Below are 143538 nucleotides of genomic sequence, written 5' to 3' on the forward strand. Positions count from 1 at the left end.
TGGCAAACATTGGTGGCAGTATAACAGTTCAGGGGGACTGCACCTGTATTCCCATTCTGTGGGCTGCCAAGGGTACCCACTCTCAGGCTTCCAGCTCCCCAAACATCACCTTTCTTGGGCAGAGACATGGATCTCTCTCCCCCTCCTGACTGGGGTATTTCCAGGCTGAACAGTCTACACTGGGATATCCATAACAAGACATACTGCCTAAAATGCTAGCATCTGTGCATTGCATTCCCGCCAGAGGCTATGAACAGCTTAACAAGCTGCACTCGAATGTTACCATGCAGCAATTTTTAAGGAAGTACATTTGTTCTCAAGACAAAAGCATTACAGAGAAAACGTTAGAAACCATACAAGAACCTAGATGCATGCTGATAAGCTTACCAGAGATCATCCAACAAAGGCTCAGTAGGTGTCAGTCCTTCAAACCCACACAGGGGATTTTTCTATCTTTACAAGTTCATAACATCCTATGCTCAGAACAGCACATCCATGAATAGTTCCATCTTTCCTTTATACAGCTTGCGCCTTTGATCTTCAGATGCCAGGAACAGGTAATCAGCACACAGTGGTTCGCTCCTCAGGGCATAACTTCAAAAAGCTGAGTTTTTGCATAACTGGAGATGGAAATTTGCATTCGCCTCCCTCTAGAGATTTCCAAGAAAACCACTTGACAGTGTTTGTCCCAAAAATCCACTCTTCTGACTCATTGGTCAATGTAGTCCTTTGAACATCATAACACTTCCTAGGGTTCACATCCCATCTGTCCCTTAGAGTGGTTGCATACAATCCTGGCTCCCAATAATAAATAACCTTTGCATTTAATACAAAAAGACACTAGAGACACAAACTTAATTCAATAAGTTTTTTTTCAAGCATATTGCAGGAAATTGCCATCTGTCACAGGTAGCATCAGATACTTTTCCATGTGGACTGGCCTCCGTCTCTTCACCTCTCCTCTTTTTCTTCCTCTGAATCTTCCGGTCATGGTCACTTCAGGAAGTGTGACATTGGGCCAGAACTTGCCCAGTGCTGGGGATATTTGGATTTGGGGTTCTCTTGGGCCCATCTCAGATGAGAATAAAATACTAGTGAGTATAAAATATCGTGGGAAACTCTTGATTCTTACATAGTGTTTCAGCCGTATTACAATAATTAGAGGAGTTGTGTTTGCTTGTTTTTCTGTGGCTCAGTTCCTATCTCTATTTCCTTCTATTTCCATGCTGTAGTCATCACCACAGTGTCTGATCCTTTGCTTGTTAAAACAAACATAAAAACAAGGAAGAGGAAAAGAACCAAAAAAACCCAAAAACCACTGGGCAGGACAAATAATTAAAATGAGTGAGAGTTACCGAGATGACTGAGAAGAAATGTTGGGCAAGTCAAAAGGCAAAGGAAGGGCAAGAAGAGGCAAGTCTGACAATTAAAACCATCCAAGAGACAAAGGGAAAGGAGGGGGCAAATTGCTGTGTTGCCCCCGTGCCTGCTTCGTCGGCTTGGCCCCAGTGCTGCAGTCAGATCCACCCATGAGCAGCACTGAAGTCAGTGGGGCCCCTCCGGACTCCAGGGTCCCCAGTGGCAGGATCAGGGCCCAGTGCTTCATCTAGTTACACTGTAAGACCTGAAACACTTTTGGCATTCATAATAATAAATAATGACAACCCTGATAACCCGATATGGGCCCCAACCCTGCGTGCTGACTGGCATGGTGAGACTCTGGGTCCACCTGCACAGAGGAGGGCCATGATTTGGAATGTTAGGGCCCAGTCCTGGTTCTCCCACTGAATAGCATGTAATCAAGATTGAGCCCTTAGTTTCAACAGGTTGCTAAGTATGTAATAGAAGAATAATGATGCCTGCTTTTCTCTCTCAGGCACACTCCCTAGCCCAAATAAATCCCATAATCTTTCAAGGTGAAGTATTCTCCTTTTGCCCTCCCCTTAAGGCTGCCTGCCAGCAGTACTTGCTGCAGAACTGGAGCTGTGATTGGAAGTCAAGTCATGGCAGACACTCAGCAGATCTAACTTTTTTCTTCCTCCACCACCCTGAGCCGGCTTTGTATGTGGGACGTCTCCTTCCAAGCAGCAACTTCAGTTAACAAAAACAGCAAAGAGACGACAGGAGGGACATATACACCTGAAAACAAACCCTACAGATGGGGAGGAGCTGTCTTCTCAGAATACTGGTCGTGTCATAAGCAAGGTGTGCACTTAGGAGTTCCTTAGCATGGAAGGTAATTAATCACTTCAGTTCAAGGAAGTGACACTAACCCTGAAGATCTGTCCTGAAGGTGTTTTAGAGGACTCCTGGGGGAAAAGTCTGAAGTTTTTCATGTGGGAAAAGTTTTTCATGGGGGAAAAGTTTGCCAGGAGTCACCATGCATTGCTCAGCAAGGGAGAGGAGAATGAAATGGTAAGTCACTGTCTTTCCTCTTATCCCTCTCTCAGCCTGGAACAATAGTCTTAGTGTGTTCTACAGCAAAATTCTACAGCCCAGAGTTTAGCTTTGGACAGTAACCAAGGGCTTCATTAATATTAAAATAAATTGAAATGAAATTGTGTGGAATCAGTTTTAATCAGTTGGCAAGGAGGGGATGCCTGCAGTACCCTCAGAGGTTTGATTCCAGCTCAGATAGGCAGACCCCACCTAGCTTTAACCGAGCCAGCGCAGATAACGAGCAGGGAAGGTGCTGCAGCATGGACTCCAGCATAGGCTCTTAATCCAAATAAGCACCCAGGGTTCCAGTGGGCTTGTTTAGCCTGTGTTGAAGCCTGTACCGCCACATCTTCACTGCTGTGTTTAGCTGTGTTGCTAGGCTAAAGCTAGGGCGGGGATGCCTACCTGAGCTGCAGACATACGGCCAACTGCAGTGTAGACAGACCCTGAGAGCAGCGCTCCGAGGCAAGAGAAGAGCTCTCCACACAGCCTTCAAAGACAATGACTGATGATTACATAGCACTATACAGGTGCATGCCACTTAACAGACAAAGAGAAAACGCGGTCCTTCTCTGCTCTGAAGAGTATACAATCTACAAAGGGATGGATTCATTGAAAGATTAGGGCCTAAAACAGGACAAAACATCTCATTTTTAACCATTGGCTGCTGTGCAGAGTGGCTCCACAAATGCCTCCACTGGTCTTGCAAAAAATTCTAATTGTATTAATGTGACAAAGTGGGAATTTTCTGAGATATTTTGAGGAGCTGCTGTGTGCCTCTGTTTCCCCTATATGTTGCATGGTTACCTAGTGGGTGAAAAGGATCTGTTTGCTCTCAGGGCAGGCTAGGACACAGGTGTGAGCGGCACCGCACTGTCTGGGACTAAGTGGGCCTTAATCCCCGTATCATTGGAGAATCCGTGAAGACAATGGCAAATTCAGCCACCGGGACACTCAAACCTGGCAACCGAGACTATGGATTGCGCCACCTCTGTGGAGGGAGCCAAGCAGCATTTTTCCAGCTCTGGAACAAATGCCTGAGTGTGTGAGGTGGGAGTTAAGTGTTGGCTGCTGGAGGAGGCGGGGCGGCGGGGCGGGGGAACTGAGAATCTGACAGAGCAGGTCAGACTAAGTGACGGAGCAGAGGGACAGAGCTTTGGGCTCTCGGGGCTAACCAGAATGGACTCTGCTGTAACCTTCATTTCTGTAGGCTAACCAAGGACTGCTTATACTGTGTTGTAGTCAGCTAATAAACCCTACTGTCTGACAGTGCTGGCTGAGTGTCACTGCAGATACTGGTCCAAGTGCATTGCTCCCTCAGATTGTACCAGTCTCCCTCAGGGGTCTGTCTCAGGGGGACTCAGAGCTCAGGATGTGAAGCAGGAATGCAGAAGGTCCCAGAGGGCCAGTCTAAGGAGGCAGTGAAGCTACGTGGCTTACTCAGGAGGAAGAGGGGGTCTGGCCCACTGACAGGCTCCTCCCAGAGACCGTTTTAAAGCTGGGCCCAGAGCACTGATCCTGGGGATCCCTGACAATTACATTTTTAGTTTGTTTTTAGCATTAATTGAATCTTCCGGAATCAAATTATTGGCACACATTTCTTGACTCTTTGGTAAAGAGTGTAATAATGTTCCTGTTTACATTGTGCAGACGTCAGTTGTTTCAGACTGAAATACCATTGACAGTTTAAAAGTATGTTGACGGCTCATTTGAAAACTGGAGAAGATAATCTCATTTCTCAGAGAAACTTTCTATCCACCTTTGTTGGAGGCTGTGTGGGGAGCAGTAATGAGAAGGGATGTGAAACATTTCTAAGGTGACGTGTCCAGCGTTGTCCACTCTTTGCTGCCCTAGCTACGGCACAAGTGACAATGCCCATATGTTTAAGAGCTGTCCACCCTTCCTCGTGTCCATCATGGGACTGTTTGTGTGACTAAAGCCTACTTCCTTGAATAAGACTGGCAGGAGTGGATCTTTCAGAAGCTGAGGTTCATTTCCCTGGGGTCCCACAGAGCCTGAGCTTGTTGGCTTTCAGGGCATCTGGCAGACCCAATCGCCTTTCACAATGATAGTGGAAGGAAAAGAGTCTTTACAGAACAATATTTGCCTGGCAGAGGGTTGGTGGGTGGGTGGGTTAGGAAAGGGGATGGTTTGTTTTAGGGATTATCCTTTTTTCAAGAGATGCTGATCAAAGGTGGTTTTAATAGATTGTTCAGAGCTTTGCTTGGTGTACAGCAGGTGGTGAGGGGGAAAAGAAGGCTGCACGCTACTTTTGCATCCCTCTGATCTCCAGGGTGGCTATGGATTTATTCAACTCCTGGCATAATTTAGAGCAGGCAAACAGATTATAAACAGCCTCCTAGAGCCATTACATCAGCCAGGGATGGTCAGAGCACAACAAAATCCAGCTATTTCCCCCACCATACATACAACTAAGATATACTCAAAGACCTTACTCCATGCAGCATAACAAAGAGAAGGTGAGAGGTGACTTGATCACAGTCCAAGTATCTGCATGGGGAACAAATATTTACTCAAGAGATTTCAATCTAGCAGGGAAGGGTATAACATGATGCAATGGCTCGAGGCATAAGCTAGACAAATTCACACAGGATATAAGGTGTACATTTTTAACAATGAGGGTAACTAACCATTGGAACAATTTACCCAGGGTCATGGTGGATTCTCCATCACTGCTAATTTTGAAATCAAGATTGGATGTTTTTGTAACTGATCTGCCCTAGGAATTATTTTGAGGATGGCCTGTACTATGCAGGAGGACAGACTACATTAGTAGCTCTCAAACTTTCCAGACTACTGTACCCCTTTCAGAAGTCTGATAAAGAATTAGATAAATTCCTGGAGGATAGGTCCATCAGTGGCTATTAGCCGGGATGGGCACGGACGGTGTCCCTAGCCCCTGTTTGCCAGAAGCAGGGAATGGGTGACAGGGGATGGATCACTTGGTGATTCCCTGTTCTGTTCTTTCCCTCTGATGCACCTGGGATCGGCCACTGTCGGAAGACAGGATACTGGGCTAGATTGACCTTTGGTCTGACTCAGCCTGGCCATTCTTATGATTTGTCTTACATACCCCCAAGTTTCACCTCACTTAAAACCTACTTGCTTACAAAATCAGACTTAAAAATACAAAAGTGTCACAGCCCACTATTACTGAAAAAAATCACTTACTTTCTTATGTTTACGATATAATTATAAAAGAAATCAATTGGAATATAAATATTGTACTTACATTTCAGTGGATAGTATAGAGAGCAGTAGAAACAAGTCATTGTCTGTATGAAATTTTAGTTTGTCCTGACTTCGCTAGTGCTTTTTATGGAGCCTGTTGTAAAACTAGGCAAATCTCTAGATGAGTTGATGTACCCCCTGGAAGACCTCTGTGTACCCTCAAGGGTACATGTACCCTTGAGTGATCACAATGTTCCCTTCTGGTCTTGGAATCTATGAATCGCTGTGGTAAAGTTTTGAAGGGGATGATGTAGAGTCAGGTACATCAGCAATCTACCCACCAAAGCAATCCTTCATATTGGAGGGATCCTTAGCTGCTTTACTAGGGGAGCTTTGACCCCTTTGCATTCCCGGAATGGTGGAAAGGGGCTAGAGCTGGGACCAGTATTTGGCCCTGTAGCTTTCTATCCTTTGACATAGAAATATTTAAATCCTCGCACAAGATGGACACTGAAAGGCCCAATCCTATTTCCACTGGAGTGACTGGTAGTTTTACTATTGACTGGGAACTGGAGCAGACCCTTATGAAAGAGTTCCTAGTTCTTATAGACTCCACTATTAGATTCCTTGTGAGTCCTTCAACCTGTCTTTCAAATCTAATCCTATTACCTGTTGTTATAGGAACAGCACTTTTAAACTGTTGCTCTCAGGTTACCATCCTGCTGTCAAAGCAGAAAAAACCTGGTGATGGGATTGACAGAACTGCAATACTCGATTGCAGATGTTTGGGCTCCTCACGGTTTGGTAAGGCCAGTTTCTGCCCTGAAGAGAAGACTGATACAAGAATTTGCTTGGCATTTACATTTACCTTCCGCTTTACAGGTCACTTGGAAAAAAAAATGTTATTTTAGCCACAAATAACAGTGGTTTACATGACAATTGTGTAAATAATCCTTGACAGGAGGGAGCGGTGATGGGAAATGATTAACAACAAATTCTGCTTCTCGCTTCCAACAAATCTGTTCTCTGTATAAGCAAAGTTTCTGGCAACAGCAGCAAGCCTGACAGCTTTAGATTAATTGGTAAAGCCTCATAACACTATTGCGAGACTTAGTTTACTGATAGGTAGACTGAGGCACAGAGGGAGCAAATGACTCATGCTTGGTCCAACAATAAGTCAGTAGCAGGGCCACGGAGAGAATCCAGGGGCCCTGGGCCATAGTCACCTGCTTTAACCTTTAGCGAATGCTCACCCATTGATGTTAAGTATTAGAATCATAGAATCATAGAATCATAGAATATCAGGGTTGGAAGGGACCCCAGAAGGTCATCTAGTCCAACCCCCTGCTCAAAGCAGGACCAATTCCCAGTTAAATCATCCCAGCCAGGGCTTTGTCAAGCCTGACCTTAAAAACCTCTAAGGAAGGAGATTCTACCACCTCCCTAGGTAACGCATTCCAGTGTTTCACCACCCTCTTAGTGAAAAAGTTTTTCCTAATATCCAATCTAAACCTCCCCCACTGCAACTTGAGACCATTACTCCTCGTTCTGTCATCTGCTACCATTGAGAACAGTCTAGAGCCATCCTCTTTGGAACCCCCTTTCAGGTAGTTGAAAGCAGCTATCAAATCCCCCCTCATTCTTCTCTTCTGCAGGCTAAACAATCCCAGCTCCCTCAGCCTCTCCTCATAACTCATGTGTTCCAGTCCCCTAATCATTTTTGTTGCCCTTCGCTGGACTCTCTCCAATTTATCCACATCCTTCTTGAAGTGTGGGGCCCAAAACTGGACACAGTACTCCAGATGAGGCCTCACCAATGTCGAATAGAGGGGAACGATCACGTCCCTCGATCTGCTCGCTATGCCCCTACTTATACATCCCAAAATGCCATTGGCCTTCTTGGCAACAAGGGCACACTGCTGACTCATATCCAGCTTCTCGTCCACTGTCACCCCTAGGTCCTTTTCTGCAGAACTGCTGCCTAGCCATTCGGTCCCTAGTCTGTAGCTGTGCATTGGGTTCTTCCGTCCTAAGTGCAGGACCCTGCACTTATCCTTATTGAACCTCATCAGATTCCTTTTGGCCCAATCCTCCAATTTGTCTAGGTCCTTCTGTATCCTATCCCTCCCCTCCAGCGTATCTACCACTCCTCCCAGTTTAGTATCATCCGCAAATTTTCTGAGAGTGCAATCCACACCATCCTCCAGATCATTTATGAAGATATTGAATAAAACCGGCCCCAGGACCGACCCCTGGGGCACTCCACTTGATACCGGCTGCCAACTAGACATGGAGCCATTGATCACTACCCGTTGAGCCCGACAATTTAGCCAGCTTTCTACCCACCTTATAGTGCATTCATCCAGCCCATACTTCCTTAACTTGCTGACAAGAATACTATGGGAGACCGTGTCAAAAGCTTTGCTAAAGTCAAGAAACAATACATCCACTGCTTTCCCTTCATCCACAGAACCAGTAATCTCATCATAAAAGGCGATTAGATTAGTCAGGCATGACCTTCCCTTGGTGAATCCATGCTGGCTGTTCCTGATCACTTTCCTCTCATGCAAGTGCTTCAGGATTGATTCTTTGAGGACCTGCTCCATGATTTTTCCAGGGACTGAGGTGAGGCTGACTGGCCTGTAGTTCCCAGGATCTTCCTTCTTCCCTTTTTTAAAGATTGGCACTACATTAGCCTTTTTCCAGTCATCCGGGACTTCCCCGGTTCGCCACGAGTTTTCAAAGATAATGGCCAGTGGCTCTGCAATCACAGCCGCCAATTCCTTCAGCACTCTCGGATGCAACTCGTCCGGCCCCATGGACTTGTGCACGTCCAGCTTTTCTAAATAGTCCCTAACCGCCTCTATCTCCACAGAGGGCTGGCCATCTCTTCCGCATTTTGTGATGCCCAGCGCAGCAGTCTGGGAGCTGACCTTGTTAGTGAAAACAGAGGCAAAAAAAGCATTGAGTACATTAGCTTTTTCCACATCCTCTGTCACTAGGTTGCCTCCCTCATTCAGTAAGGGGCCCACACATTCCTTGGCTTTCTTCTTGTTGCCAACATACCTGAAGAAACCCTTCTTGTTACTCTTGACATCTCTGGCTAGCTGCAGCTCCAGGTGCGATTTGGCCCTCCTGATAACATTCCTACATGCCCGAGCAATATTTTTATACTCTTCCCTGGTCATATGTCCAACCTTCCACTTCTTGTAAGCTTCTTTTTTATGTTTAAGATCCGCTAGGATTTCACCATTAAGCCAAGTTGGTCGCCTGCCATATTTACTATTCTTTCGACTCATCGGGATGGTTTGTCCCTGTAACCTCAACAGGGATTCCTTGAAATACAGCCAGCTCTCCTGGACTCCTTTCCCCTTCAAGTTAGTCCCCCAGGGGATCCTGGCCATCCGTTCCCTGAGGGAGTCGAAGTCTGCTTTCCTGAAGTCCAGGGTCCGTATCCTGCTGCTTACCTTTGTTCCCTGCGTCAGGATCCTGAACTCAACCAACTCATGGTCACTGCCTCCCAGATTCCCATCCACTTTTGCTTCCCCCACTAATTCTACCCGGTTTGTGAGCAGCAGGTCAAGAAAAGCACCCCCCCTAGTTGGCTCCTCTAGCACTTGCGCCAGGAAATTGTCCCCTACGCTTTCCAAAAACTTCCTGGATTGTCTATGCACCGCTGTATTGCTCTCCCAGCAGATATCAGGAAAATTAAAGTCACCCATGAGAATCAGGGCATGCGATCTAGTAGCTTCCGTGAGCTGCCGGAAGAAAGCCTCATCCACCTCATCCCCCTGGTCCGGTGGTCTATAGCAGACTCCCACCACTACATCACTCTTGTTGCACACACTTCTAAACTTAATCCAGAGACACTCAGGATTCACTTTCTTTGCAGTAGCAAAGTAATCATTATTTAGCCTAAGTGGTTAACACATATTTCAGGAAATCTGCATAACACTTTCAAAAGATGTGACTGGGAGTTTACACTCATAACTTTGCGGGATATGAAAAAATCATAGACTGAATGTAGACACTGGCTTTATGGCTTATTACAATAATCTATAACCCACTAACACCCCCAGCTGCCTCTCTCCCTTCCTCCCTATGGCTGGAGGGGTGTTATCATGACAATAATCATAGACTTTATGGACTCTGTGGATGCAGTTTCTGTTCTTTGTTCTGTAATTGGCCTGAACACAGCTGAAACCCTAAGAATTTGAGGCATAAATAAATCTGATACTTACATGACACTTTCTCGTTCCTTCCTTTTCTCAAACTCAGAACAAAAAATGACCGAACAAAATGGTTTTCAGTTAAAATTGCCCAGCAGCCATTGCTCTATGACCCAGCCTGGGGCAGAACCTGCCACCAATGGGAGTTAAATGATCTCCTCTCATCTGTCTCTCTTTCTCCAGCCTTCCTGACCTCTGTGCTGCTTTTCATGCTGTCAACCATGACATCCATCCTGGGACTATTTGCAGGAGTCTCAGAGAATTGGCCGCCTTGGTTTTGCTCCCATCTGTCATTTTTTTCAGCATGCAGCAGAGAGAGAGGCTGGTCTGCTGGATAGGGAGTGAGCCCTGAAAGACCTGGGTTCTACTTCCACCATGGACTTCCTGTCTGAAATTCTGTTCTTAAAGTACGGGCCTGGCATCAAAGGTTTTTAGGCACCCAAGATGCAGCTAAAACAGCGAGGAGTCCGGTGGCACCTTAAAGCCTAACCAATTTATTTGGGCATAAGCTTTCGTGGGTAAAAAACCCACTTCTTCAGATGCATGGAATGAACATTACAGATACAAGCATAACTATACACTGGCACAAGAAGAGAAGGGAGTTACCTTACAAGTGGAGAACCAGTGATGACAAGGCCAATTCAGTCAGGGTGTATGTGGTCCACTCCCAATAACTATCAAACAAAGTGGTCCCCCCACTTTTAAAAACTCTCCAGCTAAAAGGAAAGGGAACAAGGGTTGTTGTTAAAATGAAAACCTTATTCAATACGTTACATTTCAAATGGTTTAATTTTTTTCCTTCTTTTCTGTATCTTTAATAAAAAAAGTTTAAAAGATTTTTAATGGCATTTGCCATGCAGCCAGGCAGGCTGAAGTCTCTGTATACCAAACCCTGAACCTTGTTTAAAATGGTTTAATGTTGGACAGTGAAAGGGTTATGTTATCTCCTTTGACTCTTTGGGCCCACCTATTCCATCTAAATTAATACAACTGGCCTTAGACCCTGTCTACAGTACAGCTTCTCTTGTGGTTGTACCCAGATTGTGACTTATCAGATTTTGACAATTCCACTAGAATCTCAGATGTTAAACAGCAGCTACAAAAGTTAGACATTTTAAAATCAGCAGGTCCAGATAACTTTCATCCAAGAGTTTAAAAGAGATGAGTAGCTGAAGAACTCACTAGACAACTAATGTTGATTTTCAATCAGTCTTGGAGCACTGGGGAAGTTCCAGAAGACTGGAAGAAAGCTAATGCTGTGCTAGTTTTTTTAAAAAGGTAAACAGGGGGACCCAGCTAATGATTGGCCTGTCAGCCTGACATCGATCTGGACAAGATAATGGGATTCAATTAATAAAGAATTAAAGGAAGGTAATGTAAGCAATGCAAATCAGCATGGATTTGTGGAAAACAGAACCTGTCAAACTAACATTTTTTTTTATGAGATTACAATTTTGGTTGCTAAAGGTAATAGTGTTAACATAATATACTTGACTTCTGTAAGGTGTTTGACATGGTACTGTGGTTTGAGCTTTGGCCTGCTAAACCTAGGGTTGTGAGCTCAATCTTTGAGGGGCCCATTTAGGGATCTGGGGCAAAAATTGGGGATTGGTCCTGCTTTAAGCAGGGGGTTGGACTAGATGACCTCCTGAGGTCCCTTCCAACCCTGATATTCTATGATTCTGATTAAATACTAGACCCATATAAAATTAACATAGCCAGTTTTTAATCCACTTAATGTGTACTAACTGAGAAGTCTCAAAATGGAATTGTAAATTCAGCCAAGTCTATCTTGTGGGGAGGGGAGCCCAGAGCCAGGGCTCTGGTCCTCCCCCTATGCCCCAAACCAGCTGAGACTGATTCACTTCCAGCTGCCTAGCCCCTGCCCTGCCCGTTGCTTCTCCTCCGGCCTTTATCTCGCTTCCTGGGCCATGAGTCACGTGGTTGCATCCCACTCCTGGGTCTCAGGTTACGAAGGGGCAGCTATAGCATCGGTGCAGGCAGCTGGAGCAGCCTCCGCAAAAGTCACACCCCCTTATGCCCACCACCCAGACATTGGTGCAATACACAGGGAAACTGAAGCACACACACACATTCATGCAAAAGAGTAAGACTCACAAAGGTTCACATACAACATAAGAAGGGAAAATCCCCACTTCGTCGCATGGCCCCCCTCAGTTTTTCTCATCTCCAGACTAAACAAACCCAATCTTTTTAATCTTTCCTCGTAGGTCATGTTTTCTAGACCTTTAATAATTTTTGTTAATCTCCTCCGGACTTTCTCCAAATTGTCCACATCTTTTCCTAAGTGTGGCCCCCAGAACTGGACACAATACTCCAGCTGAGGTCTTACGAGTGTTTTCAGTAGAGTAGAAGAATTACTTCTCGTGTCTTGCTTACAGCACTCTTGCTAATACATCCCAGAATGGTGTTCACTTTTTTTGCAACAGCGTTACATTGTTGACTCATATTTAGTGTGTGACCCACTGTAACCCCAGATCCTTTTCTGCAAAGCTCCTGGGCTATATCGCTTCCGGGCTAAAGCATGGCAGGTGCTCAGCCCAGAGGTGACATTTTCTTCTCCACAAATCAGAAAAAAAACATGCATTTTGCTGTTTTTGAATTATAGCAATGCAAGAAAAAAAGTGTCAAGAATTTCCCTTAGTCAATTAACTTTCAAAACTAAGAAACAAATACTGCTGGAGGTGGTTTGTGAGTATGGCATCACTTGCCCATTTCAGGTTAGAGCTATTTACTTATAAACTATCTTTTATTAAACCTGTATAATGGCTCTGGTCCAGCAAACTAGGGCTTTGATGAATCATCAGCCAACATCATCACTAACCTCTTCTGCAAAAGAAATGGAATATTTTATTCTAAATCAAAATAAAGATGGGTTCAACCCAACCACCCCTACCCTTGAACCCTGGGAAAGTTCAGACTAGGATCTGGATCCAAACTTAACCAGCTAGGTTTATCTTTGGACTTGAACCAGAATCTCTTCTCCAGACCTTTTCAAACTTTAGGAAAGCATCACTTTGGATCTGAATCTGGATCCCAGCTGCATAGTTTGGGCCCTGCTCTCAGAAATGAAAGAGAAGACGTTGGTGTCCTATGTTTATCTTCCCCCTTCTCACTTTCCTTTGTAACTCCTTAACATTCAAATTCAGGAATGTCAGATGCCTCAAAGTGCAAACAACTGGATCTGAACCCATGTCAGTGCTCATTTCCACAAGGTAAAATATGCACCCTGCCAGGACAAACTATCAATGTTACAGCAGCTTGAGAGCATCACAGAACTTCTCTTGTGGGAAGAAGATAAGACATGGAGCTGAATTCTTTTCCTGGCTCTACTGGTGCTTAGTGTTTCTCTGTCTCAGCTGTATAATAGGGATAATGATGTTTACCCATAAAGTGTTTTAAGAGCTACAATGTCAGGAGCTTTATCTGTGGGCCGGTGTTCTGGGACAACAATGGCCTGGAAATGTGCTTTGTACTTAGGTGTGGCCAGATCTCTGCCACTTGAGGATTATCTGTCATGGTATTTGGTTCAATGGCTTCCTGAGCAGATGAACTGCAGAGTTTCCCCCGCCCTATGGTTCTCTGACTACCTCCCCTCTAATGTCCATCTCTGTGGGTCATCGATGATGAGCAGCACCTGCTGTTTTGCCATTTGATGCCTCAATCTGCTGCATACTTTACAGCACCCCTGTCCCAAAGCTACCAAAAACAGCCTGACTGACTCACAGTGCCACAGGACGCACCCCAAATGGCAGATCCACCTTGACATTCTGCAAGAAGAAATCACTGCCTCCCAAAATGCATTACACTGGGTGGAGTCACTTCTGCTTGCCTCTATTGTGTTATCATTTTAGGCTTGAGAAAACACGTGCATAGTGCCTCATATGACCTGGCACTGGAGCTCGGCATGTTCAAAGCAGGGAGGAACCGCTGCCAAATGACAATGGATGACTATAATTGGCTGTCCATACAGGAACATCCCGGGGCATCTATCCTTTCCTTTAGTACTTATTTTAACCATAGACTTCCTGGCTGCTCAGATGGGTGTAAGAACACAAGGGAGTGTCTTAGACACCAGGACAACATGCATGTGGTGTCAGCCTCATGATTTCTCACCCTGGTATTTAAATCCTGTGTCTCCCGGAAAGGACCATTCTAGTTTTAGCATGTTCAGATGTTAATTGGAAGAGGTTGAAGAGGAGGCCGAGTTAGTGATTCTGCTTCTCCCTGGGAGTTCTCTTGGCAGCTTGACAAAATGGGGGGAACCCGGATCACTGCTAGATGGAGCAACAGGTCTGATAAGGCAGCACTGAATTTCAAGTGCTGAAGATGATTATTAATTATTATGGGTTAAGATAATGGCCTGTTAACAAGACTCAGAGCCCCAACATTCGAACCATAATGGAAGGTGGTAACGGCCCATCATTCCCCTACGCTTGGAAAGGGCAGAGGCCATGAGGCTGGGCTGCTGACTCCAGCCTAAAGCTCAATATTGTTCCATCCAGGCCTCCATGTTTTCTACAAATATGGCCTAAGGCTGTCATGCAACCAGGTGAGTTTTTTGTGGCTGGGAGTTTCACAGCACAATGCCAGTCACCGCCTTTTAACTCCGGGGGCATTCACAGAGTTCTGGATGAAAGGATAATGTTGTGTTCTCAACATTTTCTTTAAATAAAATGCTTCTCATTACCTTTTCTTTTTCTTTGCTCAACAGGAGATATTTGGCTACAAAACCCAGGGCTGCCGGAAAGCCATGTGCATTGCTGGATACATTTTGTCCTGTGGGGTTCTCCGGCTTGTGTTTTACTGGAAACCAGCATGGGATGTGTGGGCAAACTGCATCCCCTGCAACTTGCAAGAAGCAGACGTCACATTGCTCAGAACAACAGTGGGTGCCCATTTTCCTTTGTAAATTACTTGCTAACACATAGATAATAGGAAGTAGAGGGAATCCATGTAGGCTGGATCTCTCACACTGCCGATGCTGAATAAAATAATAAAAATAACAACAATGTACAGTGTGCAACTTTCATCTAAAGGACCCCAAAGTGCTTTACAAGATACATACAATGCATGTGGAGTAGAGAGCATCAGCCACATGGACAGGATGCTTCACAATAATGTAGGGAGAGGCCCCATGTATCTTGTGATTCCATGACTGTGGCATTTGCTAGGGAATCTACCCTTTGCTCACCCAATGCCACAGAACTATGCTCCAGAATCTTAGCTGTCTTTTATCTGAGTCTTCTCTTTGGATGGTGTCCAAGATGTCTACTCCTCCCCATTTCAGCCTCCATGTGGGTCTGTCCCTCCCCACTGATGTTCGTGATGGAGTTTGGGTGGAGTTGTGGCCATTCAAAACCTTTCTCAGATCTCAAGAATGCTGAGCTGACAGAACTGGAGACTGAAACCCCCTGGTTACCCACAGCACAGGTGCAGCTGTGGCTCCATATTGCTGCCTGCCAATGTGCTTCAACTCTGACACAAAGGGACCATCTCTAGGGACGGAAGGGGAGCTCATGCTCCATGTCCAGTCAGTCCTTGCTCCCTCTGATGAGAGGGCCATCCAGGCTGTTAGAATGGAGGTTTTATTAGCTGGATTCTTGTCCACTGGGAACTGCACTGTCCCCATTAACCCCAACTTTGTGTCATGTATGCCACCAATAACCAACAAGAAACAACCCAAAACTTCACTCCGAATTAAATCTGAGCCTGAATATTCTTTTGAGGTTTGAGGTCTAATCTTGCCTTTTTAATCCCAAGCTCATCTTGCATTTGTAATTATGGGTTCTCATGTGTCATTTTAAATGGATTTGCCATGCCAAGTACTTTCCAAACAAACGAGATTTTAAATTAGCCTTTATGTAATTAAACAAGGATTGAATAATATCTAACATTCTTGTTATCAGGGGCCTTTGTCAAAGTGTGCCTTGGGCAGCAGACAATTTAAAAGCTCCTTCCTGGGTTCTTTGCATCAAAACGGCACTTTTGTGTTTTAGCGTTTATCTGATTAGGTTGCTGTCATTGGATGGGAAGGGGGATTTCTCTTCTTCAGCTTATCCAATCAGCATTCATAATTTATCATCAGCTTCACTGTGACGGGTTTACAGCTCATCACCACAGAGGCTGGTTAGCTGACACATTGACTATCAAAGAATGTTTCAATCCTGGACAAACTGTGAGCCCTTCTCTTCTTTTCTGCCTCCTAGCTCAACTGCAGGGCTGGCGTATTAGCTTCATCGACAGTGATGAAAGGGCCATAACCTTTTATTCTTTTTGTTGGTTTTCCTAATTTTAATGAAGCAACTGGCTTTCTATTAATGTTATTTACCTGGTTCTGCATCTTAACTAAGTGTTGCAGGGAGGACAGATTTCCATGCAAATACCAGAGTTTGTATTCACATGTGAGTTGAATGCTTTGGACACTGATATTTGCTCACCTTCCATTACTTTAGGTTACTCATATTTTCTAGATAATTTATTATCTACATTTTGAGGTTGCTGGAGGATGTCACCATTACTCCTCTATCTTTGCTTACAAGAGTGGTACTCAGCCTTCTCCATCCCCTCCCCATTCTTCTTTGAGCCTCCCTCCCACCTAGCTGAGAACCACCTTCCACTATGGGAAGGGCAGGGTGATCACAATCCTCAGGTCAAGAATCCTTGGCCTACAGCATGATATGTTTTATGTTGCCCAACGCCCTCCATACCACTTCAGCCCTGCAACAGGGCTGCATGGTGAGTGGGCAGAGTGGCCATGAAGGAGGGTCTCTGCAACCCCTGTACACAAAAGAGGGGCCTCCACAACTAATCCAAATAACCCACTATGGTCCCTAAGGGTGAATCCAGGGCAAGGATGTGAGATCCACACTTTCATGGGTCCAGGAGCACAGCCCCATAGGGGAAGGGGCTGCTCTTGTACAACATGGGATTTCTGGAATACATTCCTTCCCTTCCACCTCCCTTCGATCCATTCCTTCCCCACCCCCTGCTCAGGATACTCAGACAGGGAACAGGAACACTGCATGTCTTTACTGCATGTCCGGAGGGTGGGACTGTTTTGCTTAGAAAGCCCCTGAAAAGCCCAGGCACAGTAAGAAGAAAAGGAGAACGTCTGTGACACTGCATGATCGACACGGTATTGTCTATCAACTCTGAAATGTCAATCAAATATAAATGTCAGACAGCATTCTGCTCACCAGAATCAAATGCTCAAAGAGAAGCGTGTGAAAAACAAATGCAAGTCCTGTACAGTCTAAAACCTTCTTTAACCTTTGTTCTTGTTAATAAAGCCTTAGACAATGAAAAGTGAAACCCCACTTTTCATGCTGAATGTTCCAGTTCCAGGCCAGATCTTTGGCTGGTGTAAATTAGCATAGTTTAACAGAGGACAATGGAGCTATGCGGATTTAAAGCAGCTGAGAAGCAGGCCCATTACAGTTCAGCGTTATCATTCTCTAAGCCAGGGACTGTAATAAACATGCTTTCAGGACCTCAACTATGTGCAGGATTTCTTTGTGCAAATTTATGATGGCTTCTGGTTTCTGTTTCTCTAGGATGAATTTCAGATTTATTCCCGGAAGAAGGTGACATGGATCTCTGTGTCTGCACTGAACAAGTTTAGATCAGATTATCCAATCATTGCTGATGAAAACTCCATCATAAACAAAGCCATAATGAAACCAGATTTAAAAGTAAGTGACTTTAAAACATGATTCATATAACAGGAGTTAACATGTTCTTATCATGACTCCACATGCAAAGACTTGCATGCGGGCCACCTGAGACATGCCCCAGAGTCCTTTGCAGTAATCAGAGGCTGCTTTGGGGACATGCAAAACAAACAAACAAATAAATAAATAAAAATATGTGTGTGTGTGTGCGGGGTGTGTGTGTGTGTGTGACAGGTTGAAACCTGTTTGTGAGACATGCCTGAATTTAACATGGAATTAAGAAGCCTGCAGCTGCATGAGTGCCGTGGTCAACAGGTAGAGCTAGCTGAGTGAAGATCAGGGTACTCTACTGGCTTTCTCTGGGAAAAGACCTGTCAGCCAGGCCCTCTCCCTCACTCTCTGGGGGGAAGGCCATTCCTGCCTCCCCCACTAAAAAGGAGGAGGGGAAAGAAGACCTGTCATTCCTTCTGAGGGAGGTGCTGCATCAGTATTACAAAGGAGAGGAGGAGGAAGGAGGGAAGAGATGGGGTGGAGAACCCTCCAAGAAGCATCTTGCTGTAAGCGCCCCAGAAGCCCCAGCCCTGGCGCAGGAATTAACAGACTGGTTTATAGGCTGCTCCTGGCATTAGAGGAGAAACTGGCTGTAAGTGACTGAATAGCTGAGCTTCCACACCACAGTGAACACAGGGAGTGGGAGCAAGATCCTGACCCCAGACTTCACCCCAGACTTCAGCTGGTGGCCCAGTGTACGGCACTAGCTGAGAAGATTGAAGAGTGAATGAAATTGGAGATTTCCTGGTCTCCTCCCTCGCTCGGTGCTGCTATTTCATCCCCTCGCCCCAGGATGGCTGCGCTCTGTCCCTGGCTCTGGAAAACATTTCAGTTTTTTGCCTTTGGCTGCACCAAACTGCATTTTACAACCGTTATTCCGAGGTAGGATACTACATACCCAACTGCCCCTACTAAGGCCTTATCCTTCCTTCCCTCTGCAAACGGTTCAAACACAATTTGGAGAACCAAGCCAAGGAAGACTTCAATAGCTCAGACATAGGTGAGAGGTTTATCGCAGGAGTGGGTGGGTGAGATTCTGTGGCCTGCGTTGTGCAGAAGGTCAGACTAAATGATCATAATGGTCCCTTCTCACCTTAATATCTATGAGTCTATGAGTCTGGGGAGATGGTAGGTGAGTTATTGATTTGAGGAGATCTAAAAGCCCTCTATAGATGTGTGTAAGCGCCATTATCCCCATTTTACAGATAGGGCAAGTATCACCTTGAGAAGTTAAATGACATGCCCAAGGTCATACAGTAAATCAGTGTAATCCCTGAAACTAGAAGTCCAGTCTCTTGATTGCCAGCCTTTTCTCCTAGCCCCTAGGCCACAGGGCTGGGAGTCCCATGCAGAAGTTATATGCATCTTCAGTAACTACATTCCTGACTTGTTAGCATTTATTTTGATGTCTCCAATAAGGTTTCTAGCCAAAGCTACTGATACAGTTTTACACCCTTAACTGGGCCTGAACAAAGCTTTATTTCTCCTGGGAATATATAAACATCCATATGTAAATTTAGTGCCAGTTACTTCAACCCACAGGCATAGTGCGAAAGTGGAGAGTGACTCATAACATTCTTCAGGGGATGGAATTAATCATGTTTTAAACCCCCCATAGTCCTCAAATAACAGAGCCTTTCAGCAAATCTTGCATATCCGTCAAAACATTTAAGTAGACAAACAAGTTTTCAAAGCGGCCAAGAGCAAATAGCATAATCCTCTAATCCCAGGTCACAGGCCCCTTCCTAAAAGCCAGTATAAAATCGCCGTGCCTTCTAAACTATTTATTGCAATGGAGAGTTACTGTAATGTTACAGTTTGATTCTGCAAGGAGCTGAGCCCTTTCCTCTCCCATTCAAGTGTGCAACGTCTCATGGGACCGGGCCCTAAGAGGGTAAATCAGAGAACACATGAGCAGAGTTTTCCCTCCACACTTCTCATGAAAGCAAATGGCCTTGAATGTGACATGGTATTCTATGGCAAACCAGTGCAATGAGGGCATAGGCCTGATGCTCGCGGAGCTGAGGAGAGAGGATACTGGATTCTATACCAGTTAGAATTTCCAGGGGGCTGATGGCTCCACAGGTAGGTACACTGCATCGCCGTAGTCCAGCCAGGAAGTGAGAAAAGTTTGTGTCTCTGAAGCTGGGTTATTGTCCACCAGGAGGGACAGAATCATCTAGCCAGCCACAAGTGACAGTGTGGTGGTACACGTGAGAGCACTTAGTGTCAGTGAGAACTTCAGGAGCGCTCCTAAACTCCGGGCTAAATTAGACAATTGTCAGTGTGTATCTTCGACCAAAGGAGACTGCAATGTGGCTGCAAACGCCTCCAAGTGCTTTCTGTGCCCTCCCCAGCACTATAATCAGTCTTGCTTGAATTCAGCCCTAGTTAGCGTCCCTATATTTATAGAACTATGAGTAGAAGTGAGCACGTTTTTGTTCCATACCTTGCAAATGCTGCTGTTGTTCTTTGGTTTGGCAGGTAAGATGCATCCAAGTGCAGAAAATCCGGTATATTTGGAACAACCCTGAACAACAGTTCCAGAAAGTTGGGTGAGTTTACCTGCTGGGTACAAAGTTCTCTAAGGAAATGGAGCCTCTTTTGGAATGACATCATCAGGAAAACTTTTCCTCTGTCTTCTAGGTCCCTAGAAGACAGTCACACTTGTTCAGATATACACGCCAAATTTGGTTCTGGTTTGCAATGTGAGGAACAGGAGATCAGGTAACACTGCAACATGTCCTAAGTAGTTAGTACGATGGATTTAAGTCGATGTTTAGGACCAGATTTTCACGTGCTTGGTGCTGGCCTCTTTTATAAACACTGGTCCTTAAAGGGGCAATTGCCTGAATGTGACTGATAATTTTGCACAGTCCAATTGTATTTACACTATTACCGGTGAGTGTAATTTTGCTCGTACTACTTGTGCGCACAGATGTAAGTGCATGCAGGACTGTACATGAAAATGATTTTACACGAAAAATTATTCACAGACAACTAGAGGATGGGCTCAGTTCCCTACTGAAACTTTTGGAAATGTGTCTCTAAATGTTTATCACTATTACGTGTTTCCATTCAAAAAGTAACCAGAGCCTTCTAGTCTGATTTATTTTTGAGTAAGAGAAATAGCAAACTAAGAACAAAAGTCAAGTCTCCATAAAACAGCACAGATTAGCTTCTAGTGGAGCTCCCTCAGCAGAGCTCAGTGTAAATAAATTATTGTTAGAAATTAATGAGTTCTAACTATTGAGTTTATTCCAGTAAATTAATGCATTTCTGGAAAATAGGGTCCTGACCCGACTGGAGTCTTTAGGTGTTTGTACAGTACAAATGCAAAATAAATGAATAAACTTTTGCATTCATTTGTTTGTATATTGCAAATAATCCAACTCCTAAACTGAGTTCACATTCAGTTTTACATTCAGAATGCTCTAAATGATATGCAGAGAGATTTGTATGCAGGGTAGTTGTAGCTGGGTCGGTCCCAGGATACTAGAGAGACAAGGTGGGTGAGGTGTGATATATTTTATTGGACCAACTCCTGTTGGTGAGAGAGACCTCACCGATCGTGTTGCTCTAATACCGTGAGATTTGTATTTAAAACATTTAGTTTTAGGTATGGAATTTTTTGACACCGGTTACGAGGGATTTTTGCGTGAGAGAAACATTTGTTTCTTTAAACCCATACTATGCCGATGAGCTGTGCATGCAGTTCTTATGGACGGAGAGAGCTTTTCTGACACTGACATCTATGGTATAGATGTTTATAATTGTATGCGTGCAACTGGATGTGCAAAAACGTGGGCATATCATTTGTGCGCTTACTTATGATTGCATGCTCAGCTGCGATGACTGCACTTGCAACTGGCCATGTTTATATCTTACTGCCGATTAGCACGTGCAGTTTCTTCAGCTATTTGTGCAGTCTATTGATTGGGTGTGCAAAGTGTGCACTCACACTTCTGTGTACACACTAGTGCATAGACAATTATGATATCCTGGGTCTGTGCTTCTACCGGCCACAGAACTGATGCATCTATGTAACTAGCACATGGAAAACATCACATCTTGTCTCTTTCTCTTTGGAGCCAAGGTTTTTGCAGCCTTGTGTGTTTATGTTTTAAAATGGGATAAGTACTAACTCTCACTGGAGGTGGGAGCTGCAGCTGCTTGAGTCGCATTGTCAGGGTGCACAGTTAAATGAGTGAGAAAATCAGATTTTCCTTTAATAGCTCTCCATCCTTACCCCATGCAGGAGGCTAATATGTGGGCCAAATGCCATTGATATTCAGGTTGTCCCTATTTGGAAACTACTCATCAAAGAGGTAAACTGCATTTCCATTGTTTTTATTTTGCTGGCTATTTGGGCACGAAGAGCAGACATATAGTTCATGGGTGGTTGGGCATTTGGTCACCCTCCACTAAGCACGCTCCCCCTCCTCCAAATTCCATCTTAAAACCCTTCCAGGTAACTGTCACACACGGATCTCCTCACCATTCCTCCCTCCACCCACTTCCAGGCCTGACCTGCTGCTTTGTGTTTTCTGTCTGCGCCATGGGCAGGCTTTACAGCCCCTTTGTCTTGTGAAGGGCTGTGCACATCTAGGATGCTCCACAAGGAATGTATCATTAACCACAAAAGTAATCTTCTAACTGACAAAAAGTTTAGTTACCTGGTAAAATAAATCCAGCAGCATCAGCTGGCTAGGCTGGTTCCTCCTGCCAGCACAACATGGCCTGTGTGACTCCACCCTCGTTCCACGGTCTGAACTTTCTCTGCTCCACTTCTCTTAGAGAAACGGGCTTGAGCTGAGACCTTCACACCCAAACTTCCTTCCCCACCGATCAAGGGTGTTTGGATCCAGCGTTCCAGATCGGATCCAGCTAACAGAGACGGGCCCAGGCTGTGCAGGTTGCAGCCAGCGCTGTCAAAGTTAGCACGGGGGAGCTTTGATTTAGGCTCATGGTTCTCAGACTTTTGCACTGGTGACCCCTTTCACACAGCAAGCCTCAGAGTGCGACCCCCCTTCTAAATTAAAAACACTTTTTTACATATTTAACACCATTATAAATGCTGGATGCAAAGCGGGGTTTGGCGTGGAGGCTGACAGCTCGCGACCCCCCCATGTAATAACCTCGTGACCCCCTGAGGGGTCCCGACCCTCAGTTTGAGAACCCCTGATTTAGGCCCATCTCTAACTGGATTGAATGAGCTGAATATATCTGAGCAGTATAAATATGCCTTCTTTACGCCTCAGTACTGTAGGATTGCCAACTTTCTAATCGCACAAAACCAAACACCCTAGCCCTGTCCCTTTTCCGAGGCCCCGCCTCCTGCCCCGCCCCTTCCCTGGGGCCCCACCCCACGCTCACAACATTCCCCCTCCCTCAGTGGCTCGCTTCCCACACCCTCACTCACTGTCACTGGGCTGGGGCAGGGAGTTGGGATGTGGGAGGGGGGCGAGGGCTCCAGCTGGGCGTGCGGGCTCTGGCGTGGGGCCAGGGATGAGGGGTTTGGGGGTACAGGAGGGGGCTCCAGCTGGGGGGTGGGGCCAAGGGATTTGGTGTGCGGGAGGGGGCTGTGGGTTGAGGCAGGGAATTGATGTGTATGAGGGGGTACAGGCTCTGGACTGGGGGTATGGGCTCTGGAGTGGGGCTGGGGATGAGGGCATGGGGTGCAGGAGGGGGCTCCAGGTTTTGGGGGGGGCTCAGGGCTGGGGCAGGGGGTTGGGGCACAGGCTTACATCGGGTAACTTGCAGTCAGCAGGGCTAAGGCAGGCTCCCTGCCTGTTCCTGGCATCGCGCTGCGCTCCAGAAACAGCCAGCAGGTCCAGCTCCTAAGCAGGGGGCCAGGAGGCTCCGCGCACTGCTCTCGCCCACAGGCCCTGTCCCCCAGCTCCCATTGGCCATGGTCCCCAGCCAATGGGAGTGTGGAGCTGGTGCTCGGGACAGGGGCAGCACGTGGAGCCCCGTGGCCTCCCCGCCCAGGAGCCGGACCTGCTGGCCACAGCACCGCCAACCGGACTTTTAATGGCCCTTTTCGACCGGGCGTTCCAGTCGGAAACTGGACACCTGGCAACCCTACGCTACTGTTCTGTCTCCAAACAGGTCTTAAATCCATTTTACGTGTTCCAACTCTTCAGCGTGTGTCTGTGGTTCGCTGAAGATTATAAGGAGTATGCCATCGCTATCATAATCACGTCCCTCCTTTCTATCGCCTTAACTATATATGACCTCAGAAAGGTGAGAACCCCGCCCCGCGGAGAGGGGAAAGGATTACTGTTGCTGCCAGCCAGCCAGCTCAGAGGACACTGCATGTTACATACAGCCTGGTACAGAACAAACAGCTAGTTCTTCACATTGGCGGCAGGCCAGCGCTGTCACAGTTTCAGTCACTATTCAGTAATAAAACTAGGCTGAATCAGTGCCGTTGTTGTGGCCTCAGTGACTGAAAGAGCCTGGAACCACAGCCCTAAGAGTCAATAGTGAGGTACATAACTGGGAGCTTACTGACCATGTCTGCACTGCAGGCGTATCCACCCACCCCCTGCAAGGGTCCTGAAATCTTGCCTCAGCATGCAAAACCTGGAATGGGTTCTCTGGGGTTGGGCTCTTTGATTGTCCCCAAATCCTGCTCAGGAAGTGGACTCTGCAGGACAGGAAGGTACATTAGAGAGAAGATCGCCTTTTCACAGTGTACAATAGATCACTGGCACTTGGTCAGCAAATGTGATTTTCCTTTTGCTTAAACAAGTGCTAAATTATGGAGTAAATTCTCCTCCTTATCCCTGGATGTGGTGTGGATGAAGTCCCCTGGCACCAAGATAAGGACAATGACAATGTAATGGTTAGACATTGCCAAGGGTCTGTAGATTCCTTTAGTTTGGGAAGATTCTGGCCCTATCCTCTCAGCCATGAACAAAGCGGCACGAGGAAAAGCTGAAGAATCTGAGACGTTTAGGTTGTCAAAGTGATTATACCGGGAAGGCTGTCTCTCAGTGGGAGCTGCTTGATATAGATATAGATGAGTAGGCTGGGATAAGGCTCCTTTGGAGATCCCAGCCTTTATAAATGATAGATAAACATTTCTGTATCTTGGAACTATTAGTTAGTCCCCCTGGCAAGACTAATCATCTATGTAACAATCTACCCTCATCCTCCCTTCCACATTCCAGGGTGTGGTTTGCTACACCCAGCTGTTACACCTTGTCTACAATGAGATGTTACTGTCCGCACTTTGCAGACTCTATCTTCCTATACATTTGTACATCTCCTAGCGCAGTCCATCCCGACTGAGGCTCTGGTAGATGCAGCAATACCAACAACAAACAACAGTAAGAGTTAGTTACTGAATTACATAATATCTTTCTTTGTACGGCCGTTCACACTGAACGCTTCATTCTGTCTCTCCCTCCCCGATTTGCAGCAATCTATGAAACTGCACAGGCTGGTGGAGTCTCATAACAGTGTCAGGGTCACTGTGTGCAGGAAAGACAAAGGTGCGTCCTGTTCCATTTTTCTGTTTCTTTTGTTTTCAGTTCCAGTGTTACAGCAGCTCATGTCAGCACTGAGAGTAAATAGGGCAACAACTGACCTCTTAAAATTTCTTCTGGGACTGTTTTCCCTTTCTTCTCGCTCCAGTCAATTGGCTCACATCACTAAGAACGCTGAAGTGTGTTCTCATGCATCAATCTCATAAGTACAGTATCATTAATGTGGTTTAAATGGCCATGCCTTGCCTTGGTAAAACTAACCCATTGCACGGGGGAGTAGAGTCGTCTTTGCCAGAGCTACCATGTACCTCAATGGTGCCTGTCTAACCTCTGCAGCTGAACATTCCCACTAGTGTGGGCCCCCCGCAGCAACAAGAAACAGGGCCAAGCGAGGAGGATGGATTCAGATTGCTCGGTGGCAGGGTGTTTGGATCCAAAGTTCTTGTTTGGACCCATTCAGGAGATAAGTCTCAGTCTCCGTGTTTGGATCCAGATCCAAACTTTCCCCAGATGGGGGGGGGCGAGAGGGGGGGTTGCTTCCAGGGTCCTTGTTCAGACCCCTCTGCTGTGACAGATCTGGCGTTGTTTTGTAATAATGATGAACATTGCATGGTGATCTGCTAATCGGGATGTTTATGAATACGTTAGTTTAGGTCAGGGGTTCTCAACCTTTTCGAAATCATGCCCCCACTTAGGGTTTTTTTTTACCTGAAGCCCCCCCTTCTGCTAGCGGGAAGGATATTCATCCTGCCCTTGCGAAAACCCCTTCTAGAGGCTCAACTCTTCTGGGAGGTCCAAACACGAACCCCCATGAGCAAGCGGTGCTGCCACTCCAGGTTGCAACACCACTCACTCAAATTTAGCCCAGCTCGCCGTGCACCCCCCACCCCCGAAAGTCTGATGCACCCCCCACAGTTGAGAACCCAGGGTTTAGGTTAATGGGGTCTGTAGGGAAAAACAAGCAGGAAAGGAAAGAATGGCTCAAGATAAGCCACTTCTCTGCAGACATTTGACGTTAAGAGTCAATGCCAGGACAGGCAAAGGCCCAGGAACACCCAGGCTGGGTTCAAAAGGCATTCCCTCAAGAGAGGGGTATTTGTTTGGGGGAACCAGACTAAGACACAAGCATCTGCTGGGGTGTCCGAAGAAGTTAGGCCTGCCTCAGTTACCATCGGGGAGGGTAAATCTTAGGTAGGATAGACATTCATGTATCCTGATTGTTATTTTACAATCCCTTTTCTCTAAAAGCTTTGTTCCGACTGTTACATCCACAATACATTGGTTTCAGCAGGCTGGCCACTGTGCACCACTGCTCACAGATTCCCAAACGACTGGCACCAAGCCCAGTCAGACCGTGGGGTAAGCACAGCTGAGACCCGTGGTGCTGTAGCCCCGGGTTCAGTCTAAGAGTGGGAGAATGGTGGAATTCCACCCTGGGATGGGTAAAGGCTCCAGGCCGGACACCCGAGAGGGTGCCCTTAGAGAGAGACCAGGACGGGGCTCAGAGGCGCAGACAGACTGGCAACTATGCCCATCTCTACTTACAAAACATTACAAAGCAAGGAGCAATTGGCCTTGTCAGGGGTGTGCTTGGAACTATTTTTTGCTTACGTGAGAGATCAGCGCTAAAGGTTTGCATCTCATATTGTCGGCAGGCTTCCAAGAGCTAGAGTCACGCCATCTGGTGCCAGGAGACGTGCTGGCTTTGACAGGGGGCAAAGCCCTTATGCCATGTGATGCCATCCTGATCAGCGGTGGGTGCATTGTAAATGAAGGCATGCTGACAGGTAAGGACGGTGCCTGGCCCGTCTTAAAGTCACAGACGCCACAAAGCTGTGGCTTTCCAACCGTTGCATAAGACACATTTTTTTGGAGAGAGCAAGTCTTTGAAGAGAAAACTGTCAGGGCACAATCTTGTACTTTGCAGTGATGGCAGAGGAGATAAGCAGTAGGGCAGGGCGAGGAACTCAGAGGATTTACCTGAGGACAGGGGATCAGAGAGTTTGAGCTGCCTGACTACTCCTGCAATGACGGAGCCGGCTGACGTTCCCCACTGCAAATCCGTGTCAGGTTAGGTTGCAAAGCAGCTGGTATACTCAGCAGCCCACTGGGTGCGTTCTGCTTGGACAGAGCTAAAATATTTGTTAGCAGAAGGCATGTGACTAAAAGCTTCCCCTTGTCTTGGGTAATGAAATATTTAAACTGCCCTAGGGAATAACTGAGTCACTTGAGTGTCAGATTCCAAACAGCCAGACACCTGGGAGCCAACAGGCTGGATGCTGGTAGCAGCAACTCAGGTCTTCGTTTACGGTGAGCAGCTATTGAAAGCCTGTTCTTGAAATCCTTACTCAGGTGAGGAGTATCATTGATCTCAGTGAGCAAGGACAAATCAGGTCTTAGATTTACCTGGGTGAGTCAGGGCGCAGGCTTGACCTGAGCGTGGACTATTCACATGCAGAATCTGGACACTTATTCATTTGCCTGTGCAGCCCCATGCACACCTGAGAGGGACACACCCGTGCAGGCATTGATGCTCCAGTGGTCAGGGCACTTGTAAGGGATTTGGGAGAGCCAGGTTCCCTTCTCTGCTCTGCCATGAACTCACTTGTGTGGGCTGGGGCAAGTCACCTATTCTCTCTGTGCCTCCATGCCCATCTGTACAATGGGCCAACAGCCCCACCTTGCCGCACAGGGGGGGTGAGAGGATAAACACATGGAAGATTGTGAGACACTCAGCCGCTACAGTCATGAATGCCAGAGATAGAAATAATAATAATTTTCCAAACTTGTTTGTCACCACTTGGGCTAGCTGCTGCTTACCACAATACACACTACAAATGGCTGCTGTGCAGGCTTCAAAGGGATGCACCCAGGATTTGGAAGGCACTGCAGTTTCCTTAATGCAATCCGATCTCCTCTAGGGGAAAGCATTCCAGTAACAAAGACCCACTTGCCCCAGGCCGATGACTCCAGGCCCTGGAGAATGTGCTGCGCAGAGGATTACAAAAGACATGTCCTCTTCTGTGGAACAGAGCTCATCCAGACCAAGGCGGACGGCAAGGAGCCAGCGAGAGCTGTTGTGCTGAGGACCGGTCAGTCAATTCACTCTTCATGGTGCTTTTTCTCTGATGCAGTAGCTTGCCCAGGCTAAGGGCACGTCAACACTGCAAAAAGAGACCCTCAGCAGCAAGTCTCAGAGCCTGGCTCAACTGACTCGAGCTCGCAGGGCTCAAGCTGGGAGGCTAAAAATAGCTGGATAGACCTCCAGGCTCAGGCTGGAGCCCAGGTGCTGACACCTGGCACAGAGCACAAGGTCCAGCCCGAACCCTAACATCTACACGGCTATTGTTAGCCCCCTAGCATGAGCACTGCAAGCCCAAGTCAGGTGACCAGGGCTCAGACTTGTTGCCACGGGGGGTGGGGGGATGTGAGTTTGCAGGGTAGCTGTGCCCTACGAGCCCAATCCCCTGTCATACCAGTCACACAGATATTAATGGATTTACTCCAAATTTACCCCAGCCTGGCTGAGAGCAGCGTTTGGCCAAGATCTCTGTCTGCACCAAACTGCTATTTCTTGTTTGTATTGCTCGGCATAACCCTTTAAAAAAAAATATGACAGCATGCTACAGCGTTAGCCCTAAAGCCTGCATCGCCCAGGTATTCTGTGTGGGACTATTACTGTACAATAACACAGTCCTAAATGCTAGAACAGAGTCCCATACTCAGCTCCTCTCCAGGACCTGGCTAGCTGTGGGATTGACACCCTCCTGGTCTGACACCATGGCCGCTGTGCTCCAGCTAACAGTCCCCCCCAGTTCAGATGCCTGGTTAGAGGGTGCTTTTGGCAAGGGGTTTCCGACTCAGTTCAACAGAGCCCAGGTTTGCTGAGCACCACCCTGGAAGGCCACGCTCTTGTCCTGTGCCCAAGTGGTGGGCTAGGATGGCTCAGTGAGGATGGCTTTTCTGTTGTTGGTGATTTATTTTGTGATCAGGGAAGAGCTCCCTTGGGTGGGGCATCACATTCTGGATGTGTGTCCATGTGTTTGCACAAGCATCTAGCTTTGTAAACAACAGTGGATATGCCAGGCCGCAAGAGTTAGTCTGATCCTGAGAGTTTGAGTTCAGCGCAAAGGAGACACACCAGAGTGTAAAGGAATGAACAACACCCGAGTGTGCTCAGCCTGCTCTGCCAGTGCCTCACTGGGGGAGAGCAGGCAAGAGACTACACTGCTCTGACCCTGCTGTAGCCTTGGATGAGTTTAGGGTGAAAATTGCACAAGTCACTAACAGGTTCTCTACTCAGGTGGCTACATGAGAAATTTCACTGAGTTGAGATGAGTAAAGCACACAAATCAAAACATGAAGATGGTACTTAAAATCCAAATAAAACCAAGCATAACTATACAAAACCAGATATGTATAACAAAACACCCCCTGGATCATGCATGCTTACAGCCTTAGGCTGGCTTCACATAAAGCAATCCCCCAATGTTGACATACCAGTCTCCTTAAAGTTGTAAGTAACAGCTAAGATAAAAGAAAAAGTGGAGATCATTACAGGGGGCTTGTTTGTAGTCAGGCTTCGGCCATTTGGTCATCCTTGGTGTCCCAACTAGGGGCTGGTTTGACAACCTTTCATACACCTTGTTCCATTCCACCCACATGCATCTTCCACCCACATGCATCTGGACCATGTATGATCAAGTCACAGCCCTCTATTCATATCTGGTGTTCTGGAAGCCCAATTTTAGGGTTCCAGTTGTCCATATGTGGTATGCCAGTTGCCCATAATGACATTTCCGATAGTTAAACCAATCATTTGCATCTGTCCATTTCCCAATAGTTTTGATACATCACCGAGGTTAGCTCTGACTGCAGAAAGCCCGTAAGATGTTACCATCTGTTCATTGATGGGTTTACCCTGTTTATCACAAGATGCATATTGCTAACTTCTAGGCCTCACTCTAAGCCTGTAACACTTAATACTTAAAACCTCTCGCCAAGCCTATTCTTAATACATGTATTTTAGTTTTTCAGCTTGCTGTTACAGCTTCAGAAACTTCCATTATTATTTTACCCAAAACTATAGACCCTCCAAGATCAGGTCAGGGGTCAACAGTCAACACTGCTAATGCTATATCAGGTGGGTGAGGTCAGATCTTTTATTGGATCAACTTCTGGTGATGAGAGAGAATGGCAGATGCAGAGGATTGGAGAAAGAGGAGCAGGTCCACCTCTCCATGTCTTTCCCTTTCCCCTAAAAGTAGTAAGAGAGGACAGCAGACCAGCCATGCTACCCCTCCACCCTGCCACACACTGAAGAAGTTGAAGCAGAAGAGGAGCTAGAGAGGCACTTGCCTCACCACAGAAGATAGCTGAGGGCAGCAGCAGAGTAGGTCTTTTGGAGGATGGAGGGATCTCAGAAAATGCCTTTTGATTTGATGCAACTCGCCTGGGTGCTTGTTTTAGCCAAATTTCAGACTGAGATTCTGAGTTCAGGTGAATTTGAAACTCAAGGTAAAAATCTGCTTTCCCAAGATCCAGTAGTAAGGTTCCCTGAAACTCATCCTCCCACAAACCAACGGGTTTCACAGAGCCCTCATGAGGACTGGGTTAGCAGTGGATGGCACAGCTCAGCCACAGACAGGAGACTCCAAACATCCTCACAATGCTCTTAATTTCTTCTGTATTGTAAAACCAGCACTAAAGACCAGCACCTGCCACAGAGAATCCTCTAGCTCAAGCAATCACTTTAAAGAATCCCCGAGGTTTACAGTACAATGTTGTCTGATCTTTAGTTGAAGGCAAACCTATTAGACAATCAACGTTTCTTGATCACTGAGTGCCCAATCACACAATTACTTACTATTGTGTTTAGTCCTCCCGAAGTCACCCTATGGGTCTGCTGATCGTAGTAAGTACCATGTAGTGAGTGTTTGCAGGATTGGACATGCTGATGGTTGCTTAAGACAAATATCACAGTTTCTGGAAAGAATGTTTCCATACAGTAGCTTTTATAAGTTGTAATGTGAGATCTGGGTCTCTCATTTTAAGTTACAGTAGCTGTGAATCTTCTCATTCCACCATTTTTCTTAATGAACTTTTAGAACCAATTTCACCATTTACTGATGTCTTGTGGGTTTGGTTTGTCACTTCAGGTTTCAACACAGCCAAAGGGGACCTGGTGAGGTCTATTCTCTACCCTAAGCCCATGAATTTCAATCTGTACAGAGACGCCTTACGGTTCCTGATGTGCCTCATAGTGCTTGCAACCATTGGAATGATCTATGCAGTGTGTGTTTTTGCACTAAACGGGGTAAGTGGGAGAAATCACCACAACAAAATTCAGAAGGCACAAAAATGTGGAGTGTCTTCAGATTTTGTTGCACTTATGAAATTTGGTCTTATTTTCACTACATATTTGCACTAGAATGTGGGGTCATTTTAAAATGACATTGTTTTTACAGAAACAAAAACAAAAAAGCACCATTTCACATTTTCATACTAAGGTACAAACTCCCACCAATATTCTATATTAACATTTCCTCTGAAGTCTCCCCAGTGTGTCCTTTAGCTTGCTCTCTGAGATGAAGGTTCTCTTCATAGCTGGGTCTCATACGGTACTGAGCATGCTGTCAATGCTCACATGTTCATGTCAAAATAGCCACGATATTTCATGAATGCAACAGTTCAGAGCAGGAAGGCAGGTGATGTGAAATGCAACAAATACACCACCGGAAGTATCTGCAATATGTTCTGCACTTTTGCACATTCCTAGTTTCTGTATTTAAAAAAAATCACAAATGGGCTCCGGGGTGTGGGTGACACACAGACAAGTGCCGGACTGGAAAAGGCAGCTTTCTGAAAGCTGCTAGGAACTGTGCCATGTTTGGAGAAGCCAATGAAAAGGCCAAATCCTCAGAGGCAAAACATCTTATTCTGCAGTTTGTTCCAAAGGGGAAAAATATATTCCCTAGTCAGTCTTCAGACACTTGGTTCGGAACGTGAATTTACCTCAAGCTGTTTTCCAGGAAAGTGTGTTTAAAATGCAACCCAGTCCTGGTCTACACTTCTCCTTTTATATTGAACTTTCTCACTTGGAATACATAACGTACACGGTGAGACAATCAAAGCTGCAGGAACCTGGCTATCCATATTGTCAGACTTACCTGAAATTCAGTCCTGTCAGATATTGAATGTGTCAGCTCCCATCAGTGCTGACATACTAACAAGAGAGACACCTTTGAGTTACCTATGACAAACAGAAAAATCCAGTGAGATTGGTGCACCGTGTGGTCTGATGTAGTAACAGTGGGGGAGGAATGGTGAGCACAGCCTGGACACTCGTAACGCTTCAGATATGGCACCTTCTAGTGGTTCGAGCTAGGAATTCCTCATTCAAATCCCAGTTCTGCAGCGTCTCCTGTGGTCTCGGGTGAGTCACTTAGGTCCATGGTTTTAAAAGTGGCTTTAATTTTCAGTGCCTTAGTTTTGCAGGCCCCAGCTTGAGACTTCTTGGGCACCATATTCAGAGGTGCTGAGCATCTGTGAACATAGCTGAAACCAGCAGGCATTGCAGGTGCTCAGCACATCTGCCATTCACACCGTAGGTATCTCCAGCTGTCCCTCAGAAATTGAGGTGCCCAAATTAGAGGCCACTTTTGTAAGTGTGGCAGTGGTCTGCATCTCCTGTCCAGGAGCGTGTGAGCCGCTTGCCCACTCTAGCGCAACCAGGGACAGCCGCCAGGGAGCCTAGCACCTACCCCAGTGAGCAGGGCTGGGAGCCGTACAGCCACGCTGGAGGAGTTGCCCGGGCTGGGCACTGGCTCCTGCGAGCAGCGGCCTGACAGGCTACTGCTTTGTCCACTGCAGTTCCTGGTAGAGCTCTGCAGCTCCGCCGATATCCTCTTGATATCGGTGGTGTCATAAATATAAAGGGAAGGGTAAACCCCTTTGAAATCCCTCCTGGCCAGGGGAAAGCTCCTCTCACCTGTAAAGGGTTAAGAAGCTAAAGGTAACCTCGCTGGCACCTGACCAAAATGACCAATGAGGAGACAAGATACTTTCAAAAGCTGGGAGGAGGGAGAGAAACAAAGGGTCTGTGTCTGTCTGTATGCTGCTCTTGCCAGGGACAGAACAGGAATGGAGTCTTAGAACTTTTAGTAAGTAATCTAGCTAGGTATGTGTTAGATTATGATTTCTTTAAATGGCTGAGAAAAGAATTGTGCTGAATAGAATAACTATTTCTGTCTGTGTATCTTTTTTGTAACTTTAGGTTTTGCCTAGAGGGGTTCTCTATGTTTTTGAATCTAATTACCCTGTAAGATATCTACCATCCTGATTTTACAGGGGGGATTTCTTTATTTCTATTTACTTTTATTTTTTATTAAAAGTCTTCTTGTAAAAAACTGAATGCTTTTTCATTGTTCTCAGATCCAAGGGTTTGGGTCTGTGGTCACCTATGCAAATTGGTGAGGCTTTTTATCCAACATTTCCCAAGAAAGGGGGGGTGCAAGTGTTGGGAGGATTGTTCATTGTTCTTAAGATCCAAGGGTCTGGGTCTGTAGTCACCTAGGCAAATTGGTGAGGCTTTTTACCAAACCTTGTCCAGGAAGTGGGGTGCAAGGTTTTGGGAAGTATTTTGGGGGGAAGGACGCGTCCAAACAGCTCTTCCCCAGTAACCAGTATTAGTTTGGTGGGGGTAGCGGCCAGTCCAAGGACAACGGGTGTAATATTTTGTACCTTGGGGAAGTTTTGACCTAAGCTGGTAAAGATAAGCTTAGGAGGTTTTCATGCAGGTCCCCACATCTGTACCCTAAAGTTCAGAGTGGGGGAGGAACCTTGACAGGTGGGTATCTGCATCCGCAGATATCAGTTTTGTATCCGCACAGAACTCTACTAAAAAGATACACTGGAATTGGAAAAGATACAGAGAAGGACAACAAAAATGATTAGGGGTATGGAACAGCTTCCATATGAGGAGAAATTAGAAAGACTGGGACTGTCTCGCTAGAAAAAGGACGACGAAGGGGGGGGATATGATTGAGATCTGTAAAATCATGGCTGCTGTGGAGAAAAAGTGTTAGTCACCCCTTCACAAAACACAGACACCAGGAGTCACCCATGAAATGAATAGGCAGCAGGTTTACAACAAACCAAAGGAAGCATTTCTTCACACAACACCCAGTCAGCCTGTGGAACTCCTTGCCAGAGGATGTTGTGAAGGCCAAAAGTATAACTGGGTTCAAAAAAGAACTAGATAAGTTCACAGAGGATAGGTCCATCAATGGCTCTTAGCCAAGATGGTCAGAGGCACAACGCCATGCTCTGGGTGTCCCTAACCCTCCGGCTGCCAGAAGCTGGGACCTGACAGCAGGGGATGGGGCACTCAGAATTGCCCGGTTTGGTTCATTCCCTCTGAAGCCCCTGGCACTGGCCACTGCAAGGGTACTGGGCTGGCTGGACCATTGGTCTGACCCAGTATGACCATTATGATCAATTTGAGAGACAGTCTCAGTTGAACTCATCTTTAGGACAAGACAAAAAAGCAAACACCTGCCTGCCTAGGATCATTAAAGATGCTGTGGCAATTTTTGCAGTAATTAGGGCTGTTGCCCCAGTAAACTGCCCTTCTGGTGATTGCCTTCTGTTTTCCTAATGTCCTTCTGCAGAGTCAGAGTCAGCAAAGCCCTCGGCTTTAGCCAGAACACACAGGGCATGGAGTGAAACGGGGATTTAAAGCTATTCCTTGCACTGCTCCACTCCTGGTGCTGTTTTGTCCTGCACTGTGTTACAGCAGCCTGAGGTCTGCTGTAATTAGACCAGCTTGTAATGGCCCCAGGGTGCCCGAAATGTAGCCCAGGATTGACATCTCATAGGAGTATCCCAATCAGACCCCATTTTTGTAGCTATACTTTCCCAGCTATGCCAACAACAGGGGAGGGGGTGTAGCATATCAGCACCTACATCTGCTCTCTACCTCTGCACAACCCACCTTCCACCTGGGAAATCTTCATAATAGACAGGTTTTACTGCCAAGGGTATGGCACTAGGTGGCCACATAGGACCCCAGGATATGGTCAAGTATTTTTCACTTCCTGCCCTCTAAATTGTTGTATGGTGTTGCTGGGATCTTGTAAACAGCTCCTATGTTCCACCCCAGAAGTGGCTACATTTCAGCAACAGGGAAGTGATTTTTGCACATGTGTCAAGATTTTGGGCACAACCCTAGTATTATTACCTGCTTGCTGATGAAGTTCTAGTCTTATGTCCGCAATCCTTAGTGCAAGCTTTTGTTCTCTTGCTGACAACAGCATTTGTTTTGTGTCAGGAAGAGGCAGGAGAAGTGGTGAAAAAGGCACTGGATGTCATCACTATTGCAGTCCCTCCAGCTCTCCCTGCGGCTTTGACGACAGGGATCATTTATACGCAGGGCAGGCTGAAGAAAAAGGGAATCTTCTGCATCAGTCCTCAGAGGATCAATGTGTGTGGTCAGCTCAACCTCATCTGCTTTGACAAAGTGAGTGTGATGGACTCGTTATTGTTTTATTAAAAGCTGGGAGCGCTTGGAATCAAACCAGAGGATAAAGTGAGACTGCAGAAACCAGGAAGAGAAAATGTTGCACTTGTGACAGACAGCTCGTGGGAGAAATTTTCCATTTTATCTTATTTATCCATTTGCTGTGCCAAATAAGATTCTGTCTCCCTAGAGAGAGGGAGACCTGCCAGAGATTTAGTCTGAAAGGGGCTCAGACTCAAATCAAGGCGAAATGAGATGGCTACAATTACTGCCAGAGCACCCTCTCCCACAGCATTTCAACTCAATCTTCCAGTACATGGCCTCAATGGAACCATAACCAAACCCCATTGTTTGTATCATTTCTTGTATTGCATTTTCTCTGTTTTGTATATACATGTGATATAAAATCATGACTGGTGTGGAGAAAGTGAATCAGGAAGTGTTATTTACTCCTTCTCATAACACACGAACCAATGAAATTAACAGGCAGCAGGTTTAAAACAAACAAAAGGAAGTATTTCTTCACACACCGCACAGTCATCCTGTGGAACTCTTTGCCAGAGGATGTTGTGAAGGCCAAAACTATAACAGGGTTCAAGAAAGAACTAGATAAATTCATGGAGGATAGGTCCATCAATGGTGTCCTGAGCCTCTGTTTGCCAGAAGCTGGGAATGAGCGACAGGGGATGATTCCCTGTTCTGTTCATTCCCTCTGGGGCACCTGGCACTGGCTGCTGTCGTCAGACAGGACACTGGGCGAGATGGACCTTTGGTCTGACCCAGCCTGGCTGTTCTCATGTTCTTATGATATGGAAGCAAAACCAGACAGTATGGCCCCTTGGTGCGGTATAGTTCAGTGCTCATGGTGCATTGTGAGATGTGCATTTCGAATGGCTGAGTCTCTATTACTGACATGTGGGGCTGGTCAAACACTCCAGGAGTGCACTGCCTCCCCTAGGCATGGATCGTCTAAAGAAGTGAGGCCACTCCATTATGTGGCTGGAGTCCCATAATGACTCTTCAAACTCTCAGGCTACGTCTGCATTGCAGTCAAAGGTGTGATCTGCAGCACCGTAGACACACGGGCCCTAGCTTCAATCTAGCCAGCATGCTAAAAATAACAGTGAAGATGCAGCAGCAGGGGCTTCAGCATGGGCTATACAAGGCTGCCCGGAGACCCTTGTACGTGCTCACGTTGTGACCCCATGTTGAGGTCCATGCCGCTGTGCTAGCTTGCTGAAAGTCAGCAAGGCTATGCCTACCCATGCTGCAAGGCAGCCCCTCCATTGCAATGTAGACACAGCCTTAGTCCAAGACATCCGCACACTAGAATGTCTACTAGCATTACAGTCATTTAGACATTTCCATGGCATGATACAGAACTAGAGACTGACCCTGTACTCTTACACACATGTGATCAGTCGCAGTGACTGAGCTCCGCTGAAGCAGCTGGCAGTGGCTCAGTGCCCCATTACTCTGAACTGGTATGACATTTCCTGTGTTCCCATGCAGGGATCTTTTGAAACAGATCCTGATTTTACTCCTCGTAGAGGTCATATGTCTTTACAAAGTGAAGTTAATGCAAATGTCCATTTTAACCTAGACTGGCACCTTAACAGAAGATGGACTAGACCTATGGGGGGTGATCGTTTCTGAAGGAAACAGGTAATGGTCTTTGACAATAGACGGAGCTTGTGTTTTGTTGGATTGTGCCTGGATTTGGTCGCAGTAGTTCTCCTTCATTTCACAGCAGCAGGGTGAGCCCAGGGGATTGCTAATGGGGTCATTCAACAGTCCGAATTTGGCCACAATAGGTAGTGACTGAAATTTGCTACTTTCAATGGCTGTTCAGTGGTCTTGTGAAATGAGCTGGTTGTCTCAGCCAGATCCTGCTGACCCATGTCACAGAATACCACCATAGCTGTCACTATTTCTCACCCCTGTTGACAGTTTCAGCAGACTGAAGGGCCCCGGAGGCTGTACTAACCTCTCCCCCTCTCTCACGGCTGAGGCATATTGGCAAGGCAGAATGGAGCAGTCTTTCTGTGCGCATTCAGGGGATACATAGAGTACACCCGTTTCTAGTGCCATCCACTGAGCAATTCGCCATCTGTGGAGCCAATTTCATGAAAAAATATTTATTTTTTATTTAAGATCAAATAAACCAAGGTAGGCACTGAGCCAGAGGCTAGGTCTGCTTTACTGTGAGATTCGAATGTACGATGACTTGCTCAGAAGAGTGAGTTAAAGAATGACACATGCGATACACATGAAAGAGAATCAACTCTACCAAGAGCAGAATTCATGTGGCCTGATCACAGGACAGGGATTCAATCGGCCCTTTGTTCGTGCTGTGGTTTTGTAGTTTTTACGATTAGAGGAGCTGTAGTTAAACCATGTAACGCAGCTACTTTTATGCTTTCTTATAAACCAGCTTTCAGAAAGTCCACAGCTTCGCCTCTGGTCACAGCTTGCCCTGGGGACCAACGTGCGGCACCATGGTGAGCTGTCATTCACTGATTGTTCTGGATGGGAAGATACAGGGAGATCCATTGGACCTGAAAATGTTTGAGGCAACCAATTGGGTAAAGCTTTGTCTTTCTAAGATTGGGGAAAATCTTGGTACTGGCACAAGGTGGGGGCCATTCCTTACTCACTGTTGCGGGTAGTCTGCTCCCAAACAGAAACCAACGGGAAGGGTCCTCCTCTGCTCAAAGAATAGATATTGGGCAAAGAAAGTCCCATCCTGAATCCTTTCTTCCACAAGGAGGGCAGGGATAGCTCTTCCTGAAAAGAGCCCTGCGTTCTCACCACTCCACTGTCTATGATTTTCTACTCTGGCATTTCTGCAGATTAGATGGGGTTGGTAGGTTCACGAGCCCCACCTGTATTCCCAGCCTAGTTCCTTAGGCCTGGTCTACACTTAAAATTTAGGTCAACATAGCTTTGGCATGCAGGGGTATGAAAAATCCACACTCCTGCGTGCTGTAGCTATGCTGACCTAGACCCCTGGGCAGCCGCAGCTAGGTCAGCAGAAGAATGCTTCTGTCACCCTAGCTACTGTTACTCGTAGCTACCAGCTGGGTGACTACAAAAAATAATTTTCCCTCTGTTGATACTCACACATTCTTGTCAACTGTTGAGAAGGGGCCACATCTACCGCGATTGAATTGGCCTCGTTAACACTACAAAAAGTAATTTTCCCTCTGTTGATATTCACCCCTTCTTGTCAATTGTTGGAAATGGGCAACATCCACCCTAATTGAATTGGCCTCAATAGCACTGACCCCCCACTCGGTAAGGCAACTCCCATCTTTTCATGTGCTATGTATTTATACTTGCCCTTCTGTATTTTCCACTCCATGCATCTGATGAAGTGGGTTATAGCCCACGAAAGCTTATGCCCAAATAAATTTGTTAGTCTCTAAGGTGCCACAAGGACTCTTCGTTGTTTTTGTCCTGTTTGGGATGCACAGACTGCCAAGAGAGCTAAGATTATTCCACAGCATGGACCAAGAGCTAGTACTTATTGGACTGGGCTAGAAGTAAGCTAAAGTAGAACATCCGTCAGTTGTCAGAGGCAAAGACACGGCTAGGTTGTTTTAATTCTAGCCCGTAGAGGGTAGGAGCACACACATACAAGGCTAGTGTATTACAATATATTTTGCTCAAGCAGGCTGAATTCTGCAACAAAAGATATTTCAAGAGCCAGGAAACTGAAAGACGAATGTCTGTCTTACTCAAGGATAGGACCATTAACCAATACTGCAAATCACAAGGTGGAGCGAGCTTCTGGAACTCTGAAAGTCACAGCTAGACAAAAACCATTTCAGCCGCTTAATTAACTCTTCCTCCTTGTCAGTCAGTAATGTAATGATGAAACCAGCACTAGCCTCTTATGTTTCATTTCTGAGACACACTGTGGGAATGGAATGCTGGATTTTTAAAACAAGCCTGGAGGAGAAGAAAAATTTGAATCTTGGAGACATTAAAACATCAGTGTTCCTATATACCCTCTGCCATAAGTCAAAAACAATGGGACAGTCAATGAAATCAAAAGGCAACATTCTGAAACTGAGAAAAGAAAATGCATTTTTACACAATCCATAATTAACCAATGGAATTCATTGCCACAGGACTTCACTGATGCCAAGACTTAGCAGGTTTCCTAAAACGAGTTAGGATAAAGGTGGGTAAAGAACATCCACCTTTATATTAGATAGGAGAGATTACTTTATTTCTACAAAGGATATAAACCTTCACGTTTCAGAGCCTAAATCAGTCACTAATGACGGGAGATAGGAAGAAACTTCCCCTGAGGCATGTTGTTACTGATTTCTAGTCTGCTTTCTTACGCCTGCTACTGATCATGGTTGCTGTCAGGGACAGGATTCTGAACCCGATGGATCACTGTTCTAATCCAGTGCAGCAACTCCTGTCTTCCCTATATTTAGCCCATCCTGGAAGTTTACATTTGGCTTCGTGATGACGTAGGCAAACGGGATGGGGTAAATTTCACTTGCATCTAGTGGCTGATTGCAGTAACTGCAGCTCTAGAGTGAAGCAACAATGCTTTAACTGGCAGATGAAATACAATGTGGATAAGTGCAAAATAATGGATATTGGAAAATATAATCCCAGCTATACATACAAAATGATGGGGTCTAAATTAGCTGTTACCACTCAAGAAAGAGATCTTGGAGACATTGGGGATAGTTCTCTGAAAACATCCACTCAACATGCAGCAGGAGTCAAAAAAGCGAACAGAATGTTAGGAACCATTAGGAAAGGGATAGAGAACAAAACAAAAAATACCATAATGCCACTCTACAAATCCATGATATGCCCACACCTTGAACGCTGCGTACAGTTCTGGTCACCCCATCTCAGAAAAGATAGATTAGAACTGGAAAAGGTGCAGAGATGGGCAACAAGAACGATTAAAGGGTGTGGAACAGCTTCCGTATGAGGATAGATTAAAAAGACAGGGAGTGTTCATCTTAGAAACGAGACAACTCGGAGGGATGTGACAGAAGTCCATCAAATCATGACTGGTGTGGAGAAAGTGAATCAGGAAGTGTTATTTACTCCTTCTCACAAGAACCGGGGTCACCCAATGAAATTAACAGGCAGCAGGTTTAAAACAAACAGAAGAAAGTGCTGCTTCACACAACACCCAGTCAACCTGTGGAACTCCTTGCCAGAGGATGTTGTAAAGGCCAAATGTATGATTGGCTTAAAAAAAGAACTAGATAAATCCATGGAGGATAGGTCCATCAATGGCTATAAGCCAAGATAATCAGGGATGGTGTCCCTAGCCTCTGTTTGCCAGAAGCTGGGAATGAGTGACAGGGGATGGATCACTTGATGATTCCCTGTTCTGTTCATTCCCTCTGGAGCACCTGGCATTGGCCACTGTCAGAGACAGGATACTGGGCTAGATGGACCTTTGCTCTGACCCAGCCTGGCCGTTATTATGTTCTTAACTAACTTCCATGGCCTGTGTGCTCTTTAAAGGGCAGCATCAACTAAGTAAAACACAAACCAACAAATGAAATAGAACCTGACTTGTAAGCAGTCACCTCCAGAAGGACTTGGACTGCCAAGATACACAGTGTAGGGATGGGATCTTCCCTGGTGAACAGAGCAGGGTCTTGGGAGTCGTGATTTCTGGGATCTGTTTCCAGTTCTGTCATTAACTCTTGTGTGGCCTTGGGCAACTTACTGTATGCCTCAGTTTTCCCATCTGTAGACTGTACATAATGACATAAAAAAACCCTAAATAAAGAATGTTAACGTTGCCCACCTCCTCGGCTCCTGTCTTCCACTGCTTCCTCCCCATTCTGGCTATGCCCCCCAGCTTCTCGCCACCCTCTGGCTCCTGCAATACCCTCTCCCCATCCCTCCCCCTTTCCAGTTCCTCACCCTTCGGCACTCAAAGCGCAGCGGCTTGCTCCTCCTCTTTGCTGCCCTACAGCCAGTCAGGGGAGCCCTGAAAGCAAGTGCAGACAGTTTCCTTGCTCTCTCAGTCCTGGTGCCTGGAGCCACAAGGAAAGTCCAGCTCAGCCCCTGCAGCGTCAGCACGCAGCATGCCCAACCATTCCAGTCTGACGCAGGAGATGCGCAGGGCCAAAGGACGCTGAGGCTAGATGGAATCTTTGGAGAGTTTAGCAGCCACTTGAATAAATCTCTACTGAGCGTGTGCAAACTGCAACTTTCCAAATTTGGGCAGATTTTCATGGGAGGAGCAGCAACAGGCACAGCCCTGACCCTGGGCGACCCCCTGCCAATTGGCACTAGAGCTACTAAAAAAATCCTTAACAGCTAATTTTTGTTAACATGAGCAAAACAACATTTCCCCCGATCTCGTCCCCAGAACCTGCTGAATCATTTTGGCTGAATCTTCCCATGAAAACCACAGCCTGTGGCAGACACCTGGCATGGAAGGTTTCAAGCCAAGGGTAAAAGTTTGGCAAAGTTACTGCCGTCCTTTTGACCTCCTGAGGTCCCTTCCAACCCTGATATTCTAGGATTCTATGTTGCCTAGGGAGGTGGTGGAATCTCCTTCCTTAGAAGTTTTTAAGGTCAGGCTTGACAAAGCCCTGGCTGGGATGATTTAATTGGGGATGGGTCCTGCTTTTGAGCAAGGGGTGGGACTAGATGACCTCCTGAGGTCCCTTCCAACCCGGATAGTCTATGATTCTATGACTCTATGAATGACAATGGTGTAAGCCCCAGCGCAGTTCAGTTGCTCTGCGTTACGCCACAGCGTCACGAGCGGCTAAAATGCCCCATTCTCGAGCAGCAGTCCTTGGCACAGATAGTGCAGGCATAAGGCGTGGGGCCAGGGGATGAAGCTAGCATCCTCCAAGCACCTGAGCTGTGCTGTGCTTTCCTTTTCCCCCTCTGTGTGGTATTCTCTCTCCACTGCCCCTCCGGAAGCAGGGTCTGATCACGGGACGTATCGGGCTACCTACACCATGTATAATAATATTTACCTTCCTCACAAGGGATGTTGTGAGGGTCACTAAAAGTTTGCTGTGAAAGACTATGAAAGTATTGGATGAAACCTGCTGGTGCGAACTTGATTATTAATTCACCATTGACCTTCATTCAGTGCAGATTGTAGAATATATCTTAAAGTGTACGAGCTAAAAGGTCCTCTTTGTCTTTGAATAAACAGGAGATTGAGGATTCCAGTGAAGATCATGTTAAGAATGGCAAATTCGCACACGCTGTTGTTATTAAACCTGGACCCAAAGCCGGCAATGTAAGCTTTTAATCACGTACACACCATCTATAATTAAGTTAAATTCGAGACAACAATAATTAGCTGCTCTGTCAAGAAGTCCTCGGTCATCCTGCCCCTTTACATTTCGCCAGTCCACCGTTGTGCTTGGATCGAGGCAAAGAGCTTTCTCTCTAATCACTAGAAAGAAAACGGGCTGTGATTGTGGTGCTCACTGGATTGGGCGCTGCAGGCCACAGAGCAGGGAGGTGTTATCTCCGCAGCGCTGCCGTTCACTTCACCACTCGTCCCTTCCTGAGCAAAGACCATCACTCAGCCTGGGTTGTGAGGTGGAGATAACATACCCCTGGGGCTAGGCTGAAGTTCCCTAGGTTTCTACACGGCCAGAGTGTGCCTGGCCCTTAGGCAGGGGGCACTGAGGGGAGGAAGGGCACTAGAATACTCCTCCCCTCCTTGTGTGGCCTGTATAAAGGCCAGGGAGAGTCATGGTCCCTATCCTTGTGGGAATGCAGGGGCTGCTGTGTCCCTGCTCCCCTGGGGGTGCTTGATACCCCCAAAGGGGGCAGGACCAAGGGTCTGGCTTGGCCCATGCACCTGCTAGCAGAGCTGGACAGGGAAAATAAATGAAAGGCAAATGTCCCATAACTGCTTCAGGCTGGTTTGAAAATAATCCAGCACTTTCCTAAGGGCTGGGTTGTGACACCCTTACCTCCTTGGAATCGATGGCTCTACTAGGGGCTACTCACCAGTGGTTATTATTATTATCTGTTATTATATCAGAGAGATGTATCAGCTGGGGCTATGGACCAGTCTATTAATTCTATGTTAATTCACGAGTGACTGGTCACACAGATCCCGTGACTTGTGTGTTTAGTGAAGTATAAAAATTGGATCTCACTGTCCAGGAAGGTTTTCCTGAAATTCAGCTTACAGGTTTCCTGCCTAAAATTTCAGCGTGATGCTCCTGACCCCTACACTCCTCACTGAATCATTCCCCTCTGCTCTGGGAGTTATCACCCCTCTGACAGATCAAATGATTGATTTTCTTCCTCTGAAGCATCAGGGCCGGCCGGGGCTGGAGACAGGACATTGGCTGGGGAGGGCGAGGGCTCTGAGGGGGCACCGAGCATTTTCTCTCTCTCTCTCTCTCTCTCCCTCGCTCAGGTGCTTGGCTGGCTGGTTGGTGCTCACATGCACAGGGTTTAACTCATCGCTGTAAGTGAGGTTGGGTAGGAATTGTCCCCCAGGCCAGACTGGCTGGGACCTTGGAGGTTCCTCTCCTTCCTCTGCAGTGTGTGGGTGCGGGTCACTTGCCAGGATCATTTGGGTGCATCTCACATCATCCTTTCCCTGCCATGGCAGGGGCTTGGGCACTGGTGAAGCTCGGTCCATCCCGTTCGCTGCCTGTGGCACATCAGTCTGCTCTCCAGTGGCCTGGGATACTTATTCCGGTTGTTGGGTTTATCGTGCAGGTGCTGGGGGCTGCTGGAGGCCTGGGAGATACAGCCAGTCAGCCCAGATGGTCTGGTTGGCCCTTCTGGCCTTAAATTCTATGACTCTAACCACACTGCACAAAAGCCCAGAAGTCACAGTTTGTGCTCGCACGTGGCTCAGCCCTAGCACCCTGCGATGGCCCTGGGAGCAGCACAAACCCCTTTGACTTGCGGTTATAGCCTTCCTGTAGCACAGCGGTTCCCAAACTTGTTCCGCCGCGTGCGCAGGGAAAGCCCCTGGCGGGCCGGGCCGGTTTGTTCGGCCGATGGCGGCTCCCAGGGGCCACGGTTCGCTGCTCCGGGCCAATGGGGGCTGCGGGAAGTGGTGCGGGCCGAGGGACGCGCTGGCCGCAGCTTCCAGCAGCTCCCATTGGCCCGGAGCAGCGAACCGCAGCCAGTGGGAGCCGCGATGGGCCCCACCTGCGGACGCGGCAGGTAAACAAACCGGCCCGGCCCGCCAGGGGCTTTCCCTGAACAAGCGGCGCCCCTAGTTTGAGAATCACTGCTGTAGCATATGGTACCTGCTCTTCTCTCCTAGGTTCCAGTGGAAGGAATTGCCATCTTACACCAGTTTCCATTTTCCTCAGCCCTGCAGAGGATGTCGGTCATAGCTCAGGAGATCGGAGGGGGGCAGCAGGTCTTCATGAAGGGTGCTCCAGAGACAGTGGCCAAGTTTTGTAGACCAGAAACCAGTAAGTAACATCTCTATAAACGCTCAGACATATGTGAGATGTGGCTTTTAAACTGTACGGGGCCCACACTATGACAGGAGAGATCTGGGTTTGATTTCTGAGCCCAGACTCTTACATCCAGACTGACAGGAGTTGGAGCTTTACCATCACTCGACAGTGACGCATTCTGGCTGGTCTGAGTGGGATCTGATTGGATCTAACCAACCCCTGCTCAGCCAGAGGACGCTGCTGAGAGATGAACAGACAGTACAAATTGGTGGCCTCCTCCACAGCAGATATTTCAAAGACAACCCTCTTGATTTTCCGGCCTACAGTAGCCAAGCGGTAGTATTGCGGTTTTTTTTGCTCTTGGCTAAAATGACCAATATGATTCACAGCGTGAGCTAATGGTTAGAGCAGGGGACTAGAAGACAAGACTCCTGGGTTCCAATCTAGCCACAGCCACTCACTTGATCTGTGTCCTTAGTCAAGTCACTTACACTTTCTGAGCCTTGTTTACCCATCTGTAAAATGGCTAGAACAACACACCTACCTCGCAAGGCACGAGGAGAGTTTATTAACATTGATAAAGCAATTTGAGACCCTTGGATGGACAGTGATAGAAAAGGGAAGTTTTGTTACTATTATTATGCCAAGTCAAATTCATCAGGCTAGTCCTGAATCAGTCACGAGGCTTATTAATAAATGGGGAAGGAGGGGTGCCCCCGGCCCTCTGATCATGGAATTCTCTCCTGTTCAAAGGCAGCCCCATGCTTCCAGACCACTTTAGCTCTCCAAAGACGGCAGATTAGGCTTGACAGCACATTGTTCTTGTCACTGTTCAGGGCAACTGCACCTGTATTTCCCTCAGGCTTCCAGCTGCACAACTACTGCTGATCTTGGGTGGAGACCTGCGTCTCTTTCCTTCCTGACCAGGGTACATCAAAGCTGCACAGTTCCCTGCCTGCACTGTGTATTTCCCAGCAAAGAGAGTCTGCCTAAACAGATCTGCTTGCTTTCTCTTCAGAGGCGGATCACAGGGGGATTGGCACAGATATACGTTACCACACAGCTCTTTCGAAGCCAGCCAGCTTTTATTCTTAAGGCAAAAAGCATCATAGACAAAACGTATTAAAAACAGTGAGAGAAGCTGCACATGCTAATAAGTTTACGAGGCATTGCCCCACCCTTGGGGCTTCTTCGTGGTTACAAGGGCAGAGCTTTGGTTCAGAACAAGCGCACAGTCTTCTGAGGCCGCAGTAAGCCCAGTCCTTCCAATCCCCACTAAGGACTGGGGCCCTGCGTGGCCCCGGGGTCCAGTCGGTTTGCTGGATCAGGAAGAAACCCCCAAGTCAGTTCACAACCCAGTTCACAACCCTGCTTTTATCCCACTTTGTTGGTCTCTGGAGAATCCAGTTTGAACTAGTCTATGTACTTCTCTCCCGGTGGGTGGCTTCAAAGGCTGAGAGAGGACATTCATTTGCACACACACACAGCCCAGCTACAGCAGGAATGTACAATGCCACAACAACAGGTACACAACTGCATTCTAATGCAGTGTGCCCCAAAGGGATTAACCCTCATTCAGGAAGGGGGAGCTTAATTCGGCGTGGTTTGTTCAGGGTACTGTCACTCTTTTCTCCTGCACAGTGCCACCCAGTTTTGCCAGTGAGCTTCAGCTCTATGCAGCACAGGGCTTCAGGGTCATCGGACTGGCGCACAAAATTCTGCAGGGAGGGAGGCAGGCAGCTGGCTTAACAAGGTAAGAAACAGACAGACTGCCACTGACTTACTGCGCTCTGTAGCTGTCCTGCCGTGGGGAAGGGAGATTGTGGGAAGGGCTTTGGAGGACTATCTGCACTCTCACATGACCTTGCCTGCATCCTCAGTGCAAAGTAGCCTGGTTCCAGCCCAAACTAAAGCACAGAGCAGGCTTTAACCCATCCCCCAACCCATACACTTAAGGTCAAAAGTGCAATAAGCATGTGCTTGAGGGTTGTGTGTGTGGATGGGGTGGGTTGGGCAAAACCATGCACAGGAGCCCAGGCTAACCCTCCAGTGACACATACCCTGTGGGCTGAGCTGACAGCGCTGCTGTGGAAGGAGTAGGCAATGAATGAGTTCAGGAGGCAGGCTTTGAGAGTCTCCGTTTAAAATCAGGATCGTGGACCTGTCTAGGGACGCAGGAACCTTTTCTGCTGGCTGTGGCAGGAATTTACCTGAGCTCTCCAGCCTAACACCCAAACTTATAGGTGTGCAACATATTTCGCAATACTGTTTTGTCCTATGGGCAATATTACTAGTCTAATAGGTGACATATGGATATTGCTGGCAGCCTTTTTTGTGAAGTTGTGGGTCAAACTGCAAAGTGCAATTCTGCTCTGAAAAGTGACCCTTAAAGTGGCACCTGCGACTCAGCTGATCTGGTCACAGTGAGCATTTGCAGAATCAGACCCCACATACCAGAGTGACAAGAACAAGTTTTGGTCCTTTCCCTCCAGTCGACCCCCCGGATCCAGCCCACATCTGGGAGAGAGCTGGGTTCTGTTCTGGCTCCGTGCTGCAGCAACATGATTGTTAACTGAGTTCCAAAGGCAGGGCCAAACCCTGCTCTCACTGGTCCTCGTACAACTCTATGCAAGCCAAGGGCGTTGCACATGTGTGAGTCAGGGCAGAGTTTGAAGCCATGGAGGCTGAAGAGGTGTAATGGAGGGTGGAATTTAGCTTCCAGCATCTTTGTTGCCAGCGATGATGCGAGAGCCAAAAAGAAGCCAGCCTGACTTTCCGATCTGAAGTTGGATTTGCAGAGCTGGTAGTTACCAAACAAACATACTTTTATTTATTAACTCAGTAAATACCATCTGGTGTCTCTGTGAGATATGATGGTATCTGATGGTATCTAGTTTGCAAACTAGTTTGTGAAACCTACAGGATCTCTATCAAGGATTCTTAAAACTGCAATACCCACCTGCTGAAGTGAAGAAACAGATTGACAGAGCCAGAAGGGTATTGAGAAGTCACCTACTACAAGACAGGCCCAACAAAGAAAGTAACAGAACGCCACTAGCCGTCACCTACAGCTCCCAACTAAAACCTCTCCAGCGCATCATCAAGGATCTACAACCTATCCTGAAGGATGACCCATCATTCTCACAGATCTTGGGAGACAGGCCAGTCCTTGCTTACAGACAGCCCCCCAACCTGAAGCAAATACTCATCAGCAATTACATACCACACAACAAAAACACGAACCCAGGGACCAAACCCTGCTACAAACCCCAGTGCCAACTCTGTCCACATATCTATTCAAGGGACACCATCATAGTACCTAACCACATGAGCCACACCATCCGGGGCTCGTTCACCTGCACATCTACCAATGTGATAGATGCCATCATGTGCCAACAATGACCCTCAGCCATGTACATTGGCCAAACCGGACAGTCTCTGCGCAAAAGAATAAATGGACACAAATGTGACTTCAGGAATCATAACATTCAAAAACCAGTAGGAGAACACTTCAATCTCTCTGGTCACTCAATAACAGACCTCAAAGTGGCAATTCTTCAACAAAAAAACTTCAAAAACAGACTCCAGCGTGAAGCTGCAGAACTGGAATTAATTTGCAAACTAGACACCATCAGATTAGGCCTGAATAAAGCCTGGGAGTGGTTAGGTCATTACAAAACCTCAACTTAATATCCCCAATACTAATGTCTTCCTACTGTTACTCACGCCTTCTTGTCAACTGTCTGTAATGGGCCACTTCAAAAGTTATTTCTCCTCCCTTGGTATCCTGCTGTTAATTGATGTATGTCGTTAGATTGACCTAACCAGTGATGAGCTGCCAAAATCTTAACAACCGGTTCCCTCCTCACCCCACAAGGAGGTCGTTGCCCACCCCCACCCCCTGGGACTCCTGCCCCATCCAACCCCCCGCGTTTCTTGACGGCCCCCCCAGGACCCCTGCCCCATCCACCCCTGTCCCCTGACTACCCCCAGAACCGGGCAGGAGGGTCTCGTGGGCCACCATACTGGGTGCCCACCCCACCCCTAAGAGCCAGAGGGACCTGCTGTGGGGCGGGGTGGGGACTCCTGGCGGTGCTTACCTGGGGCAGCTCTCAGGAAGTATCCGGCAGGTCCCTCTGGCTCCTAGGGGCGGGGGAGCGTAGCTAGGGGGCGAGCAGGGGGAGCAACTGCTCCCCCCACCGATCACATCAAAATGGCGCCTTAGGCGCCGACTCCCTGGGTGCTCTGGGGCTGGAGCACCCACAGGGAAAATTTGGTGGGTGCAGAGCACCCATCGGCAGCTCCGCACCCTGCACCTGGCCCCAGCTCACCTCCGCTCAGCCTCCTCCGCTGAACACACCGCCCCGCTCTGCTTCCCTGCCTCCCCACCCCGGCTCCCCGTGAATCAGCTGTTCGGCGGGAAGCCGGGGCAGGCTGAGAAGCAGGCGGCGGCTTCCCGCTCAGGGCCAGGGAGGCAGAGATGAGCTGGGGTGGGGAGCGGTTCCCCTGCGCCCCCCCCCCCCCCGGGTTACCTGCTGCGGCACGGGCAGCCCTCCTCGTGCCCCCCCGCCTCAGCTCACCTCCGGGCTGGAGCACCCATGGAGTCGGCGCCTAAGGCCACTTTTGGCCGGTTAAATTTAGAATTTGGCCAGTTAAATTTGTTCCGCGAGGGACAACCGGTTCTAAAAGGGCTTCTAAATTTAACAACCAGTTCTAGCAAACCGGTGCCAACCGGCTCCAGCTCACCACTGGACCTAACACTTGGTAAAGCAACCCACATTCTTTCATGTATTTATACCTGCTCCTGTATCTTTTACTTCATGGATCCGATGAAGGGGGTTCTAGCTCACGAAAGCTTATGCCCAAATAAATTTGTTAGTCTCTAAGGTGCCACAAGACCAAGGAAAGTACAGAGAGAAACAGGGAGAGAAAGGGGCAGTCTCCTTTCAAAATACGACCAGTGCCAGCTAGGGTCACTGATCTGCAAAGCTTCCAGGTGTAGGTAACTTCTCTACTAATACTAACAAATTTATTTGAGCATAAGCGTTCATGAGCTACAGCTCACTTCATTGTAGCTCACGAAAGCTTATGCTCAAATAAATGGGTTAGTCTTTAAGGTGGCACAAGTCCTCCTTTTCTTTTTGCAAATACAGACTAACACGGCTGCTCCTCTGAAATCTACTAATACTGACAGACATACTTCAGGAGGGTGTTGGAAGAGCTAATTAGTTAATTGAAAAAGCTATTTTGAACTGGAATAGGCCTCATGTTGCTAATAGGCTGATTTGACATAAACAGGACTGCGATTCCAGAAAGATTAATAAGACACGTCTCTGTCTTCTTCATTCTCAGGGAGGAGGTGGAGTCTGACCTGACGTTCCTGGGCCTTCTGATAATGGAAAATCGGCTGAAGGCAGCGACCAAGCCTGTGCTGGAAGAACTCAGCGCTGCCCGCATCAGGAGCGTTATGGTCACAGGTAGCTACACAGGGACATTCTTTTATGCTGTGGCTTGGTCACTGGCATTGAGTAGAAGAAATAGTGACTTTCAGTCAATTGTATCCCAGGAAGCAGCCGTGTTAGAGTCGCGGCTCAGTGTGTGTGTCCCTGAAAATCATCCCAGCCCCTTCAGACAATTATCCCAGCCCCTTGAACTCCTAATGGAGCCCTGGCTTCCTCCTCCCTCAGGCCCCCTTTCTCCACAGTCCAGCTGCTGGGCTGACTTAGGCTCAGAATCTCTCTCCCTGCCCCCAGCTATCAGGCCTCTTGCTGTCATCTCTGGTTCTGCATAACGTGCCAATGACTCTGTCCCTTCTCTGCCTCCCCTCCCCCATGTCCCCCTTGTCCTGCAATGAAAGTGGGAGAGCGGGGTGCTGTGGGGGGATGGCAGGAGGGTTGCCAGGCGTCCAGTTTTCGACCTTAACTCCAGGTCGAAAAGGGACCCTGGTGTCTCCGGTCAGCAGTGCCGACCGGGCCGTTAAAAGTTCAGTCGATGGCACAGCAGGGGCCTGGGGCTAAGGCAGGTTCCCTGCCTGCCCTCGCTCCACGCAGCTCTCGGAATTGGCCGCCAGGTCCCTGCAGCCCCTAGGCCAGTGGGTGGTCAGGGAGGTGCCGCAGGCTGCCTGTGCCCCGCGGTGGAACCGCGATCAATGGGAGCTGCGGGGGCCATGCCTGTGGGGCCAAGGGCAACGCATGGAGCCTCACTGGCCGCGCATCTACCTAGGGGCTGCAGGGACCTGGTGGCCACTTCCTGGGAGCCACGGTAAGTGCCACTGGGACCCTGCACACACACACACACGCACCCCACATCCCAACCCCTTGCCTCAGCCCAGAATCCCCTCCCACACCCAAACTCCTTCCCGGAGCCCACTCCCCACAATCCCTCCAACACCTTGCCCCAGCCCTAAGCCCCCTCCGTCACCCCAAGCCCTTCATCCCCGGCCCCACCCCAGAGCCTGCACCCCCAGCCGAAGCCCTCACCTCCCTCCCGCATGCCAAACTCCTCAGCCCCCAGCCTGGAGACCCTTCCTGCGCCCAAAACCCAGCCCCACCCCAGAGCCTGTACCCCCAGCCGGAGGCCTCACACCCCTGCACCCCACCCCTCTGCCCCAGCCCGGAACCCTCTCCCGTACCCCAAACCCCTCATCCCTGGCCTCACCCCCCCTCCCACACCCCAACCCCCTGCCCCAGCTCTGTGAAAGTGAGTGAGGATGGGGGAGAGCGAGCAACGGGGGTGGGGGGGGGTGGAACAAGCAGGGGTCCGGGCCTTGGGGAATGGGCAGGACAGGGGTGTTCAGTTTTGTGCGATTAGAAAGTTGGCAACCCTAGATGGCAGGAGAAAAACTGAGTGAGCTTTCTCATGGTACAGTTACATTGCTTGTGCTTTCTTGGTTTTTGCCCCTTTTTGGTACCCAGCCTACTCTAAGGCTGTGCCAGGACAACTGAGGAATTTTCCGTCACTGTTACAGCAACAATTCAGCAGTTAATTCTTTTACCTTCTTCCAGGCTGAACCGGTACATAGGTCCCCTTCTGACAGGGAATCCATTAGTATTTTCTCAGCTGGATTCAATCCAGACCAGATAAAATGTTAATTTTAAAGGCAGGCCTGAGCTGGAAAAATTCATTCACATTCAAAATGGCTGTGGACCATTTTTCTGTGCTGTTAAACAACTGCCATTTTCCACTCCAGCGTTTCGACAGTGGGTAAAGTGAACTCTGTGTATATCAAAGGGATTGTAAAGCTCTGTGGTATCCTTAGGATGAACGGTACATTGTGAATGGAAGGCAACGGTATTATAAAAACATGCAGAAGAACCATTGAAATCTCTCTGGTACCGAGAGTCTGTGAGATCACATGGAATTCAGGGAAAAGTTTACATTTCCTCCAGCCTCAAGGTTTAAAATCCACATTAGACAAAACTGCAGATGACACCTCCCCCCCCCCCAACTTGATTTTTCTAGGTGACAACATACAGACAGCGGTTACTGTGGCCAAAAATGCTGGCATGATTTCTCAGACCAGTCAAGTGATTCTTGTTGAAGCAAACGAACTATCAGGTTCCCCCTCAGCATCCATCACCTGGAAGCTACTGGAAGAAAGCAAACCGAATGGCTACAGAAACCTGGTGAGTGCTAAATGGGCAGGTCTCAGGTGATGGGAGAATAAATGGTACACTGACATCTAGGCCATCTTAGTGATGCTGGTGTAACTCGCTGGGGTTACTCTGGTACCCCTGACATCAGAGACTGCCTGTTAGTCCCCATCTGTGCTACAGAACATGCTGTGTTGGGAAAGTGTTTAAAGAGAAAGTGATCATTAAATTGCTTTACTCGTATTTCAGTGTGTTGCCATTTTAATGAACTGGGATGTGACTTTGTTAACGCTGATTTTGCAAACCCTTCTAGACTAGTCTTGAGAATGGCTTTCCAGGAGCCATGTTAAAGGTTTGTCCCAGTCCCACTGGTAACCGCAGCATGGTAGCTGAAACCTGTTTCAAGACTGTGTCTTTATATGGTATGTTGTGTGGTGCAGCTGGCCCTTAGACTTTGTGAGCATGCCCGGCAGGGAACAGCCTTGCCCTGACTAGAAGGGGTGGAACAGAGGTGAGCAGAGAGGAAAATCCCTGTGTGTGCAAGTAAAACATTGATTAAATCAGTTTTAAAAAATTACGTACACAAGTTGTAATTATGGTAAGAAAACACATACACAATGACACTGAGACATGTGCCCATGATGGTGTCTTTTTCCCTGCCAAAGATCAATATTAATCTGAGTCACTGACTGTTGGAGGAGTGGATCCCTATTTGACAGAGCTCGTTACTAGGTGTAGATGGATGGGAGAAGATGACTGCAGGTGTCCTTGGAGAGGTCCCCAAAGTTCTGAGTGGGTCCCACTTGCCTGTAATCCAGTTTCAGCAGCATTGTTAACATCCTAGGTCCCGCATCGGGTATTATTAATTCTACAGTTTACTGCCAAAGTGCTGTGGCCTGAGAAGAGCCAATATCTATCTACATTACTTACCTGGTCCCATTCCCCTAGCATCTGAGCACCTCCTAATCTTTCATGTGTTTATCTTCACACCACCCCTGGCAGGTAGGAACTGTTATCCCCCCATTATACAGATGGGGAACTGAGGGGCTAAGGGACTGGCCCAAGGTCACAGAGGAGCAGGGATCTGAACCAAGGTCTCCCACCTCCTAGTCTAGTGTTCTAACCACTGGACATCCTTCCTCTCTACACAATAGAGCACCAGGGTTTGAGTGCAGCTAGGTCATCTTTTAAGTCCATCGTATGGAAATAACTCTGGCCTGATTTATAGGAGACTTACATTCAAGTTGGGGGAAGATTCTGCTCTGAAGTTGGACGTAGCAGTTACCATTTTGCCATGAGTGGAAAATCCTACCAGGTCATTACACAGCATTTCAGCTATTTACTTCCGAAGGTAAGTTGTGGGCTATTTGCACTGTGGCCCTGCTCCAAGTAAATTCTGGGGAGATCATTCTTAGAAGTGCTCTTGACTTGTTTTGCTCACAACAGTCTAGTTAAGTTGAACCATTGCATATTTAGGATTAAGCCGGTGACTCAAACAACCTGCCAGTCCTTTGTTCCCTGATTTCTTTTTAGCGGAGGCACAGTGCAGGTTCATTCATTGCCCATTCGGTTTTCAGATCCTGCAGAAGTCCCATGTGAAGTGAGTTTTAGGATTTATGCTGCTCCTTATTCACACTCATCACTGCTGGACTTCTTAACCAAGTGGAGTTGAAAAAGCACACTAAAGGATTTTCAATCATTTTCTCCTTTCAGCTCCTGGTCAATGGGACAGTTTTTGCTAGAATGTCTCCAGGTCAGAAATCCAGCCTGGTGGAGGAGTTTCAAAAGTTGGAGTAAGTTTTTTATGAACATTCAAAGATTCAGAGTGCTGGATTAATTCACAGGCTGGAAGGGAGTCAAATGAGAATCATCAGCTCCTGTCCAGCAGCTTGGAATTAGAACTGGAAACTGTGTGCCTGATAGGAAATCCCAAATCTGAGTCTCCTACGAAAATATAGCTTGGAAAATATTTCCCCTAAGCACATTAAAGAAGAGCCACTGAGGGGGTCTGTGATAGCCTTATAGTCCCAGGTAGCAGGCTGGGCAGCCCAAAACATAACATGTCCCGCACTCAGACTTTCCTGTGGTCTCACCCATCTCACATGTGTCTGTCCTGCTGCTTCACTGGCAAGAAAAAGAGGAGCTTGTCGCCTACACACAAGATTTAGGGAAATCTCCCCGAGTTGCAGCTCTGCTGCTGCTGGTGGCATTTTCACCTCTCTCTCACCAAGACCTATTTTGGGGTTAGAGAACACAGTGGAACAAGCAGCTAGGCTCAGTCTGCACCAGCACTAGAGGAACTGGGAGAATTTCAGAAAATCTTCAGTATAGACAGCTGAGGTGAGTCCAGTTCAGGAGCACACAAAATCCAGAATCCTGGGCATGACTTATTTCAGTCACCCAGCCTGCCAGCTGGGACTTTTCCAATGAAACATAAAGAATAACTTACACTAATGTAGCTCCTGTCAGGACCCCAGTTATGGGAGGCGGGCGGGTCAAGGACAGGGCCTAGGCTGGAGAGGACATGGTCTGAGTTCAGGGTACACGGTCCAGGCCAGAAGCAGCAGTCCATGCGGGTGGCACGGTGTAGGATCAGGTCAGCGTGAAGGTCGAGGAGCCACACTGGGTTAGCCAAGGGAGCCAGCCAAAGTGGGATTAGGGGAAGCTAGGAAGGGCGAGATGTCAGGAATGGAGCAGGGCACCAGGACCAGGAGCTAAGCAAGGTGTCAGGAGTGCACCGCAGGCTGTTCGCAGCAGCAAGCCAGTGCTCTGCCTAGTAGCCAAGGCAGCCTCCGGCAGTTTTCCCTAGGCCTTAAATAGCGTGCCTGGGCCAGTCAGGGAATGTGGCAGGCTCCACCAGCCAGGATCTCTGTGGGTGGGGCATCCAGTGGTAGAACCCGTAGGGCTTACCAGCTGCTATTCCTTATGTCCCCACACTGTCAGGAGGTGGTGTAGACATCACAGCCACCCAGGAGCCAGCAGACCTGGGTTCCAGCCCTGCAAGTCCTTGCAGCCCTTTCCATCAAAACATTAAACTAACCCCCCCACTCGCTACAGGGCTCCCTTTTGCCCGTGCTGAAATGCTGTTTGGTTTGGTTTGCAGTTACTTTGTGGGCATGTGCGGAGACGGAGCCAATGACTGTGGGGTGAGTGGAAACCCAACTTAAACATTGTTTGAGAAGCGCATTTCAGTGCCAGGGAAATACTCCAGATTTAGTAGCCCTGGAGAAGCAAGTTCTCCACAGAGCAGCTGCATTAAGGACAGCGGACTTAGGCCATGATCCTTCAGTGAGTTCCACCCAGGGACCAGAGCCATCCACAGGTGGAGCTTGTTACAGAATTAGGGCCTTTGAGACCAATCCCATCTCCCCTAAAAGCCAATGAGCTGAGGCCAGGACTCCAGGCACACAGGGCTGGCAGCCGGAACCCGGGGCATGCGGGACATCAACTGAGACCCTGGGTGCATGGGGACAGCAACTGGGACCCCAGGGGTGCTGCAGCACCCCCCACACCTCTGGTTCCCGCTCCTATGTCCTGGTGTATGCCAGGGAAGGCAGCTGGAAGATACAGCTGACATGCCATAGGAGGGGACAAAGGAGATGCGTTAGAGCATCTCCCAGAGGGACTGGCCATGCCCCATCACCAGCCTGTATTGGGCACTTCTGGGGTGACACTGGCTGGCTCCCGGTGCCCCCGTAGAGTACACGGATGGCGTTGATTGGCGGGCTGGCTGGCCAGTCAGTGTGCATTGCCGGCAGGAGGGTACTGACCAGCGCTGTGTATTTCAGGCTTTGAAAATGGCCCATGCTGGGATATCATTGTCTGAGCAGGAGGCGTCGGTGGCTTCGCCTTTCACGTCCCGAACCCCCAACATAGAGTGTGTGCCCGAGCTGATCAGGTGAGCACAGGCTCTTCGCACACTGCTATCGCAGAGAAATTGGTTCCTGTCCCACATTACAGCTGGGCTTTCACAGCAGAACATACATCAAACTCCATGGCCCTGAGGATGCGCTTTGCACTGCTCCTGTCTAAGAGAACAGCTTTCACTACAAGGACTATTCATTTCCTCACAGCCGCGAAGCGGGAGGCCTGCCACAGCTGTGGAGCATGTGGCTAAGAATGGGTTCAGTGCCAGGGAACTAGGAAGAAGAAGAAGGAGCTATAGAAAGAGACACACGTGTCTGTTGTGCTAAATCTGGGCACTGCTATAGTGTCCTCCATCACAGGGCCTTGCCACACTGTGCAAACAGCTAACAAAATAACACCTTGCGGTGCCATCCCCTGAGGATCTCAAAGCTCATAATGAAGCCTTGCAATGCCCTGCAAGGTAGGGAAATAACATTATCCCCATTGTACTGATTGGAAAACCAGGGTATGGAAGTTATGGACTAGATCCTGCTCCTGTTGAAGCAAAGGGAAGCAGGACTGGGCTCTAAATCAGTTGCCCAAGGCTACACATATCATGTGACAAAGGTCAAGGATCACAGAACAAGTCACTTTCTTCCGACATTGAACAAGGATCTTTATCAGAATAAGGGAAACAGTGTTATCCTTAGCACTTCTCTCTCTGCTGCTTTATTGTAGAGCTTCTGCCTAGAGCCTTTTCCAACAACCCACCCACCACAGCTTAAAGAGACAGGATTTGTATCTACACAACACAGTGAGCTAGTAGGAAAGTTGGGAATAGAACCCAGGAGTCCTGACTGCTAGGGTACTGCTCTAACTAATAGGCTTGCTGCCTCCCAGAACACTCCTCTGCTTTGTTTGCACTTGAAATTGATGAGCTACTGGGTTTCATTGTCGGAAGGCCAGGGCCCTGGTTTCACGCAGCTGAGACAGCCGTGTTCCTCCATTGATTTGAAAAGCTCAGGGAAGAGCCCCCTGGTGTATTGTTGCCTTACTGAGAACTCTTCGCACCCCCAGCACACTTTACATTTTCAGTGCACTTTATAAACATTAGCTAGCCAGTGTCTTGAGGCGACCGGCATCAGGACTGCTCCCATGAGTTGGGGGTAGCAGGGTCACTTCCTATTGCTGCAGAGCAGCATTGCGGCAAAGGAATTCATTGCTACCGAATTCTGATTAAGAAGTGCAGGCCCAGGCGATAATTTGTCAGGAATTCATCATCCCATAACTCATGCACTGCTGTTCAACCCGACTTTCAAAGGACTGAGGAAAGCTGCACTCCCCGCCCCCCCGCCATCCTCTAATCAGTATAATCTTTTCTCTTCCGCCACAGGCAAGGTCGCGCTGCTCTTGTCACTTCATTCTGCATGTTTAAGTACATGGCACTGTACAGCACCATCCAGTATCTTGGTGTTCTCCTGCTTTACTGGGTATGGCTCTGGGACCGGGAGTTTGTCAGTTAGAACAGAAGCAGGCCACTGCTCCCGTAGAGGGGGAGGAGGGTCTAATGGCCAAGACACAGCCAGGAGAGCTGGTTTCTTCTCCCAGCTGAGCCACAGACTCCTTGTGTGACCTATGGCAAGTTGCTGATCTGCTCTGTGCCTCAGTCTCCGCATCTGTAAAATGGAGCGACTTTTGCCACTGAGTTCAGAGGGAGAAGGGCCAGGCCCAAAGCAGAGCCGGACAAATGCACACACAGAAAGAAAGATGCAGCATGCTATCTCAGGCAAAGGCATGTGCGTAGGAGATGGAGGGTGAGAAGAGAGGCTAAGGGATTACTTGCAGAGGGGGGGCTGTAGGAGAGGAGAGAGGTACTTTGGCAGATGAGCACAGGGAAACTTTTCAGCTGTTAAAAGGGTGCATTGGCTATTAATGCCAGGGCGCCCTAAATTGCCTTTGGATGGAGCCTTCCCATTTAGTGAGGAGGGATTTGCATTCAGAAATCATCTGGTATCAAGAAAAGAACTTGCCCCTTCAGATCAGTCTCTCTTCATTTTTTTGAATGAGCTGGAAGGATCATTAGCCTGCACAATGTCCATGCACAAAACGATTGTATTTAGTGCAAGCTCTGCGACTGTGCCTCTGTTGGAAGGACTGTCACTCATGGTGCACGTTATCTGGCTAGCATCAGAGGGGGAGCCGTGTTAGTCTAGATCTGTAGAAGCGGCAAAGAGTCCTGTGGCACCTTATAGACTAACAGACGTATCAGAGCATAAGCTTTCATGGGTGAATACCCCCTTTGTCGGATTATCTGGCTGAATAGCATTCCCAAGGCTTTCAGAACAAACTGCAGATTATTAGCCCTATGGAAACACTGTGGGTTTATGAAACAAACCACCCTAAGGCAAATGTCTGATTTCTGTTTTCTTTTTGTTTCTCCTTTCAGCAACTAAACTCCTTTGGGAATTACCAATTTCTATTCCAAGATCTGGCTCTTACCACTGTAATTGGTATAACAAGTAAGCTCCATAGTCACCTTTTGTGTCGGTGTGAGAATAGATCTCAGCTAATTTCCTCCCCCTGGATGTGTATAATCCTGCACACTGAAAAAGAAAAAGAAAGCTACCCTGCAGTGAATACAGTATATTTAAATCAGCAGAGAGGGCTTACCGCGCAATAAGAGAAAAGGGTTGTGAGCAGATGGGAAATCCTCGGGGCTGGGCTGATAGGCAGCCAGATCTGGAGTGACTCTCAGTACCTAGGAGAATTCCTTATGGGAGAGAAAAAAGAAAAGGGGTACTTGTGGCACCTTAGAGACTAGTCTCTAAGGTGCCACAAGTACCCCTTTTCTTTTTGCGAATACAGACTAACACGGCTGCTACTCTGGAACCTGTCATTATGGGAGAGAGACAACAGCAGCTCGTGCAGAGAAACTTGAGGTGGAAAGGAAACTCAGGGCCTTCTCTACTCATGAGGTAAGGCTGGAAGATCCCAGGGGCAGCAGTTACAGAGGAAGCCATGCGGAAGTGAAAGAGCATAGGGGTACACTGCGGGAGGGCCCGATAGTAAGCCATAACCAGTGGGGTAAGGTCAAAGTCCCCAGTTCAACTGCAATCAGAGAAGCTTGTTCGCTCCTTGATACAGGTTAAAATCCCTGGGACCAAAGAGTAAAATCTTTGTGCAAGCAGCCAGCGTGACCATGTAGAACCCAGCACTGGGTGGCCCAACAGATTTGTTTAGAACCCCTTTGGGGATTCACAGCTTGTTCCGAGATCTGGCTCTTGTCACTATAATTCACTGCAACAGCTGTAACAAGTCAGCTCCATAAAAGCCTGTATGGGAGAGAATGGGTCTGCAGCTGATGGCCACTCATAATACAGCATATAATAAACTGAATGCCCATACAGCGCATTGCCGTTGTGCATTAAAGAGGTGAGTGTAACGTTAGAAGGGAAAGTGGGGGAAGGAATAGCCTCATGGATACACTCTCCTCTGCTCTATCTTGCCACTGTAGACAAACAAGACAGCTTTACTATGAATTTTCTCCATAGCACTCTCCACATTTAAAGACCAGGATTACATATTTACATCATAAGATCTAACACTGTGGACGCACAGATCTAAAAAAGAGGCCAGGCAGGAAAGAGGTTTTCGTTTAAGGTTGAAAATGGTTCGGAGAGCTAAGGCAGAGACGTGCAATAAGGACGTGCCAGATGTCAGAAGCAGTGGAGTAGAAAGCTGGGCACCGCTGGTGGAAGGCGGAAACCAGTGCTAGATAAGAGAGAAGGGAAAAGAGAAAGACAAGTTTGAGACAGACAAGAGTAAATCCCTAGGGAGCTCGAAGAACACGGAGAGTAAGGACGGGGGGCTAGGCCTGCAGTGCTTTGTGTGTGTGTGAAGGCAGACAGCAGTGCTCTGCACGTGGTGAGGTTCAGAGAGCTGGGGAAAGACCGCGATTACATCAGTTTTAAAAGTGCCAGCCATGACTCTTGGTGCCTGATGAGAGCTTCCTTGCTATGAACCCCCTGCTTGGCATCAGGATATTCCCCTGAGCTTTTCCTCTCCCTGATGCTAGGGTAAATCAGGAGTAACTCCCCTGAAGCCAAGCTAGCCCCCAGTGTGCCCAGGAGGGGAACAGCAGGCCTGGGATTTTTCCAAAATAACTTCACAGATGTCAGATGCTGTTAATTAACCCTAAATGGCTGATAATATAGTGTTAAGCTGCTGGTATCTTGGATGTACTAGTAAAAAAAACCCCATTCTTCTATCAGTGAGTTTGAACGGTGCCTACCCAAAGCTGGTCCCATACAGGCCTCCGGGCCAGCTGATCTCCCCCCCCTTGCTGCTGTCCGTGGTCCTGAACATCCTGTTCAGTCTGTGCATGCAGGTTTTTGGCTTTGTGACCGTCCAGAAGCAGCCCTGGTACACTCAGCACAACATCTACAGGTAAGCCCCGTGCTCAGGACTCCAAACACAATGGGGCTGGCGTACATGTAGCTATTGACAAGCTTGGGAACTGGGCTAGGCCCAGCCCCAGAGGAGTGATTATGTGTAATATAGCTGCTGCTGAACTCACAGCAGGACGGTCGAGCAGGAGAGACCAGAGAGTGAGCTCCCAGAGCACAAGTACTGCTAGGCCAGGTGGGGCAAGGGGAGGGTGAACACCTGATGACGTTCATCACAGCGCTCAGACTCACTCTGCGTGCGTCTGCTTCGGCAGCCACACTGAGGAGGCTGGTGGAGACTGGCTGGGGTTTTCCTTGAACGAGTCATTGGCCCTGGTGTGTTACGCATAGTCCAGGAATTCTAGATCACTTGGGTACAATTTCTAATAGCAAAAGAAAGAGTATCTGGGCAGTAGTTACTGCTGCCAAGGTTCCTGTTTGGTTCCATGGAAATGTCAATATGCCGCCTGGGTCCCATTACAACTGATGGCAAAGATCTGGGAAGGGCAAGTGTGGTCTAGTGGTTTGCACCCAGGCATTGGGTGTCAGGAGACTGGGGATCTACTGCCACCTCTGCCATTGCGTCACTGTTGGGCAGGTCAATTCCCCTCTCCCTGCCTCAGCTTCCTCATCTGTAAAGTCGGGATAACAAAAGGTACCTCCTTCTCAGAGCTGCCGGAGGCCCATTCATTAGTGACTGAGAACGCTCTGGGAGTCCCAGTTGGAGGCTGGTACAGCCTTGCCAGCTGCCATTACTGACCACAAGGCCTCCTCCTTCGCAGTGCCTGCCTCAGCGGGAATAAAAGCCATGTGGAGAATTCTTCCTCCGCTGCCACCATCAGCTTCACCGGGATGGAGCATGCAGATGGCAGAGAGGGGGTGGACAATGGCTACAAGAGCTATGAAAACACCACAGTTTGGCTCCTCAGCACCATCAACTGCCTCATGGTAGCACTGGTGTTCTCCAAGGGAAAGCCTTTCCGGCAGCCCGTATACACTAACTGTGAGTACAATGCACTGATTGTGTGCGACAGGCAGAGCATGGCCTGGCTCAGAGCCCGAGAAAGCCAGCTCACTAGGAAACACCTTGGCAACAGCTTTGCTGGCCAACATTTCAAAAATAGGGGACCAACAATTTTTCAAAAGCATCTAACTGATTGAGACGCATGGCTACAATGGTTCCTGGAGCTCAGCACCTCTCAGAATTTGGCCCAGGCTTTGTGGATCTTTGATGCTCAGGATCTGAGCTGGTGACTGGGGTGCATTTCAGTAAGACAGGAATCTAGAAAAGGGCAGCCTGTTTATCAGCTCCCCTGAACTGGTATGAAACAAACTACAAACAAATGGTATTTGGTGTCTGGTTGGCTGGTGGGGTGGGCGGCCTTTCCAAGGCTAATGTGGATCAGACACACACGTCAAAAAGAGAAGAACCAGAATTAAAGTGCCTGCTACCCACCAGCCTTTGCTTTGGGTATCTCTAAGAAGGCCTGTGCTCCCTGAAGCATGTTGATAAACCAGTGTCTGAGAGGATTAGGATTCAGGGCTTTAGTCTGGGCCCATCCGAAAGGAAAACTAAACCAAAACCAGAACATCACCCAGTCAAGGGCCAGAATAGTAATAAGAATCCAGAGCTGACTGCCTATTAACTCACTGCCTGGCCCCCACAAAGACAAATTGAAAAAGAGAAAGTCCCTGGCTCTGTCTGGGAGTGCGCTCTGATGGCCTCTGGTGCCCACCTGGGAGAAAGCACTCCTGAGCCCCCAGCTGGCCGCTCACAAGGCCCGACCAGAAGTCAGAAATGAAGAAAACCTAGGAAGCTGTCTAGGTCTTCGCCTTGCAGCACAGCTCTCCCTTCCTCACCTCTGTGAGATTCCACCAGGAAATGCTCAGCGGGTCCAGCCCCGACGACTGCAATGGGAGGTGTTCATTGGGTTGATAATCCTTTCTGAGGGGCTGGTCCTAATGTTCCCAATCAGGCAAAACTCTCTTGGAATTTTTCTTGCTTTAGGGTTGAATTAACCCAGAGTAAGGACTGCATGTCTGGCTCTTTGATAGGGGCACTGGCGGGGAAGGGCGTGAGCATCACATTTCTCCACAAGATGGTTAAGAGGTGACTTGATTGTGATTGCAAGTACCTGCCTGAAGAGATTTCTGATAGCAGAGGGCTTCTCAGTCCAGCACACAAAAGCAAAGCAAGATCCAGTGGCTGGAAGCTGACAACAGACTCATTCAGACTAGAAATAAGGGGCACACTTTAACAGGGAGGGTAATTCACCCCTAGAATACCTTACCTAGGGATGTGATAGATTCTCTGTCACTTGCAGTCTTTAATTAAGATCAGAAGTGATGTCCTGGGTTCCATGAAAGTCAATGGCAAAACTCCCGTTGACTTCAACAGGAGCAGGATTTCACCCTAGATTTCTTTCTAAGCACAAGTTACCGGGCTCGATCCAGGAATCACTGGGTGAGGTTCTCTGGCCTCTGTGATGCAGGAGGTCAGATTAGATCACAGTGGTCCCTTCTGGCCTTAAAACCTACATTTGTAAGGCTTGTCTCAGCCTCGCATGTGTGCCCTTGACTGACCAATGCTGGGTTTCTTTTACTGGGTTTATTTTCCTTTTGCTCCAAACTCTTCCCAGTTTTCAGTGAAGTTTGGCATGGCATGGTAAATGATGGGGGAGGTACTCAGGAGTGCATGTGAGCAGCTGAGGACGCTCACAGCCACATTGTTTCACCTGACTGCTCTTGTCCCTTAGACATATTTGTACTTGTGCTAGCAGCACAGCTGGGCATCTGTGTCTTCTTTGTGTTTGCCGACACTGACGGTCTCTACTCACAGCTGGATGTAAGTATCATGTCAGGACGTGTTCTCTGTGCTCTAACCCCGTGTTTCATTAGAGACCCCGGATGGGTGAGGTCATATCCTTTATTGGACCAGCTTCTATTGGTGAGAGAGAGACAGGCTTTTGAGCTTATGCAGAGCTCTTCCTCAGGTCTGGGTGAGGTGAGGTCGAAAGCTTGTCTCCCTCACCAACAGAAGTTGGTCCAATAACAGATATTACAACCCCCACCTTGTCCCTCTAAAACCTTGGGACTGGCATGGTTACAACACCACTGCATACGGTATTTCATTAACAGTCTGCACTAGGATCACCTCTGACATCAGGCACAGAGTCTCACTGGGTGTTCCAGTAAGTCTGAAGCCACGCTAAGTTTAAAGTAGGGTTGAGTCAGATGAGAAGGACCGAGCAGTTCCTGGGGCTCTGGGTATATGCATTCGGTCACCTCTACATTGCCAGACTGAAACCAGCTTGGATCTGGGCACTCTTACCACCTGATAGCTGGATAGAGACCTATGTGTATTGTTCGGTCCAGTCCCTACCGGAGAGGTGTCTACATTATCAAACCCACCTCACTCGGTGTCCTTGTGGACTGGGTACACCTGGAGGTGGCCACACCAGGTCAGTGTTAAAGCATGGGGCGGGGGTGGGGTGTGGAAGCTTGCACGGCTGCCGTCCATGCTGGCCCTGCTCTGCAAGCAGAGAGAGGACGGCATTCCCTGGGGCTGCCGGCAAGCGCCTTGCACCAACACCAGAGTCACAGTCGTGAAAACCCAACAGTAGTCTAACGTGTGGCACATGCTCACAGTCCAGAGTCTACCATGGCCGAGCCCACAGTGCACTAAAGCAGCATTTGAGTTCAGATAGCAATGTCCGGGCTACAGTAACTGCATCAGGAAATAGGGACATGCAGGAAACAGATCTGAGATTTCACTGCTCCTTACCAACCAGCCATGCTGAAAATGCCTCTCCCTCCAGAGCAACTCCCAGCAAGCAGAGTATGTTGTAACTGGACAGCTACAGTTAACAGAATCAGCCACTGGCTGGCACTTTAAAGGAAGCATTATCCCAGGTAGTTCCATACCCACAGTAACACATTCTCACCATCGCTGCTGTAACAGACTAAAACTGGCTCTGGGAAGAATGGTCATGACAGCAATCTTATTCGAATCTGCTTGGAAGAGAGGAATTTAGTTTACATCATAGATAAAGCCTTAATCTTTGGTGAGGAAAAATAGAAAAACGTGGGAACCCAAACTCTGGGTGAAAGCACCAATCCATACTTTGGATCTGGGCTCCAGTCCTCAAATGAGTTGAGCCAACACCAGAGATTCCAAGACACCCAACCTTTGGGAAGTTTGGATCTGGATTCGGAGCGGGAATGACCTCTCTTTCGCTCTTGGTCTTTAAAAAAGAAAGAGAGAAATTAGATTTCCTGTTGCAAAGCTGCAGCTCTATTTTCTCTGCTGAGTCATGAGATTAAAGGCTATTTCAGTTCTTCTTTATGAGGGTTTCATCATGCTAGAGGGCAAGCTCACCTCCGTCAGCTCAGCAGGTAGTGGCTACTACATCCAGCCAAACAAGGATGCTGTGCTCTGATGATGTCAGCTCACACAAATGCTTGCAGGTGCACACACATTGCTGACTGGCTTCCATCTCCCTTTCTCCCAGCTCGTGTGCACCCCCACCTTCTGGAGAATCTCCATGGTGATAATGCTGCTGGTCACATTTGCTGTGTCCTTTGTTGTAGAGGTGAGAGCCTGTGTTTAATTTCACCTTTAAGATTGTCCAGATAGCAGAATGGGTCTGGACACTCCCCACTCCCTTGTCACTTGCAGAATGAATGGCAAACACTTTTACAAGGGGTGAAAGGAAGGACTCGGTTGCACGGTGGAATTGGAGGTGGCATTCGCGGCTACACAGGCTCATAGTGCCAAATGCTGTGTCTGTAGATGGGCCCGTTCATAAACAACAGTCTCACGCGGGTAGGGCTGCTAGGAACAGCCGACAGCAGCCCTGGGCTTGGGGGGCACATTTACTACTACAGGGGTCAAGAGGAACTGTGTACTCCCTCCACCTCCTCTGCTATCCTGGCCTATGCACCACAGTGCCCAATTGGCTAATTATGGACTATATCCCTGGCATCCGGCACTGGGCAGGTCAGGCACCAGATGTGGGGGACTCCCGTGCTGCTAAGAATTTCATTCTTCCCCTCCCTGCAGTAGCTTATCGGCAGGGCTCTTTCTGCAGAGGGAGCCCAACCGGCTCCCAAAACTCCACAGTGCGTTCTGGGGAAGGATGCTTTTCCCAGGGTGTTAGCTCTGCATATCACTCCCATATGGCAGAGGTCCCTGCCCCGGCTCAACCAAGCACGGGAACATCTAGAAAAGCAGCGCTCACTGGGATCCAAATGTCCAAACCTGGCAGTAGGCTGCTGCATGCCAGCCTCAGCACCTTTCCCCATGAGATGAGCTGCCGGCACTGGGACCACTGCGTCTGCTGGGTGCTGGCCCATCTTTCAGGGCCAGAGAAGGGTTTGGATTTTCTTCCTCATCTGCAGAGTTTTCCACTCAAATGCTGCAGATTAGTGGATGGAAGGGAGGCAGCTCTCATTGAGAAGTCACACCTGACTGATCATATCCACAAGGAGGGACGCAGCCCCAGCGGGCTGGTTCCTCCAGAAGGCGGCTTGTGCCCAGAGGTAGGCATGGGGCAATGTCCTTAAGCAACTACTGGTTACTAGTGAGTAACTTTCCATTTGCCCACCATGGACACATCCAGCAACAGCTTCACGAGCTGCAGAGACACTGCAGAGAGCGGTGTAGGGCAGGCGGTGAAGAACACCATATCCTGCAGAAACTGCAGAGGCCACCTAGATAGGTTTGAATGTGATCATCCAGAGTGGGCTTTGACCAGAAACCCCCCAACTTAGCTTCTCAGGGAAGCTGTTTATGTGAATTATTCATAGACTGGCGATCCCTTCTGGTTTACAGCAGCAGAAGTTAATTGTGTGCATGCAGAAAGCATGAGATTCCTCCTCTGTAGAGACAATGTGGCTCTGGCTTATTTCCATGCTGGACCCTCTTTCCTTTCCCCCCACACACTGGCTGCATGGCAATGAAGCAGGTCAGTGAAGCTGGTGGGGAAGGGAGGCGAGTTGCAGCTTGAATTTAGACCTATGGGGTATTGAAGAGTTCCCAGCTCCTTGGAGCCACACAGAGTTTGTTAAAGGAAATACACCTGCCTGTGTGCAGAGAGGATGGTTCAGGGTGTTGATCACGGGAACCTTTACTCTTTAGGTCACTGCTTCGTTTCTATCCCAAGTCAACAGTAGCCAAATGGTGTACCGGCAGTGGATGCTGGGAAGCCCATGTGAGCAGCACTGGTGATCCCCCTCCAGATCCTAGTGGATCAATGGCCCTGCTTGGCACCCATTGCTGGCAGCTACCCCAAGGGACCCAGGACTGAATGAACATCGAGAGATGAACTCCTCTCTCACCTTCCAGTAATAAGGCAGTGTGGAGTGAAGCACCATCCACCACATTGCCAGAAGCCCTCAGTACCTTGGACTGATTTTCAGAGCTGTGAAGGCCCAGTGGTTTGAGTGGGGTTGCTAGGGTGTAACTAGCGACAGGAGCGTTAGAGCTGAGGGTTTGAAGTGGACAGCCCAGGGTTTGTGAGGTGATGTGTATCAGCAGGACAGGGTGGGAGAGTTGCTTTCCCACTCCTTGTACCAAGCCTGTCCTGTGGTAGAAGGGGGAAAGCCATGCTCTAGTCTTGTCAGTAGTTCACTCTTGGCCCTTACTCTTGCAGGAGGCGGTCATTGAAAACAGAGCCCTCTGGATGCTGCTCAAAAAATGCTTCCAGTACCAGTCCAAGAGCCTTTACAAGAGGCTGCAAAGGATGCTGGAGCAGGACTCAGCCTGGCCTCCTCTGAACGAAACCGTCTTCTCAGAGTCCAGGATGATACCAGTGGAGGACAACAGGGTAGCTTACAGGAATCCAGTGTTTGAAAGCAATGAGGATATGGTCTGAAGGAAGTGGCAGGGCAGATGCCCAGGAAAAGGCTGCAGCTGGCCATGAAAGGAGTAGGCCTGAAAGATGTAAGGCTAGAGCTGGGATTGGCCGAATCCCCACACCTGGCTGAACTTCTGGGCCCACATTCCCCATGCCAGGGTCGCTTTGTGACACACCAGAAGCATAACGTGGCCCTAAATCCGGCTCTGGTGGCACAGAGCCAGTACACGGTTTCCCCCTCCGGCAGCCCAGGTTGCGGGCACTGCCCCAGCGAGCTGTGGCTGCTGGCACCGGGGTAAGTCAGAGGAGTCCTCAGCCACGGCGCAGGCCAGGGCCTTATCTTGGTAATGAGCAGAGCCAACGCTCCTGCCCGCAGTGCCCCTCAGAGAGCATGCAGAACTCAGCTCTTTGTTGAGGCTGGACACAGACAGACCCTCTGGTTCCCTAGCTCCCAGCTTCTGCGGCCTCCTGCTGCCACACAAGGTCTCCCTGAGTCCTGGCCTGGTCTGAGCTGTCATGGAAGCTTGGGGGTTGGAAATCTGGACCCCAGCAGTTCAGGGTGTTTGGATTCAGCCCATCACGGTGGTAGACTGGAGCGGTAAGCTCAGATCCCAAACCGGGGACCCGATGACCCACCCAGGCTGAGATGCACTCAGGGTGGGAACAGAGTTGGAGGGACCAAAGGAAGCTTTTCTGGCCCTGACTCACCCCTGCAGTATGTTAGAGCAGCCTCACAGCGGCTCCGATTTTTGCCTGAGCTGCACATGGCCCACTCGGGGGCTTAGACAGCCAACAGAGCCCGAGACCCCTCCAAGAATCACCCAGCCAGGCTGCAACAGGGACAGTGCAGAGCTATTCTACCAGCTTTCTGCTGCCCGGGAGCCGGCTCACACGGAGAATCTTTAACATCGTTGAGGACTTCCGCAACTCAGCCAGGGTCAGGGGCCTATCACAGGAGTGGGGAGGGGGGTGAGGTTCTGTGGCCTGCAACGTGCAGGAGGCAGCCTAGAGGATCCTATGAAATCCTGACGTTCCCTTCTGGCCTTGACATCTATGGTTACGTCTACACTGCAATTAAAAACCCACATGGATGTAGTTTGGAGGAGGCGGGGGGAGGCATTGCCCCCCCAAACAGAAGCGAGGTATGGGGGGTTTACATGGGGTCATGTACCACTCCCCCCACCCCATTTCTACGAGTGCCAACCTGCCCTGCAGGGCTTGCTTTGCTCGGCCTGCCGGGGGTGGGAGGGGGTGAGAAGAGGGGCTCTGTCCTTCCCACGCTGCACCTCCCCCACAGCACATTTCGGCTTGTGGGGAGCAGAGGGGGTGGAGCGGTCCTAGTGCCCCCCTGTTTCCTGTATAATGGTGAGTGCCCACGGGGTGGGGGGGCAGAGCAGGGGTTAGGGTGGTGTGGGGGGAAGAGACAATGGGGAAGGGGGGTGGGCTGGGGGAGAGGACAGAGGGGAGAGGAAGGGGGAGGGGAGGGGGGGTGGAAGCAGGAGCCCATCAGGTGGCGTCCCCTTGGCGGCAGCAGCAGCCCCAACAGGGAGGTGGCCCCAGCAGCACCAGAGCGGCGACATGGCTGCAGCAGCCGGTGCCTGAGTGGCTGCCAGCAGCACCTGGGGCCCCCCCGTTAAGCTGTTCCGTCCCCTCCAGCACCGGCAGCCCGGGTACCACGGCAGGCGGGGGGAGAGCGCCAGTGAGCCAAGGGAACCGGCTTCAATGTGCACATCTGCGTGCTTTGCCCCCCCCCAAATACAGTGGTCAAGTGACGCCTGTGGAATCCCGCGGCTGGCCCGTGCTAGCTGACTCGGGCTCGCAGCGCTCAGGCTAAGGGGCTGTTTTATTGCGGTGTACATGTCCCTGTGAGGTGAGAGGGCCCCAGAGCGTGGGCTGCAGGCCAAGCCCCAGCGTGTACACTGCACTTAAGTCTGAGCCCCGCGACCCCGCGTCATCTGGCATGGGCCGGCCACGGGTGGCTAATTGCAGTATAGACAGACCCCATGAGTCTATGAGAATCTCCAAGGGGAGATTGGAGGCCTTCAGCACCTCTTTACATTGCCAGAGTAACGTAAAGGGACCTTAGGGCAACGCAGAGTCATACCCCATCTCTGTGTTTGGAGGTTGGATCGGGAATCTGGGTCAGGCCCATCTCTAATAATGCTCACAAATGCTCTTACTCTTGCTGTTCTTTTAAATGATATAGCTGTAGTATGAGACTGCACTTTATTTTCAAATTAAAATCTATTTTCCAGATATTAAAACATTGACTCCAGATAGTCTCTCCTTGATTAGTGCGTGTTTCTGGGATTTCCATTTTCTAAAAAACCAAAATCTAATAAAATTGCTGAGATTTGCAAATTAAGTATCCCGTTCTATGGACTACAGCAGGCTTCCAATGACCAGGTGCTGGTCTCCCAGGCTCCCAAGTGTTCCCACCCAGCCTTGCTCCCCTCCTCCAGCTCTCTTGGGCTGGGCAACAAAGCTGATAAAATAGTCAACAGAAGAGGGATTTTGTTCACTGATTCATGTGGTTTCACACCCTGCATATTGTCATTCTCTGTGACGCTTCAGGAGACTAGGAATTTTTCACACTGATATATCTGAAACATTGAAAAGCCATTTTCATTCTAAAAGGAACACTTGAGCATGAGTGTGCGTGTGTTCTCCATCATAGCCCTCTCCAGTTTGGCTTTCAACCCGGCACATCCTGAAACCACTCTCACCAAAGTCTGTTCTGAGAATTCTTCCTAGCCCAACCTCAGAAGTAGTACTTAATCCTCATCCTCCTTGACGGGCAAGCCGACTTGAACACTGCTGCTGATGCTCTTCTCGAAATGTTGTCCTTCCTTGCGTTCCAGGATTCTGACTCATCTTGGTTCTTCTCCTACTGCTCCTTCCGCTTGTTATCATAGCTAGTTTGGGTAGGTCTGCTCAAGCTGGAACCCAGTGCAGACAGACCCTCTGTGGAGATTCCTTAGGGCTCTGCCTGGGTCCCCTTCTCACTGCATAATCACACCTGCAAACACAAATTTAACTACCATCTCTATGCTGACAGTGCCCGGATCTCTCTCTTTTCTCCACACCTGTCTCCTTCGGTCCAGACTAAAATCTCGGCCTGTCGCTCTAACACCCCTCACGTATATCTGAGCTCAAGCTCAGCGTAGCTAAACCACAGCCCCTAATCTCCCCACACACCCTAAACCCTCCCTGATACCTCCTTTATCACCCACCACCACCTGGCCCGTCACTCAGGCCCAGAACCTGGGTGTCATCTTTGATTCGGACCTCTCGCTGTGTCCTCACATCCAGCCTACGTCTACACTGAAAATGTTCTATCGACAGAGTGCCTTGGTCAGGGGGTGTGAGGAAAAATTGCCTGACTGTCACTGTTATGCTGCCAACCTCCCCCAGTGTAGACGCAGCTATGTCGACAGAAGAGGACTTCTGTCAATGTAGCTACCACCCTTCAGGGAGGTGGTGATAAATGAAGGGGGCGGAGGGTAGCTCCCTTTTATGGACACCCAGCCAGCCAATAGCTATAAAATCCCTCTTAGTAGCTGTTCTCTAATTGCTCTACCTGTAAAGGGTTAAAAAGTCTCACTGTGATGCACAGGTAAAAGGAAGTGAGTGGGCACCTGGCTAAAAGAGCCCATGGAAGGCTAGAACTTTTTAAAATTGAAACAAGACTTCCCTTTTTTCTTACTGTTGTTCTCAGGGAGACGCAGACAGGAAGCAGTTATGTTGTGAGAAGCTTGGGCCAGGTATGAAAAACCATCACTATCATACCTAGAAACTACTCATTTAAAACCCCAGCTATGTAAGCAGATCAGAAAATGTCTAGGAAGATGTGATTAGGTTTATCCCTTTTATTTCTTTATGGCTTGTGGATTCCTCTGTGCTAACCCCAGGTGCTTTTGTTTTGCTTGTGACCTTTAAGCTGGACCTCAAGAGAGCTATTCTTAACGCTTACCCCTTGTAGTTGTTTTTTTAAAATCTAGCAAAATTCCCAGATGTATTTTCTTCTTTTTTTATTAATAAAATTTACCTTTCTTCAGAACAGAATTGGATTTTTGTGTCTTAAGAGGTTTGTCCACGTTACTTAATTAGCTGGTGGCAACAGCTGATTTCCTCCCTCCCCCCCCCCGAGCTCTTCCCTAGAGGGCGGGCATGAAAGAGCTTGAGGGTACCCCACAGGAAGGAATTCCCAAGGGCACCTTCCTGTTCTCTCAAAGGGGTTTTGCACTCGGGTGGTGGCAGCATCTACCAATCCAAGGTCAGAGAAAAGCTGTAACCTTGGGAGTTTAATACAAGCCTGGAGTGGCCAGTTTTAATTTTTAAAGTCCTTGCAGGCCCCCACCTTCTGCACTCGAAGTGCCAGAGTGGGGAATGAGCCTTGACAGAGGTGACGTTCTTACACCGATGGAAAAACCTCTTCTGTCAGGATAGGATATACCTACACTAGGGTCAGATTGGTTCATGAATCTTTCTACAAAGCTGGGGTGAGTTTCTAGTTAGTGACAAACCCTGACACCAGTCGAATGTCATGTGGTTTCATATCTTGCTATGAGCATTTCCTACAGTTCCGGGTTTCACTAGGGTGGCAGGCTCGTGTAGCTTTTTCCTCTAATCGCATCCCTAGATACCCCAGGATCATTTCACTGGAGGCCAGAGCCGCTCCATAATGTCTGAGAAAGCAAAAGAACAAATCCTAAGAACTCATGTACAGAAACGTATCCGCCCCCGTCAAGTGAGTAGGTAGCTGCAGGAACGCTACAGGCTGGGCAATAGCACCTGAATTTGTCACAACTGACATTCATCCAGCAACCGTCACCCCCAGGAAACTGAAAGGGCTTCAACAGCTCCGCCAGCTAAAGGAAGAGATCCCTTTACCTGCCTCCAACACACGGCTGTACCCGTGGTGAAATGGGGCAGTTGTACCTGGAGCAGGTGAAGGTGGGAACACCGTGCAATGGCTGGGGCTGGGATGTGAAGAAGAACTGATTGAAATGGCAGTGGGGGTGGCAGGAAAAGTAAGTTGGGCACCTAAATAAAAGTGGTGTGAGGATGTTCAGCAATGCTGAGCCGGTTGGAACTGAGCTAGGCCATCGGGTCAGTCGTTGCCACTGCAACGAGGCAGGGTGGCGTTTAAGGATGGCAGTTGGTTAGGACCAGCGTTATGTCCCATCTGACCCACGGTCCCTATGCTAACACAGCACCCTCTCACCAGGCTGGGCACATGTACCAAAAGGAGTCACCAACCCCACATCCCCCAGTCATCACCACCGGCTCCAGCTAAATCCTGAACACTGCCTGGGATGTGAGACTCAGGTTCCCGCTGTCACCACCTCCCTCATGTGTCCTTTTCCTTTCCCACCTTATTTCGTCTCTCCTCTCTCCCTCCCTTTGCCTTTCGTGTAATAAGAGTCTGGCTTAGCTGGCCAAGACTGTGTATTTTGCAACACTGCTGTGAGCCTGTGACCAGTCCGGCAGCTAAAAGAAGTGCCTGAGACAGCCTGAGGCTGGTACCAGTTTGCCAGCTCTCGGAGCAGCTGATCAGACCCTGTGCCATGCCAGGCCTGTGTTTCTCCAGCAGCCAGGCTGCAGGTGGACTCAGCACCAACACCAGGAAGTGCATCTTCTGTCTTTGTTCTTTCCTTTCCCCTCTCTGTAAGGCAATGGGCTCAGACCATAACAACAACAGGCCCTGCCCCTCGCAACAAACCTCCCTTTTCAACCCCAACACGACCTGCTAACACCACCTGAAACATTGTCAGAAGGGGGTGGGGTCTTCATTCTACACACCTTCTCCAGCTCCAGGGACAGTGAATGAGGGCTTCGGTTACCAGGAAAGCCTCACTCGGTCGACACTTTAGCAGCACCACACAGGAACTCTGTGGCGGAGGCGGAGGCAGGGAGAGAATCCATTTCCCCCGCACAGCATTCAACTGCCTTAACCATGAGACCATCCCCTTCTCTTTCTGCAATCCCCCGCCCCAATCACCACGCACCTTCCAACTACTACAACTAGTGACGCTGTGGGGGTCTGACGACAGCTGCTTCCTTCACTGCCCAACCGGGAGCACATGGATCCTGGACACAAGCAACAGGTCACCAGGAAATACACCTCATCAAGGCACCTTAGTCTGTTTGCCTGCCACAGGCAGCAGGTGCAAAATGTCCAGAAGCCTTACGGAAGAGAGCCCCCCACTTATGCTCACCTAGGGCATGTCTGTATGGGGAAATAGCCCAGAAAAGGCATTCTATGCTAGCTAGTCCGCTCTAGCACCCCAGGGGCACTAGGAAGTGGATTAAGCACAAAGGCACTCAGTGCGGAAGAACAGTGCCCACTTAGAGAGTTACTGCAGAATAGCTAGTGCACTTGTAATTCACCCCTAGCTTGTTTTGCAATAACCTCCCCATGGAGACATGCCTTAGAGCCACCACACGTTTAAAATCTAGGGGCCAGCTCATGCCCAGTGGGTTCTGGATGGCATTGGAGGCAATGCCCTATGGGGAGCAGTGGGAGCTCTTCTGTGGCTTAAGGAGGCAAGTGCCCCTTGGCCTCCCCGATGACTAGGGTACTGAGCTCATTACAAGGCTCCTGCAGGGCTGTGTCCCCCACCCCAGCAGGGCTCCCATCAGAACCGAAAGCTGCCTGCCCCGGCAAAGGGACCAGTGTGATCTCCCTAGAGGCGAATGCCCACTCCAGTGCCCTGGTATTGCTGGCAGAGGGAGGTGATGGGGTGAGGGTGAATTCATTTATTTATCAGGTTCATTTGGGGACGTTCTCCAGGGAAACATGCCCTGAATTTTTGTGAGGAACAATCTATTCTCCTCACTCAGTGGTTATGAATCTGTGAGTGACTCCTGCCAGATTAATAGACCTTGGGGAAGGGACTGTTAATTCTACAGCCACTGATGTTAGTTGTTACCTTGAACTGAGGCTCATTTTATCGGGCCAAGCTGTCACCTGGGACAGCACCATCATAATCCGGCCCAGTCACATCAGAGAGGGATGTGCTGGGTTTCTGAGTCTGTGTTGCACAATGCTCATTACTCCCAAGTACTCACATTCCTTTAGCAGCTACACCCCTGATTATGTTTCTTTGGAACGTGCCTCAGCCACAAGGAGTCTGATTGCCAAGCCAGCAGGTCCTGTTAGGACAGTGAGTCGGCCTTTCCCCAGCTACCAAAGGAGCCTGACAGAACCCAAACAACTTGCTCCCAATGTCACAGGCGTGCAGATGCTGCAGGGACAGGCCCAAACCGAGGGTCTGAGCAACAACAGAGGGAGCCGTTCAGCGCCTGGCTCTTGGTTACAACCCTGGATTAGTCACTGAGGGCCACAGCACGTCCCTGCCCAAAGGGCTTGCCATCGGAGGAGACCAGACTGGCTGAGCTGGTCCCCGGTGTGTTTTGAGGGTTCAGCGCTATGTTACTCGTGGGGTGACTCAAAGAGGGATTTGTAGGTGTGGAGGGCAGGGGCTTGGCACAGGGGTAGGGAGGGTGTTCCAGGATTGAGGGGCAGCTGCCCAGGCAGCGGGAGGCACAGAGACAAGACAGAGGTGGAGGGAGTGGTGAAGCAGGGTGAAGGGGTGAGAAGGAGTGAGAGCAGAGCTGGAGGCTGGGGAAGCCCTGCATGAGGCCAGAATACTGTGGGAAGGCCAGGAGCTTACACCTCATGGGTGAGGGAGGTACTCGGCCAGAGAACAGACAGGAACATGGGAAATCCCTACCAGATCAGACCAGACGTACATCCAGCCCATGTTCTCTCTCCAACAGTGGCCAGCACCAACTGCTTCAGAGGAAGGTGCAGGACACCCTTAGTGGACAGCTGTGAAATAACCTGACCATAGTTTCTTCCTAACCCCCAACAATTTGAAATTGCCTTATGCTCTGAAGCCTGTAGGTTTAGATCCTGCCTACAGACTTTGTTTTGCACTGTTTCAGGTAACTGAGCATGTTCCCATTAGCCACATAAACATCTGGCCCCTCTTGGAATCCTGCTAAATTCTTGGCCTCGATGATATCTAGTGGCAATGAGTTCCACAAGCTAATTACATGCTATGGAAAAAAAATTCCTTTTACCAGTGAAATCTGTTGCCTTTCAGTTTCATTGACCCTGCCCCATGGTGTATCAGGAGTGGCTAAATAGGAGCACCTTCTCTGACAGTCATCATTTTGCATGCTCCACTTCATCCCCCTCTATTCACCTCTACACTCTACACAGTCCTAAGATTTACAGTCTCTCTTCATATGGTATTTTTTCCAGACCCCTGATCAGTCTTGCAGCCTATCTCTGAACCCTTTCTCTTCCTGCTTTACTGTTACTGAGCTGCGGTGGCCAGTCTTGCATGCAGCACCCAGATGAAGCTGCCCCACTGATTTATATAAAGGCATGGTGATATTCTCCATCCCCATCCTTATGTACACTCACATTCTGTTTGCTTTTTTAACTGCACCTGCACACTGAGCAGAGGTTCAACTGACCTGTGCACGTCCTCTCTTAAGTAGTTACAATTAATTTAGAGCCCAATAAGATGTATGGGGTCTGAGTAGTTCAAACTCTCTCTCCCACCATGCAGTATTTTGCATTTACTACCACTGGATTTCACCTGCCCCCTGCTTCCCAATCCCTGGCTCCCTGGAAGTGCACCTCAGCCTTCTGCCACTTGCAGTAACCAGAATAATCTTATCTCAGCTGCAAATTTTGCAGCATCACTGGTCCCCCTGCTCACTTTCTTGAAAGTGTGCGGGGAGTAATTCAGTCCTGTTAACTCCAGGATCTCTTTTCAAGCTATACAGGTGACTTCCTGCCTGTGGCTTTGTTAATGTGTAAGTTTGAATGACACCGAACTGCTGCCGCTGGAGTCACATGTACGTCAGACCCAGCTCCTCTCCTTCCACCTCGCATCCATCGAAACCCTCTGGAATTCTTCCAACACACTCCGTTTTCATCCCTTGGAAAGTCTATAGGCCTCAGTTTGTCACAGGCAACTTCCCTGCTCTTAAAGTAGATTTAATTCTGCCTAGCTCATGAGCCTTGGCTCTCAGAATAGGACCACTCACTGGGGCGACTGGTTTTGGTGGAAGGACAGAAGATGCCTCTCCACCTTGCGGCCTCTTTTGGAAACAGGTGTCTATACGTTCAACAAAGGAGAACAACTTGTGAGGGTCAGGTCGTGTAAGGTCTAATGGGAGTTGCACACAGGCAAGCCAGCAGCAGAATCCATCAAGCCAGAGCTTGCTGGTAACACCTGTTGGTGAACGTGTGGAACTGAACATGATTATTGTGGAGTGACACACACCTGGCTGCCATCACTGGGGAAGCTGAGCTGTTAGCTTGAGAAGCACGGCTGTAGCTATCTGATGTGGGGGACCGGAAATTTTATTTTCCAGTGTGCGCGCAGACTGGCAGCCAATGGCTCGCAGACCGGCAGCGGTCCGCGGATCACCACTTTGAGTAGCACTGAGCTACAGTACAAAGGAGCCAATTAATTCCCAAGTCAGCAACGGCAGCGGTACCCCTGGGCTTTGCCCCAGGCGGGTGGGGTGAGAAGCCAGGAGAAACCCTCTTCGCTAGAGCGGGTCAGAATTTTTCAGCTGAAAAATTTTCCCATCAAAAAATAGAGTTTTGATTAAATTTTTCATGGGAAGTTTCTCAACAAAACAAAATCTTCTATTTAGTGCCGCACTGAGCTCCATGGTTTGTGTCTGTTTGCAAACCCCAAAACATTTTTGGTTTTGGTTCTCAGATATTTAGAGAGGATGGGGGGGAGGGGAAGGAGGTTCCCCCTTCCTCACCTGTTTCTACTTTCCACCTTTTCTGGTGGCAAAATGGGAAGGAAAGTAGAAAAGGGAGAGAAAATGGGGGTGGGGGCAAATCCCCAAACTGAAACTAAATTAAAATTTCAGTTCAATATTTTCATTTACTTTAAAATTCCCCACTGAAAATTATCAAAGAAAAATAGGTCATTGGTTTTTTAAAACAGAAAAAAAAATTCCAATTTGTCAAGCAGCCCTAGCAATTCGCCCATCTCTGCTGCAGTACAGCACTCCAGTGGACACCGCCTCCCTGGCAGAGCCCTCCAGGGCGGACAGTAACTGGAGCACCCTGAGCCTGCACTGGGGTGAATCTTTCCAGAACACTGGTGCAGTGAGATCCGGCAGTGGCCTCTGGGCCAGCTGGAGCTAACCCGACCCCATGCTGGTCTGTTTTAAAAAGAAGAAAGATGCACCTGGCCTGGGTTTCACTTCTCTAACAGGTCATTCACCGATATTGTGTCGGCCTGTCGATTGTGTATGTTCTAGGATGAATCCCTTGGGAAGCACAGAGGCCTCTGGATGTGAAGCACTATAGTGTCTGGGCCCGATTCTCCCCTGCCTGGTACCTTATGTTGTCACAGACATCCGTGCAAAGTGCATGTAAATCTCTAGCAAGTCAGAACTCTCCATTCCCATCAGTGGCAGCAAATTGCACTCACCTGGAATAGAAGCATAGGACTGGAAGGGACCTCTAGAGGTTATCCTGCCTTGAGTGCAGGACTAAGTATTATCTAGACCATCCCTGACAGGTGTCTGTCTAACCTGCTCTTAAAAATCTCCAATGATGGAGATTCCACAACCTCCCTAGGCAATTTATTCCAGTGCTTAACCACCCTGACAGTTAGAAAGTTTCTCCTAATGTCCAACCTAAACCTCCCTTGTTGTAATTTAAGCCCATTGCTTCTTGTCCTATCCTCAGAGGTTAAGAAGAAAAAATTTTCTCCCTCCTCCTTGTAACAACCTTTTATGTACTTGAAAACTGTTATTATGTCCCCTCTCAGTCTTCTCCTCTCCAGACTAAACAAACCCAGTTTTTTCAAAAAGAAAAGGAGTACTTGTGGCACCTTAGAGACTAACCAATTTATTTGAGCATAAAACCCAGTTTTTTCAATCTTCCCTCAGAGGTCATGCTTTCTAGACCTTTAATCAATTTTTGGTGCGCTTCTCTGGAATATTTCCCAATTTGTCCACGTCTTTCCTGAAATGTGTCACCCAGAACTGGACACAATACTCCAGTTGAGGCCTAATCAGCACAGAGTAGAGTGGAAGAATTACTTCTTGTGTCTTGCTTACAACACTTCTGCTAATACCTCCCAGAAAGATGTTCACTTTTTTTGCAATAGCATTACACTGTTGACTCATATTTAGCTTGTGATCCACTAGGATCCCTAGATCCCTTTCCGCAGCTCTCCTTCCTAGGCAGTCATTTCCCATTTTGTATGTGTGCAACTGATTGTTCCTTCCTAAATGGAGTACTTTGCATTTGTCCTTATTGAATTTCATCCTATTTACTTCAGACCATTTCTCCAGTTTCACCGGATCATTTTGAATTATAATCCTACCCTCCAAAGCACTTGCAGCTTGGTATCGTCTGCAAACTTTGATGAAGATATTGCACAGAACCGGACCCAGAACTGATCACTGCGGGACCCCACTCGTTATGCCCTTCTCGCATGACTGTGAACCACTGATAACTACTCTCTGGGAACGATTTTCCAACCAGTTATGCACCCACCTTATAATATCTCCATTTAGGTTGTATTTCCCTAGTTTGTTTATGAGAAGGTCATGCGAGACAGTATCAAAAGCCTTACTAAAGTCAAGTGTGAAGGATTTCCCAGCATGCCAGGCAAGGGAGGATTAGGCCCACCTAATGAATGAATGCAAAGTTGTACTTTGTAGCAATGAAACAAGACAAAAGCTGGCACATTTTTAAACCCCAAGACCTCTGATTTTTGCCTTGACAAAAGACTGTTTTCAACCATGTATCAAACCTTGTGTCAGAAAGAGAATGGGCAGGGAACACAAAGTAATGTAATATTTATATTCCTGCCTCAAGCTAATACCTAATAACTAGCTCTGCAAAACACGGGGCTGGCGAGTAGGAATGGGACAAGACTGTTTAAAATACAGTAACTCCTCACTTAACATTGTAGTTATGTTCCTGAAAAATGCTACTTGAAGCGAAATGATGTTAAGCGAATCCAATTTCCCCATAAGAATTAATGTAAATAAGGGGGGTGAGGTTCCACGGAAAATTTTTTCGCCAGACAAAAGACTATATTTTATATATATATATATATACACACACACACATATACACAGTATAAGTTTTAAATAGACAATTTAACACTGTAAAATTTAACAATTTAACAGCAATGGTGATTGTGAAGCTTGGTTGAGGTGGTGAAGTAAGAGGGTGGGATATTTCCCAGGGAATGCCTTACTGCTAAATGGTAAACTAGCATTCAGCTGAGCCCTCAAGGGTTAACACATTGTTGTTAATGTAGCCTCACAAGGCAAGGCAGGAGGAATGGAGGGAGGGGAGGCAGCATGACAGAGAGAGACAGAGACACACACCGTGTGTGAGAGACGCGCATTGCCCCTTTAAGTATGCTGACCCCACTCTAAGTACATTGCCTTTTTAAGTAGATCAGCAAGTTGAGACAGCAGCTGCTGCCCGCAAGCTCCCTCTGTCCTGAGCCCTGTCGTGTCTTCCACCCCCCACAGCTCTGTGGAGAAGGGGTACAGGAGTGGGGGGCAGGGAGACACCCCACCCTTGCACAGCAAGCAGGAGGCTCCTGGGAGCAGCTCCAGGGCAGAGGGCAGGAGCGGCACATGGCAGTGGGGGAGGGACAGCTGAACTGCCCTGCAATTGATCTCCTGCTGGGTGGCTGCCACACAGGGATCTTAGGGGAGCTGATGTGGGGGCTGCTGGCCCACCCTGGCTCCAGGCCCCCACCAGCTCGCTCCAAGGGGCTGCTCTTCCTGCAAGCAGTGGACAAAGCAGGTGGCTGCTAAACAATGTTACAAGGGATACATGCAGAGCCGCCCTGCTGCTCCTCTCTTGCCAGCAGAACTCATGGAGGGTAACCCCCCTCCAGGTCCCTGCTTTGCAACATTTCCCACTGAATGCCACTTGCAGGTCTGAGGGTCATCGGCTGTTTGCTTGACCGCACATAACACATCCAGCTGTACCAAAACCATAGTTCTGTACAGTGCTCTGAACCATGGGAAATTTGGATCATAACCACATCCCGGCTTCCTTGCCTGGGCCACACCAAATCCCAGACTCAAACTTTGGAGGAACTCTTCTTTTGAACCACAAATGGAGACTTCTCTCCAATGAAATGAACCCGACTTCAGTAGCCCAACATCTCCCAACTTCGGGATCCAAATATGTGTCTCTCTATGGACGCTAATCCCCTCCAATGCCTTGTCGTTACTGATCTGCTCTGATTTCCCTTCAATTTGTCAGCTCCTGTTTGGTTCTGAGGTGCCCAGAACTCTAGGCGGGCCCAGCAGGAGGCATGACTCACTTGCTCCCTCCCTCATTTTGCCTTTGGTGGTGTCACTTTAAATGGTAATTTTCACATGACTGAGCAAAATAACACTAGATGGGAGAGGCGTGCAGGAGTTGCATAAGTAAATACCCGAGAGCTTTACAAGCGAGAATGGATTTCCTTCCTGTGTTGCCAGTTCAACAACAAAGGTGCATGCTCAGGGATTTTTAGAGGCAGTGGATAGGACCATGGTGAGAACTAACTGATGTCCTGAGTTCAAGTCAGTAGCAGCATCCGAGACCTCTCTTCCCAGCCAAGAGACAACAACCTGGAGTGAAACTAACCCAGACTGATGGAAGAAAAGTCCTGGAAGGATCACCATGCATTGCTCAACCCCAAAGAGGAAAACGAGCTGGTAAAGGAAGGAGGGGGGTGATTTCTGGTTTTCTTTTACACCTCACTGAGCCCTCTCAGCCTGTGCCATTTCCAATGGATCTCTGTATTTTCTACAGCTAAATTCAGCATTCAAAGTGGGCTTGGTGTTTTCAGCATAGGTTCTGGTTGAAGGCTGAATCAGAGGGTCAAACCCTGAGGTCATTTATTCACTGATGTCAGTTGGGGTTTTTTGCCTGAGTAAGAACATCAAGATTCAACCCACAGAAATGAGAAAGGAAAAAGACCTAGTGCCCCTGCCAGTGAAGGACTGTTCTGACCAGTACTTTTCCTCAGGCTTTCTCCAGTCTAATCGTAACATCCTTAGCAATGGGGCTTCCACCCCTTCACATGGGACACCACCTTGCAGGTGAACAGATCACAGGGAAGATGCTTATAAACTGGTCACATTTTTCTTTTTCCTTGGTTGAAGTCAACCCTGCATAGTTCTTCCAAGCTGGGACTGAGTCACTCCTGCTGAGGCACACCCTGCTGCAATTTTGCTTGAGGATTTCTGGGGTCCTATCCTCCATGCTGTAAGTCTGGGGGTGACTAAGCTTTGCCATTGCAGCCCCCAGGGTGGAATCCCATTGCTCTCCAGATGTGCTTGCCAATCTAACCCCTGTCTTCAGGATGCTTTTGTTAATGTTCATAGAATCAGCCCTATCTCTTTTCTGTGGTGAGCATTCTTGTGTGATTGCAGCATTTGGGGGAGGTGGGAAAGGTGGAGCAGGGGGAAGTGCTTTGGAAGTACAATTACTTCCACATTTTAGCAGCTCAGGCAGTGTGCACAAAGGAGTGGTGGTGCGGAGAGCGAGAGAAGGGGGCTTTCTCCTCCCAGGCACTTGTGCAAGGGGTAGCTAGAATCCGGGTGCTCATGCTCTGATGCTAGCAGCATTCTCAGTGCCAGATGCTCCTGAGGGACTAGGAAAGGAGAGTTGCCGTGACCCTAACCCTTCTGCATCCACTGCGGACAGCTGCTGGGAGGGGCATGTGCTACACCCATTGACAGTAGAGCAGTTTCCACTCTCTCCTCACCCAGCCCCCTGAGGACCTTTGAGCCTCTGTCCTCTGCTGGCAGAATGCCCCCAGGAGCTGCTTCTCAGGTTTCCCCCTGATGCAACTGTAGCTTTTTACCCATCCCCAACTTCCTAAGAAATATAAATCTTATAGCTGAGCTTTGTAAATTACAGTATTTTAGCAGTGCCTTTTGGCGTTAAGCAGCATCCCTGAACAGAGCTGAGGGTCTCAATCCAGTCCCTGGTGAATGGCAGGGGCTCCTATATCACATACAGGGCAAGACGGCGGGGGTGGAATGTTTTAATGTCTTGTTGGCTAGCCTGGGCACATCATCCAGCTACGCTGAAGAATGATTCTTAGCCAAATCAAGGCTGTCAGCAGACTTTGCTGGTGACATGGCCAGCAGCTGAAAATAACTGCACCACAACCAACGAAAAGCATTTCTCAAAGTTCTAATTCCTGTACAGTCAGAAAAACAGACATGCCGAGACCACCTGCAACAGTGGCCTCTGGGGAGTCCCAATGCTGTTACAAAGTTGTGGGCTGTTTCCTGGGTGGTGCACAGATGAAAGGCTTCCTGCACCTTTCCCCTCCCTTGTAGACGGGGCAGCTAGACTGCTCATGAGTGCCAGAGGGAGCAGGAGGAATCCTCCTCTTGCTCATTACCCCTTTGAGAGGTTATTGTTACAAGTCCTAGCCTCGCACGGGGCCTGTACTCTCATGTCTGGCCCCAGTGGGGGGGGGTGTTAAAGGATGTCTCTCTCTCTCTCACACACTCTCTCTTTACCTTGCACAATGTGGTGCTTTGGTTGCACTCATCTGTGGCAGGGAAGAGCGTGTGCTCAGGAGGTTGAAGGCTCCAGCTCAGCACATTCTGTGCCAGTTCATCAGACCAAGAGACAAAGCGCTGCTGGAATGGGGCTGAGTTGCCATGGGAATGTGTCACAGCTCTGCTTGCCAAAGCCATGGCCGCCTGATTCCCAAGTATTATGTTGCCTTTGGGTGGCATCATCCTGCAACATCTTTAATGCCACAGACAGGTTCCTAGGCTCAGCAGAAATGATCATCAATGTCCTGTCTTTTCCCTCAGTTCCTCTCTTCTATACGTTTTATCACCTGAACGTTAAGCATTTGGCTTCCAGAGCTGTCTGTCCATACATTATCATAGCTGGCTCCTCTTGTGCTGGATCTGTGTTGGATGATCCTGTCGATGGGATGCAGGGCATAGGGTCAACAACATGGTGTAGAACCGAACCCCACTTTGGCTGCTGAGCAAGTGTTTACCTGCTATGTCAACACTAAGTCAGGAGAATCTGGACCTGTTCCATCCCATTTCACCAGCCTTTAATATGCCCTGCAGCAGGAACCTTCATCAGCTGAAGATCTGCCCAATTTTCTTCAGGTTTTTAGCGCACGTTTTCTTTCAAAGGCTCCACTCAGGGCTCAACTTAATGAGCACTCAGCAGCTTCATCGGTCAGGTCCCAGGTGACTGGGGAGCTGCTTCAATCAAAGCACGGAGACTTGACAGTGAGGTACTTTATTGTGAGCTTTCCCAACTGTGTGTGCAGTGCATGGGCATATACCCTCACTCCTATGCTAGGTTCAGTGTAAAACCTGGGATGGGATCTCTGGGGGCAGTCTGTTCTTTGGTTGTTCTAAAGTCCTGGTTGGGTACTTCGAAGGGATAACCCCAAGAAGTTACATCAGTTAGTAAAGAACATAGAGTTCACCAGCATAGATGAACACTAGTGTCTCATCAGCTTCCAGGTTCAGCAAAAGGTGTTAATTTTAATCTATAAAGACGCATTAGATTTGGGACCTCCTTTACGAGTGCCCACCTCTTTATGCACCATCACAAAGGACAAGGTCAGCGGAAGCCATTGGGTTGTTCATAGTCCATTTATTCGGAAGAAGGGGAGGCAGGCTGTTTCAGTGGAGAGAACACACACGCTCTGATAGCCTGCTAGTCTGGTTCAGATGGGGAATGGCCCATGGCTCCTCTTTCCACCTAAACTACTGTTTGATCGATGGAGTAGCATTCCTCTGGCAGGATGTGGGCTGTCCTGCACAGCATTCGGTCTTTGAGTGTGCCTCAGAGATCAGAAGCCACGACGATGGGCACATAATTCATTGACTTTAAGAATGCAAAAGCATGATCTACTATCAATTGTGAACTCCTCCTTTGCAGTCCAACTTGTTCAATATAGTTCAATCAGGCTTCAGGGGACACAGAATTAGAGAGGCCACATAGCTGGACATGCTGCCATGTTTTTTTGTGACAGCCAGTCCTTTCACTTCTCATCCTCGCATTGCTCAGCATCATTTGGTCTAATTAGCAAGTGATGAGCGAACTAGTTCCACTGGAGCAGTGGTTCCCAAACTTGTTCTGCCGCTTGCGCAAGGAAAGCCTCTGGCAGGCTGGGCCAGTTTGTTTACCTGCCGCGTCCGCAGGTTCGGCCAATCGCGACTCCCAGGGGCCGCGGTTCGCTGCTCCAGGCCAATGGGAGCTGCTGGAAGCGGTGGTCAGTACGTCCCTCGGCCTGTGCCGCTTCCAGCAGCTCCCATTGGATATTCTTATTTCAGTTTAACCAGGCTTTAATTTAAATTGATTAGGAACAGGTTTAAGCTAAATCAAATAAACCACTCTCAAACTGAACTAAGAGTGTCTACACAGGTTCTTTATGTCTGTTTAACTAAATCATTTTAAAATCCCACCTTAGATTAAACTGGTGAAACCTACTTGCTAAGAGTTTGGCTTCGCTAGCCAAGTTCCAACATGTGGAATTACATTCTGTTTTCCTAAACTCCCTGTGGTTTCCACCAGATATGATCTTCTTTGGTTTCTATCCTGTAGAAGATTAAGCAGTTGAGACTCCCTCCCCTACCCCATACAGAGGTGGTTGTATTTCAGTGCTGGAGTATGTGATCCCTACTATAGTGAGTATATTAAGTTTACAAGTGCTGTTAAGCAGTTTGAGAATCCTTCGGGATGAAATAAAATAGAAATTTTCTTTTTTAAATGTACTTATTAACAGAGGCTGGGTCTGGGGAGTCACATACCTCCAAACAAGTGGGGACCTACAATGTCCTGTGAGTGGTTTAAGTAGTCACCTATATTTTATTTAGCTTGCGTGGATGACACAATATTGCTGGCATAATTTGATTCTCAGAACCTGATTATTAGTTGCAAAGCCTTTTAAATGTGGGTGGCTGGCAACATTTGCTCTCCTGAGCGAGGCATTACTTTCAGGGATTATGAAGGTGGGAAAAGGAATCAAGAGGATTTATAGTCATGCGCAGCAGACTGTGTTGAACCCATGTGAATTTCCTCCAGTCATTTCTGAACATGGGGTCTCCCTTGTCTTAGCTGACTCAATCCTAAAGTGGGTCTAGGTAATTCTCTGAGGATTTTCCCAGGGAGAGAGAGAGAGGAATAGACCCTTGCAGTCTGGAAAATGCATATTGGCAAAAGAGAAGGATCTGTAAAGGTGCAGCAGAAGAAAAAAAACAACCCTAAGTCATAATGACAAGCAATGGAAATGACCCATCCAGTTTTAAAGTCCTCCTCCACTGCCTGGGGCGGTTTGTTCTTTACAGACAATAGAGTTATACAAGATTTGAGTCTATAGATACAGTTGCTCATGCCAGAGGAAATGTAAGTACTTTGTGTATAGCTGGGAGAGGGATGAAGAGTAAAGATGGGCGTGAATCCAAGCATCAAAATGTGCATATGTCTGTCTGATGTTTCAGCATCTGGCTCAAGATACAAATTATGCAGTTGGTCCTTGTCTCAACAGAGATTGAACCACACTGCAGAAATTCAGAGTGTTTGAAACCAGACTGAAATCAAATGGCTTGGGCCTTTCACTAGTTAAAAATTTAAATAGGATGGATGTGTGACATACCAGGATACAATCCAGAGCAGTGGGGGACTGTGTCACCCCTGCCCTTCAACCTGGGGTGCCTTACAATGCCTTACTGAATTAGCTCCCATCTGGGCCGCTCACAAACAGCCTTCCAGAATGCATGCCACACCCAGAGTGTCTGTGTGTAACTGCAGCCTGCCAGCCACACACGGGTTATACCCTGGCTCTCACCAGCCTTGGTTATACTGCAGGGTGACCCCAATACACCCCGTCTTACATTTCTGGGGAGAAATCTATGTCCTGTACTGCCCAGCCCTCTCCTGGACAGTACAAAATATGTTAAGTCCATTATTCCCAAAAGTGAATAATACCAATTCTGTAATCTTTCCGTTGTAAGCTGGTTAATCAAAATCCAGTCCGTTACGGATTCAGACATATCACTGAACTCTACAAACAGGCAATATTAATCAGAGCAAAGTTCTGAAGTGAACATATAGTTCCCATTCACCTTGCAGGACCTGAGAAGTTTGTGATGTCTGTTTCATGCTTGTATTTCAAATGAACATATGGAAGAATATGCTGACCCTTCCCTTTTACACAAACCCGATAGAGATTGATAGAGAATGATAGCTCTCTACAGATTTTTTTTTAACCAACCAAGAGAATTTAATAGAAAATTATATTCTTGCTATGGAACTATATATAAAAAAGAAAGAAAAAGAAAGGATTTCACTCACCATTTAAGTCAGCAGATATTTTTTCTCGGTAATCCGATTAAGCTTTTGGAGAATGCTGTTGTTTTAACTACTATTAAATTCCATAGGACTTTCCCATAAGGATTTGGTGACTGTTTGGGGTCTAAGGTTCCTCCGAGTCCAGTCACCTTAAAACCTGAGTGTGCCTATAGTTTGCACCTGCGTGAGCCATAGAATCACAGGACAGAAGGGATCTCGAGAGGCCCTCACGGCCAGTCCTCGCCTCCCCTATCCCAAGTGACAAGATGTAGGTGTCTCCTGCACTACACTGCTGAGCATGAACACGGGAGCGACCGACCAAGCTCTGGCCAACACCCCCCGCTAGTGAGAGGTGCGCTGGATGTCACAGGGTGACTCAAATGCCCTCCGCTCTTACAGAGAGGCAGGTAGATTTCTGCCCGGGTGCTGCCTCCCCAGGTGTCCCGCGGATGGTCTCTGGGAGGTGGCGGTCCCGGGAAAGGCGCCAGGGGCACACGGGCAACGGTGTGGGCTCCGGCAGGAGGTGGTGGGTTTTTGTCCCTCAGAGGTGGCAGCCCGGCCTCCGGCTGGGTGCTGGAGGAAGGGGGGGGGAGCGCGGGAGGGGCGCAGAGCAGGGTGGCTGCCGGTGTCGGCTGGCGGGGCGGGCGGAGGAGGGCGGGGCAGATGGGACACCGTGTGTGGGAGTGGGAGAGCCACACCTGGTGCGGGGGGGACAGGTCCCTGGAGGGGCAGAATGTGAGGGAGGGGAGGAGGGTGGGGACACGGACAGGCCCCTGGTTTGGGGAAGGGAACTGTGTGTGGGGTGGAGAGACGGGGCCTGGGTGGGATTTTTGAGGCGGGGGGAAGGGAAACAGGACTTGCAGGGGCAAGAGGAGAACGATGCATGTGTTGGGTAGGGAACCAGGCCCTATGCTGGCAGTGGGGTGACAGAGACAGGGGCTGGGCACAGGACATTGTGGGAGTGCCCGGACGGCGTGTGTCGAGGACAGACAGGAGTCGTAGGGAAGAAAGGAACCAGGAGTGTTGGGAGTAGAGACGGATGCAGGGACGGGAGTAATCTGCGGGGAAGGGCAGTGGGATGGGACAATGGAATAACATGCCTTCGTGGTTTGTGTGATGGGGAAGAGTTCAGTGAGCCTCAGTCAGGGGGGTGAAAGAACCAGGAAGTGGGCTAAGAAATAAGGAGAGATACAAAGCAGACTGGGGAAACATTTGAACAGTGAGGGGAAAGGAGGAGCGAGAGCAATGAAGGTGAAGATAGGTGGAGGCAGGCAGCAAAAAATAGTTATTCACTTGCCCACATCTGGGAAAAATGGCGTTTGAGGAGCGACACAGACAGAGGCTGCTGCATGCAGTTTCATCGGAACTGCTGTGCCTGCCGTTCAGCGCTGTGCTGAGAAGGGTTGGGCCTTCTGGCCCTATGCTAAGAAGGGCTGACCCCTCTGGCACTATGCAGAAAGGATCTCATTTGTACTCACTTTGGAAACGGCCTTTCAGTGTCAGTGAAGTATTGGCTGTGGAAATCCAAGTGGGCACTTTGTGAATCAGCAGGTCTTCCCAGTAGTTGGTTTGCAAAACACCAGCCTGGGAGCTACTGTGGAGTGGAGAAGGAGCAGACTCAGGGGGTGAAAATCCTGGCCCTATTAGCGCCAACGACAAAACTCCTGTTGGGCTTCAGCGAGGCCAGGATTTCACTACACGTTTGTTCACTTTAGACAGATTTGTAGGTGTGGAGTTATTGCACAGACACCTACCCAGGGTCCTGAGTGCAAGGGACAGACCATAATAAAAGCATTACGAGCTACAGCACACATAACAGGTGATTGTCAGAAGTGTGGACCAAACATAAAGCAGACTAATGTACATGAAAATCCAAGGTGCAGTTGGAGGAGAAACATGGGGATTAGAAAATGCAGTAATAATTTTTTAACAATAGAATGTTATTATGACTACAACAGCATGCCAGGTTATGAAAGTGGAAGGACAACAGGGAAGATAATGAAGGATCATAGAAAGGTGGTCAGGGTTCTGTGTATGATTAAGAACCACATTATGGGACATCAGGAAGGAAAAAAAATTGCATCCTTAATTATGTATATGGCACCCAGATACTACATTGATAGCACATTAGAAACTCAGAGATATACTATTCAGAACCATGCAAAGTCTTCCTAACTTCAAGGGGGTTTCTGTCCTGCAGGGTAGATTCCCCGCAGTAACACAAAGTTCCTGTACAAATACACTCCGCTGCTGCAGGATAGCTGGGGTTTTAAGGCTCTGAGACTATATATGAATTAGATAAGTAGAAGTATTACTGTGACAGACAGCTGGATTATGGCAGGGAAAACTATAGGATCAAGCTAATTCTTCAAAGCTACATGGATGGAAGGTTGAGAATGGGCCTTTCCTTCCATATTAAATATGTGATACTGCCTGGTTTTGGTGGGTTTGGTGTATATTTTGCCTTAATTTTAATGACGTTTAGCTGATACACAGTTTCATCTCCCAAACTGAAAACGGGGTTGCTTAGAGGGGGTGTATTAGCTAGAAAGTCTTTGCAGCTCTGCCCTTTAAAACAAGTCTCAATGTCAAACCGTTTCAAAATAATGTCTTGTCTTTGTACCACAGGAGATATTTGGCTACAAAACTCAAGGCTGCCGGAAAGCCATGTGCATTGCTGGATATATCTTCTCCTGTGGGGCTCTTCTCCTTCTGTTTTACTGGAAGCCAGCATGGGATGTGTGGGCAAACTGCATCCCATGTAACTTGCAAGAAGCAGATGTCATATTGCTTAGAACAACAGTAAGTGCACACTGTAAAATGTACTTTTAACTGGAGATCTTATTAATTCATATAAAAGCTTTCACACACACACAGACAGACAGACACACACACACACTTAAGCAGCCTGTCCTACTCTCTCAGTGTGTAATAGCAATTTTCTAGTATTTTCCAGTGTAAATACTCGAGTTCAGATGTAGACTGGCAGGGAGAAGTCAGGCATTTGAGGAGCCCACTAACTCCAAATCATTTCCATACAGACATTTTCAGGGAAAGTGATTCAAAACTATTGTGCAGAGGTTAGGGTTACACTAACTAGAATTCAGATACTTTACCACTGAGTATTAGATGCCTCGTGTACACTGCATATCCCCATTGCTTAACCACTAGCATCAGAGTAGGTCTCATTCCAATGTGATTACTGCATAACACTGCAGAATGCTAACTTCTTCTGTATTTGCTTACCCTACCTACCCCCAAGAATGCAGAAGACAGGACACAACAGAGGGGTCAATCCTAACAAATATGGTTGAGCCTGTCTTTTGTGTAATGCATGTGGCTAATATCATGAGAGAAACTCTGTAGGATTGAATTTTAGAGAGCTGTATCTTAGGCCTGAGTTATGTTAGACTTCCACTAATTATATCAGTGCAAACACCTAATATGCATTAGATCCCCAATATATGCACTACATCCTGAATATAGATGCACTTAAAACAATTAATACCTTACTGCATTGTTGTAATAGTGACTAATAACTGACCACACCAAGCTATACTGATTAAAGCACAATTTAAACTGGTTTAAGTGCATTTGTATTAGGCATTTGCACTTGTGTAATTAGATCAAATTTAGTTACACTGGTTCTCATTTTCTACTATAGCAAGGTCTTAGTAATATTGCAGCCCTCATTTTGGGAAACACATGTTTTCCAGGGTCAGGAAGCATGATTAAAATGGGCGATGTTTTAGACCTAGACAGAGTTCATTAGGCGAAGCAGACCGTAATGAAACTCTCTGTTCTTGGCTCCTAACCAAAAGTTCTGTAATTATGTACTACCAGTCTCTGCCATGGCTTTACACAGAGACCTACACTAAGAATATGTCATTCCTTCAAAGCACACTGAACTTTTCTTTATTCCTCTAGGATGAATTTCAAAAATACACCAGAAAGAAGGTGACCTGGATCGACTTGTCCACAATGAATCTATCAGTTAGAGATACATCAGATAGTCTCTTTGTTGCTGACAAAGATTCTGTCATAAACAGAGCCATAATGAAGCCAGAATTAAAAGTAAGTCATGGATGGATGTATACAATACGTGGTGTTAGGTGAAGAGGCGGATGAAAGCTCTTATCTCAATTTCCTCCTGTGGCTCCCATTAACTTTGACTGGAATTATATCCACACATCAAGGAAGAAAACTGGCCCTGTAATACAGTGAATCTGGGTGTTCTAAATGGCATTTGTGCTATTTGGTTTTGCAGGTCAGAAGCATCCAGGTACAGAAAATCCGGTATATTTGGGATCTCTCTGTGAAGCAGTTCCAGAAAGTTGGGTGAGTTTAACCACTTGTTACAAAGTTCTTTGAAGAAGCAAAAGCTCCTTTCAGGACATCATTGTTTGAGCTTTCTCATGGTTATCCTAGATCGCTAGATGACAACAACTCATGTTACGACATACATCACAAGTTTGGAACTGGTCTGACGTGCGAAGAACAGAATATCAGGTACAGTCCACAGCATTTCTAGTCTATTCGGTATTTCAGATTTAAATACGCGTACGGGCCCAATTCTTTTCTTCCGTACTCACATTTCACATCAGTTTATTGCCATTTACTTCAGTAGTAATGTAAAGTGCACTGATGACATTGAGAGGGTGGACAAAAATGAATGCAACTTTCACTCTGAGGAGCATAATCATGAATGTCCTCAGTGACAGAAATGTAAATCTGGAGAAATGCCATTGACTCAATGAGGTTACAATTGGCCCTAAGAATGGGAGATGAAGGGAGGAGGTGCTGCCATGTTTCACCAGTCTACCAAGCCAGGCTCACAGCAAGAGTCAGTGGTAGATCAAAGACTCTTTTCAGCCTTTTATAAAACTTGCATGAATTGCATGAGACAAGTGAACATTGGTCTCAGCGTAATTCCACCTTGGATTCAATAGCTTCTTGATAGACTTCTGTCCCAATCAACCATCTGTGTTCTTGATATTACTTTTAAGATATGGTTTTACCATTATTTTATAATGTCATTTTTTGTGTATGTGAATTCTTAATTACATCAGAGGTCTGAACTGAAAGAGCTAGGGACCTTCTATAAGGGCGTATGCCAGGGAACTTTGTTTCTCTGATATTAACCAATTCATGATCTCATACAGGAGGTCAGTGTGTGGGCCCAATGCCATTGAAGTTGAAATTCGTCCTATTTGGAAGTTACTTTTTAGAGAGGTAAGCTGCATCTCTACTTTTAAGTCTTGTTATTTGAATCGTAGAATCATAGAAGAGTAGGGTTGGAAGAGACCTCAGGAAGTCATCTAGTCCAACCCCCTGCTCAAAGCAGGACCAATCCCCAACTAAATCATCCCAGCCAGGGCTTTGTCAAGCCTGACCTTAAAAACTTCTAAGGAAGGAGATTCCACCACCTCCCTAGGTAACCCATTCCAGTGCTTCACCACCCTCCTAGTGAATAAAGTGTTTCCTAATATCCAACCTAGACCTCCCCCACTGCAACTTGCAGAGATAGCTCAGAAACGTTTGAGAGTAATATTTCATTTTTCTACCCTGGAATTCAGCAATTGATGGCCTAGATTCTTACTAAAACAAAGCAGTGTAGAAAAAACTCAGTGATACATGGTACAGTCATCCCTTCAGTTATGCCAGTTCCATTCCTTTAACTACAATGGAGTTATACGGGTATAACACAGAGGACAATTTGACCCTTTATGTACAGTGTAAATAAAAATAGATGGCGCATTAAAAAAGAAAAATGCGATTGCTGGGTCTTGTTCTGGTCTCGTTGTCACTGTGGTATAAATCAAGAGTAAATCCACTGAAATTACATTAGTGTAAAGCTTCTGTAAGAGAGAAATCAGGACTATTCTGCATATGAGCACATCCATATAGGGTGTAGCCACACTACTTCCGATTAGGAACTCATTGTATCTCATACGATGAGCCAGACATGAGCGGTACCTTGATGGGTGACCAGCCCCCAATAAAAATATAGGTTTCACAGCAAGTGGTGTTGGTGACTTAGTACTTGTTCCCTCGGGGTCAATACTAGATTGATACCCATCCTGGTGTGAGGAGTCACCATCTTTAAGACGAGGTGTACAATTTCAGGTTTGATCATTAATAATCCAATAGCACGTTTTGCAAGGATAGAGGTTAGCCGAGTGTCCTACATTCTGTCTCCTTAAATTCTCCTTGTCAATTGAAATACAGAAAGTATTTTTGACTTTGTATCCTAAACTATTCATTCATACTGCTGTACCTTGCTAAACAGCTGCTGTTTCTCTGCAGAAGTGACTGCACTCAGTATTGAGTGCGGGAATTGTAATGCCCAAGAGAACTCCAGGAGAGCACTTTAAAACAGGCTAGTTAATTTGAACTTTACATGGGCATCAAAGTGTGCAGCCTCATGCGTGACGGTTTTTAGGACTGTGCCTCTAGGCAGGTCTCTGAAAGCTGTGGTGCTTTGCACAAGGAAGTGTCAGAGAAGGGGTGCCCTGGTGGTAATATTGGCTGGGCTACTACTGTATTGGCTGAGCGTACATCTTTGTTTTGCTCCTGACCCTTCATTCCTTACACCTGGGCGAATATTTGTGAAAGTGTGTTCCCATAATTTTCATTCAGGAGTTAAATTTTTCAGTAAATTATTTACTCAGTGCTAGCCTTATGCAGACAAAGATCCCATTGCCTTCAGTGGGTATGCTGACTTCTCCAGAATGGAGCCTTTAGTTTAATGACTGAAGAGAGGGCTAGTATCTAGACAGCTTGAGACCACCAATTCATTCTGGAGAAATCACTGCACAGCCACCAGATGGCAACTAGTTCTGAGCCAGATCAAATCGACAAGGTGGAGGTGAAAGCGATCAGTCCCCTGAACCACCATGGGAGAGTGTTGGCTTGTGACGAGCACCACAATTTTGTTTTAAATTACACTGAAAAGATTCCTTGAAATCTCTGGTGAAACCTTTTCATCTTGTCCCACATGTAAGCGGCCGCTGAACAACCTGTGAATTTCTCCTGACGGTGTGATACATTTGTGTTTGCAGATTTTAAATCCCTTTTATGTGTTCCAAACCTTCACTCTGACTCTGTGGCTGAGCCAAGGTTACATCGAGTATTCCATGGCTATCATAATCTTGTCAGTCATTTCTATTGGCTTAACAGTGTATGACCTCAGACAGGTAAGGCTGCTATTCGTGTCATCAGTTTCCCAGTTCAGCCAGCAGTAATGCTTTCATTTCTCTCAGACACAGAATAAGAAGCAATTTCTGCACTCAGTGCTTTTGGTTAGCTGGTATTATTGCAGATTCCACAAATTCACTGAAGATTAGAGTTGGGCCATCCATGAATTTTGGATCCATCTTGGATTTCCCCAAAGTGCAAGGGGGTTCAGAGCCTGCAAATAACAGGCCTTAACATAAAAAAAAAATATGTGGGAGTAGTTTTAAATTCTCAGATGAGTTAATACATTTCTGCCTTTTAGACACATCTTCCAGTAACTTCACTTTACCTCAGTCATTCTCTGAGGAAAAGGATATTGTATTTTTCAGATGAAGCCACAAAAAATGTTCCGAGTTGGCCTATGCACCCAAAGCTAACATGCTTATCCAAGATGTACCTGAATCGCTTCATTTAGTCTGCATACCAGGCTTAGAATTTATTAGTTCAACCTGATGAGGTACTTGCCCACTGCTCTGGGACCTCAGCACTTTGCAGGACCAGGCTGTTTGTGAGGACAAATACTCCTAACATTTCTGGCACTTCCTGCCTTTAAGTCAGGCTAAAAGTACAGAGAATAGCCTCTCCTGGTATTCAGAGCTGCCAGCCATCTTGGCCAGGCAGCGAACTCCGACTGCAAAAAACTATACAAAGAAAAATAACCCTATTTTCAAAGCTCAAGGAACAGGCAATTCAGGCATTTGGGACAAGGTTTGGCTGGGTGGTAAAGTAGTTTAATTTCAGCAGTTTGGCATTCCGTGGTTTGCAAACTGAGTGACATAAATACATTGCTGAGGTGGCAGTGGAAGGGGGAGGCAGTGGGAAAGTCAGCTTTCAGACTTCCGACTGACTGTCATCTTGGTGCAAGGGACACTGCTTTATCACTTAAACATGGGTTGTAAACCATGTGTAACAAGCTACAGTGTGAGTCACCAATGAAAAATGGCCCTACATCTTTTACATATGACCTCCACTGAATTACTAAGTCACGTACTTACAAGAATTGAATCCTAGAGCAAGTGATAGTGGGCTCTGCCCTGTTCACCACCACCCCGGAGACAGATGATCTACTGTCCTTGTTGGAGTAGATTATGGCACTGAGTTACTTCTAGTTTGTTACTGTCCTAGCTCAAATGCACAGCACAAACCTCACACAGGTCTAAGCAAGCCCCAGTGTGGCATTTCAATTGGTGTGCACATCCAGCATTCCAGTGCACCCAGAACACAAACAATGGGCTAGGCGGTGTTCTTGGGCAAGGTCAAAGTCCAAGCTTTTAGCATGAAGAGTGACAGCTTTTTGAGCCTCAGGGTCTTCTTCCAACTGGTATGAAGTTTTCATAAGAAGAACACTGATTAAGAAGCCCACACCTATGACTAGATTTTATAAGTAACTTTTAAATTAAGGTGACATATCCCTGCTACAATACTGTACACAGCCCAAACCTGTGATACTTCACCTCATCAGGTTAGAACTCTGGATATGCAAATTGCTAAATTGGATTACAGGCAGCCACCTGCCATGTAGAGATACCTAGCTAAAATGACCAAAAGTATAGATTCTGTTTCTGTTTTTTTGCAGTAGTAACCTCTGTAATAACTGTATATTTACACTCAGTTGTTCTATTGAGCCCCTTTCTAGCAGGGAAGAAAATGGACCAACATGTGGAAATTCACTACTTGGGGACTGGAAATGTCATTGAAAACAGCCTGATTCATTTCTTAGTGTTGCAAAGCAGGAGTAACTTTACTGTTGTGAAATTTGAATGAGTGGAAAATCAGGCCTCAATACACTGTATAGCTTGTTCTGTTGTCTAACTAGGGGAAAACCTTTTGAACACATTTCCTGATTAGTAAGGAAAACATAGGGAGTATGAATCTTACCTCTTATAATCCAATTAAGTTCAGTTTCACTATTATGAAGCTTACTCTTGATCACTAAAGTATAATGTTTTGCTTGGCACAAGTTCTGTATTAGTATTTCAACACTTAATTTGCTACCCAATCAACAGCAATCTGTCAAGCTGCATGACCTTGTTGAGGAACACAACAAAGTCCAGGTTACAGCCTGCACAAAGGACGGAGGTGAGTGATGTCCAGTTGGCCTTCTTCCCCCTACCCCTTCTAATTCAATAGAGGGTCAAACTCTGCATTTGGAAGTACACAGACATACTTAGGCTTATCTGCTTGCAGGTGTATTTCAGTATCAAGAACAAATTGGGTAAAGTAATTCTATAGTACAGTGACTAGGATGTTAGCCATTGACATGTGAGACAAGGGCTCAATTCCCTGCTCTACTACAGGGTTCCTCACCTCAGTTTCAGAGTAACAGCCGTGTTAGTCTGTATTCGCAAAAAGAAAAGGAGGACTTGTGGCACCTTAGAGACTAACCAATTTATTTGAGCACAAGCTTCCGATGAAGTGAGCTGTAGCTAAATTGGTTAGTCTCTAAGGTGCCACAAGTACTTCTTCAGTTTGTCTCTCTGCACCTTGGTTCTCTATCTGTGCAACGTGGATTACACTCTACCTCCCAGCGATATTGTGAGGCTGAGTCCATTAGGGATTGTGAGTTGCTCAGATACCATGGTAATGGGGCCCATAGGTACCTTAGGCAGGTTCTCCTATCCAAAGCAATTTATAGACATTAACTAATTAAGCCTCAGAACATCACTTCAAGGTAGGCAGGCAGACAAGCGTCTTCACTTGTACCACTGTAGATCCATAAGTGTGGTTCCTCCGAAACCAACCAATGGAGGAAGGCAGGTTGGTTGTGTAGTGCAGGCCTTAATATGTTCCTGTGGATCATAACCTGTGTCTAAGTGAGCACTCACTTCATTTGATATTTTACTATAGGTTGCAAAAAGCTGGAGTCTCGTTATTTGGTCCCAGGAGACATCCTTGTTTTAGAAGGAAAGAAGCATTCTTTGCCATGTGATGCTATCCTGATCGATGGAGGCTGTATTGTAGATGAAGGCATGCTCACAGGTATAAACTTGGATTTTGATTTGTCTTTTGTCTCCATGCAGTTCTTTGCTCTCTCTCTGGAGATACGTTTTTATCAATTCTGATTACAAATTGTTTATCCTATGTCAGAATGAGTTGTTGCAAAATAAGGAAAGACAGTGTTCTGAATAATTTGCAGTCTCCTTGGGAAGGGCTTCTGATTAGTTCTAAATTGCTCAGCATAACTCAATTTCTTACTAAAAATGAAACCAGATCTATGTAATGTATTGTCAGGAACAGGAAATACAACAAACACAAAAAAATGGTTTTTAAATGCTCGGATGTTGTAATGCGCTCTGTGTGGGCAGATAATGATACACACACTTCAGTAGCAGAATGCGGTGTCACGCATATACACTTAGCCACTATAAAACTGTGTCTGTCTGAGGGCAAAGTTTGACCCACGTCTTTAGATTGAAAACTACCAAGGAGGTGTCCGAAGTGCTCGGATTTTAAAAATCATAGCCATCATTCAGTGAATTTATTTATTTATTTATTAAAAATTCTTGCTAATAGGGAATGTGCAATTAATATATATTCAGAATCTGATGGAATTTAAATACATCCTAACTGGAACTGTACAACATGATCTTTAGGTGAAAGTATTCCAGTCTCTAAAACCGCTTTGCCCCATACTGAGAACACCAGGTCCTGGAAAACACATAGTGCAGAGGATTACCGAAGACATGTCCTCTTCTGTGGAACAGAGGTCATCCAGACCAAGCCCACAGGCAAAGGACCAGTGAGAGCTGTTGTGCTGCAAACTGGTATTTATTTTTGATTTTACTGGTCAGGGTGGTGGGGACCAGATGGCCCAGGGGACATATAGTAAAGCTACATCTCTGGTTCAAATCCAGCCCATGTCAGAGACTGGAAGTTATTTATTCCCATCTGATGGTTGTGTTTTGGTGGGTCTCAGTCTAGTTCCTAGTGGACAGGGGCCCACATTCCAGACGACCAGTGTTACTGGGCTCCCTTGACGGCAGTCTCAGTAGATGGGCCTGGGTTTGTCTACCTCACAAAACCCTCCGGGGGCTTGTCTGGGAGCTTGCTCCCATATGCAGTGTAGACGGAGCCTACGGACTAAAGCCCAAACCCACAGACAAGGTCCTTTGTGGCTGCTATTCCAGCCCTACTACAGAATAGTGTCTCCTGCTTCCCCTCTGTGCTCCCAGTATAGGGGTTCCTATAAGCATAGGTACAACGATCCTTCCCCAGATCTCTCCCATCCATGCCTGTGCATTCAGAGCAGGGGTGAAATCCACCTCCCAGAGGCACAGAGTGCACTGAGGGATCTGCTACCACCACCCAGGTGAAGGTGTAAAGTGGGGTGTTATGACATGGAGGGTCTTTGACTGTTGGTGAATTTCACCCTACATGAGCTGGCCAGATATTTTGTATTGCCTTCAGAAAGTCTTTATAATACTATCCATCTCCTAATTCAATTGTGTTCAACCTAGCATGCCATTAGATAACATATACAATTTGTGGTTCTTGTCTTAATATAGGGTTCAACACAGCCAAAGGTGATCTGGTGAGGTCCATCCTCTACCCCAAGCCCATGAATTTCAGACTCTACAGAGATGCCTTAAAATTCATCATAATCCTTATACTAATCGGTGTGCTTGGACTGATCTATACAGTGTGTGTGTATGTACAACACGAGGTAAGTATTAGTAACGTGATCATGGAATTCCTTCCCCACTGAAATTCCTTTCTTCTGAGCCCTGAGTAAGGCAGGTGTTTGGAACATCACACTGCACATGCAGCGTCTGTTCAGACAGTCCACGCTTTTGAACCTTCAAAGAGTAAAAAGATCATCAACAGGTTTGTTGTGTTTGTTTCTTTTCCAGAAACCAGTAGCTGAAACAGTGGCAATGGCGCTACTCCTCTTCACTACTTCTATCCCTCCTGCAATACCAGCTGCTTTGACAACAGCGATTGTTTATGCCCAAAAGAGGCTGAAGAATAAGAAAATTTTCTGCATCAGCCCCCAGAGGATCAATATATGCGGGCAAATAAACCTGGTTTGCTTTGACAAAGTAAGAAACGTATTATGGCTTTTAAAGCAAGATTGCTACAATAGATTTTAATGCTTTTTGCAGGTTTGGGATTTTGTTCTATTAATGCCATAAATGTTCTTGGCACTTTTGTTCTTGCTCGTTCACAGCCAAGAAGTCAAATTCAAGCTGCCTGCTCTGGGTATGTTGGACCCAGGACCAGCACAAAGCTTTCCAGGCAGAACCCTCTTCAGGGAGCTGAAGGGGTGGGGGCAGTAGCCACACAGGCATGAGTGCCACCACGCAGCCTGCTTGCCAGCGAGGCATGCTCTGTGCCAGCTCTGGGGCATGGTGCAGAGGGACCCTGGGATCTGTGCTTGCCTAGGAACCATCACACACAACAAAGGTCATGGAGTGGCTGCTATTTCACACCCGTCCCCAGCCCCAATACAGATTAGCTCCTGAAAGCCCAGTTTCTCAAGTGTCCCTGTGGTCTCTGAGAATCTCTTTCCTGTGCATGTTTGCAGGAAGAGGCTGGGTTCAACTGCTGTGGAGTCCCCCAACCTCACAGAGTTCACACACATGACTCCACCTCAGGCAGGAACAACCAATGCTGGGGCTCTGTGTAGGGCTGTAACTGGATCAAAACGTGGTCCCCACCCCCAGGCAGACACTGCCTCCAGACTGGGACCAGACCCTGGTTCCCCCCAGACACTGCCTCCAGATTCATCTCTGGATCTTTCTTTGGTTTTTACATTAATTCTGTTGTCTTTTAACACGTGGTGAATAATATAACTCCAGACACTGAAACTGTCCTGAAAACAATGGGACAGATTTACAGCAAGTACGAACCAGCACAGTCCCACTGCACTGTGTGAATTGTGCCAGTTTAGGTAAGCTGGGAATTTGGTCCATAATTTCCTTTTATTCCCAATGCTCACGCTTTGTGTTCTAAAACCCCTTTCTAAATTCCTGAGATGTCTTGACTCTCTCTGCCCATAACATACCATTTAATTTTCATGTTTTCAGCTATACAAGGCCAGCTCCTGGGCTGGGATGAACCAGTTCAGCTCCATTCATTTCAGCAGAGCTAGGATGATTTTCACAACTGAGTATCCAGCCTGCTGCAGTTTGTTGTAAATGTATTGTTTGTATTCCTGGTTCTCCTCTCAACTACACCAGTTTTACACTGGCATGACTGACTTCAGTGCAGTTTGATTTACACTAGCTTTAGTCAGAGAATCAGGGCCTGAACTTCTAATAAAATAATCAGATGTTTGTTTGAACCTAGACTGGCACCCTAACAGAAGATGGACTGGACCTCTGGGGGCTGATCCCTTCAGAAGGAAGCTGGTAAAGATCTTTGTCCACAAATGGATTTTGTATTTTGGGATTGTGTTTAGTGATTGGCAGATCTCAGCTATATTGTCTAAACAGCCAAGAGTTCATCCAAACCTTACCCATGAGGGAGCTTCCTCATATGCCCAGCTATAGTAAAGAGAGGGGCAATGCGGTCTAGTGACTAGGACAGTGGCGTGGGAGTCAAGAGAACTGGGTTCTCCTCACAGCTCATTCCCTCGCCTGTTGGACAAGTTGCTTTGCCTCTTTCACTTCCCTCGTTGTTCTGTTCTGTCTAGCCAACCATCTGTCCCGCAAACAACTTTAAAAATAAATTAAATAACTACTTAGGCCACTGTTAACATCCAGACCACCCTCAACGGACATACCTTACCAGCCAAGCTCATCAGACTTAAACGTTCAGACTCCACCCCTCTGCAACAAATTCCATTTCAATTCCCCTTCCAAAATTTTTTGAGAGCCGGAGGTGACAAGTGGTGTGTAATTTCACAACTTGTTTATTACAGCCAAAAATCAGCTGTTTGTTGTGCATACCATGGTTCTAAAATTAATTTTAAACCCACATTGCACTGCGCATATTCCATTTGGCTCAAATACATTTGAGGAGAGATTAGCTGCCCATCATCTTTCGCAGGGGATCAGCATATGCATTATATCAACATCCCAGACTTTAGCAGTGGTTGCCAACATGTCGGGTACTTCAGCACAGAGGAGCTAATTGTATCATGATGAGTGATAAAGTGAGCCAGAAAGTTGCAGTGCTGTAAAGTGCCAGTGTAGACAAGCCCCAAGAGTCTCCCACAGGGCAGAGACCGAACATTTTCTTTGGCAAAAAGCTCAGAAACCACAAAAAGGAAAATAGCCCTGAATAATGTCATGATTATTTCACTTGAGTTAACTGTGCAGTTCAGTGTAGTCAGCATTGCTGTAGCTGTGTTGGTCCCAGGATATGAGAGAGACAAGGTGGATGAAGTAATGTCTTTTATTGGAGCAACTTCTGTTGGTGAGAGACACAAGCTTTTGAGCTTACACAGTGCTTTTCTTCAGGTTCTGGCCACCGGGTGTCTCTTTCACCAACAGAGATTGGTTCATGTGACAGGGTCGGGCCAGATGGCTACAGGAGAGTGATAGAAGGCAGATATATTAGCCTCAGGTTAAGTAGGTCCCTTTTCCCTGGATAAGGTAACAGGGAAGGTTCCAGAACAATCAGGAACCTTCTGGAAACAATTAAGACAGACAGGCTTATTAGAACACCTGCAGCCAATCAAGAAGCTGCTAGAATCAATTAAGGCAGGCTAATCAGGGTACTTTGGTTTAAAAAGGAGCTCACTTCAGTTTGTGGTGGGCGTGTGAGGAGCTGGGAGCAAGAGGCACTAGGAGCTGAGAGTGAGAAGACGTACTGTTGGAGGACTGAGGTGTACAAGCATTATCAGACATCAGGAGGAAGGTCCTGTGGTGAGGATAAAGAAGGTGTTGGGAGGAGTAGCCCAGGGAGTTGTAGCTGTCGCACAACTGTTCCAGGAGGCACTCTAGACAGCTGAAATCCACAGGGCCCTGGGCTGGAACCCGGAGTAGAGGGCGGGCCCGGGTTCCCCCCAAATCCTCCCAACTCCTGGTCAGACACAGGAGAAGTTGACCTGGACTGTGGGTTCACAAAAACCATGAAACTGAGGGCTGCCGTTAATTTCTGAGGCAAGCAAATCCACCAATAAGCGCAAGACCCACCAAGGTAGAGGAGGAACTTTGTCACATCCAGTAAAAGATATTATCTGCAAATAAAATTGACATTGATGTACTAGGAAATTCTATAAGGTGTCAACAGGGGCATCATTTCAGATTTTGAAATCAAGGTGGACGTCACACATTTCCAACAGTTGACAAGAAGATGTGAGTATCAGCTGACCCAGAAGTCACCTGCTACAAGACAGGCCCAACAAAGAAAGTAACAGAACGCCACTAGCCGTCACCTGCAGCCCCCAGCTAAAACCTCTCCAACGCACCATCAAGGATCTACAACCTATCCTGAAGGATGACCCATCACTCTCACAGATCTTGGGAGACAGGCCAGTCCTTGCTTACAGACAGCCCCCCAACCTGAAGCAAATACTCATCAGCAACTACAAACCACACAACAAAAACAATAACCCAATAACCAATCCCTGCAACAAACCCCATTGCTGACTCTGTCCACGTATCTATTCAAGGGACACCATCATAGGACCTAACCACATCAGCCACACCATCAGGGGCTCGTTCACCTGCACATCTACCAGTGTGATATATGCCATCATGTGCCAGCAATGCCCCTCTGCCATGTACATTGACCAAACCAGACAGTCTCTCCACAAAAGAATAAATGGACACAAATCAAACATCAAGAATTGTAACATTCAAAAACCAGTAGGAGAGCACTTCAGTCTCCCTGGACACTCAATAACAGACTTAAAAGTGGCAATTCTTCGACAAAAGAACTTCAAAAATATACTTCAATGAAAAACTGCAGAACTGGAATTAATTTGCAAACTGGACACTGTCAAATTAGGCCTGAATAAAGACTGGAAGTGGATGGGTCACTACAAAAAGTAATTTTCCGTCTCTTAATATTCAGCACTTCTTGTCAACTGTTGAGAATAGGCCACTTCCATCCTGATTGCATTGGCCTCGTTAGCACTGACCCCACACTTGGTAAGACAACTCCCATCTTTCATGTGCTGTAATATTTACACTGCTCACTGTATTTTTCAGTCCATGCATCTGATGAAGTGGGCTGTAGCCCACGAAAGCTTATGCCCAAATAAATTTGTTAGTCTCTAAGGTGCCACAAGGACTCCTTGTTGTTTTTGCTGATACAGACTAACATGGCTACCCCTCGGAAACCTATGCAGCTTCAGTAAAGGAATTTCACTCAGCATGTGAAATGTCCTTTGTACTTTTAAACAAGATAAAAGAACAGCAAGAAAGCTTATACAGCATTTAATTGCTTTAAAATGCTTTACAAGCATTAGTTAATTAATTTGCCAAATTACAGTAAGAGTCCAAGGGCTTATCTAAGTTGCCTGAAATGGAACAGATTTTGGTGGCTCACAGAGACTACAGGATCCACAATGCAATGCTGCTTTTGATCTCATATTGCCATATTCAACATTGTTGAACTCCACATGGGTTGCATTTCACCATGTCTGATTTAGTAGTAAAGGAGGATAAATAAATTATAGCTTCTTTTTACTATGCTCACCTCAAACTTAATGGGCCTCCTGTTAGTTCAATATGCCACGTAGCAGATACATTCAAAGAAAACAGACAGTGCTAGGCTGTGTGGTAGGTGCATGTCCTAGAGCCATAGGAAAGAGAGAAGAATCAAGATTATAGTGGGGGAGAAATAATCCAGGATGAAATTGCAAAGACTTCACTCAGCCCAAACTGATTTATGCTCCGTTTCTGCCTCAGGCAGGAGGAGAGAGCATATTCAGGGAAAGTTGCATTACACTGCAATGTTCGGGGCCTGAGTCTCTTCTGACTTGCCCCAGTGTAAATCAGTGGAGTAATACAGGTTTTAAAACAGGTGTAAGTGCGAGGTGTCTCAGGTCCTTAGATGTTAAGGCCACTTATATAAATGAAGGGGTTGGACATAATTCTCTGCACTGCACCTTGTGTCATCATTTACACTTGTGCTGGGTGGATGTAAAATGTTAACAAGTCAGAATTCTCCACTCACACCAGCAGCGGCCCCTCACAGGTGTTGACACCGAGGTAAATAATAACTCATAGTGCAGGGCCGTGGAGAATCAGGCCCAGTGAAGTCAAGCGTGTCACTTTGACACTTCACCAACACTCTGTTGGGCTCCCAAAGGAAACTGTTCAGTGGGATGTTTGTAGTGTTGTAGCTGTGTTGGTCCCAGGATATGAACGAGACAAGGTAGGGGAGGGAATATCTATCTTTCATTGGTCCAGTAAAAGATATAACCTCACCTACCTTGTCTCGCTCAGTGAGATGTAGCAGACTACAGGAAGCGTCATCACTCTTTTCTGTTGTGTCTTAAGTTTCCAAGATATCTCTTTTAATAAATAATACCAGGAGTTGTCAAGCAGGGCTCTAAAGCTCCTGTGTTAACGGTAGTATTCATACCCGATTCCCTCAGAGATTATCTTTCCAGTAATAACACAGTCTGAAGCTCAAATGTAAAGCTCCATGCTAATTATGTTTAAGACACCTTTGGCTCATTGAGCAGATTAGGCCTGTATATCAAATGGACTGGGGCCTGGATCCTCCTCAGCTGCTGTAAATAGACATAGCTCCACTGAAGTCAGCCGAGAGGAACCTGTTTACGCCAGTTGAGGATTTGTCCCCATGAATCTAAACATTTCTATTTGTAAAGAAATTGGACACTAACCCTATGTTTTAAATCAGTTTCCAGAACGTCCACAGCTTTGCCTCTGGTACTCCTTTGCCTTGGGGACTGCTGTGTGGAGCCATGGCGAGCTGTCATTCACTCATAGTTCTGGATGAGACGATACAGGGAGACCCACTGGACAAGAAAATGTTTGAGGGCACTTGCTGGGTAACGTGACAATTATTCTAACTGCATGTACACAGTATGCAAATCCTTGAGAGCATTCCCTTAATCATCAGGCAAGCAACTACATAGCCTGGTGGAAGAAATATGTAATAACTAATGAAATTCCAGTGCCATGTCTACACAGTGCTGTCATAATCCCATAGTGTAGATGCAGGCTACAGTGACAGAAAGGGTTTTTCAATTGCTGTAAGAAAGCCAGCTCCCCAAGTGGCAGTAGCTAGGTAACAGAAGTATTCTTCCACTGACCCACCTGGTTCCACACAAGGGGTGGAGTCGACATAGCTACAGTGCTCAGGTGTGTGGATTGTTCGCACCCACCAAGTCTCAGTTCTCAGTCCTTTTGATGAAAGACCTTTGTTTTCCCAAAATCTTTGGAACAAAAAAACAGATCAGAAGAAAAGAAAATCAAGGCACTTTTTAAAGTCACTGGGCCAAATCCTGTTCTCAGTTACACTGATGTGAATCTTGCGCAACAAAGCTGATTTAAGATGAGTTACTATAGTGTAACAGAGCAGAACCCGACCTCCCCCTGCTTGCAGTGAAGGCTTTGGCAGTGTGTTTCAACAGGACATTTAAAAATCTCCCCCACATGGTGGATGCAAGAAAGGAACGTGGATGAGCTGTGCTGACTGTGAAAATAAGTTTGAGTGTAAACCTATTCATTGTGTTGGATTAAATCTGCAGAGAGATGTGAGTTTCCCACACTGAGAACGAGGTCTGAGTGGAACAGAGCATGGTTGTGGCTGAGATTCAGGCTGAAAGTGGGGAACCTGAGGCAGCTAAGGAGCATTGCCAAATCTATGGTATCCACCCAAAGGCTGGAAGTGCCCAAGTATACAGTAGCTGCTTAGGAGATAGCAGAGGTAACCACAGCCAGGAAGAAGGGGAGGGACTTCTTCCCCCACTCTGACTGCCTGATGATCCCTGAATTGTGAATGACCCTGAGCAGGGTGGCTCAGCTCAGCGTGTGGGGAACACATGGGAAACTCAGTGGGGTGGGGATGTCAGTATACTACCTCCTCCCCCAGAGAGCCTGGAGTGATGCCACAGCGGTCCCCAAGCCCTGACTACCAGGAGGTGGGGCAGAGAAAGGAATTGGCAGTGGGGAAGATGCTTCCTCGGCAGAGGGTTTGGATCCCTCAGCTAGTAAAATCACTGCACGGTTAAGAGCAGCTTTGCAGAAAGCCAGCCTTACCTTGCTCCCCCCACATCCCCAAAGAGTTACTTCCTATAATACCCAATGGGTGGGGACCCCCAAGATCCTGCTGAGTGGCTGACACTTTGAGAAGCAGAGGGTCACCAGCCTCACTCTCCAGGGGCTGGATGGGAGGCAGGAGTGGAAAGCCCAAGTCTCAGGTTCACTTCCAAAGGTTTTGGGGAGGCAGGGCTCAGGCATGGACGGCCGGTGACCCGGCCATTATGGGAGGCTAGCCCCTGGCCCCTCCCCTTCTGCCCAAGTCCTGTCCCCCCTCCCTCTCCCTTTTTGTTCCCCCCCAGAAGCCCAGAGCACCCCCACCATGGCTGGGTGGCACGGCTGCAGTGCCCCCGGCACCTGAAGCCCCGGAGCACCACATGGGCCAGGGCAGAGTGTTGGGAACTGCAGAGGAGGTCTTGGGGCAGAGTGTGGGTGGAACCACCCCAGGCTGTTTAGGGAGGCACAGCCTCCCCCAGCCTATGATACCTGCCACCCATGGCTAAGGGGGCATGTGAGAGCGCTCCCACTGCATATCCCTCCAGTAGGTACTAAGAAAAAAATATGGGATGGTTATCAAACAGCTCTGTACTGTTTAATGAATAGAGTATGCCAGCTTGTTAGGAAAATGTGTTATATGAATAGACATTTGAAATAAGAAATAACTTGCAGATGTGTCTTCCAGGTCACAAGCCTATGGCCTTCCCTAGGATACTGGTCTAGTATCCTTGCTGTGTCCACTTTTAAAATAAGGAGAGATGGAGACCTGGGAAACATCTGATTTGTTTTTATGAAAGACTGTGACACAGTTTCCCATGTCATCTTGTTACCTGCCGGGTGTGAAAGTGTTAATTTCTTTTTTGGAACAGAACAAGCAATGCAATGTCTATGCATTAGTCTAGTCTATTCATGCTTCTGATATCAGGAACTAAAAATCATTAGGGGGTAATTAATGCAAATCCTTAGACAGGTAAACAAGGCTATAGGAGTACCACCCCCCTGGGGAAATTGCATACAGTGGTTTTGACTAGCAGACAAAGAACTGAGAATTGTATAAAGTGGGCAGCCTGCTATGGGAGAAGAGTCATTCTCACTCGCTCCAAGAACTGATAAGAGGGACAGACTACAGAAAGGGTTCGAGGGACATTCAAACCTACTGGGGTCTCCATGTGGAAGATGGGCGACTCCTGCTCAGACGGGCATTCACATCACCTGGGTATAGTTTTCAAGTTATGTTTTCTCTCTAATGCTTTGGTTCTAAATAGATACTCCACTGTATGATGGCTGGCTGGTCATTGGTTAGCCCTGCCATAGTGGCCAGGAGAGAGAAGGTTGGCAGATGCTGAACAAAACTCAGACTTGTTCAGGTGACCAGTGAGTTGTAGGAGAAAATTGCAGCCTAAATCCCTGGTCTGGAGGGAGGGGGAGGCAGGTTTCTGCCCAGAGAGGGGTGGTGGGTACAGGCCTGAAACCCAATTAGGGTGCCCTCAAATAGGCCATGAAAGGGTCAGATGTACTTACCTCAGAAAGATGACAACCCTCAATCCCACAGAGCCCCATGACTCTTCCTTCATGGTCCTTTCTGCCCCCTCTTCCCCCAAGCAATAGCAGCGTGGCTGACCTGTGGCTGTGCAGTATATGATGGAGACACTGAGCATAATGGAGAGGAGAATTTTGACCTAACATGGGTGAGGACACATTAAAGGCCCTTTTCTAAACACTGCCTTCCAGATGCACCTGTGCTTTTTATAGAAGCGTGTTACTTTGTTGTTTAGCGCTCAGGAGAAGTGGGCATTACACTCTGGGACTTACCAACAGAACAGGTGTTCACAGCATGAGCCAATGAAAAATGTGATCTCTCATAACCATAGACACCCCAGATTGTGGTTGGCAGGCACCTCCCAGTGTGTCTAGCCAAATGCTCTGACCAAAGCAGGAAGGGTCCAGTATTACTCTTTCCAGAGACTTACCTAACCTGTTTTAAACAAGGGATTATGACATAACCAATTGGTTCATTGTCTAAATGAGTCTACCTTCAACATCTTGTAAAACCCATGAATGTTAAATTTACCTGTATTCCATCACCCTTTGTGTTTACACTGGTGACAGACATATGAAAGCATGGATGTCATGTATGAGCACCCATGGGATCAGCCCAGGAGAGCTGAGATATTTTTGCAGTTTTGTGAGTGTGACATTTTAAGTGAAAGGTATGTTTTCTGGTTGGTTGGCTTTTGTTTTTTTGCATTCTCACAGCAAAAAAAACCAAACAAACCTCGCTTGTGAAATATTGCAAAGCCACATTTTAGAAGTGCAAAGAAACCAATATGAAATGGTGAAAACTTGAGCACAAAGTTTAATCCCTCAAAGACTGGAACTTTTGCACATCCCTAAGTATACCTGTGGCCATAGGTGTAGGTTGAATATTTGAATGCTTCCTGGTCAATGTCCTAATTTTATTATTGGTGTAATTTCCTCCCCCACAAAGGAAATGGAAGATTCCAGTACAGCTCATAGTAAGGTTGGAGTACCAGATACAAGTGTAATCGTTAAACCAGGACCGAATGCTAGAAATGTGAGTTCTCTGTTTTTAACAGAAAGATTATGGTGTGTAAGTAACTTCTAGCAGAAGTAACATTCATTTACCTCTCCGATGTTGAGAATTGGCTGGTAGCTTTAAATTGCCTCAACCGTTCTTTTATGCTATTTTTGCATCTTATGAAAGGTGTCCCTGTAACGGGGTCAGCACCTGCCTCTCACAAGTGCCCCCTTCTCTGACCGACAGTGCCTGCAATCTTTCAGTTCTTTTCAGCAGGGCAGCACCCACCTCTCGCGAACGCCCCCCTCCAACCGATGGATGTCTCGGCAGGTCTTCAGTGAGTCAGTCCTCTGGCTGAGTTGCGTACACTGTCCCCCACTTCCAGAATACACCATCCAACCGGGCCTATCTCAAAGTCCTCAGTAATGCCCTGTAGCCCTCCCTGAGCACCAACATCTCTGTAGCCCGCCCTGGTCCTCAGTCTGACCAACAGGGCCTGTCTCAATACCTGAGTTGGCCAGCTTACATGTGAAGTTCCTGCTCTGGAGTGGAGCAGCATTCCCAGGGCTTCCTCCCTGCAGACTCTTTGCCTGGCCTTTAGTCCTCTGACCCCAGCTCTCCAGCTGGGTCAGTCTAGTCAGCCCCCTTCCGGGAGGTAACAGTTCCATACATAGTCCCTTCCCCCTGGCCTGTCTTAAGTGAGTCCTGGCAGCTAGCCAAAAGCTATTCCCTCACTTCCCCATCCCTGCCAGCAACTACGTGCCTTAACCCTTGCAACCAGACAGGGGCATCTCCTGCTTCCCCAGTCCCTGCAAGCAGAGTGCACTCACGCTCCCCGCAGCTCCTTCTATATGCGCCTGCTGGACCCTCACTGGCTGCTCCCTGAGTGGCTGAGGCAAAAACTATTTGCTATACTGGTAGCAGCAGAGTTTTCCTGCATGTTTCTTTCACACACTTGGGAAGAGTCTTAGAGATGAAAAATAGACATTCTAAGAAGTAAGGACAGACGCCTCGGAGAGGAGGACTCTAACATTACGACAAAGCAAACGTGCTTTTCTAGGCTATTCAAAGTGAAACCTGTGCAGGGAACAGCTGACACAACTGGATATTAACAAATCACCTGAACGGGATCAGATACCCTGGTTACCAGACTGAACTAATCTATAGGAAAAGACGTGCATTGTAACACACTGAGAAAAAAATAAACAGAACACTACAGGTATTACTTTACTCCAAGCGTTTCTCCCTTAGCTCTCAAAGGGTTTCACACAAATAAATGCAAAATGGCTAATGAAAGGCAGACTAGAACAAAGCACAAAACAGGATGGAAAGCATAGGCTGACTATCAGGGAGGAAAAAACCCACGGAGGTCTATAAGCTGTGGAATAGTTTGCCACAGGAAGCAGTGGTAGAAAGCCCCATCCTCAGAGACTATTTAAAAGCTAGCCGGGACTGAGCACTGAAGAATGTGCTATAGGGAACAGCCCTGAATTTTCTAGAGGAAAGTGTATGGAAATAGATTAGATGTTGTGCAATTTGTGTCTGGTCCCTGTGATCCCATGTGCTAAAGGTAGCAAGTGAAAAGCCCTCAGACTAATTAACTCAACTCCAGAGAGAACTCACAATAGGAAACAAATACCAGTCTAGCCAAAGGATAGATTTTCTGTTTGCAAAATGAATTGAGCATCTAATTAACATCTTACCTTCCTGACCTTTCCTCAGACTCCCGTGGATGGGATAGCAATCCTACATCAGTTCCCATTTTCCTCCGGGCTGCAGAGGATGTCTGTCATTACCCAGCAGATTGGGAAGGACCCATATGATCTGTATATGAAAGGAGCACCAGAAATGGTGACCAGCTTTTGCAGACCAGAAACTGGTATGGAAACATATATATGTGTGTATATATTTATTTATTTATTTATTTATTTTTCCTCAGTCCAAAAGGGAATTGCCCTTGAGAGTTACTGTGCACCTGTAAATCTCATTGACACAGTTACCATGGCCTTCTTGCATGGTCCAGTAGCTGATTTGATGTACAGTCAGATGCTATGATGATTTACTCTATCTGAAAAAAGAAAAGGAGGACTTGTGGCACCTTAGAGACTAACCAATTTATTTGAGCATAAGCTTTCGTGAGCTACAGCTCACTTCATCGGATGCATCCTAAAGTCTCTAAGACCATCCTAAAGTTACATTTGCCTTTAAAATCTCTGTATGGAATTATCAGATCCAACTGTAGATTGCAGGCTTGAGCCTTAGCTACTTCCAACTCACACTGTGCACAACTGAGGGAGGGACAAGAGGCAAAAGTAGCTTTAATTCACCTTTGTGCCTCTCTTGGTCCTGGGCCTTCCCCCCACCAGTGTAAATTATAGCAGTAACAGAAGCTTCTCACGTCTCTGTCCTGGCCTGGACCCAGCCCAGCCCATTCACAAAGCCAGCTGCTTGCCATCAAAGAAAGCTCCCACTGAGGCATAGAAATATTAGGTGATTCACCCAAAAAGTTACACAGCATTTAAGTGGAAGAACTCAGACTAGAAAGGTGCAGAGCAGGGTCAAACCTGAGGTTGAGACTGGTGGAGAAGTTCATAGCCAAGTTCCAGGCTGGGGTCAATACCAAGGACCAGAGTCCAAGTCAGGGTCCAGATAAGGAGACGAGATCCACATCAAGGTGAGGTCAAAGCCAGGCATTCAAGGGCAGACGTGGTCATGGTGGCATAGAAGATCCACACTGTTGCCTGAACACTTCCCAGAATGTCCTGTGGGTTTATATAGGGTTGGGTGCCAATCAGGAGCCATGAGGCTGCTGCTTGTCAGACTCTTTGAGGTGGGACTTCTTGTGGGCTGTGGCCAGAGCAGTTGTGAATAGTGGAGCGCAAGCTAATTACAGCTGCCACTGGAAGTGTTGCATGCCTGGCAGCTCTGCATGCCCAGATTCAAGACCTGCTAGGCCTTACGTTACACCCTTTCTATGGGCACCCTCTGCTGGCCTGGGTTTGCCAGGATGGGCTATGTGATGCTGTGGACTCCCCACACTGGCCCTGACATGACTGAATTAGGCAGACGGGCCCAGGAAACAAGGGAGATATTTTATGAAGAGGCTGCTAATTGGAACCAAGATCATAGGTGGGTTTTACTGTGGCATACCAGAATACAATCCTTACCCGGGGGGAGTGGTTGGGCTGTGACACTCCTGAAACCTTAGGTGCCTTACAGTGCCTTGCTGAAGTAGCTCTCCCCTGGGCTGCTCACAAACAATATGCATGCTACACCCTGAGTGACTACATTCAGGCTCTCACCAGCCTGGGTTATACTGCAGGGTGATCCCAACATGCCCCCAGTCCCAGATTTTCCCTAAAAATGTATGTTCTGTACTGTCCAGTCCTCTCCTGGACAATAAAATTATATTAAGTCCATTATTTCTTTAAAAAATAATATGCACACAACTTGTCTCCCCAGAAATTAAGCCATAGAAGAAAAGAACCAAAGACTGGATGTTCTTTAAGTCACTAAAACCATAAGACTTGTCCACATGTTCTTTTCTCCTCTAAACAGTCCCAGCTGATTTTATAAAGGAGCTTAAGGTTTACACGACCCAAGGTTTCAGAGTGATTGCACTGGCACATAAAGCACTAAACATGGGAAAGGACGTGGAACTGGACAACTTAGAGAGGTAAGCTTTGCTAATGTCCTGTTATCACTACTGCATACCTCTCCACTCCAACTCTGCACGACCTGCCAGTGGAGAGGGATCCAGGAATAGCTAAGCCATTCAGCATGATCCCTACACTGCTAATTGCCAAGTAAGCTAATGGGTTAAACTCAGCCCCCATGACCTTCATCTTTGCATTAGCTCTGTGTTGGCATGCTGCCAGCCCAGCATGACGAGCAGCTGGGGATGGGAGCAGAAAGGAGGCATGTCTCCTCCCCATGTACGCTGTCTTCCAGGGGGTACAGCAGATTTCTGATCCTGAAGATATCTCGCGTCTGTGTGTGTGCCCTGGCTACGCTTCCTGCTTAGTCCACACAACCATGTTGTAGAGGCATGGCAGTCTGTGGAAAGCTGTAGAAATGTAAATGAATCAGCTTTGCTTCGAATTCAGTATGAGTTACGTTTCACTGGAAAGAAAGGTGCATTGCCATTCCCGTGTGGATTCTATATAAAACAAATGCTGCACTGAGATTCTCCTCCCGACCCAAACACTATCAAAACAATCTCACTGGGTGTTTTTATCTTCATTCTCAGGGAGGAGGTGGAGTCTGACCTCACATTCCTTGGCCTTCTGATAATGGAAAATCGGCTGAAAGCAGAGACCAAGCCTGTCCTGGAAGAACTCAGCGCTGCCCGCATCAGGAGCGTTATGGTCACAGGTATCATCTCTGGGCCTGATCCTTGTAGCCCTCCAGGTGCAGAACTCCCACATTGGACAGTAGGAGTTCCATGAGCCAATGGCTCGCAGGATCTGGTCCATGGACTTGCTGCCCCTGTTACATTAGCTCTAGATTAGAGCAACGCCACTGAATTAAACAGTTACAGCAGCATACCCCTAGTGTAACAGCGGAGAATCAGCCCTCTGGTCTCTAGAAAAAACTGGGGAGAGAAAAGTGGGGGTGGGCAGAGTGTGTAGCACAGTAAAGTTACAGTAGACGGAAGAGCAGATTTGTTGCCACAGTCTGCCTCACTTGTTTGTTTTCTAGGTGACAACCTTCAGACAGCTGTTACTGTGGCCAAAAATTCTGAAATGATTTCCAAGACCAGCAAAGTGATTCTCATTGAAGCAAGTGAACCAGAAGGACCCACCCCAGCATCCATTACCTGGCAACTTATGGAAAATAGCAAACAAAATGCATCTGGAATCACTGTAAGCACAACTGGGGGTGTTGGTCACTTTTCAAATGCTGATGGGATTTAATGAAGCCTTGAGGCTTTTAACATGTGAAAAGTGGTTTTCTTACTGCTTTGCCCAATAGGCTTGAAGTTGCTGTGACATGAAGGGATTGAGGAAACATGAAGGATTATTTTTTAAATCTTCCATCAGCTGGGGGAGTGATATTTGATATAGCCATCAGCTCAGAACAACTCATAAAATATAATAGTAAATAATAACAGTTCTCTGCAGATATATAGCATGTCTCATTCACCCAGTAGGGCTCTATGGTTAAATACAACTAGAAACATATGTTGTGTCTGGAAAAAACTTCAGTGTAATTTCTATAGCATAACTGACAATCACGTTGGTTAACATGTAGTAATTCACAAGTGTTAGATCACAACTAAGTAGTCACATGGAGACAGAGCCACAAAGTTTTACAAAGGGGTGGTAGGTGAGGTAAATATTTTCTCCATTTTACTGATGGAAAACTGAGGCACAAGGTGGTTAAATGTCTTTTCCAAGGTCTATTACAAGACAGTGGAACCCAGGTTTCTAGATTCCATTTCTCTAGCCACTAAGACCGCAATACAGTCGTGGTTTGAGCAGTTACATTTGTCCCCTTCATTAATCATACGTTAAGACATTATGATCCCAGTCTAGGAGTAACTCTTGTCTGATTTCTAGGACACATGTGTTAATATTGAGGAAAGGACCATTCCTGAAAGGGAAAGTAACAATTACCATTTTGCCTTGAATGGAAAATCCTATCAGGTTATAGTGAAGCATTTCAAGAGTTTGCTGCCAAAAGTAAGTTTGCGAGGAAACAAAGAGCTGTTTCTTACAAAAACTTTGAATTTCAAAGGTGCTATACTGATAAACAGGTGTGAGAGTCACTCAGCTCATTCTCAACAAAGAGACCATGACCATGCAATGGCCCCCATGTTCCCCAAATTTATCCTGAATGTTCTGCTCTTAGCTGGTCTCAGTGTTCATTCTGCTGAGGATTCAAATAAGAGTGAAAATTGTGGAGTGAGCTGTATAATGGAATTACCACTTTCCTTTAGAATTTAATTAAGAACATCAACTCATTTCTTGTCGGCCACCAACACAGCCATTGACTAGTGGCCACTATCAACCTGGGCTGCATTTGAACTGTGAAAATTTGAACTCAAAAGCAAAAATCTTCACCTCCTGCTGCCCATCCCATGATACATGCAGTGACCACAGAAGTGCTCTTTTAAAATCTCTGAGCCAGATTCTCAGCTGTTGGAATTCATTGTAGTGCCATTGACTTTGATGAAGCGACACTCCAATTTACACCAGCTGAGAATTTGTCACTGTCTGTTGTGCAGTTCGAAAATCCTATTATAACATCATGGTTTCACATGAGCAGTATATAAAAATGGCCCATTTAGGGCATTTTGAATGTTCATCTGTCTCACAAGGAGATAAGAGGAAGCACAGAATTCATTTAATTGTAACAGTCTAATTAGGGAAACACACAGGCATGAATCAGCATTTCTAGAGCTGTGGTAGTAACTAATAAAACTGGTCACTAGTGCTATTGGTGAATGATAAAAGGATCACATAGACTGGCGATCCTACTTGATCCTGAAGAGTTGAGCTAAATTTAAAGGGATACTGTTCATGGAGCAGGAAAATGATCACACAGAGATGGGATCACATTGCAAACTCCTACAGGCTGATCCAAAGTCTATTAAAGTCATGGGAAAGATTCCCATTGACCTCAGTGGACTTGGTGTCATGCCCTTATTTTGGAACTGGATTTTTAACACTTCGAAGTTTGTGGGTCTTGTGACCCTGGGTTTTGGTACAGCTTTTTATGAGAAGAATCAGGTTCAGATTCCAAAAACTCCAACATGTGGGGGGAGGTTCAGAGTGGGGGGTTTGGTCCAATGCCGTCTGTAGATCAAAGAAGAAAAGTGAACGGTTTTATAAAAAGCAATAAGATGCTATTGCAGCTGATTCAATAATGAAGCAGGGCTGAATTCTCCCTTATGCTGCTAAATATCATACAAGGGACACTGGATTCCTAACAGCGCTAAAAATATTTGGGGTTTTTTTTTCAATCTAGTACCTCAACGTTCTTCTCTCTACAGATACTAGTGAATGGGACTGTTTTTGCTAGAATGTCTCCTGGGCAGAAATCCAGCCTCGTTGAAGAATTTCAAAAACTGAAGTAGGCTCAGTAGAACGTTTTGTAACCATAATTACAACAGATAGTGCCACACAGAGAAGTAAAGCACAGCGTATCTTTACGTTTGATTACGAACTCAGCTTTCTCCCCCTCCCTTTCTCCAGGCTTAAAACCTCTATGTACCCTCTGAGCTCACAGTGTATGGTCCCCTTCCACCCAAATTCACACCTAATCTATCTATACACAACTGTAGTGACTTTAGCCTTAGACCAATATTAGCCACTACACTCTACAGTATAATATATAAAAGGCACCACTACGCACGAGTGGCAGGATGAAATAAAAGTCCATGGGTCAGATTCTAATTTCAGTTACCACAGCGTAGCTCCAACTGAGCTGAGTGGAGTTACCCCAGGCTGCGAAAAGCAGGTCAGAATCTGGCACATGATACTGGACTGAAACTGGCTCATTCAGGCATTAATGTTGAAATTAATGTTTCCCATGGCCAGATGTCACACTGTTTGTAAACACTGTCTGCAATGCAGAAGCAAGAGAAATACTTTTTGTAACTTTTTTAAGGTAAAATGATTGCTTCTGATGCAATGACCACTCTGGAGGTTGAAAACCCTGCTTATACACTGTTGAGGTAGTGCAGAGCAGGGACAAAGACAGCGTAGGTTTCCCCATGCTGAACACTGCAGCCTCCTTTGTTACTCAGTAATGGGTCACACGACTGAACTCTCAAAACCACTTTCTAGCATGTTGTATAGATATTAGTGCAGAGGTTCCCAAACCTGTCTGTGAAGAATTGGCTGGTCACATGGTGATGGGTCTGCCTCTTTCCAGCCACACTCAATGATAAAACTATGGTATAGTGTAACTGGACTTTCAGAAAGCCTTTGACAAAGTCCCTCAGCAAAGGCTCTTAAGCAAACTAAGCAGTCATGGGATAAGAGGGAAGGTCCTCTCATGGAGCAGTAACCAGCTAAAACATAGGAACCAAAGGGTCGGAACAAATGGTCAGTTTGGAGATAGGCAAATACGGGGCCCCCCAAGGAGCTGTACTGAGATCTGTGCTGTTTGACATATGCATAAACGATCTGGGAAAGTTAAAATGTAGGCAAGTTAAAAACAAAACACAAAATTGGAGTAAGTACCATATGAAAACAGCCACCTCTAACCCGACCAACACACTCTCCTGCAGTAGGGCAGTAGGTGAAGTGTAGTCAGTCACCTCTTCGTTCTGATGTGACATATTTGAAGATCCTAAATGAGTGTATGAGAGAGTATGTTAAATGATAAAACAAAGTTCACCTATTAATTTTTTTCTTTGTCCCTCTCAGTTACTATGTGGGTATGTGCGGAGATGGAGCCAATGATTGCGGGGTACGTAGAAACAAAAATCCCTCATTCTCCTGAAACGGTGTCCTTCCTTTTGTCTTTCTGCCAAGTGCCATGAAAAGAGTAGCTTAATCTACTGCCATGAAACATTCTAACAGCACTGTCCAAATGAGGTTGTCAGAACATACAATATATCCTTCAATGTGTCCCTTTTAGAAACATTCTTTTATGGAATTCTTCATGTAAATGTAAATCCAACTAGAGTTATTCAGTATGATGAAAAACATTGGATAGGAATGCTCCTTTCTTATATTTTTACAGTGTAATCTTCTGGGATGCATGGTGGAATAGCCTAGTCATTAACTATAAATAGGGCCCTATCAAATTCATGGTCCATTTTGGTCAATTTCACGATCACAGAATTTTAAAAATTGTAAATTTCATGGTTTCAGATAAATATGAAATGTCACAGTATTGTAACGGTGGGAATCCCGACCCAAAACGGGGTCCTGGGGGGGATCGCAAGGCTCTTGTAGGGGGATCACAGTGTTGCCACCCTTACTTCTGTGCTGCTGCCTTCAGAGCTTGGCAGCCGGAGGGCGGCTGCTGGCCAGGCACCCAGCCCTGAAGGCAGCACCCCGCCAGCAGCCATGCAGAGGTAAGGGTGGCAACACCGTACCGTGCCACCCGCATTTCTGCGCTGCTGCTGGCAGCCGCACTGCCTTCAGAGCTGGACTTCCGGCGGATAGCCTCAGGGCTTCCTGCAGCTGAGGGAGGTTCCTGGAGTGGCATCCGGAGCGGCCCCTGCGGAGGAAAGGGAAGTCCTGGCCCTCTGCAGCCCGTCCGAGACTAGCAGCTGTAGCCCAGCATGCAGTAGGAGCCCCTGGCTGGGGTGCCCCCAGCCCTGACCCTCCCCAGCTCCAGGCCCAGCGCTTGGGAGTTAAAGGGGCCTTCGGCTGGCTGTGTGTGTATGGGGGGTGTGTGACCACAGCACCACCCTGACCACGGGGCCCTGGGTGGTCACCCGCTCACCCACCTGTAAGGCCAGCCCTGCCCCAGTCCAAAGTGACGACCCCCCACAAACCAGGCCACCCTCACTTCTGCGCTGCTGCTGGCGGGGGTACTATCTTCGGCGCTGGGCTCCCCGCCAGCAGCCGCTATTCCCCAGTCACCCAACTCTGTGAAATCTGATCTCCCTTGCATTAGCCAGATTTCACCGGGGAGATCAGATTTCACAGCCCAGGACGTGTTTTTCACAGCCGTGAATTTGGTAGGGCTCTAACTATGAAATATGTTAACTGGCTTTACACAGCTTGGCTCACAAATCACTCACATATTCTAAGGGTACTGAACAGGAAGTCTGAAGGTATTAATAAATTCAAGGGAGTTCACAGACATTAAAAAAAAATGAGTAGGGGACGGGAGGGGTTGATCTAAGAGAAAAGATTAGATATAACACCTTGGCCAAGAGGCTACTTAAGCCAGATCTACACTACAGATCTGTGTCACTATAACTATGTCACTCAGAGGTCTGAAAAATCCACACCCCTGAGTGACGTAGTTATATTGACCTAACCCCCCGAACAGACGGGGCTATGTCAACGGGAGAGCTACCGCCTCTCAGGGAGGTGGAGTAACTATGCCAACGGAAGCAGCTCTCCTGTTGGCATAGAATCATAGAACTGGAAGGGGCCTCGAGAGTCCCCTGCACTCAAGGCAGGACTAAGTATTATCGAGACCATCCCTGACAGGTGTAGCGTAGCATAGTAGCGGCTTCACCCCTGCAGCTGCGCCACTCCAGCACTGTATGTGAAGACAAGCCCTAAGAAGGGAGGTAACAGCCTACAGATTTTGGAAGGGTGTAAACAAAGCAGGCAAGGAATTAGGGTTCAAACGGATACAAATAGGAATCATGGGATGAAAAGAAGGAAGGGAAGGAAAAACCTCCTGACAATGAGGTTACACTAGACTTTGGAATAGAGGCTGATCAGTTGGTCAGGACATTTGGAACAAGATTGGACAAAACACCAGAAAACATACAGGACATACTGTGAGGAGCAAGTTCACGTGCGCAGGGTGATGGACTCTGTAGTAATGCCTTGTCCTGCTCATACACTGGTGTATTTCAGGCTTTGAAAATGGCCCACGCAGGGATATCATTGTCAGAGCAGGAGGCGTCGGTGGCTTCGCCTTTCACCTCGCAAACCCCCAACGTAGAGTGTGTGCCCAAGCTGATCAGGTAAAGCAATCTCACCATGGGCTTTCTGCTCTAGTATGTTATTTACACACTGCTATTTCAAAGCACTGCGTCAGGATTGTTCCCTATGCAACTTCTGTTATCTGTAGTCACACAACAGTCACCACCTACCCTGAAACCTTTAGTGCAAAATCAGGAGTACACTCACATATAAATATCCAAAATGGGTCCTGAAAAAACAAAGTAAATTTCCTCGTAACACCGGGAACTAAAATTCAAACAAACTGAGCTGCTTTTCTTAGGCAGAGTCCTATAGCTCTTAAAATTGCTTGTTCTATAGTCACCATAGAATTTTTTTCCTAACAGGGAAGGTCGTGCTGCTTTGGTTGCTTCTTTTGCTGTGTTTAAGTACCTGACCCTGTACGGCCTGACTCAGTTTATTGGCACTGCTCTGCTTTACTGGGTATGTGTCTAAAACCAATCTCTCATCAATGAGCTGTGTCTTTCTCCAGATTGTAATCCTTATTAACAGCCCATAGCTAGGAAGAAAAATTCTGCATTGCTCCAAAGGATTGTCAAGGTGTTACGAGCTGGGTAACAAATAGTGGAACTCAGTCACATTTACTGTTAGGGGGCAACAGAATGAGTCCTGTGAAAATGGGCCGGTTCCCCCAGAAGAAAGGGAAAACACCAGAGTAGTTAGGAGTACTCACCAGCTGGAAGAGAAGGAGACACAGCAAGCAGGACCGGTAACAAAATGGCTCCTTTAGGGGTACAGCTGCCTCGCTTTCCAAATTTAAAGGGCCAGTCCCCACAAAGGAATGCTGGGGAAAGCTCTTATGTGAGAAAAGATGAGGAAGATGCTGTAGGAGGAAGGGGTTTCTTCTGTGTGTCATTGCTTGAGCACAAGACTATTATTATTATTGTGTAGGAGAAATACTGAAATCCTTGTGCAAGTTCTACTCCTGCTGAATTATGCATGTGCTTCCTTTTGCACAGGTACCATAGTGTGAAGGAGCTCAGTGGGGCCCCTCACGTATGTAAAGTGAAGCACATGAATGTTTGCAGAGTTGGTAAACACAGTAACATCAGACGCTGGTGATGTCACAGGTAGAGCAGACAAGCACAGCCGGCAAAGATCATTCATGTACAAGCACAGAAACGGCAGGAGATTGCTGTTGTAGTATTTAAATCTGTGCATAGCTAGTGTATTGCTATTTAAAAAAATCAGCTCTGCAGGACTTATTGATTAAATAAAATAACTAATCTGTTTTCATATCAGAATAGCTGAAACCAGGTACTAAGTCTTAACCTTATATGCACGGCCACCAACTTTGGTTTAACAGCTTCGTCTGCGTTCCCCTCACATTGGACAATGGCAGGCCTGGCAGCACGGCCACTCCCACTGAAGTTACTGCCAATTGTATGTGCTTTGGGCAGGGCTGAAATTGGCCCCGTCATTTGTGTCAGTTCATGGAACCCTGTACAGGGTCAGCTCCTTAGCTGGTGTACACTGGCACTGACTTCAGTGGGGCTGTGCTGTGGAGCTGGTCCATCAGACTGACGGGGCTGGGCCTTTCGACTTGAGAGTACCGGGAGTGGCATTATGTAGCTCTGAAGTCATATTAAATATTATGCTTTCGTAGAGACAGGACAAAGATAAACTGGTCTGGGCTGATACTCAACTGGTGGGTACCATGGAAATGTGTATCACAATGAAATAACCTGCTATCCTGGGAACCTTGGATGGGCTTTTTTTCTTTCTTTCTTTCTTTCTTTCTTTCTTTCTTTCTTTCAGCAACTACAGATCTTTGGGAGCTACCAGTACCTTATGCAAGATGTTGTCATCACCCTTCTGGTTTGCTTAACAAGTAAGCAGCTCAGCACAGGGTGTGCTTAAGTCTTTGTGTGTGTAAACAATCGACTTCGCTTTCTTTTAGAAATCTAAAAAGCGAGCCACATGCTGCTGATGCTTACACCATAACCACTGACTTCAGTGGGGCTACCTGGGTGGAACTGAGAGCAGGGTTTTGCCCAGAACCTTTTGGCCCAGAACCCACAACCACAGTTCTCCTGTCCAGAGCATTCAGCATTCAGACACCTACGGCAGCTGGAAGAGGAAGGGTGGGCTGATGATTAAGACACTAGGCTGGAACTCTGATGAGCTGGGGTCAAGTCCTAGCTCTGCCATAGCCTCCCTGTGTGACCTTGAGTAAATCAATCTGTACCTCAGTGCCCTATCTGTTAGTGGAGACAATAATGCACCATTTCGCCTACTGTTTGCATACCTTGCCTATTAGATCATAAGCTCTTTGTGCAGGGGCTGGCTCTTATTGTGTATCCATCACATAGCACTGCAAGGCCTGATCTTGGCTGAGGCCACTGGGCGCTACGGGAAAACAAGTAATTCATAATCATACAGGCTGAGGCTGTCAGACCAGGCCCGTGGAAACACAGTGCAGGACCTATAGAGACCCTTTGAGAGGGCAACAACCCATAGCACCGAGGTGTGATGTTTTCTGTGGCAATGTTCAGACTCCGGTGCTAATTTTGAATGACAATGGGCCAAGGGCCAATAGGACTAAACCCACTGGCTCCCAGCAGGTACTTAAGCAGCAGTGTCAGAGGGCCAGGACATGGGAGTGAGCAGGTGACGGTGGAGTAACATGCATTGCTTTGCTGTTCAGTGGGGTGCAGTTTATCTGTTGAAGGGCTGGAGGGCAGGATGTAGCCACAGAAGCAGTCATGGCAGGGCGAATAAGGCCACAGCTTTCCCATTTATACTGGACAAACCTTGCAGTCTTCACACGTGGGCAAGTCAGTGTGCCGTACATGCAGAGGGCTTTCGCCTCAGGCTCGGACTGGTCATGCACCCAACCCAGCAGTGGAGTAGCCAGGGCTGCATTGTCTCTGAGAGGAAATGTGTGTTCTCTTTTTCAGTGAGTTTGACCCAGGCCTACCCGAAGCTGGCCCCTTACAGACCTCCAGGGCAGCTCATCTCTCCTCCTTTGCTGCTCTCAGTCATTCTCCATACGGGCATTACTACAGTCATGTTGGTCTGTGGCTTCCTTTTTGTGAAGCAGCAGCCTTGGTACTCAGAGATGGCCAACCACAGGTAACTCCTCTGCTTCCCATTTCTAATCCCAGTCTTGCAAAATCCTGCTGCCAGCCGAGACAGCATGCTGAAATACAAGACAGTACTGCAGCATCTGGGGGCACTGGGCACTCACCAGGACTTCTCCATCCTTCAGCTAGTCACACTCCACATCCCATGCACACTGTAGAGTCGGCTGTGGAGTGGCTGCCTGCGGCCTGGCATGGGGAACAGGTCCAGAAGACACTTTCTTCCTCTCATCTATTCATCTCCTTTCTTCTATGAACTTGTTCCTTTCTGCAGCATGCAGCAGAATGGAGCGTCTAGCCCAAAGTGAGAATATTGCTATTAGCCTTATGCACATAGTCAACAGTGAATAGCCAGGACCGTGAAGCAAGCTGGTGCTAATGCAAGAAAAAAAGATAAACGGACCCAAACCTCAGTTTCATGTTGTCAACAAACAAATCCACTTCTTGCTCTCTGCTTCCCTCCATGCTGCCCTCTCCTGGTATCCTGTTGTGAGATGGCTTCTCCTGGGAGCATAAGACAACCTTGGGTTTGATTCTCCCTTCTCTTTCATTAGTGTAATTTGATTAACTTTAGAGGGGAGACTGTTGTAACGGAGTGGGGAATCAGGCTCCTTCTCTGTGTGTTATTTAGTTTAAAATCTCTCTCCAAATCCAGGAGCCCTTTATATCCTGTCATCATGGAGAAATGCACATTCAGGGCAGAAAATATGGCAAGGGTTTGCAGTGGGAACTTTCCCGGATTAACAGGGCTATGACTGGGCCCCTTTATTGCCGATGATGTTCTGTACTTTAATGGTTGAACACTTGCCAATGAATGTGGAGGCTGCTAGGATGCCAGTTACCATCGCTGCCCCCAGAGCACAGGCGTTAACCAGGTGGAGCAGGGAGGTTAGGCCTTTTTGAAACAGAATTAAACATAGCTTTTATTCTGGTGTGTGACACCAGGACATTACAGTGATGGGCACAGTAGAAACACAGAGTGGATAAATTATGATAGAGAAAGCTGCTTTATTCTAGCCAGCCACAGCTTAGCAAGTGCCTCATAAATACTGAGGAGTCCTTGTGGCACCTTAGAGACTAACAAATTTATTTTTATAACGAACAAGGACTCCTCGTTGTTTTTGCTGATACAGACTAACATGGCTACCTCTCTGAAACCTGTCCTCATAAATACTGGTGATTCTTTGCAGAGAGTGCCCTCCAGCAAACCACTCCCTGTCTTCTGTCAGCACCATTCTAAATAGGAATGGAACTGCAAATGCCACAGATGTCCCCAGCAGCGTTCTAAGCTACGAAGACACCACTCTATGGCCACTAACTTCAATCAACTGCATAATTATAGCATTTGTCTTTTCCAAGGGAAAGCCATTCAGGAAACCCATCTATACTAACTGTAAGTATAACTGCATTAATATGTGCTTTCCAGATATTTACTCAACATGGACAAATAGTTTGCTAAGAGTAATGCTTTGATTTACCTCCACCTTTTGTGATTTATCTGGACTTGAACCCATGACCAGCATAGCAAGCTGTTATTGATGGAAGACAGCTCCCATTTCACCAGCTGGAGGCCAGACTCAGCCAAAGCCCCAAGTATAGGCTTTTTCCCCAAGGTTAATTTTTATACCAGCATGACCCAAGAGAGGTGAACTGGCCATATTTGGGAAGTGGGCATTTAGAGAGCGACACAGCAATTAATGACAGAACTGTTTGTTAAAATTTGAAGACAGATAACAAAAAGGGGGAGATTTATTTGCTGAAATTCCATAAACAAGATCTCCTTGTGATCTTTAAGGTACCCAGCTCTGTCCGGCATACGTTCTGTGGGACAGGAGCAAAAAAGTCTGTGATAAAGGCACAAAATTCGATCACTTTCATTTGAGTTCTGCAGAGTGATTGAACGACCCCCTAGTAGCTCTTGATTAACAGATAGCTCCTTTCTGTCTGCAGCTGTGTGCTTAGAGAAGCAAGAGGAAAGCTTTGCTCAGCCACAGGAGGGTTAATTCCAGTGTGTACTTTAGACTGGAGTAGGCCCCAAGGTGTTCTGTAGAGCAGCAGTCGGCGGGTAGCTGCCAGATTTCAAGTTCCCAAGCCGAGTCTGGTGAAGAGTCTTCTTCTATGCTGACAAACAGGCACAAATGCTCTTAATGGGAGCTGCCTTTTGGCAAATGTTACAGTGCTCCTGCAAGGTGCTGCTGACATCCAGCTTCCTCACCTCTCCTTCGTGCTTCACCCTGCTCTGGAGGGTGTCACAGAGCAGTTTGCTCGCCATGGCCCATTCATCCTCAGCTGCTTTACCAAGGCAATGACCAAGGCTGCCTCTTGGTGTCAGCTGTGACAGCATTTTTTGTGATGTGGATACCTGGCCACATGGAATTGCTCTGCAACCAGCAGCTCCTTGCACTTGAGTAGGCAGAATGGCAACAGCTTTCATACATAGAGGGTATGGGCAAGATACATATTAGCAACCTGGAAGCGTAAGGCTCTGTGTCTGATTAGCAAGTCCCTGAGCCATCCGGCCCTTACTTCAGGGAATACTTTCACCCAGGTAACACAACACCACTGAGGATCATGTGCTCCCATAGTCCATGTGTGGAGTTCACCCTCTCCTCACTGGTTATGCATATGGATCAGAGAATACATCGGGAATAAGACCACCTGTCATTTGAGACCATGTTATCCTGGTGAGAAGCTTGTGTCTCCACAGGGTGGCTTTTAGTTTACACTGGTTGAATTAGTTAAAGCCTGCATTTGGCAAATCGCCCAGGCAGTAACACCAATGTGCAGTTTTACTGACAGAATGGTGTGGAGTCTCATTCTTGTTTCAGTTCTGCAGCTCCCTTTGTTTGTTGGTAGAATTGGGAAGTTTTGCTAAACAAGGAGATATGCTGCATAGCAATTCTGCAACACGTCACAGGAGCTGCCAGCCCTTTATAAATAATAACCCAGTCCAGTAGCAGGGGTTTTTCTGGTTACCAAAACACTTCACAGTGCCACAACGCTCTTGTTCCCCCAGACATATTTTCAGTCCTGCTGCTCATCCAGCTTGGAATTTGCCTTTTCCTCCTCTTTGTTGATATCAGTGCTGTATACAAGGGAATGCTGGTAAGTGGAACTGAAGTTGCGTGTCCTTTTCACCCTCTCTGCATTTTGATCAATTATAGAATCACAGAAATGTAGGGCTGGATGGGACCCCTTCTCTGACGCAGGACCATGTAAATCTAGACCAGCCCTGACAGGTGTTTGCCCAACCTGTTGTTAATAACCTCCAGTGAAGGGGATTTCACAACCTCCCTTGGAAGCCTAGTCCAGAGTTTCACTGCCCTTAGAGTTAGAAAGCTTTTGCTAATATTGAGCCTAAATCTCCCCTGCTGCAGATTAAGCCAATTGTTTCTTCTCCCACCTTCAGTGGACATGGAGAACAATTGATCACCGTCCTTTATAACAGCCCCTAAGATATCTGAAGACTCATCAGGTCCCCCTCCCAGTCTGCTTTTCTCAAGACTAACCATGCCCCATTTTTTAATCTTTCCTCATAGGTCCGGTTTTCTAAAACTTTTTATCATTTTTCTTGCTCTCTTCTGGACTCTCTCCAATTTATCCACATCCTACCTAAAGTGCCGTGTCCAGAACTGGACACAATACTCCAGCTGAGGCCTCACCAGTGACTAGTGGAGCGGGACAATTGCCTTCCGTGTGTTACATATGATAGTCCTATTAAACCCCCCCCCCGAATATTAGCCTTTTTGCAACTGCATTACCTGGTCGGCTCATATTCTGTTTGTGACCCACCAGAACATCCAGAACCTTTTCAGCAGTACTGTCCCTTAGCCAGTTATTCCCCGTGCTGTAGTTTTGTATTTTATTTTTCCTTCCTGAGCACAGTACTTTGCACTTGACTTTATTGAATTTCATCTTGTTGAATTCAGACCATTTCTCCAGTTTGTGAAGGTCATCTTGAATTCTAATCCGGTCCTCCAAAGTACTTGCAACCCCTCCTTCTACAAATTTTATAAGCACTCTCTCACTCCACTGTTCAAGTTATTAATGAAAATATTGAATAGTTCCAGACCCAGAATTGAGCCTGGCAGGACTCCACTACCTACACCCTCCCAGTGTGACAGCAAACCAGTGATAACTACTCTTGGAGCAGAGTCCTTCAGCCAGTTGTGCACCCACCTTTGCACAAGCAATGCAGAGTGTGATCCATGAATCTGATGGTATTACAGATTTATTGACAGATTTGCCCATGCTCCTGCTCTGATAGAAAAACTCCACATTGTTAAATGGACATTTTGTCCATGGAGTGACTGCAGGGCAGGGCTCCGATTGGTGTACTCACAACCAGGTAGCAAAATGATAGAAACCACCAGGCCTGTATTCTACATGGGATATTCCTGGGCAGGGAGTCCTAACTACTCCCCTGCCAGCACCCATCCTTCAGGTGTGATGCTACCATTGGCTAACTTTCCTCCGTGTCTATATAGCAGAAACTTCTGTGGAAAGGTATCCGTGTTTAATGCACTCATCCTTAGAATACAGGTGCATGGTGCAGAGAGCTGCTTTCTGCCTTATCCCCAAACAAGGACAGCCTGAACATTGGGGAGGAACTTCCCCCAATCTCACTGGAAAGGCATGCCATAGCGGGAGGGAGTACTGGGTATGCCACTGGTCCTGACAACTCCTTTCCAAGCACAGACGAGGAGGAGAATGGAGCCTTTTTTACACAGTTAGTGGGCACTTCATCCTTCCTTTTCCCCCCCACCCCACCCCACCCCATGATCTTAAATAGGGTTTCATTAATGTTCAGTGCTGAAGCAATTACTGCCTTGTCTGTCACTAAACCCATTTCAAGCAGCTGCTTCAGATACATTTAGGTCATTTGCACCCTAGGAAAGCAAAAGAAGAGGATCCGTGTTTTAACATGACTTAATCCGTTCAGGGATCTCTGAGAAGATAAGATGGCACTAAGATTTCTTTAACTTTAGTGCTGATCCATGTAAAAATAAAACTAGTTGGTCTTATAGACTGTTAGAAATCCATGAGAATCTTAAAACCACATTCAAAATCAAATGACTTGCATTTCTTTTCCAACAGCTTCTCTGCACTCCAACGATCTGGAGGGTTTACATCTTAATCATGCTGTTTGTCACATTTTGTGTATCGGTCTTTGTGGAGGTGAGTGTTTTAGTTTACCCATTTTCCTGAGGACCATGAAGTCTAGCGGAAGTGCTGAGTTCTTCCTGTTCAAATACGACAGGGGGGATAGCTGGCATGGTGGAGGTACTGCTGAAGAGGATCCGGGGGGTCCAGTGGAACACAGAATGAACGTGTGCCCACAATGTGATGCAGCTGCAGAAAGGGCTAATATCACTCTGGGGTGTAGAAATAGGAGCACAGGCGCCGACTCCGTGGGTGCTCTGGGGCTGGAGCACCCAAGGGGAAAAAATAATGGTGGATGCTGGGCAGCCACTGGCCAATCAGCTGTTCGGCAGCAGGCGGGAGGCGCTGGGGGGAGGGGGCAGAAAGAGGCGGAATGAGAGTGGAGTGTGCTCAGGAGAGGGGGCAGAGCAGGGGCAGGGCTTCAGGGGAGGGAAGAGGCGGAGCGAGGGTGGGGCCTTGGGGAAGGGGCGGAGTGGGGGCGGGGCCTCGGGGGTGGAGCACCCACCCCGAAAGAAGAAAGTCGGCACCTCTGAAGAGGAGCGGTGTATGTATGACATAGAAGGCAATTATCCTGCTCTGCTCAGCACTGGTGAGGCCGCAGCTGGAGTCCTGTGTGCAGTTCTGGGCACCACACCTTACAAAAGATGTGGACAAACTGGAGTGAGTCCAGAGAAGAGCAACTGTCAGGCTCTGAATTCTAGGCAGTCAGGCCTGGCGGTTGGAGCGGCGGTCTAGAACAGCAGTAAGGGCCAAAGCTGGACTGAGAGTCAAGAGAGGCTGAGAGCAGCAGTACCTGGGGATGCTGGTACCTGGGGATGCACCGTGGGTCAGAACTAGGCTCAGAGTCCATAGACAAGCCAAATCAGGATTGTAGTCACAATCTGGAAGCAGACCGAAGGTCAGAGCTGGGTTGGAGTCAGTCCAAGGGCCTGGGTGTCAGGAACTGGTCAGGAACAGGGCTGGAGCAAGGTCAGAATAGGGCATAGACAAGACTGAAGAGGGCTGGAACAAGGCTCGAACAAGGGTGGGGCAGGAACAGGGTCAGGATCTAGGGCGGGCTATAAGCACAGGGTTCTGTAAAACCCCGAGGCAGCAGGAGGGTTCATAGCCGAGTAATGCTGCTGTTGCACAGACTAACTTGTGGCTCTGGCGGTGAGAGTGAAATACATGTGCCCGGGGTTATCTGATCCAGGCCCTGCCCCAGGATAGACTGCTGCAGCACACCTGAGAGATGAGACACTGCAGGTTCTGCTGGAGGGGTGAGTCATTGTAGTACTGAGCATCTGGGGTGGGGAATGGGTGGGCAGAAGCCTGCCCACATCTAAACGACCCCCCAGCCAAAGGGGAGGAGCTACTGGACCCAAAGCTCAAATAATTCCAGGGACAACATATGTCCCCCGGGACGGGAGTCAGGATCACAGAGTCAAAAGCAGGGATCCAGAGGGGCACACTGAGCAGAGACCCCTGAACACCGTCCACTGCTCCTCAAAGGCGTCCAGGGAGCCAGTGGACGTGGCCCAGAGGAACTCTGCCCAGAGACGTGACCTAAGGGAGGATCAGAAATAGGCCCCACAGTCACAGAACACCTCCCTGTCCAGCTTCCTCCTCCTGGTATGGGGGACAGCTGCCTTGACCAGCAGCAAGAGAAGGTTGATGAGGAGGTCTCATGACTTCGTGGGGCCATAGATGGGGTTTCAGAAGTGCCGCCAGAACCTGAGGAGGAGATTCTGGAGGAGCTGGAAAAGGGGCTGCAACTTGGCACACTCGAGGTAGATATGCGCCAGGGTCTCCCTCTTGCCGCAGAAGTGTCAGGTGTTGGATAGCAGGGTGAACCCCACCAGGTACACATCTGTGCTCCCGGCTCCTTGAATGAGCTAGATGAGTCATTCTAGCTAAGTGAGCAGCCCCGGTCTGGCTGTGGGTTTGCCTCACAGCAACAAAATGATAAAAGGTTTAGAAAACATGGCCTCTGAGGACAAGTTCAAGAAACCGGGCATGTTTGTTCCTGAGAAAAACACCCTGAGAGGGGGACCTGCTGACAGTCTTCAAATATGTGAAGGTCTGTTCTAAAGAGAATGGTGATCAATTGCTCTCCATGTCCACTGAAGGTAGGACAAGCAGTAACAGCTTAGTCTGCAGCCAGGGAGATTTAAGTTAAGTATTATGAAACTCTTTCTAACTCTCAGGGGAGTTCAGCTCTGGGACAGGCTTCTGAGGGAGGTCGTGGAATCCCCGTCATAGGAGGTGCTTAAGAACTGGCTGGACAAACCCCTGTCAGGGATGGTCCAGGTTTACTTGGTCCTGCCACAGTGCAGGGGGCTGGGCTCGATGACCTCTTGAGGTCCCTTCCAGCCCAACATTTTCTATGATTCTTCTTTCCCTTTCAGCTGCAACATTATCTTCCTTTAAAACTACGTACCCTAAACACGTCTAATGCAAGTAACCTGATAAATAAACCAAACCCTATTTCTGCACACCTTGGTGTGCGGACTACACTGCTCCTTCTCACTTGTATTCCCTTTGGAAGCATGAGACTGAACCTATCTGGAAGCCTGGAAGAGTTTGGGGTGCACATGAGTGTGGGATCAGGCCCTGGCTAGGCAATATTCCTGTGTGTGAGGGCAGAATTTTACCCACGCTGCTTTAGTAGTAGGGGAATGGCAGGTGTAGGCTTCCTCCACTCACTTCAGAGCTTTAAGGGGAGCCAGTATTAGCAGCTCTATTTCACTTCACAGGATGTCGTCCTGCAAAACAGACATCTCTGGCTGCTGATTAAGAAATGCTTTCGATTCCGGTCTCACAGCCAGTATCGGAAGTGGCAGAGGAAGCTGGAGAAGGATCCAAAGTGGCCTCCTTTGAAGAGAAAAGACTTTGCAGAAAACAGCAAGAATGAAATCTACATCAACCCAATCTATGAACATGACAAAGAGAACTAGAAGCCAAAGATGACAACTTTTCCTTGTTTATATTGAACCTAGAATATTTTCAGTTTCATTGGTAAAAGATTCAGGGGGGTTTGTGTAAACACACAAACCCAAAGTCATTGGAGAGATGCAGGCAGTGTCTCTTACAGCTGTACCCTTGACAGGAATTATTTTATGGCGAATTACCATTTTCTATGAAGCTTTATTGACTGTTTGAGCACTTTTTCTGTCCAATTACAAATATGCTGAAGAAGATTAGAGTTTTGCAAACTCCCTGTAAAACAATGAGCATCTGATTCTCCGCTGTTGCTGCCAGGCTAGTCAATGTACTCTACTAAGACTCTTGTGTAAGCTGCCAAACTACAATTACAAAAAAAATAGAGTTGATTTTTCCTGGGGTTTTGCTTTCAAAGTTCTTTGGGAGAATTTCAAGCTGCAGTTTTCGGGGTCATGTTTCTTTGATCCCTGCATAGCACTTCATGAATTTGGGTGGTGTATTGGGACTGCATGACTTTTCTGGGCATGGGGAAAGACGTGTATGTAAATTTGCAAAATCCAGCCCAATATGGAAACCTAAAGACCAAATGGCAAAGATGTGTTGTTCAGAGAGAAAATTTCTTCCCTACCTGAAGGAGCTAAAGATGCGACAGGTGACGTACGTAATCCCCACAAAGCCTGATGTTATCCCCACCCAGACCCCCACATCATCCCCATCCAGAGCTGCATCCTCCAGTTCTTGCACAGGTACTGGCTGCAGAAATGGGACCAATGAGGAGTAGCCTACCGTAATGCAGCGGATGAAGGCCTAAAACACTGAAAATTTTCCTCTAGGGGCTGGGCTGGGGGTGGGCATAGTCACGCACAGTTATATTTATACTAAGGAGAATGAGACACATTCTCCATTCACATCCCTCACAACTTTTCAACAGTGCAACCCCAGTGACTTCAGTGTGGAGTGGGGTAAATTTGATTTATAAGGCTTAGGCCTGGCTAGGGAAGATCAAGTTTTAGTCATCTCTCAATCTAACCGCAAAAACCTATCCATTGTAATGGGAATTTGCAGGCAGAACCAGAGAGAAAACACCTGTTACTTCGCTGCCCAGAGTCTGATTTTCCCTGGCTCAGACTCATATGGCTGAACCATGTATACATACTGCACCAAATTCAGCCCTCATGTAACAATCATGTCTCTCCACTGAGTTCAAGGGATTAAATGAGGGGAATTAGTGCAAAGTCTGGTCCTCTTTGTTTTCACACCCACCTTGCTGATGGTGAAAGTTGAAACAGTGCAGTTCAGGGCTCAGATATCATCCATGCATGAGAGGCTGAGCGCCTACAGACCTTGGTTAAATGCAGCTCCTTTACTCGGAAAGTGTTTACCCGTCCAATAACATCTGCCGAGAAATGGCCCTTGGCTCCACAACACACGCTCAGATTTATTTTCAGATTTATTATAATAGGAAGTAGGTGTTTGTTTGTTTTTTGCTGTATTTAATATCCAGTTTAGTTTAAGAAGAAAGGGAAATACTAGACAACAGTGCACTACAATATACACCCAGATGTCAGACTCAGTCCCCCAGACACGGAAACAAGCATCAATAAAAAAGCTCTGATTCAAGTAGGGACGTGTTCAACAGCAGACAACTCTGCAGTAAGTACCCTGAGCCGGACCTGGGGTTGGCCTGCGCACGACTGCAGTCCATGGAGTGGCACAGTGTGCATTGGAGTTAGTATCTTGTTTTCAGGCTTCAAAGAACAGTTCCAAACCAATGGGCCAGTTACACCAGCTGCTAGCCAGTGAGAACGCTGCTAAATCACTCAAGCACAAAACCAGAGTCATTACAAAAAACCCAGGTGTCACCCACATGGGACTGGAAGGTGAACCGATGCTAACAGAATCTGCAATACATGCAACTTGCTTTCTTTGGCACATTCCCCACACCACTTCAGGAATGCTGTATCTACCCTCCAACCAGCAGAAGGAAACGCCCAAGAACTGAATTTAAACACGGGCTCAAGCTCAGTTTCTGGCTGAGGCTCTGGGGGGTGAACAGCTCCAGACCAAGGACTGGTTTTGCAGGATTTAGAGTTATTTTCCCCATCGTGGCTCACGGCAGGTCCAAGCCCCAGGGGTCACTAAGGAACCCGGAGAGGTAGGGTTCAATGCTAGCAGGTACCCGCTATAGCAGCCCGTCTGAGCACGGGCAGTCTAGAAAAATAGTGGGGGCTGGGCAGGAGCGCAGAGTAGCCAGAAAATGCTGCGGTCGCGTTCTTGGTTCTGCCCCCACTTGGTGGTCTGAGAGTGAGCTAGACCGGTCCAGAGGAACAGCACGCAGGAATCATTTCACAGGTGGGAAACAGGTCTGTTTCTTAAAGCAAAAGAGCATCTCATCCAAGACAAAACACTCATTTAAAAATAAAAAGGGACCCTTCTCTCCCTCTTCAAGAGAAGGGACCTGCTCCTGCATCCCATCTCCTGTGGCCTGGAGAGCAGCTGTGGGTTCCAGCATTGCAAGTGCAGCATACGCCCTGGTGCACAGTGACACACCACACAGCACACACCACCAATCTAAGCAGTTGAGATTTTCCACTTGTAAAACCCACCGGTCGTGGGATGGGGAAAAGGCCCCACAGAATATTTGTAAGTTTCATTAATATTCTTTTTAAAAACCCATAAAAACATTTCTCCAAACAGGTAAAAAAAATATAAATTATTCACTGAAAAAACCCAGCAAGTCAAGTCTATAAAAACACTGTCAGCAGCAATTGTGTATAAAGCTCTTTTGTTGGCTCACGGGCCCAGTCACCAGCAAAACAGCACCAATGAGGATGAATTTGCCAGGGAGTCAACTGAGGCTAGCAAGAAAATCATCATCTGCAATTGAATACAAGTTGCTATGACAAAAAATACAGCTAGTGACCTTGGCAACAGTGACGTCCTTGGCAACGAGCGTCTATTGTAGCTTTACCCGTGGACTGAGCTGGTTCCATTCCAATCTGGAATCCAACCATCACATGCTGTCAGTTTACCATGGTATGTGGTTAATAATGCCGCTCCCTGGATTTGTTCTGGAAAAAGCCCAACAATGAGACGGCACCCGCAGCAGCTGTTACAAACCCAATGGCACTGATTGCTCTGTTAGCCTGCAAAGGAAACACAAAACTGCCTGACGACATCACGAACGTTGGGTTTTTCACACTTGAACAATCTCTCGTGATGAACACAGTGGATACAAGAGATGCATGCACGAGACAGAGCAGAGCCGGCCGAATGCTGATCTCACAGTACACTGGCTTCCTGCCTGTGGAATTCAGGGACTTCCAAGTAACTACTGATTTATGCAAGCGTGAGATCAGAATCAGGCCCAGGACTCATGTCAGGAGGTCACTCACCTTTGAGCAAAGCAATGTCTGCTCTGCACTCAGTCCACAGACAGTACATGGGGTCAAACGCTGCTCTCAGTTATGCCACTGTGAATCTGAAGTGAATTCCATTGACTTCCTGGTTATCAGAATCTGGTCCTCAGCTTCTCGTCCTGGGCCTGATCCAAAGCCCACTGAAGTCAGTGGGGGTCGTGGTCAGGCGGCATATCGCTCGCCCTTGTGGCCAGAGGCAGGACGGGTTTAAGAAGCACATTTTCAGTTGAGTATGCAGGGGTTTCTCTGCACAGCACGATAGCAGTGTCCCCAGTGCAAAGCCAGTAGAGGCCACGGGGTTTAAATCTCCCCCAACAAAACACACCCAGAATTCACCACGACAGGTTTAAATTGCTGGGACTTCCATATACCAGGTTTGTTCTCGACAAAACCTGCAGTTAACAAAACTCGCCCAAGTCCACGCGGGTTTCTCTGCATCAGGGAGAAAGGACCAAATTCTGCGTGAGCTCCACACTGAGAAAACGTCCCCCCTCGCTTTGGGAACTTGTGGAAGCCACCCCCGCAGCCCCCTGGACAAGGTGGATGGACAAGGGCACGCTGCTGGACAAGGGCATGCTGGGATCACAGCTGGAGAGCAGCTGCTACCCCTGGGATAATGCAGCTTTGAGCAGAGAGGAGCCTCACTCGCTGCAAACAGGGGGGGTTCAGCCAGAGGAAGTGGGACTCCTTAGCAAGCTGTGCGGCTGGGCAAGTCCTGCAATCAAGGCAGAGCAGCCGGCCAAGCCAGGCCAGGCTCAGCAGCTCTGAGTTTGCAGCATGCACTGTGTCCCACCCCACCAGTCCTTCCCCTCGGAGGGGGACCTTGCTGCAAACTGAGCGAGAAAAGCCCTAGGTGCTGGCCTCTTTGCACGGAGCTTGCTGCAGGGCTGGTCAAGCTGGTGCCGTGTGGACACGGTGCAGATCCTGCGGGACACCCGGGAGGAGAGGGGAGTAGCGCGCCCCGTGCAGGAGACAGCAGCCTGTCTGCCCCATACTCAACGCAGCTGCATGCCCACGGCACCCCTACCTGCTCGGAGACCCCCTCCCCATAGCGCAGCAGCGTCACAAAGTGCTCGCAGTTGTTGCCGAGGAGGTCGTAGGACACCTCCTGGCCGATGAGGAACTCCGAGCGCCGGATGATCTCCTCCACGGGCAGCGGGTGTAGGCGTCGTCGTACTTGTTGTTGATTCTGTACGTGTCGCTCCCCACCACGTCCTTCAGGAGCTGCATCTTCACCAGGGCCTTCCTACTGAACACAGACTTGGCACTCGCCAGCGACGACGCGGCCCCTTCCTCTGGGAAAGGCAGAGACAAGGCTGAGCCGGCTGGCAGGAGTGCAGGACAGCCACAGCACCAGCCGTCCCGCTGGCCACGCTCAGCTCACTCAGGGGTACTTCCCCTGGGGCCAAGGGGGGGAACCCAGAGCCTGCCCTGGGGTGGCTGCCTTGCGGGGCGGGGGGAAATGAGACCAGAATCTGGCCCCTCGCGACCAACTGGTAGTCAGTCCTTCCGAGTCAAACGATAATGACAGAAAGGGGCTGCCCCTAGGGGGAAGGGGTGGGAGAAGGGGCCATCCTCCTCTCGACCCTCATGCACTGTGGAGGGCAGTCCTAGTCTTCCTCTCACCTGAGCACAAGGACTGCATGAGCCACCCAGAGAAAGGGACACAGGCAGGGCTTGATTTGTGCCCTGGCACCTCTGGGCCTGGCAGTTCAGAGCCCTGGCACCTCCGGGCTTACCACATCAGTTATGGATAAGGCTACGATTTAGTCACAGGTATTTTTAGTAGAAGTCATGGACGGGTCACGGGCAATAAACAAAAATTCATGGCCCATGACCTGTCCACGACTTGTATTATAAACACCCCTGACTAAATCCTAGGTGCTCTGGGGGGTGGGGAAGCGGCACGGGTCGGGGGGCTGCCCCAGGCCCCATTGCTGCTGCTCCGGGGCAGGGCCGGACTAGGGTTATGAGGGGTCTACAGCTAATGGGAGGGAAGGGCCTAAGTATGAATTACGTATTGCAAAAACAAGTATGAAGTCATCAAACATTTATCTACGTACATATTTACATACTATTTATTTACGACAAATTAACAAGTTTATTCTACTCTCACTACACTCAATTCTTCAAACAAACAATTTTTCCCCCTAGCTTTAGCTGTGGCAAAGTCACGAATGATGTCATCATAATCCAAAGACCTGACGATTTCATTCTCAGTGCTCAAGAGGGACAAAACACTGAGAGCTCTCGAGTCATGGTGGATCGAGGACATTTCTGACCCTTGTGAGAAGAGATGGAACAATCTCCACTACAGCTAGTGATCATTAGTGACAAATACAGCCGTAAGGCAGTTTCAACATTCGGGAACCATTCAATCACATTGGGCTCAGTGATAACTCGGTACATCCAAATAGATTTGCTTTCGTCATCTTTTCTCTCTCTCTCGGAGAGTGATGTGATGTGAATTCAACAAACTGGAGAAACTCTTTAGTAAAATCTACTGGGACATTGTCTGGGAACTTCTGACACAGACGTTTGATACCTTCACTGACTTCAGAACTTGAAATGTTAGGCGAAAAATGTGTCCGTACACTAAAGGTTTTGTCAATATTTTCATAAGCCTTGGTCCAATATTCTAATGAACTCTTCAGTTTGTTGATGATTGTAATGAAGGTATTAACTCTGGAGGCCTCCTTGTCACTGAATGAGTGGGCAGTTACATTGTCACATGTCTTCTGTCTTTTCCAGCGTTTGGCTGACTTATACTCATGATTACCAGTCCTTGCAGCCCCCTGAATTTCATACTCATCAAAACTATCCCGCAATTGTTGAAGAACAGTTCCAAGACTCCTCATTAGATTTACAGCAATGGAAAGGTCAATCTGAGCACTTTGCAAGCTTAGACTGCACCTGCTGAATGGCTGAAGTGTATCATTCCAGACCTCACACAAAATACCAGTTTCCAAAGTGTGCATTGCATCACTCAGGCATCCCTTTGGTAGCGAATCGCTAAGAATTGTCCAATGACTGGTTGATGCAGAGAAAAAGTTGTAAAATTCTTGGACAAATCCAAAAAACGAAACTGCTTCAATACAACAATCCATGGCAGACTGGCCAGCAAGGGTGAGCGAGTGGGCAGCATGTAACCAACCAAAGCATTGCACTCTTTTAGCTTTGCCTGCCTCCCTGAATATTTGCCACTCATACTGCTTGTATTGTCATAGCTTTGGTCACGACAAAGGCTGATGTCAATCCCATTTTCGGTGAGGAAATCGAATAGGTACGAGGCAAGTTTCTCCCCTGTGTGGCTGATGATGTTTATGAAGGTCTCGAAATGCTCAGCTGCTCCACTAGGTAGCACATAATGCAAGAGGACAGTCAGCTGATACACATGAGACACATCCATCTGTTGAGTCATGTGATGTTTGACTCCATATTCTTTATGAAAATATGCTTATGATATGAATATGACATAACTGAGATGTACTTTATGCAAGATGGGTCTTGTAAGATCATTGGAAAGATTATAATTTACTGAATGTGATTATCCAATTTGTATGCCTGTATCATTTCTATATCTGAAGTTAGGAATATTGACTATTATCTGTATTTCAACTATGCTACTTTGGGTGACGCCCACTGCTAACACCTCAGGTACAACAGTAGAAAAGCCAGACAGGGTGATGACCCATCAGCAAGGACAATGGGCTGTGAAAAGCTTGGCCTTCCTGTGAACGCTGCATACTGCCATTGACTCATGGACACTGCGATACTACAGGGTCAGGTGGTCTTGTCACCTGATACTAAAACATTACCTGGGACTTCTTGTAACTTCCCACTGGAAGGGAAGGGGAGTCAAGTTTGGGAAACAAAGGATTTCCGCCTTATGTAAATCCAATTTAAGGGTGGGGAGGAAGGCAAACAGGACTCCTCTTCTCCATGGCCTGTCTGCCCAAGAAGAAAGACTGCAAAAGCCACCTGAAGGGAAGGCACGGGAGAGTCCAGACTGAGATAGGGTCCAGTCTGAAAAAGAATATAACTGGAACTCTGAACCACAGAAACTTTGCAACCTGCCTAAAATAACATTTAGGGTGAGAATGTACATTTTGTAACCTGTTTCTTAAGTATATTGAGCTTGGCTTGCATATTTTGCTTTATTTGATCAATAATCTGCTTTGTTCTGTCCGTCATCTCTTATATTCACTTAAAATTCACCTTTTGCAGTTAATAAAATTTGTTTTGTTTTATTAATATAACCCCGTTTATGTAATTTCTAACTGGGGGGGAAAGAAGTTGTGTGTATCTCCCTCCACATTGAGGGAGGGGGTGAATTTCATAAAACCTTTGGGTTTGTACCCCTTAAAGGAAGTGGGTACCAGAGTGCTGGGGCAAGCCCCTAAGGCTGAATCATTCCAGAGCGGATCCCTGTCTCTCTGTGCAGCTGGGTGTGGCCCTGCCTGTGTGCTTGGCAGGAAGAGGCCTGTGAGCCGAGCCCAGCGAGCCGAGCCCAGCGAGGCCGGGTAAAGGGGACCCAGGCCGGCAGAAGAGGCTTACTCAGTGGCATCCCAGCACATCCGGTGACACCACAAAGGGCTCAAACCTGTCATATGTCAATGGACATTGAAAAAAAATCCCACACAGAATCATAGAATATCAGGGTTGGAAGGGACCTCAGAGGTCATCTAGTCCAGCCCCCTGCACATGTGCAGAATTCATGTTGCCCACAGATTTCTTTGCTTCCCTGTCAGAAGTCAGATGATTTAGTTGGGGATTAGGTCCTGCTTTGAGCAGGGTGTTGGACTAGATGACCTCCTGAGGTCCCTTCCAACCCTGATATTCAATGATTCTATTCTATGATTCTATGAAGGTCTCTCAGGTCCAGGGTGAAATTGAGAGCGACCCCAAGCAGGACCAATCCCCAGTTTTTGCCCCAGATCCCTAAATGGCCCCCTCAAGGACTGAACTCACAACCCCGGGTTTAGCAGGCCAATGCTCAAACCCCTGAGCTATCCCTCCCCCCCACCAAACTTTGATCTCATCTACAATGGCTGAGAGCGTCGTCTTTCCCAGCAGTGCAATGAATTAATCACAAATAGTCTTTGATAGATATGATGTACGGCCTTTTCCACAATCTGCATGTTCATTGATGTGCTGAGCTAAGAAAGGGTGGAACTTAGCGATTAGCTCTAGAACACCAAGGTAATTGCCATTGTGTTTCGATCCAACAGTCTCATCTGAGCCTCAGAATGGCAGACCATGTTCAGCAAGAAAAACTATGGTTTCAACTACGTGTCTGAGAACGTTCTTCCAAAAACTGGTTTTCCATTTGGGTATCAATTCTGCCACTAACTTTCTTTGGGGTATGGTAGCTGCTAATGGACAATGTATGCTGCTCACTCATTGCATGACTGGTAACGTATGAAGTGTTCTTCCAATCCCTGAAGCCTTCGCAGAACGTTCCCCACTTTTTGGTATCAGAAAACAGGTGGCAATAAAAACACTTCACTTTCTTCTGAGAAGGCAAATAGATGAGCCATTCTCGCTTGCCAGTCTGTTTGTTAGGCTTCCCATAGTCAAACATTGGTTTGGTCAGATAATGATTCTGATTGGTGTAGTCTCGCGTTGTCAATGAAAAGTCAGCAGCTAGAATGTGGCATTTCTGTGGGCCCGTCTCAGTCCAGTGTGCCATGAGCTCTTGAGAAGTGGTGTCCCACTTGCCTGGATCGCTGGAGAAGGATGTGTTTGTATTACCATCACTGGGAAAGTCTTCGTGGAGGGGGTGGGGGGGGAGAATGAGACTTCAGCCAGAGAAGTCACAGAAGTCAAGCTGCTCCTTTTCATCAGGGGCAGGCCTGGCAGGTTCACTTGGGCTGGTATTCGCCTGGACTTCCCCGCCACCAGACTTAGTAGGAGGAAAAAACATTAGGAGAGAAGGAGTTCCTTCCAGCACTGCGTCTTGTCTCTGCCGTCTTTCTTCGGTCTCCTTCCATTTCTGCCGTCCTCCTTTCCTCCGCATGGTTTCTGTTGGCCAGTGTAGGCCTACTGTGTACAAAGTTCAGTCTGGCTTGGGCCCACAAACACTTCCTTAGCCCACAAAGACAAAATCACAACCACCATCCATTGAATTCACAATCTGGATGGATTCATTTGTACAAAGCAATATCTAAAGAGACAAAAAATATCTGAGGGCCCCGCTACTAGATGTTACTTCAATATGGAAAGGAGGGCTACAGTAGGGCCTAAGGCTACAGCCTTATTAGACTATGGGTTAATCCGACCCTGCTTGGGGGTGGGGGGTGACGCAGGGCCCTACCGCTGCTGCCCGGGGAGTGGCCCGGGGCTCCTCCACTGCTCCAGAGCAGTGTCCGGGACCAGCTGCCTGTGGCCGCCCAAGCATCGGGAGGTGCAGCTGGCCCCGGGGCCGCCACACCGGCTGCTGCAGAAATCACAGAGGTTCCAGACAGTCCCAGAATCTGTGACCTCCGTGAAAGACTCGCAGCCCTTAGTTCTGAATAAAAAAATGGCTTGAGCCCCGGTACCTCTTGCATTACAAATTAAGCCATGGACACGTGGTCCCTTGGCACCAGCCAGCGGCTCTGGAGAGACCCTCTCAAGGGGGACTGGGAGCCCGGCCATGCCCCGGCTGCTGAGAGCATGCTGAGGCACAGCGCCTCCCGCAGGGCAGCTCTGCTCTACCCCCACCATGGGACAACGCCTGTAGGGCAGTGAGTCCCACTCCCACCGTCCAGACCCCGCTGACCCAGGTAACTGAGCAGTCACACCCCGTTCACAGCCTGGGGCACAGCCATTCACCCAGCATCTCAGGGCCCCATTGTGAATGTCACCGGAGTCCCCACGTCCCAGGAAGCGTTATGGTTTTAAAGAGGTGACGTTAAGTGACGTGCCTGAGGTCACCCAGCGGCCAGTAGCAGAACTAGGAACATCCGTTACACTGACCACTGAGCCCCACTTCCTGCCCTCAGTCCCATCTGTATCACAGTCCTGTACAAGACTCCCAAAGCCACCCGCTATTCCCAACTCACAGCCCTTTCCGAGGGACAGACCAGGCCAGGACTGCCAGAGCGCGCACCCTCTGCCCCTTTTATCCGAGAGCCGCGGCATTCACCCTGCATGCGCACAGCCGCTCTGGCTGGCCGGGAACGGCTCCTCCCCCCAATGAATCAACATGGGGCAGCTCTTACCGACAGGCGCCACATTGATGATGTACCCATCCCCCAGATACAGAGCCCAGTGCTGATAAGCCGGCCGGAAAATCTCGATCAGGTCCCCGGGCTGGGGGTTGCCCAGATACGCCAGACTGAAGCTGTCATTAGCCGCCATCTGCAATGGGACAGACAGAGACACCAACTCTGAACGTGTCCCTCCCTGTTCCGCTCAACACGCACAATGCAGGAGGGGTCTGGAGTGTGGACAGGGAACCACTTAGGCAGGTATCAGGAGACAGTGGAGGAACAGAACATTTAGACTGAGAGTTAGCATAAATTCCTGACAAGGTGCAACATACTTACAAAGCATGTGACTTTCTTCCCTCCGGTGGCTGGAGGGTAACAGCCTGCTACTGCTACCAGCTAAAACAACTGTTCCTTTGGCTCTGGTGGCAACGAGCTCGTGCTTTGGTCTGGGACGCAAACCCTGCCGGGGGCTGTTGCCAAGGCAATCCCTCCCCTCACCACTGAGACAATTTGAATTGGACAAGGCACTACTGACCTGCTGGGGGAAGAAGTCACTGCAGCAGGGGATGGGCTAGAGGAGATGCCATCCAGGTCCTTTTCCATTCCAAGCTTCTATACTCCTGGGGGAATTCTGCACCAAAATAATAAAAATTCTGCACCAAAAAATTAAAAATTCTGTGCACAATATTTTAAAATTCTGCATATTTTATTTGTCAAAATAATGCAATATAATCATGCCAGTTTCAATTATTTTGGTTATTTATTTAAACTACAATACAATGGATGGAGAATTAGAGTGGGGCAGATTGGAGGAAATCCCCAAACTTCCTTTGTCTAATAGTAATGTAGCTTGGTTTGACCCTTTATTTCCAGTTATTAGGCAACAAATATATGGAGCCAAATGCTCCGTGTTACATCATAGGCAACTGAAGAGCAAATGAGGGATGGAGAATTTATATTGGCTATTGACCATCTCCAAAAAGGTCAGCACCAAACAGTTCATGGAGCACATTTTGATAGGAATTTTTTTCACTCCAAAAATTTAGACCAGTTCTAATCTCTAAAACACTGTAAGCATTTCTAAAACCATGATGTCCTTTAACCACTCTGGCAGTGTAAAGGAGCCTTAAAACTTTTACACCTGTTTCATATTCCTGGGGGAATTCACAAAGACAATGGGAACAATTCACTAAGCAGGCAGGCTGCTACATTCTGCTCTGCCCCACGTCTACCTCCTAAGAAACACCCCCAAGCCCTCCTCTCCATGCTGAGCATGTTGCGATAGCGAGCAAGAGGGACAGAGCGTCTCTCTCTCTCACGCACGACTGCACAGCCTCCCACCCACACCCCATCCCAGCAGTGATTTATGTCTCTACCAGCTACTCCAGGCGCCCAAACCAACCTGCCTGCACTGCCAGGGAGAGGTGCATGACCACTCTTGCGGGCTTCCCTTTGCGTCCCCACAGAAAAATGGCTTCATAGAATCATAGAATAGAATCATTGAATATCAGGGTTGGAAGGGAGCTCAGGAGGTCATCTAGTCCAACCCCCTGCTCAAAGCAGGACCAATCCCCAACTAAATCATCTGACTTCTGACAGGGAAGCAAAGAAATCTGCGGGCGACATGAATTCTGCACATGTGCAGTGATGCAGAATTCCCCCAAGAGTAGCTTCTACCCCTAAGTGGCTGCAGGCCAGATTCTCCCTCCTCTCACATGGGAAACTCTGTGAGGTTACAGGTGCCTGCTAGTGGCCCCCAACCACCAGGCTAGAGAGTTATTCCTTCCCTCCCTCAGTATTTAATGTATCCACAATGGAATGGCTTCATCAGGAGGCACTGAAAGAGCCCACCCAAGCAAACTATAGCCAAGCAGTTAGGGCACCAGCAGGGGTATGGCCCAGCCCTGAACCCACATCTCCCGCATCCTAGGCACTTGCCCTGAACCATGAGCTATTGGCTGCTCTGGGGTCACTCTCAATTTCACCCTGGACCTGAGAGACCTTCCCGAGGAACGTCTCCTTGAAACCAATACACTGCCATGAAAAGTTTCAGTTTTGACAAATCCGCTTTTTCCA

General features: G+C 47.6%; 3 protein-coding genes across 3 annotated transcripts; 2 read left to right on the top strand and 1 right to left on the bottom strand.

Moving 5' to 3' along the window:
- The first annotated feature begins 2180 nt into the window (after window positions 1-2180).
- On the top strand, window positions 2181-69128 carry ATP13A4 (ATPase 13A4). The gene is made up of 30 exons (XM_084638782.1): window positions 2181-2415; window positions 14596-14769; window positions 17438-17575; window positions 20090-20160; window positions 20252-20332; window positions 21864-21933; window positions 23717-23851; window positions 25035-25107; window positions 26757-26888; window positions 28023-28193; window positions 31260-31417; window positions 35432-35620; window positions 37224-37285; window positions 38055-38205; window positions 42804-42890; window positions 44901-45054; window positions 46684-46795; window positions 50395-50519; window positions 52504-52667; window positions 53863-53985; window positions 54348-54427; window positions 55738-55780; window positions 56423-56532; window positions 57874-57970; window positions 58927-58999; window positions 60752-60926; window positions 61708-61928; window positions 63682-63770; window positions 65437-65517; window positions 67579-69128. The coding sequence occupies exons 1-30, from the start codon at window positions 2335-2337 to the stop codon at window positions 67798-67800; spliced, it is 3642 nt and encodes a 1213-aa protein (XP_084494908.1). The 5' UTR covers window positions 2181-2334; the 3' UTR covers window positions 67801-69128.
- Window positions 69129-81377: 12249 nt separating this feature from the next.
- ATP13A5 (ATPase 13A5) lies at window positions 81378-131236 on the top strand. Its single transcript, XM_084638787.1, has 30 exons — window positions 81378-81528; window positions 89795-89968; window positions 91094-91240; window positions 91434-91504; window positions 91595-91675; window positions 92329-92398; window positions 94228-94362; window positions 96409-96481; window positions 97250-97381; window positions 97996-98166; window positions 98908-99065; window positions 99253-99441; window positions 100691-100752; window positions 105167-105317; window positions 109016-109102; window positions 110789-110945; window positions 112625-112742; window positions 113316-113440; window positions 113768-113931; window positions 114628-114750; window positions 116064-116143; window positions 117445-117487; window positions 119572-119681; window positions 120006-120102; window positions 121438-121510; window positions 122580-122754; window positions 123953-124155; window positions 125779-125867; window positions 127860-127940; window positions 130661-131236. Exons 1-30 carry the CDS (start codon window positions 81466-81468, stop codon window positions 130859-130861), a joined length of 3603 nt encoding a protein of 1200 aa, XP_084494913.1. The 5' UTR covers window positions 81378-81465; the 3' UTR covers window positions 130862-131236.
- A 2655-nt stretch (window positions 131237-133891) lies between these two features.
- PLAAT1 (phospholipase A and acyltransferase 1) lies at window positions 133892-142076 on the bottom strand (the record flags this gene model as incomplete). Its single annotated transcript, XM_084638087.1, is given in 5 exon segments — window positions 133892-133993; window positions 135294-135427; window positions 135430-135561; window positions 141472-141610; window positions 141998-142076. Coding segments are annotated over 4 exon segments (507 nt in total). The 5' UTR covers window positions 141998-142076.
- Window positions 142077-143538: the final 1462 nt, after the last annotated feature.

This window comes from Lepidochelys olivacea, assembly GCF_965140295.1.
Source record: "Lepidochelys olivacea isolate rLepOli2 genome assembly, chromosome: 9".
NCBI classification, from domain to species: domain Eukaryota; kingdom Metazoa; phylum Chordata; order Testudines; family Cheloniidae; genus Lepidochelys; species Lepidochelys olivacea.

Coding starts and splice junctions, on each gene's coding strand:
- ATP13A4 (XM_084638782.1), top strand. CDS start 2,335: ATGTGGGAAAAGTTTTTCATGGGGGAAAAGTTTGCCAGGAGTCACCAT. Junction 14,770..17,437: donor TCACATTGCTCAGAACAACA/GTGGGTGCCCAT, acceptor CTGTTTCTCTAG/GATGAATTTCAGATTTATTC. Junction 42,891..44,900: donor CTGGACCCAAAGCCGGCAAT/GTAAGCTTTTAA, acceptor CTTCTCTCCTAG/GTTCCAGTGGAAGGAATTGC.
- ATP13A5 (XM_084638787.1), top strand. CDS start 81,466: ATGGAAGAAAAGTCCTGGAAGGATCACCATGCATTGCTCAACCCCAAA. Junction 99,066..99,252: donor GTGTGTATGTACAACACGAG/GTAAGTATTAGT, acceptor TTTCTTTTCCAG/AAACCAGTAGCTGAAACAGT. Junction 116,144..117,444: donor GAAGAATTTCAAAAACTGAA/GTAGGCTCAGTA, acceptor TGTCCCTCTCAG/TTACTATGTGGGTATGTGCG.